Source organism: Benincasa hispida, chromosome 4 (assembly GCF_027475165.1).
Source record: "Benincasa hispida cultivar pf3 chromosome 4, pf3_genome.v1.1, whole genome shotgun sequence".
Taxonomy (NCBI): domain Eukaryota; kingdom Viridiplantae; phylum Streptophyta; class Magnoliopsida; order Cucurbitales; family Cucurbitaceae; genus Benincasa; species Benincasa hispida.
Genome location: NC_143481.1, coordinates 33,126,412 through 33,270,159, shown reverse-complemented (window position 1 = coordinate 33,270,159; position 143,748 = coordinate 33,126,412). Strand labels below are relative to the sequence as shown.

Here is a 143,748-nt window from a genome sequence, read left to right as displayed (position 1 = left end):
GTCAATGAGCAGAACACTAAGCATGAGCATCTATTATCATAATATTCATGATACATATATATCTTTAGTTTTTCAATAACTTTAGTCGCGTTTTCAACTAATATAAAAGAGTGAATATTTTATTAGGACCTTTTTAACTATAAAAAATATTTACACTTTATAGCAAAATGTTCCAAAAGTACAAAATACTTTTAAAACTTTTTACTATAAAATATAAATATTTTTGGGATTTTTCTATTTATAAGAATTTTCTATTTTTTTTAATTTTTACTTTTTAAATAAAAAACAAAACAGTGAATAGTTTTCCAATTTAATGCGATGACAGTTGAAATAATATTGATAATAATATTTAATTAAAAATGATTTTTTAATCATTATCCGACCTTAGCTCAGTTGGTAGAGCGGAGGACTGTAGTAGGATGCTGTAATCCTTAGGTCGCTGGTTCGAATCCGGCAGGTCGGATGTTTCATTTTAGAATCAAAATTTGTTACTTTATTTTCGTTATGATTTTTTCAACTACAAACTACAAATCATCACACGGCACGTTGAAAGTGGCCATTTCGGTCCCCCTCCCCCTTTACGTTTATTCATGATAAAAAAAACGATTAATTCAAACAGTTTAGATTGATTTATCAATTTATTTGGGTTGAGTTCAAATAAATAAAAATTTTATGGGTTTGATTAGTTCATAGATTTACCTAATATGATTCGAATAACTCGAATTTATTATTAATTTTAATATATATATATATATATATATTACTTATAACACAATTATTTATACATATATTAATTTTAATAATTTTTTTAATAATTTATTCTTCAACAACTCTTAAAGGTAGTTTCTTTGTACTTTAAAAATAAAATTTACACTATATAGATTAAAGTTGAGTAGTTAATCTCAATTCAATATATGAAAATAATTAAATTAGATTTTTACATATTTGTGTTTTGCTTCTTTTTATAACAAAATTGTAAATAAATGATCCGATTAACCCGAATCAACCCAACCAAAATATTTCATGGTTGGGTTGGGTTGAGTTTATTTTTTAATAAGAGATATTTGGGTTAAAAAAAATTTACAACCCGAACAATTAGGTTGGATCTAAAAAGTGTTTCAACCCAACCCAACTCAACTCAACTCAACTCAACTCAACTCAACCCAACCGATGAAAACCCTAGTTTCTAATCTTATATATTTTGTTCCACAAATTTTGAGCCTAATTCCTATTTAAGTCATGAACTTAAAAATGTTACATTTTTTAAAATATTACATCAACTATCAAAATAAGCATTGATCAAAATTAAAGGTAAAAATACAATAAAATGAAATTTATGAACCGATTCAAAACTAAATTCAATATTCAAAAGTAAAATTGTAACATTTTGAAATCTAAAAAACCGAAGGGAAGTTAAACTAAACAATTCAGAGTAAAAGTGTTATATTTTGAGCACGAGACTAGATAAGAATTAGACTCATAACTTATAGACCATTTTTTAAAAGTTTAATAGTGATTATACGAATCTTTTTTATTTTGGTGGATGAGTGTATTTTCCAATTTAACTATGCCTATGTTAACATTAAATATATACATGTATCTTATTTAGAGTTTAAACTATATATAAGGGCATGATACTTTAAAATAATTGTCCCAGTTAGCGTAGATCACCTGACATGTAATATGTGTTAGCAACCAAAATGTTATTGGTTTAAATCCTCTCACATCTATTATACTAAAAAAATATTAATTTCAAACTTACAATGATGATGTTAAGGGCACCACTTTCTTAATTTCAATGACTAAAAAACATCAATTCCAATTTCCCATTACTTATTAACTTATCATTATACGAGCCCACGACTAAAATGTAAGACTAAATAATTCAACTCATTACCACAAATATCCTTATTATATTCAGGGTATCTCATAACAAAGCTTGGAAAAATATTATTTAAAAGTGAGGGGAGCTCAAATTTAGGGAGAGCTTAAGTTGAAACTGAAGAGTAAATCATACATGAGTCAGTGATGTGTCAAAAGCTTACTCTCTTCCTAAAAGCACAATCATACATATGAGACTACGAGTTACTAGCCGTCCTTAATTATTTAAGCGGCGTTTGAGACAAGGAGTTGATTATTATAGTCCTATGTTATTATAATTGGATTATAATAGTTTGTATTTGTGGTATAGATTATTTTAATTTGGATTATAATAGTATGTGTTTGAGGTGTAAACTACTTTAATTTAAGAAGAAAATGGTAAATAGTGTTGCAAAGAATAAAAAACGATGAATGTAAAATAGTAAAAACTATAGTAAATAGTAAATACTGTAGCAAATTGGAGAATACATGACAATATTCAAACACATCCTTGGTATCTTAGGAAGGAGGAATAACCTTTTCAATTTTATCTTATTTTTATTATTTTCATTCATTTTTTTTAACTATTAGTTCTTTTGGGAGCTTTTTTAGGCTAAAATGAACAGAATTTTTTAAGTATGAGGATGATAAAGATATTTTTACATATAGTTTATTTTTTTTAAAAAAAAAATATATTTTTTAGGAAGGTTGCATGTCAATAAAGAGTTCCAAGCAATTGGCTAACAAAGCAAATGAAAGATTTTTCAAAGAGTTCCAAGGATTTGGGTAAAAGAAGCCAATTCTATTCAATTCAACCTTCTTCTTCTTCTTTATTTTGTCCAAAATAAAAATAAAAATAAAAATGTGTGGTCTGTTTTAAGTCGCTACATCCCCGAAGGCTTCAACGGTCAAGAGCAGCTCGCTGTTCGCTCTGGTGGCTCCCACTTTCCCTCCAAAATCTCCATCCCGAAAAGGAGATACTCCGAATCTTCTTCTTCTTCTTCTTCTTCTTCTTCTTCATCATCATCATCTTTCTTGTTCTACTCATTCTCAATCTCTTCCCCATATCTGGGTTTTTCTTCATTTAACAAATTCGAAACAGAAATTGGGTTCACAGAAGTCAAGGACTGAGCGAGGATGAGAGCTTTGAATTCGCATTTTTTGCTGATTGATCTCCACAGTTCGTGGCATTCGGCGAATCAAATCCCTATTTCGACTCTTGCATATTTGCAAAACTCTCATTCCGTTTCGAAATTCTCCTCGTCGTTTCGTCGAACACGTCGTGTGCGTAAGGGGGTTGTTTCGTCTGAATCTTCAGCTCCGTCGTTTCGTTCCCCTGAAATTCGTAGGCCGTCGTCTGATCGGTTGTTTTCAGGGAATGGGTTGTTGACGAATTTGTCGAATTCGAATTCCAACTTGGATTCAGACTCTGCTTCGACTTCGTCGCAGTCGGAGGCTACTGCGGAGTTGGAGATGTTTATTGAACTTTTGCCTTCGAGGATGAGGAAGGAGCTGAGCTCGCACACTGAATTTCGGGAATTGATTGAGGTAGTCTTGGATTTGGGAAGGAACCCAATTGCTAGGTTTCCATCGGGGGATTGGGCCATTTCGGAAGAGCCTGTGAAGCATGAAGATCTAAGCCACGCGATATCTAAGGTGATGATTTGAGTATTTTTTTTATCCTCCAAAATATATATGATTCACTCTTAATCGGATTATAATTAATGTTTATTTTCTGAATTATTGTGCATAAAGTTGGAAATAGTGGATGAACTAGACGTAATTTTCATACGGAAATGCTATGTAAGAATTAAGATTCAGCTCCCCTGTCAGATGTAATTTACGATACACATTTAGCAGCGTCAAACTCGTCCCTTTTGTGATTGGCTCTGCTGAAATTTATTGAAACATGGCACAAAGTTGTCTTGTAAAATAACGAGGCTCAAATGAAAACCATATAGTTAAAAAATATATCAAAAGTTGTTGAATTAGGCCATCTAAAGGTTGAAGATTAATTAAATTTTTGGGAACTTGGTCTGTTATTTAGGTTGGAGACTTCTCAGATGACAACCGATCTGGCATGGACAGATCTTTGCATCGGATAAGTGCAATTCGGAACCGTAAAATGCAAATTATTGGTCTTACTTGTCGGGTGGGACGTTCTGTCTCTGGAAGTGCTGAGATCATTCGTGATTTAGTTGAGGGTGGAGGTTCCATCTTGGTCATTGGACCGCCAGGAGTTGGGAAAACCACATTAATCAGGTATGTAGATTTACTAAGAACAACTAGAAAACTCAAATCTCTTATTATTCTTCCCTTTTTCTTGAGTCTTGATTGGCAGAACGTTGTACTAAAAAGTGTAAGAAAACCAGTGGAGGCAACGTTTATAACAAGTCTTTGGATCAATGCATCTCAAAATACCACACCATAAGAATGAGGATATTGTTTTTCAACTTCTAACTCCAAGTATAGGCCATAAAGAATGAGCTAAACTGAACTTTCTTTGTAGTCTTACATTGTTTAAGTTATGGCCTACCCTCCCTTTACTTACCACATGGAATCATGGGATAAAATCTCTCTCTTGTATTCTTCGTCTTATGCAGAGAAATTGCTCGGATGTTGGCAGATGACCACAAGAAACGTGTTGTTATTGTGGATACTTCCAATGAAATTGGAGGTGATGGAGATGTTCCCCATGCAGGAATAGGCAGTGCAAGGAGGATGCAAGTCCCTAATGTTAACATGCAGCACACAGTGAGAGCACAAGACACAATTATGGTTTTGACCATTACTTCATTTGATAGTCCCACGTCAAGGTTCGAGTTGCTTTCTGTGTAGGTTATGATTGAAGCAGTGGAGAACCACATGCCTGAAACCATAATCATTGATGAAATTGGAACAGAACTTGAAGCACTAGCTGCCAGCACCATTGCTCAAAGAGGAGTTCAGCTCGTAGGGACAGCTCACGGGATCACCATTGACAACATCATAAAAAATCCATCATTGCAAATCCTTGTTGGTGGCATTGAGGTGTGAAAAAAATCCTTTGATTTCTCTCAGCCTGCATCTAATGTATATGCACGTGCCTTTAACTAGAGTATATGAGCAATTGTTAGTCAAGTGTTAAATGAAGATGTGCTCCGTAGCCATCATTTCTGTCACATCATCGTGGAGGAAAAAAGTTTTGTGAACTGCTAGCTGTCTTACTAATCCTGTTTTCTATAACGGAAGTATATTGATGAAAGTTGCTATTGTTTTTGTTTTTCTTTTCATTTTCTTGGACATAGAGTGTGACCCTTGGTGACGAGGAAGCAAGGAAAAGAAAAGTGCAGAAGACAATTCTAGAGAGAAAAGGACCTTCTACTTTTACTTGTGCAGTTGAGATGATATCCAAAACTGAATGTCGTGTTCATCACAGATTGGATACAACAGTTGATGCAATATTAGCAGGTACTTTCTCCAACTAATTTGAAATTGTTACACTGTACTCCTTCAAATATATTTGTACAATTGATCACCTACCGTTTGTCTTCTCATTGGTGTAGGAAAAACTCCTCTTTTTGAAGTACGTCATGTAGATACTTATGCCAACCATTCTATGGGGCCATCTCCAAATCATGTAAAGAGTTTTGGTCTTCACGAAAGATTACCTTCAAAAGATGGTAACATTATTGCTGATAGTGACTCTAACTTGGAAGTACGTCATATGGAAACTTATGCTAACCATTCCATGGAGCCATCTCGAAAACACGAAACGAGTCTTCAAGGAAGAGTAAATTTAAAAGATCATAACATCATTGCTGATCATGATTCTGACATAGAAGACGTTGGTCACTTTTCTCATCAGTCTAAGAGTAGACCTGTGAGCAAGAAGAGCTCACCTGTGCGAGTCTATACTTATAAGGTAAATCCGATGTTTGAATATAAATTATGATTAATAACTTAAACGTTTGTTCTGTATGGTTTGGTGTTGGGGGCGGTTGCATTTGGGATGGGATGGAATAATGTGGTAATACTTAAGCTTACAATGATGTACTTTTTGATTACTATATTTCACAATAAAAATGTGCTGATGCCCTTGATTTGGCACTTTCAGATTCTTGAATCTGATCTACTTCAAGTGGCACAAGTATTGGGGCTTGAGAATGAAATAGACGTAACTGATGACATTGAATCTGCTGATGCAATATTAGCAACCAGTAATGAAATGAAGCAAAACCCATGGGTCCGAAGTGTAGCAAAATTTCACCATTTGCCTGTATTTGTAATCAAGGTATGCTTTACTTCTATAACTTTAGAACTCAAGGACACAGATATACAACCTATAGAACGGATCTGTTCAAGTAAGGTCGTTACTCTTTTCTTCTATAACTAAAAAATGAGCACATTCTTTCTTTAGATATTTACAATTCTATCATTACACAGTCAAACACTATGGCTCAAATGGTCAAGGCAATCCGAATGATTATAAAGATAGACTCCAGCTCTACAACAAAGAAACCACGAAAAACCCCTGACATTGTAATAGAAGATGATGCACCAAAAAGAAAGCCATCCCTAGAAGAGATAGATGCATTGGAGGTAATTTCCTTTGCACGTTGATGTTTTTGTTTGTGCGTACGGGTGTGTTGTTTTGCATTTGCCAAGCCCAATATTACCCATTATTTATGCAAGTAAAATTTGAATTTTAATCATATGTCACTGATTCTGATGGTCAAAATCATTAGCCCATTGTTGCAATTAGCATTACTTGTTAACAAGAGGTTTTGTTTTTCCCAATCTGAATTATAAATTCGCAACAAATGCTTTTTTTGGACGTTTATAACATGAAGTCCTTTAAGTAATTTTCTGATTTCATATGACAAAATTTCATACCAATTGATATCACGTCCAGAAAATTAGCACAAATTTTAAATAATATTTTTATTTATGTGCTGAAACTTCTATTCATTTAGTACAAGTCGTGCCTTTTTCCCTCTTGCTTTATGTGATCATAAGTTAGAACTAGATTCATAGTTAATGGCACTCTATTCCAGTTTCAACTGCAATTCTGTTGTCTTCCGCAAGCATCATACCTTACTCTGCTATTTCTGTCTAAAATTGTACTCCTGTTCAGAGAATTTGAATTTACGTTATCTATTCATCTAGTTCAGTAAAATGTACTAGCATGTTTAGGAGTGATTCTGAAACGATTAAAAGCTGAAAATCATTTTCATCATTTTCAAAATCATGTTTTTAATAATTAAAAACCAATTCTGATGATATGAAAATTGTATTTGTACACTTAATTGGTGTGATTCTTTTGAGATCTATTATTGTTCCATATACACTATGAAGGACATGGTCATAATCTTCTCCTGTTCCGAAATCTGACAGGAAGTTAGACTCGCCATTGAATACATTGTCATTCCTGGTGGAGAGCCAGTCGAACTTCTGCCTCGACGTTCCGAAATAGTCGCCCGACAACTTGAACTTGTGGAAAGTTATCAGTTAGCAGCTGAATACTCCAGTTCTGATCCAAACCCCAGGTTGCAAATTCTTCCATTAAGGTTGAAGAACAAGAATCTTAAAGAACCAAAATCAAGTTCAAAACCACTAACTGGGGAAGGAACTGGTATCTCTAGGCTCCCCTTGCTACCTGAATGAAATTTAACCAGAACCTTAAACATGGTACAGTTTATTCTATTGTTTCTGGTTATACAATTGTCAATTTATTATGTACATGCATGTAAATAATACATATATATCTATATCTGATTAACATAATTATTTATATCTTATGCCATCCTGGTTATACAACATTGTAAAGATTCCTTCAATCAAACAGTGAAATGACTGTTGTAATGAATATGTACTCCAATATTCAACCAACTCTTACTCCCCTGTAGCTAGCGATCATCTTTTATTAGTTTAGATGGAAAATTGGGAAAAGGAAAACAAACGAATGATGTGTTTTGGTTTGTTTTGGTTTAACTTTAAAAATAAATCATTTTGAAAAAAATTGAAATGTTTGGTAACTACTCAAAATAGCTTGTAAAAAACTTTCAAAATGTATTTTAAATAATTTATCAAAAGAGTTTAAACAAAAATGATTTTTTTGGAAAATATTTGTTTTCCCTAGTCAATCCAAACCGGTCCAAAATGCAATTAGGTTTTGCATTTTGATCAATTAGCCATATCGATATTAGATGGTTATTCCAGGTTTAATATGTCGATGTTGACGGAAATGTTGAGTTTTTAATTTTATGGAAATGTTGAATGAAGATATCAATAAAAATGTTGATGCTGATGGATATTTATGAAAACATTCAAGAAAATATATATTAAATTAATAAATACATATTTCGTACTTTATTAATGGGTTATAATGTTTATGATTTGTAATTTGATACTGTATTTACATTAGTGAAATTTTGTTGTTTTTTCTTATGTTTCTTAAATTTTTTTATGATATAATGAAAATGTCTTCACCCATTATGTTGACATCAAACTCATTGACATGTGGACATGTCGATGAAAATGAAAACATGTTAATAGAAATATAATACCATGGTTATCCCTTCAAATTACATGTGCTTCGGTTGATGTATGATATTAAAATATATTCTATACTTTGTAGTTCATGGTGCATGCTGTACATATAGCCAAATTATTTCATATACTCTAAATTTGTCAAGTTGTATCAAGTTTCATTCTAAGGCCCCGATTCGTATCCATTTGGTTTTTTTGTTTTTTGTTTTTTAAAATTAAATCTATAGACACTACTTCCATTTTTAAATTTCTTTCTTCGTTATCTACTTTTCACCAGTAGTTTAAAAGACCAAGCTATATTTTGAAAACTAAAAAAGTAGGTCCCAAAAAAAAAAAAAAAAAAAACTTATGGACACTATTTTCACATCCAAATTTCTTGCTTTTCAACAATTGTTTAAAAAATCCAGCCAATTTTTTAGGACTAAAAAAAGTAGGCCCACTTGGTAACTATTTGGTTTTTTATTTTTGTTTTTGAAAATTAAGCATATTTTCATTCACATTTTTTATTAATGATTTGCATAATTCTTAGGTACAATGGTTGAATTTTTAGCCAAATTCCAAAAACAAAAAACAACTTTTTTAAAGTTACTTTTTTTTAGTTCTCAAAATATGACTTGGTTTTTTTAAAACCATTGATGAAAAGTAGATAACAAAGGAAAAAAATGGATGTGGAAGTGTGTCCATGGGCTTAATTTTAAAAAACAAAATGGTTACTAAACAGGGTCAAAGAAATTTGGAGCTGGGAGTAATGCCTATAGACTTTATTTTCGAAAATAAAAACTCAAAAAACCAAATCATTACCAAAAGAGGCCTTAAATTTAACATTTTCAAATGACCAAATCATTACCAAAAGAGGCCTTAATTTTTAACATTTTTAAATGTATAAGAGATCTATTAGATGCATAATTGATATTTTAGGGGTCTATTAAACACAATAATAGAGAATTCATAAACCTATTAAACATTTTTTAAAGTTTAGGAACTATATATTGTTGATCTCAAATTTTGACCAAGCGAGCGTACCTGATCTCCACGGGGTAACAACGGTAAATTTATTATTTTAGGGGAAGAGAGCTCGCCTGCAAGCAAAGAGAAACCTAGACACCGGTGTAGTGTAAGCCACAACCACGTCGATGCTTAAATTAGAAGGTTGGAAGGAAAATAGAGAATTTGATATTGGTTTTAGAACTTGTCATTTACGTTCTTTTCTGTCTTATTCGTACGAGGTCGATCATGTAGCTTGTTGACTTTGACGGGCCCTTTTTATCTTTCTTTTCTCATGCCTTTTATCGCATTGCAACATCAACGATGAGCATGGTTAATCGTATCAATTACTTAATGGAATCTCTAGTTCAACGGGAGGAATTGACCCAAACCCAATCTAATATTTCTCGCCTCAATCGTTTCCTTTTTTACACTCAATCGGAGCTTCAGTCTTCCAAGGCTAACATCATGGTCCTCCAAACCAAACTTGAGAAAACCAAATCTCTACTTTCTGACACTGCCTTCCTTGAGCAGAAATTCATTTAGACTGAGGCCTATACCAAAATGCAAAACTCTTGTATGGAAGATGGTGTGCAGTTTAGCAAAGAGAAAAGCTTGTTCTATCACCCTGATATGAGCTTTGACTATCTGACCCAAGATTTCGAGACTCTACGAAATAACCCTTATGCTTTCCATTCTCCAAATGATGATGTCAGCGATGATGTTTGACGATGCACGTTTGTCCTCTTGGATGACTGTTTCTTTTTCTTTTTTTCTTTTTTGGATTCTTGTTATGTTACTTTCTCCTCTATTTTTGATTACTCCTCTCATTTGTTTGGGCTTCCTCGTGTATGCTTTCCTTGCTATCTAATGAATTGCCTTTTCGCCTCGTGCTTTCTCTATCTTGCCATGGCCGACCTTGGCCTTATATACATTACAATTGTTTTTTTAATCATATTCCCTCTTACTTATAGGGTCGGCCTTGGTCTTTCTTATAGGAGGGTCAACCTTGGCCTCCCTGAAAGGATTGACGAGTTTGTCTATTTTGATAAATCAAATTTTGACAAAGATTGAACAAAGGAATTTTGGAAGTTTTTATTTAATTAAAAATAACATTTGATTGAGATAACAAAGTAAAAGAAGAAAATGTGCTACCCTATCTAAATTCATAAGAATTCAAAAGACAAATTTAGTTTAATGACATAAAACTTTTTGAAATTCCATAGTACTAGAGGCTGATTTCGTCTTCTTTAAAGTTGTGAAGTAGAATTCTCTCGCAACCTTCTTGTTGGGGTTGATGTCCTAAATCTCATAGGATCCTATAGTTTGTAATTGTATTGTACAAACATTTTATTTATATAATGAAATATATGATGTTTTATTTCAAAATTAGTTGCATTAATCACAAATCAATAAATTAACATACAAAGTTATTTTGTAACTTAAACATGTGTGTAGAGACATACGAGTGGATCATGTTTAAGTGATAACCTAAATGGTCTATAGTAAATGGATAAGATTGGATACCTTATCTTGGTGACATTACGAGTATGACCCGCTTTGTAGGTATTACAATTGTTGTAAAGTACTACAGATGATATGATTTTGATAATTCATGTGGAGACATGTGAGCGGGGATATTCTATACAAAGGAGTTTGTATAAGACCGGACCACAAAATGTTTAGTTTCATTATATAACACCATTCATAATAGAGACTTACATTTCACTAGGATGACCATAGGTAACATGACCTGAATCCTAAGTGACTTGTGAACTCTGCCTATGAAGGCGATAATTTGATTTGTATGGGTGAGAGTGACCAGATCGCCGACTCAACAAGCTTACCATTTTGGGTATTCGTCTGATTGAGGAGCTAGGAACACAGCTACACAAGAAGGAATTCACTCCTTCCCCAATATCGGAGCAAGTAGATAAATTGCTCCCTTAAGGGCTGATTCTGAGGCTTGAACAATATGGCATCACACCTTCTCCTGGCCTGAGAGGGGTTTGGTCATAGTTAGACTATGATTTATTGTTCATTAGACGAATCAGTGGTACTTAAGAAGTTAGATGTAATTACATGGGCAAAACGGTATTTTTGGTCCAACTGTACTTACGAACAATTTGTGAAGGGTTGTTGTACTATTGATTGGTTATATTCAATGGACACAGAAATATATTTGTAGTTCCTAGAGTGCAGCTGTCGGTCTTTAGTAGAGTGTCCAACAGTTAACGGATGGTGAATAATTTAATTAATTATTCATGTATGGTTGGGACTTCAAGCTACAGGTCCATGAGGTCTCCTACGTAGCTCGACGGGATTTAATGAGAATCAGTTTTTGGATTAATTTGAATTGTTCAAATTAATTAAGAGAATTAATTATATATGATATAATTACTATAATGTATTTGATACATTATAATATTAAGTATTAATTTGAGAGAAATTAAATATTTGAATATGATCCAAATATTAATTATGTGAATTGGATTCATATAATTAAATTTAATATAAATGGAATTTATATTAAATATCATGTTGAGAGAATTAAACTATAAGTTATATTGTATAGGATACGTTGACACATATCCCTCTCCCACTTATTATAAATACTCTCTCAATTCACTTTGATATTGACCCATACAAACATCATTCGAAGGGAGACGCTCCAAGGGTGCCGCAAGGCCAAACATGAGTCTCATGGTATGAACTTTAAGGAAGAACGTGAGTGAAAAAGTTGACGTAACATATACATCTTTTTTCTCTCACTTAGTATTTTAAAACCTAGGGTTTATTACTTAGGTAAATTCGGCTAATTAATTTATCTAAGTAATTGTTAACTTTGCCCAACTAACTATTACATTGAATAGTTTAACAATGATTATTGTTTATTAAACACTTTAATAAATATTAATCATGCATTGCATGCTTATAATATACTTATCTAATTCACCTTTCAAGTCGATTCCTAGGTAGGGTGTTCCACTTCCATCAGCTTAAATATTCCAACCTAGGCAAAACCTTCCTTACACAAAGGTCTCTTGTGGATAAATATATTATAATTTTATGTTTTATTGAAATCCAATTTAATCCTATTAAACAAAAATAAAAGATTTAAACCTATTTCCAATAATATTAGAAACAATATTAACATGGGTCTAACAGTGAAATCAATTCTAGACCATTTTTAAATTAATTTAACCTATGTTTGTATGCAGCTCTTTATTATAGATTTTAATTCTAATTTCTTCTAACTTATAACTCTTATAAGGTTTAATGAAACAATTAAAACCTATAGCATCTGATGACAAACTTTAAAAATTATAAGAATTATACTTTTACTAAAGTGGTGTTACATCATGCATTCCATTTTCATTACAACATACATAACAATTATATAGGACAGTAATGAAAATAAAATAACATACATCCATACATACATTCTATATAATATAACATTTGTAATATAAAATGATGCATGAAAATGTTATTTATGTATGCATTCATATAATATAACTATTATACAATATGATGCATGAGCATGCTCAATAAAATCATGCAACTTTATAATATAACATTTATATTGAAATGATGCATGAAATAATGTTTATCTTATGGTGGGATTTTTATACTATATGGCATACAATATGCTATATAATTATAAAACATACATCGCATGTATAATTAAAATTAAATGCAACATTGGACCAAAATTGGCATCCTAAACATTAAATTCATATAACATTTATATTAATTTAATTATGAAAAAAACAATAAACTAAATAACTATTACAAATAATAATTAAATAAAAGGTAATACTGCTCCAATTATCGCGGAAAGGATTGAACTCACGATCTGGAACACCTACTGCTCACGCGCTTCACGTCAGAAGCGTCGCAATGCTCTTCGCTAGTGTTGTGACGTTGGTGGTCGATTCTCTATAGCATAGCACTACGTTGTTTGTAGCGTCGCAACGCTCTGCACAGTATTGCAATGTTGCGGCTGGAGCATTGCGATGCTGAAATTTCTGTCTTATAGCGTAGGGCGAGCCTTTTGATGCTCCTGTTGGCTTTTTGGCCCTTGATCTCAAATTAGTTAATTTTAATTAACTAATTAATCAATGTTTTGATGATAACAAACTCAATTTTTAATTACTAAAAAACTTAGTGTTTTAATATGTCCATAGCGTAGAGTTCGGAACAACGATTCCAACACCTTTTGAATCACTCAAATTGGAGCTAAAACGAAGACGATATGACTAAAACAAGTCTATAGAGAAAATACCGTGGATGACGTGACATAACCAAACCATTTGCATGTAGACATGTGGCAGCATATTGGTTGAATGTTGAATGATGGATCATTAAGAGATTAACATATGATGGACTTTTGATTTTTGGATTGATTTAAAATAAAAAAATTGAAATTTAAAAGAAATTTAAAAGGAAAATAAATTTAATATTATTTTATGTTTGTGTCTAACGGCTAGTTTTTTTTACACATTGTATGTTTTTTTATTTTTTGATTGACTTTAAAAAGAATGAATTTAAAAAGAAAATAAATTAAAAAGAAAATAAATTTAATATTATTTTATGTTTGTGTCTAACGGTTAGTTTTTGACACATGGTATGTTTTTTTTTATTTTTTGGATTAATTTTAAAAAGAAAAGGAATTTAATATTATATTTTGTTTGTATCTAATAACTAGTTTAGTTTAAAATCTCCACCATTGATTTTTTTTTTCCAAAATCCAATGGTCCAAATTAATTGTGGTTTCTAAAAATTTTTCCATCTCTATATAAACCATCTTCCTCTCCAAATTTTAAACCAACAAATTTTACATTTCATAATCCTCCAAAACTCAAAAGTTCCATTGTTGTTCTCTCTAAGTTTCCAATTCTTTTTTCATCTTATTCTTGAGAGAGTGTTACTGTATTGTGAGGATAAACTTGTTGAGTGCTTAAACTAGTAAATCCACTCTAGTAAAAGTTGTATTATGTTCTTCAAAAATTCCAACATTTGTAACGGTTTGATCCTAAATCGTGGAAAGGATGGGGTTTGCTCTTGAACCCGTAATAGGAGCGGTGGTGTAACGGTTGGGCTCTAATCCGTGGAAAGAGTCGAAAATATTTTATTCAAATTCCCAAGGGGCGCTTAGGGAGTGGAGTAGGTCGAGTTTGACCGAACCACTATAAAAATTACGGTGTCTTCTTCTCTAATTCTTTTCTTTTTATTTTTGCAATTAATTTAAGCAATTTATTGTATGTTTTAGTTTGTTCTTATTTATTTGCTAAATTTTGATATAATTAAATTATCACATTTTTTGTCATCTTATTTGTTGCATAATTTGAATTTTTCTTATTATTTATAAAAAAATGTATTAATTAGTTTAATTGGGTTAATTTAGAAAAAAAAAATTAATTAAACCCTATTCACCTCTAGGGTTGCCATATCGATCCAACAGCTCCAACCATACGTTGTAAGGCAGAAACACTCCTCTACTTCATCTGTTCATCTGAATTGCTCTGTTCTTGCTCTGAATTTTTCGAAATTAAAGCCAGATCAACATCACAAATGATACAGACTCAAATACAGACTCCATTGCAAAAAGATAATGCACAAAAATATAATGGACCCTTACATACCGACAAATTGAAAGCAGTAAAAACTAATGCCAATCTTGAAAATATCCAATGTGCAAAAACCCATAACATACATCATAATGTAGATCTAAGCACCCACCATAAACTCTGATTTAATGTTCGAAAATGAAAATTAGAGACTTGGGATGTCTCTAATACCAATTGAAGGGTTTTAAATACCCATAGCGGAAGCATGCGAATGCAATTGAGTCCTAATTTACACTTTACAGAACCAAATAAAGCATAGGACGAAAAACGATAAACAAAATTCATCAAGCATGCTTTTACAATTGTGATTTACATAGAGAAAAAAAGAATTGAGAACTCACCCTTGAAGATATATGTTTTCTTGATTTCCTCTCCCAAATCACAGCACTGTTATGAACAGACACATTTTCGGTCTCACAATCACAGTACCACGAATAGAGAATTCATAGCAACAAGGAGATACCAGCACGAGGGCTTCCTCATTATTCTCTAGGATGAGAATTATAGCGGAGTTGTGGGCTCGCTCTTAATTAATTTAGGGAAAGGAGAAGGTTTTTCATTTTTTTAGAGAGAATTCTTCACAAACCGAGAAGAGAGCAGAGATGATCAAGAGGATGAAGATGAACAAAATTGTTCATTCCTTCAATTTCTCCGTGCTTCACGTTATGGAGAGATTAAAGGGAGGGTGGTTATAAAAATAACTCCCTCTCCATTATTTAAAATTTAAAACAAAATCATATTTCATAATTTTGAATTTTGAATATATATAATGACCACCTTATTATATATTAATAAAATTATATGTTATATCACATAAACAATATACATATGGTCTATATTACATCACATATAATATAACTTATAGTTTATTAACCTCTCATATAACCTATGGTATTAATATGAATCATATTCATATTAATTTTATCCTATAGTTTTTATATGAATCATATTCATATAATTAATATTTAAATCATATTCAAAATATTTATTTCTCCTATTAAAACTTTATATTATAATGTCTAATATAATTAATTCCCTTTAATGAATTTGAATAATTCAAATTAATCCAAAACTAATTTGATTCATAATAATCCTAATTGAGCTAATGAGGGAATCTTATGGACCTATAGATTGAAGCTCCAATGATACTTGATTAATTAATTAAACTCTTTAATTAAATTTGTCAACTTCCATTAACTGTCGGTCACTCTCCTAAAGCTTTTCGCACTATAGATATTTTTTTCGTGTCCATTGAATATTACCAATCAACAATGGGTTGACCCTTCACAAATTGTTCATAAGTACAACTAGGCCAAAATTTTCGTTTTGTTCTTATAATTACATCTAACTCCTTAAGTACCACTGATCTTTTTAATGAACAATTAGTCATAGTCCCACTACAACTAGACCCCTATTTGGTCAGTAAGAGGGTGAAGGCCCTCATTGTTCAAGACTCGGAATCAGCTTTGAAGGGAGTAATTCATCTACTTGCCCTAACAAATAGAATGAGTGAATTCCATCTTGTGTAGTTAAGTTTTCAACTTCCCACTTAGACGAATCCCCAAAATGGTAGGCTTATTGAGTCGGCGAATCTAGTCACTCTTGTCCATACAAATCAAAAGACCGCCTTCATAGGTCAGAGTCCGCAACTCACTCAGGATTAAGGTCAAGTCACCAATGGTCATTCTAGTGAAATGTAAGTCTTTTCTAGCAACGGTGTTATAAAGAGAGACTAATACTTTAGTGGTTCAGTTTTATACAAGCTCTTTGTATAGGATACCCCGCTCACATGTCTTCACATGAATAATCAGAATCAAATCATTTATAACACTTTACAACAATTATAACAATTACAAAATGGGTTGTATCCATAGTGTCATCAGGATAAGGTACCCAGTTTTATCCATCTACTACAGACCGTTCAGATTATTACTTAAACATAATCCACTCATATATCTCCACATACATGTTTAAGTTACATAAAATAACCTAGGATCTTAGTTTATTGGATTGAGTTAGTGCACATAAAATAATAATCATTTTATCAATAACAATTTGTTTATACAAATTTACAAACTATGAGAATATAAGAGATTTAGAATACCAATCCCAACACTCACTTCATCAAGCTCTTGTCAAGCTGCCATGGCCTAAGAACATGTTTCAGCAAAGAACGGGTTTATACAATTCCAATATTTTATTATCCTTCTCTTGTTTGTGAATTTTACATTAATAGATATTAATAACAATCATAATTGTTGTTAACTTTGTGATAGAATGTGGAAGTTCTTCGACTAGAAGGTGCACTTGTGTAAATAGTGTGTTATCATGATACGTATTGCTTCCGAATTTAGGGAGTTGAATGCATTGTTCTTTATGAGAAAACTAGTATAAGTATATGTATATGTATATGTACATGTACATGTATATCTCCTTCTAAACGTTGGTAAAATTTATGCATAAGTTCTTCGCGTGCATGTGTATATATATATAATAATTTCTCCGTTCACTAGTGCAAGCATCAGTGAACCGCTTATTTTGTGTATTTTGGTTTAAATCTTATTTTAGTCCCTCATTTTAATCTTGTTCTATTTTGACCTCTAAACTTTTAAAAACATGCATTGTAGTCCTAAACTTTTAAAAAATGTTTATTTTACTCTCAACTATTAAAATTATATTAACTTTTCAACATAAATGCAATGGAGCTTGTATTTTTGGAATATTCGGCTCTAAATATATTGAGAAATATGAAAGTGAAGTAAAATGTCAACAACCGACATGTCAAGATACTAAACGACCAAAATTTTGAACTAAAAATGTCTTTTACATTCTCTTACTTTGCCCAAATTGAGGCTCTAGATTTTTTAGTATAGCTTAGTTATCCAAAAATACAAGTCGTCTCGCCATTTTAAAAAAAAAATTAACAAAAATCTTTATATATCATGGATCAAATAAAAACTTTTTAAAAGTTCAGGGACTAAAACAAATATTTGAAAAGTTCAGAAGACTAGAATAAAACAATATTCAAAATTTAAGGACTAAAACAAACATTTTTAAAAGTATAGAAACCAAAATAGAAGATAACTCAAAGTTGAGGGACGAAAATAAGATTTAAACCTTGTATTTTCTAGAAATAAATTATGGTATATTTCTTAACTGCATGAACATTATAGTCTTTACAATACACCATATTATATCTCAAGTAATAGATGAGAAGTATATTTTCATTTTTCATGATATCTTTCTATAAATAAAACTATTGAATCTGAAATACTAATAATAAAAGAAAATACAGTAAGAATTGAGATAAATAACTGAATCACTAACACAAAAAAAATTATTGTAAAACAACAGACAACAACCAAGAAATACCTACAAATATCCTGAAACGAGGAAACGTGGATGAATCATAAAATCAAGAGTGAGAGATTAAAATAAATTAGGGTTGGCAACGGGGCGGGGGGGCGTCCCCCGTCCCCAGCCCCGTGGGGGAAATTGTCCCCTATTCCCGCCATTTGAAGGCGAGGACGGGGGCGGGGATTCCCCATCGGGGAAACGGGGTCTCCGCGGGGCCCCATTCCCTGTTTCTCCGCGAGGATTCTTCGTGGCAGACTTCAACAAAGGGGAGAAATAAACGAAAGCGATAAAGGAGGGATGTTTGGTTGCAAATTGCAGAGAGCGAGAGGGGACTGGGGAGGGGATAAAAATATATATATAAATTCAGGGTCGGGGACGGGGTCGGGGTCGGGACAAGGCCACGAATAAATTCCCCAATTTGACCCCATCCCCGGTCAAACTGGGGAATCCCCCCCCCCCCCCCCCCATCAAATTTTTTTGCCATCCCTAAAATAAATGGCAATTGAAATTTTTAGGTGAAGGATTTTTCGTGAAATCTCATTGAAAAAATAAGCCAAATCTCCTACGGTTAACGAAAAATAAATGTAATTGTCAATAACACACCCAAAGTCAGATTTAGAATTATCTTAATAAGGAAATAACTAAAAACTTCAAAAATAATCACGACAAGGTTAAATTGGTCCAAAATAAATCATTCAAAATTTTATTACATTTATGAAATGTATAACCTAAAAAGGATTCCAACAGATTTAGGAAATTAGCCTATGCATACATAATATTTCATAAATGTCCTAAAATTTATTAATATTCTATAACTAGCAACATTTTTAACATTTCAATCGATTCTCTCTCATATTTCAATTTCGTACTATTTTAAAATAAATAATATATCATTTCTGGATATACTACTAATTATAAGAATTTTATTTTTTGAAATATCATTTTCGAATTTTGACTTTGTTTTTGTTTTTTTTTTTATTATTAACTTTGGTTTATATTCATTTAATTTGTGATATTTCAAATTAATGTTTCCTTTATTTTAGGATATTTCTTTTGTTTCCGTCCATATTCCTAGCTAAAAACCAATCACCTATCCGTTGAAATCATCTCAAGTATATATCAAATATATTATAAAATGTAAATTTACATTGCATATATCATGGTTTATTTTTTGTTGTGTTTACAAAGATATTGAAAAATGCAAATCTATATGTTGAAATTGTGGTTTAACTCTAAGGCCGTTTTGGTCTTTTTATGTGGTGTCTATAGTCTAGGGTTTCTTACTGTTTGGTTATTTATACCTATCCCTATAGTGTGTACTACGTATCAGAAATTATTAAAAAAAAACTCTTATCATGGTTTTTTCTCCTTGGTTTAGGGTTTTCCACGTAACTCTGGTGTGTTTTCTCTTCTACCCTTATTTTTCAATATGGTATCAGAGCATGGTGATGAGACTGTAGCTGGAATAGAAGATTCAGTCGTCGACCTTAGCAGGGGATGGAACTCCGGTGTAAAATTTCCAAAGTACTGAAATTAGGGTTGTCGTCGATCAGTATTTACGCTTGTTACTTGGACCATTACCGATCCAGTCGTTCGTAAAGCAGACAACCGCCAAACCAACAGATCTGATCGACCATGCCTCTTCTGGTATCGGCAGAATTATGGAGGAACTTCGGCGATACAGTGGAACTTTGGAACCCAATCCTAGACAACCATTCGTAAGGGATGGAACTTCGGCGACCGTACAATGGAGCGCCAAGCGAATCCTCCAGTTTTCGATCGCTACAAGGGTTGTCAGAGGGCCTCCATCACAACCGTCGACTTTGACCAATCACAACCAGGTCACCGGTCGTAGCCCAGATGTCGTCGATCTCCCTTCGTATTCATCGCAGACGTGGTTTCCAGGTCAGTCATTCCCTTTGTCTTCGTCTTCATCACAGATCTCTTCCCCGTTCTTTTCTTCGAACTATCAAACGTAGCCAAACCCGGTCCCCAGTCCAGCAAGTCTATTTTTCCCACGTTCTTTCCTCTGGTCAGCCAGCCCATCAACCCTCTCTTCCCACGCTAGAAGAAACCAATTTTTCAGGAGTTTATGGGCATAAACAACCTACAACAGGTTTTAATTAGACTATTGGGTTTCAACAACAACTGGCCAATTTATAGCAGTAGATTTTCGTGCTTAGGGCAGCTGTTAGATCCACGGCTAATCCATCGACTGACTTTCATTCAGATACATATCTGGGATTTTCGTTATGTTCAAAAACTATGGTAATTGCTTACCTTACTTTACCTTTTGCAAACATTATGTCTAGTTCCGTGGGTAATTCTACAGGAATATCTATCGATGAAAAACTCATGGCCATAACTATTTTTCTTGGTCACAATCTATGAGAATGGTCCTCGAAGGACGACACAAGTTTGTATATCTAACCGGGGAGATACCCAAACCGAACCCTAAGGATCCTCAGGAACATATATGAAAGGGGGAGGATTCTCTCCTCCGCTCGATCTTAATAAACAGTATGGAACCCCAGATTGGGAAGCCACTCCTTTACTCACCATTACCTCGGGATATCTAGGAAGTAGTCTAGAAACTATATTCGAAGAGGTATAATGCTTCACAGCTTTATACATTGAGGAAACAGGTGCATGAGTGTAAGTAGGGGACTCTTGATGTAACATCTTATTTCAATAGATTATCACTATTATGGCAAGAAATGGATATGTGTCGAGAAATAGTTTGGAATTGCCTGGTCGACAGGGTTCAATATTCAAAGATCGAGGAGGCTGACCACATATATGAATTTTTGGTTGGCTTAAACTCGAAATTTGATGGTGTTCGAAGCCGAATTTTGGGACAGAGACCAATGTCGTCCTTGATGGAAGTTTGCTCAGAAGTCAGATTGGAAGGATCAAACCAACATTATGAATGGTACAGCAATCACCACCTTAGACTCTGTTGCATTTGGAGTCAAGTCATCTGAATCAGAGAATGACAAACAGAATGGAAAGTCTCCACCGATTTGCGAACACTATAAGAAACCATGGCACATAAAAGATCAATGCTGGAAATTACACGATCATCCACCAAATAGAAAGTGGCACCCTTTGAATGATAAGTCTAATTCCGGTCAAGCCTTTGTGGGTGAAACAGTCGATGATGCCTCCCCAGTGACTAGCCATGTGGATTTAGGTACAGTTAGGACCAGCAATGTTGCACAATCAGGTACTCCTCGATCCTTTAGTTTCCTTGTTGAGGGGGATGAGTCCTGGATTCTTGACTCGTGAGCAATGGACCACCTAACTGGATCACCTGATCAATTCCTCTCCTATTATCCAAGTGTTGGAAATGAGAGAATAAGAATTATAGATGGGTCATTTTCCCCCGTTGCTGGAAAATGTCACTTATCTCCAATTCAATGACTGGTTTTACAAAATGTCTTACATGTGCCAAAGATATCTTATAATTTGCTATCAATCAGTAAATTAACCAGAGATTTAAACTGCAAAGTCATTTTCTCACCAGATAATATTTTGTTTCAGGATCTAAGCTTGGGGAAGATGATTGGCACTGCCCGACACAATATGGGGCTCTATTTCCTCTCCGAGGATGCTTCTTCTAGGAATTTATCTAGCACTTGTTTACTGTCTTCTCTTACTATTTCTGAAACTGATTTCTTATTATGGCATTTTCGTCTTGGACATCCAAACTTTCATTATATGAAATATCTATTTCCCCATTTATTTCGAAATGTGAATGTGTCATCTTTGTCTTGTGATGTTTGTATTCATGCAAAACAGCCTAGGGCGTCTTTTACCTCACAAACTTACAAACCTTCTCGGCCCTTCCACCTGATACATAGTGACGTTTGGGGTCCGTCGAATATCACACCGGTGTCAGGTAAACGATGGTTTGTCACCTTCATAGATGATCACACCCGTCTTACATGGGTGTTTCTTCTTACAGATAAGTCTGAAGTGATGACGGTCTTTCAACAGTTTTACACCATCGTTGAAACCCAGTTCAATACCAAAATCATCATTCTTCGAAGTGACAATGGACGTGAATTTGTTAATCAGTCCCTTCGTGATCTTTTAGACTCTAAAGGTATCGTCCACCAGAATTCATGTGCCTATACTCCTCAATAGAATGGGGTGGCCGAAGGAAAAATCGCCACCTCATTAAAGTAGCCTGATCCCTCATGATATATGCATCCTTACCCTTGTATCTATGGGGAGATGTTGTAGTTATTGCAGCTCATCTCATCAATCGGATGCCCTTCCGTGTGCTAAAATTCCAAACCCCCTTAAAGCATTTTAAAGAGTCTGTCTCATCCACTCGCTTTTTCCCAGATGTTCCTCTTCGGGTGTTTGGGTGCACCATTTTCATTCATAATCACAATCCTTACCAAAGTAAATTTGCTCCTAAGGCCCAAAAATGTATCTTTGTTGGGTATCCACTCCATTAATGGGGCTACAAGTGTTTTCAGCCTTCTTCTCGAAAATATTTTGTCACCATGGATGCCACCTTTCTAGAGGATAAACCCTTCTTTCCCGTTAGGGACACCACGAGTGAAGAAGCTCACACTTTCACTCACTCTGTTCTTTTAGACTTGTTTCCTGAACCTATTCCTGAAACAAATGAGTATATCCTCCCTACAAAAAAAGTGCCTTGGATAACCTACTATAGAAAGCATCTCCGAAAGGAAATAGTTCCCAAAACTGTTCCCCATGTTGTTCCGCCGGAAGGTGTTCAAGAGTCAGAACCAGAATCTGCTCAGGCTCAAGGTACCCCTAGTCTTAATGATAATGAGTATGTTAAAAATGATGTAGTGAACTCTGGCGAATTCAGAGATGATGGTAGTAATGAAGTGCCAAGTGATGCTCAGAGGACTTAAAATGAACAACAGATGGGTACAAATGAACACGCAGACAAGATTAGTGAGATTGATGCTACCTTGGATTTGCCAATTACTCTGCGGAAAGGTACGGGGTTATGCACCAAACACTCTATGAAAAGCTTTTTGTCTTACAGTAACCTGTCTATAAGATTTAGAGATTTCACTGCCATCCTGGATACTGTGATGATTCCAAGCAATGTGCACAAGGCTTTGAAAATTCCTATGGCGAGCTGCAATTATGGAAAAAATGCGGGCTTTTGATCCTAACAAAACGTAGAATATGGTTAGTCTTCCAGGAGGTCACAAAACAGTAGGGTGTAAGTGGGATTTTACTATCAAATACAAGTCAGATGGAACTCTCGACAGATATAAGGCCAGATTAGTTGCAAAAGGATTCACTCATACGTATGGAGTGGATTACTCAGAAACTTTCTCACTTGTGGCAAAACTTAACACTTGTTCTTCTCTCCGTTATCATTAATCAAGACTGGCCCCTACATCAATTGGATGTGAAAAATGCGTTTCTGAATGGTGAGCTGGAAGAAGAGGTATATATGAACCCAGCATCAGGTTCTGAAGCACAATTTGGCAATCAGGTTTGCAAATTAAAAAGTCCTTGTATGGCCTGAAGCAGTCCCCTAGAGCTTGGTTTGATCGGTTCACCACCTTTGTTAAATCTCAGGGGTTCGTTCAAGGGCATTCAGATCATACCTTATGAAGAAAATCAGACATGAGGATTTCTATGAGCAGAAGAAGGATCATTCCAAATTTCAATCGCATATGACCATACACAATTACGGTCACAAACGAAAACAACAGGCTATGTGCAAAACAGAAATTACAGCATACTTTTCTACTGATCAAGGGAAAGAATTAACAAACCTTTAAAGACTCATCGTCAAGATCCCTCAATCATGAACACTCGTTTACAGCAAGACAACAACCACAAATGCTCGAACACTTTGACTGCTACATTGCACAATCACAGTGAACTCGAACAAAGCGATCACCAAGGTTACGAGCACCACGAATGGCCTCCACAAAACCTCGACTGTGTCAAGTTGAGTATGACATCACCAAAAAGGTTACCTCGGTATTCTCGGTATGAGAATCCAGAGTGTGGGCTCTGTGTAGACTTGGTTAGAGGATGAGACCGGAGGAGAACAATCGTGTAAATTATTGAGCAAGTGGGAGATGATAAAGGCTATCGTATAGGTCGATGTTCAATCATTTATAAAAAGTTATGCGATCGTTTAGCTAATCGTCCAGCTGAGTGTCTATCGTGTAGGAACACTCCACGATCGTCTAGTCTCTCCAAGCTGTCGTTTAGTAAATCTAATTTACTTGACAACCTTTCATGAGAACCTTCCGAGATTGGAAATCTCAAATCAACAACTACTAAATTTAGGAAAATATTTTTTCTTTTATCTCATGGTTACCATGAAACGACCAATAACCTCCCACTCAATTGGTTATTAGCGAAAAAGAGATAATTATCCAATAATTAATATTATTATAATATAAATGATAACTAACTTACCATAATATATTTATAATCTATAGTTTTAATATTTCAACTCATGAAACATACAAACCATAGCTCTTTTTCTATTTCATGGTTCTTAATGTAAATCTCAGTTACATTAATCCTCCACTAGATGTGTCTCATACACCATACCGATCATATTATATACAATCGAATTACCTATTGTCAATTTGAACATTTCAAATCAACACCAAGAACTGATCCTCAACTTGAATCCATTGAGCTACCAAGGGGGACCTTATGGAATTGTAGTTCGAAACTCCAACGGTGAGTGAATAACTGACTAAACTCTTTAGTCACGGGATCCACCATCCGTTAACTGTTAGGCACTACTAAAGACCGACAGCTGAACTCTTCTTACTATAGATATATTATATGTCCATCTTAACCAATCAACAGTGCGACAACTCTTCACAAATCGCTCGTAAGTATAGCTCGGCCAATAACCGTTATGCCCCTGTAGTTACATCTAACTCCTTAAGTACCACTGATTCCTCTAATGAACATAAGTCATGGTCCTACTATGACTGAGTCTTCTTTTCTAAAGAGAAGTTGTGGCCACTATGTTCAAGCCCCGGAATCAGCCCTTAAGGGAGCAATCTATCTACTTACCCCTGCTTCGGGGAAGGAGTGAATTCCATCTTGTGTAATTGAGTTCCCAGCTCCCAAATCAGACAAGTTCCCAAAAAGGTAGGCATGTTGAGTTGGCAACCTGGCCACTCTCACCCATACTAATCAAATAATCGCCTTCAAAGGCAGGAGATCCCAAAACATTCAGAATTGAGGTCATGTCACCTATGGTCGTTTAGGTGAGATGTAAGTATCCAATATCAACGACATTATATACAGAGACTAGTAATCTCGTGGTTCGGTCTTATACAAGTCTTTGTATAGGATACCCCCGCTCGCATGTCTCCACATGAATGGTCAAAATCTACCATCTATAGTGGTTTACAACACTTACAACCCTCTACAAAGCGAGTCGTATCTGTAGTGTCACAAGGATCAGGTATCTCACCTTAATCCTTATACTACAGACCTATTTAGGTTATCACTTAATGCATGATCCACTTGTATATCTCATATACATGCTCATGTTTATATAAGATGACCATAGAACTTTGTTTATTGGATATGAGTAAATGCCAAAATGAAATAACACTTATTTTATTCATAAACAATGTGTATAATTATGAACAATGAGACTCTGGGAGAATTAGGACACCAATCCCAACACCTTGTTCACTAAGAAGTCAGCACCAGGGAAAATAGTTGTTTTGATTGTCTATGTTGACGATATTATACTATCAGGGGATGATTCAACAGAGATTGATAGGTTGAAACGACGAACAACAAATGAGTTTGAGATCAAAGATCTCGGTGACTTGAGATATTTCCTAGGAATGGAGGTAGCAAGATCGAATGAAGTGATCTCAATATCTCAGAGGAAATACACTCTAGATTTGTTGAGAGAGACTAGAATGACAAGGTGTAAACTTGCAGATACACCAATAAAAGTCAACTGCAATCTGATAGAATCAGTAGATGATGTTCCTATGAATAAGGAGAGATATCAACGACTTGTAGGGAAACTGAAATATCTTTCGCATACCATACCTGATATATCATATGTAGTTAGCTTGGTCAGTAAGTTTATGTAGGCTCCGTATGGAAGACACATGGAGGCGGTTACACGAGGTATCTGAAGTCTTCACCTGGAAATGGCTTGCTTTTCAGAAAGCATGATAAAAGGTGCATTGAGGCCTACACAAACTTGACTGGGCTAGTTCTGTTACATATAGGAAATCCACCTCAAGATATTGTACCTTTGTGTGGGAAAATTTAGTTACCTGGAGAAGTAAGAAGTAAGATGTCGTGGCTAGAAGCAGTGCTGAATTCGAATATAGGGCTATGAGCTTGGGTATTTGTGAAGAGATTTCGTTGAAAAAGGTTCTGGTAGATTTAAATCAGGAAAGTCATGACCCGATGAGACTTTACTGTGACAACAAGGCTGCCATTAATATTGCAAACAACCTGGTTCAACATGACAGAACCAAACACGTTGAGATCAACCGACACTTCATCAAAGAAAAACTGGATAACGGTAGCATCTGCATCCCTTATGTTCCATCCAGTCAACAAGTTGCGAATGTTCTCACCAAAGGGTTACCTAGACAGACTTTTGACACATGTATTAGCAAGTTGGGTCTCATTGACATCTACGTTCCAACTTGAGGGGGACAGTTGAAATTGTGGTTTAGCTCTAAGCACGTTTTGGTCTTTTTATGTGGCGTCTACAATCTAGGTTTTCTTAATGTTTGGTTATTTATACTTGTCCTTATAGTGTGTATTGCGTATCAGAAATTAATAAAAAAAACTCTTATCGTGGTTTTTTCTCCCTAGTCTAGGGTTTTTCACGTAACTCTGGTGTTTTTTCTCTTCTACCTTTATTTTTAATACTATATCACATATATTGTTCGTTATATAAGACGATATATTGTAGAAATTGTCTTGTTTATGCACTATTCAAATATATCCTAGCTTGTTTCTAGAAAATTCAAATATATAATGTTGTATAAATCAAATATACCTAGTTTTCCCCTTGAAGCTCCTTATCAATTCTTGTTTAGTTTCTTTAATTTATGATTGTAACAAATTTCGATTTTTTGAAGAAACTTTCCTTACTTGGGTAGTTTTTGAAAATAAAACCATTTTGGGAAGTTCATAACTACAATAATTTTTTCTTACACACTTCTTTTGGTACTAAAATTATTATATATATTTAAAAAGCCTGAATGGTAAAGAGGGCTGAAAAGGTAAGAATGGACTTTTGTGTAAAAAATAACCTATTAGGCTACTCGTGCAAAAAATAGGAAATTTTAAACAATTATATAATTATATCTATTTATTTAGGGTATATGGGTGGAAAGCCGAAGGGTCTCAGAACACTACAAAACCGTGTGTAAGAAATGACCCCTTTGAACAACTCAGTTTAAGGCCCAAAAAAGCCCATGTCCACCACCAGAAAAGAGTTAAGCCCAAGCCCAAGCCCAAGCCCAAAAACTTTGAATTTAGTACGGACGGCAGAAGAACTCGACCACGGACCTTAAACGCTAGGGTTTAAACTTTGGAGCCTAAAAACCCTGCACTCTTCGGAGCTCACTGGTTCACTGCAGGTCACAAAGGCGAGTGTTAGTTCTTCTCTATTTGCAGCTCTTAATTTTGATTTGAAATTGCCCATGTCGAATCCGACGAACAGCCTCGGTTTCGAGCTTATATTTATTCAGTTTCCGATTCTGTTTGCAGTTTTTTGCAGGAATTGTATCTGATTGATAGCCGAAGTGGTAATGGCTGCCAAGGACGAGTATCGAATATTTGTTGGAGGACTCTCATGGAACATCTCGGAGCGTCAGCTCGAAAATGCTTTCAATCGGTTCGGCAAAATTCTTGAAACTCAGGTCAACTTTCGTCAATTTTTGTCTTTCTCCATTATATTACGCCTCGTCTTTGTTTATGAGTTAAGATGATAATGGAGAGAAGGAAATCTGGGGAGTATCCTGAAAACGTTTCGACATGCATGCGGTAGAAAATATGACGTTAGATGAAATATTAGGATGTATTGATTTATTTAAGATATATGAATCAAAATTCTTCTGATCAGTTTTACTTACTAGATTATACAAATAGTTTGTTTCGGGCTTTCTCTTTCTTACCATCCTTTGATCTTTTGTTATGTAGAATATGGTTCAGGGAGTCAGCTTAAAGCTGAATACATGGATCTGTTCGTACATTTTCTGCTGAATTCTTTCATAAAATAGAAGAAATGGTGTTAGTAGACAAGAAATCTTATCCATCAGTATACATACATTGGAAGAAATTGGTTGGAAACTGATAGTACTCTGTTTGAAAAGCGTTTTCATAATAATGTTTCAGAAATTATACTCGGTGCCTTCTCTTAGGATATCTGGTGCAATGTTTCTTCTGGGGATGAGAAACCATCCTTGGCACAAATTTCAAAAAATGACCAAGATTCTTCACTCTCTAAACTTAAATTTTAGTGTTCACAAAACAGTTTGTTGATGTAGTTTCCTACTCATCAGAGTATAGGAGTAGGCAGTACTTGTATTTCATGGAGATGCATCTGAGTGGTATTTTCCTGGACATGTTGCTGCATTTTTCGTTAGCACACCTCAATTCCCTGACAATCCAGAGATTAAAATGGGTATAAGTTGTATTGAGCAGATGCTTCTTCTAGAACTCTAAGTTTCAGAACTTTTTTTAATTTACACCAGGCCTTCTTCTCAAGACATTTTGCAAAGTTGTCCATACCTGATGTCTGCTCCCTTCAGATTGAAGAGCATTCAAGACATATTTAACCTCACTTTTGTTGCCTAATGCATCTACAGAGTTTGGTTATTTTCTTGCTCTGTCATTGTAAATAGTGAGTAAATGCATTCAAGCAGGAATACATTATCACCTGCCTTGCTGTTGGCATACTGTCTAAGGCTTCTGTTTGGCATTTGTCCGTAGATTTGGAACTTATTGTAACCAAATTAGGATTTACGGTTCTAGACTTCTAGTGCTCCCGTATGCTCAAGATTTCTTTTGGGTGCTTGGCCGTGGAAGGCAAGCTATTGCTGAAACATTAGAATTAGTTCACACGAGAAAATTTGAGACACTGTACTGAACTTAGTTTTAGTTGTCAGCACCAGCTTGTTCTGTTTTAGATGACAAGACTTTGCTGTAAATTGAATTAAACTGTTGAGACGTGACACCAGAATGCAGAAGAATCTGAATTAGGACTTTGCTATCCTGGTTGCTCAGTGGCTTCAACATCGATTTGGGTGGTAGCGTAGTGCCGAGAAACATTATGGCAAGAAATTATATCGCCCCAAGATTTTTTCTTCTCAATTTTCTCATGTACTGAGTCCTGGACTCTAGAGTGATTGATTTATCTGACTGGGTTATGAATAATGGAATATAGTCTGAATGCTGCAATGAATTAAGGCTGTGCGATGGTGGTGGAGTAATTTCAGTTATCAGTAAAAGTGTTGCCTTGGATGATCTTCTCAGTGGGAGACATTCTTTTTAGCTTTAAGAGCTTAAGATCCTGACTTTTTGATGGGACATTTCCTAGTTTGCACCCAAAGAGGTTGTGGATCTCGAGGTCAAAGTTGTTCTTTAAATGGTAGATTTTGAAGTGTTGAAGGTAACTTGTGTAACAAGGTTCAAGTTGTTGGACACGTTGCAGGACTTTGAAGGGAAATTGAAATCCTTTCAAGTATATCATTTAACTTCTCCTTAATGATTTGCTTGGAAGGGAAAGTAAGCCGTCAGAAATTTTAATTGTTTTCAATAAACTATATTCCTTGCATTAATTATAAAAGCATTTTCAGTCTGTTGGACTTGTACTATGAACTAATTTAATACTGATTCATCTGTAATAATGGAAATTCGTTGGATGAGCTTCTCTTGTAATGTTTATGTAGATCATGTTAGAACGAGATACAGGTCGTCCTCGTGGGTTTGGTTTTATTACCTTTGCAGACCGTCGAGGGATGGATGATGCAATCAGAGAGATGCATGGGCAGGAGTTTGGTGAGCGGATTATCTCAGTAAATAAGGCTGAACCTAAGATGGAGGGAGATGATGCCGAGCCAGGCTTCAGGGGAGGAGGCTATTCATCTGGTGGTAGGGCTAGTTTCGGGAGAGGAGATAGATCTGTGGGGCAAGATGAATGCTTCAAGTGTGGACGCCCAGGGCATTGGGCAAGGGACTGTCCTTCAGTCAGTGGTGGACGTGGTAGAGGTAGAAGTTCATTTTCATCACGTTCTCGATTTGATAGTGATGGTCGTGGGGATCGTTTTGGAGGAGATCGTGACCGATATGTGGACGACCGTTATAATGGAGGGCGATATGGTGATAGAGATCGTTTTGATCGTAGAGATGACAAGTATGGAAGTCGAGACCGCTATTTTGACGACAGGTAGTTTTACATCTTTTATTTGTTCTAAGAACAATACTGATGTGATAATGGAAGGGTTGCAGCATCTTTCTACATGTCTTAACACCCATTCACACTTGTCGTATTCCTAGATGTCTTTCAAAGTATGATTAGATTCACTGTTTATTGAAGTAAATTTCTTTCGAAGTATGATTAGATTCACTGTTTATTGAAGTAAATTTTGGCAATTCTTACGTTTGAGATTTTGCATGCAAACTCTGCAGGTACCCATCTGCTGGAGATCGCTTTGCAGGTGGTGATAGGTATGATGTTAGTGATCGTTATCCTCAAAATGGCTATGTCAAAGACCGCGGCTACGATAGGGATATTGGTCCTAGGAGTGGCAGTGATAGATATGGTAGCGGAGGTCCTGGCCGTCATGAGGGAAGAAGTTATAGAGATAGGACAGGCCCTTATGACCGCCCGAGCAGGGGAGGACGGCCATCTTCCTATGACCGCTATTAAAATTCAAATGTACGTATATCGGTAGCTGTTTGTCTACAATTGCAAATCATTCTAGCTAGGATGTGCACTTGCAATGAACTGGCAGTCTTTATGCAACCCCACCCCCCCCCCCCGCGCGGTTTTGGTGCTCTCCAAATCCCCAATGCTTTTGGAAATATTTAGAAAATTTGGATGATACAAGTATCTAATGTTTGTAGGGAGGTTCTACCCTACTTCCAGCCTCAGATATTTTGATGATGAATTATTTGTTTGCATATGAGCATTAGTCTTTTTTTTTTCATTTCATTAATTAAAAGTTTTTTTTAATATAAATTTTTTTAAAAATATATATATATATTGCTGCCCTTATGTTGACTTTAATTTGTTCTTTTCTTAGGGACAACAGACAATTGACCCAACTTTCATTGTCTTGGATCTCTGAATTCATTATTTCAAGATCATTATCTTGTATGAAAAAGAAATTGCTGAATGTTATTTATAAGACCAGAGTGATGCCTGATTCTTTGATGCCATTTGGTCAAATGTGTTGGATTGGCAAATGAGAAAACCATAGTTGCATTGTGATAAACATTGACTCTTATCTTGACTCACATGCCTCCATAAGGGAACCACTTGCAATGCATAATTAATGTTGATAACGATTTCGTTTTTCGTTTTTTATTTTTGAAATTTGTATTTATTTCTTTACAAATTTTCTATTATAATATTTATCCTTTTTAAAGAAATATTCGAATTTTTAGTCGAGTTGTACAAACAAAAGAAACTCTCTTTTGAAAAACTATTCTTTTTGAGAAATGCGTTTGGCATTAAATTATGGTTGCCTGGTTTGAGTGTACCTACTTAAAATATAATAAATACGAATTGTTTGTTGACAAACTTGAATTTTTTAGTGGATAAAACTAAAGTTGTCATCGCTCATAATTTAAAACAAAAACAAAAAAAGAATTATATAATCATAATTAAAATTAGAATCTTTGAATTTGAAAACGCCAATGACGCAAGAGTAGATTAACTTGTAGAAATAAAATAAGTTTTGCCCCATTAGATGTTAAACGTCCTAATCCATAAAGAAGCATGCATTAGATGTTTAGATGTTTATTTAAGAATCTGTGTGGAATATAATTTCGAGTGTTTATTTTTAAAAATGTCATTTAATAAAATATTGGAGTATTTGGTAACCATTGAAAATAGTTTTTGAGTTATACTTTGAACTGTTTTAATCAAAAGTATTTAAATAACAATGAATTTAGAAAAAACGTATTTTAAGTCAATTCAAATGGACTCTTTAGTTTATTACTTTTTATAGTGTTGTAGAACAAGAAGCATTTTTTGTGCACTTTTAAGAATATATAATCCCAACATTAAAGTACTTTGCCATAAAGAGATTTTTACTAAAGTGGTACTTTTGTAAAGAGCTCTTTCAAACATGTATTTTGATAATGTTTGGAAGTAATTTTGAATTGTTAAAATCACTTTGTCGTGTTTATATATTGATCTGAAACATATCGTTAATCATTAAAAGTAAATTTAATATTTGATTTTACACATTTTAAGCTATAAAACAAATTGATCATCACTTATTAAAAGCATATTTCAGACTGAATTTGAATATGACAAAAATAATTTTAACTACTTCAAAATCACTCCTAAATATATTTTAGTTTATGAAATTTTGAAGTATCAAATTATTGATATTTGGTGATTATTATCTTTATCCACACACAGAATTTTTATTTTTGTTTATAAAGTAATAAACGTATATCATGAACAATCGTCAATTTTATATAAATGCGAAAGGGATGAGAATGCATGCACTTTTTGTACGATAATGAAATTATGGCATGAAGAAATGGAGGGCTAGGATTTATTGTCTTTTAAAATACTTTTGAAGGTGTGGTGTCCATTTATAAAAACCAAAATCATAATACGCTTTCCTTTCATAATTATTTGTGTTTTTATTTTTTTTTTTAATAAAAATCATACATCTTCTCAATTTCTGGATATAATTTACATATTACTCAAGCGCAAAAATTGAATTCTTAGCCCATTTTCAAATTCTAAAAACTATGTATAGAGTTTTAAAATATTGGTATGGTTTTTGAAACACCAGTAAAAAAAGTAGATGACAAACAAAAAAAAAATAGTAGTTGAAGGAGTGTTTTTACAATGATTTAAAAATATGTTTGTCTTTTTAAATTTTGCTAAAAATTCAACTCTATTATTCAAGAAATATGAAAACTATTGTAAGAAACTAATAGCAAAAAGATTTGGTTTTCAGAAATTGAAAAATCGAAAACTAAGTCCATTTTGATAGCCATTTAGTTTTTTTTTTTTTTTTTAAGTTCAGTCTATTTTCTCTCGACTTCGTACCATGTTTTTCATCTTTTTTTAAGTAAAAAAAATTGAATTATATTTCAAATCTTAAAAACAAAACAAGTTTTTAAAAACTATTATTTTAGTTTTCAAATTTTGATTTAGTTTTTGAAACCATCGATAGAAAAAATAGATAATAAAATAAGAAATTTAAAAATAGAAAAGATGTTTATAGAGCTCATTTCTAAAAATTAAATGGTTATTAATGAGGCATAACTAATTTAAACCTATAATAACTTATACTAATAGAAATGGAGGGGGGGAAATCCAGTCCAGTTTCCAATTAGTATGCAAGTAAAATAAAATAATAAATAAATATAAATTTGTAAACATTCTGTAATTATATAGTTCTCTCTTCTAGTATTGAAATTTCATAGGGTTTAATTAATTCGATAACAAAGATCAAAATAATAATAAATAAATAAATAAATAAAACTTTGCTTTAGTTTTGATTCCAGAACTTTGAATAATATCCTATTTTGGTTATTAAACTTTAAATATTGTTTTATTTAATTCCTAATTTTTTAAAAAAGTTTCGTGTTAATCTTTAAACTTTTAAAAATTGTTTATTTTGGTTCATGATATATTGAGATTCTATTAATTCATTAACAAAATGGCTAGGTGACTTATATTTTTACATGACTAGGTTACCAAATAAGTTAATTATGCTAAAAAAAATCTAAAGTTTCGATTTTGAATAAGATGGAAAAGTGGGAAAATTTAAAATATATTTTTAGTTCAAATTTTTTGTTGTCCAGTATTTTGGTATGTTGGTTGTTGGTATTGTACTTCGCCTTCATCTTGTTCAATACATCTTGAGTTTAGTTATCAAAAAAATATATGCTCCCTCATATTTCTGTTGACGAGTTAACATAATTTTAATAATAGGGACCAACATATTTTTTTTAGAGTTGAGGGACTAAAACACATGTTTTCTAAAATTTAGGATCAAAATAGAAAAATATTCAAAACTTGAGAACTGAATAGATTTAAACCTTTAATTTTTTGTATGTTGTTGTTTTATTTTTATTTTTTTATTACAACAACGGTGGAATGAAGAATCGAACCTCCAACCTCAAATCACAAAGTCATGTCAATTATCGCACTTTGGCCTTTAATTTTTTCTTTTTTAAAGTCAATTTAATGGTCAACTTATGTCACCTTATTAGCTGTTCTTTTCTACTAAAACCCAACTATTGAAAAATATGTAATGGTTCATTTGTCCACATAAGCATCTTCTCTAGTTTATTGATTATCAAATCAAATCAAATAAGACTATGTTTATTGATTCACTAATCAAATGATAAATAAATAAGGTCCCATTTGGTAACATGGTTTTTTAATTTTTTTTGTTTGAAAATGAAGTTTATTTCTTATAATGATTTGCACCTTTCTTAAGTACAATAGTTGAATTCTTAGCCAAATTTTAAAACAAAAATAACTTTTTGAAAGATTTTTTTTTTAGTTCTCGAAATTCGGTTTGGTTTTTTAAACTATCGATGAAAAGTAGATAATAAATGAATAAATTTGGAGGTGAATATAGTGTCAATAGGCTTAATATCAAGAAACATAAACAAAAAAAAAAAAAAAAAGTTACCAAACGGGATCTAAGTAAATAAATTTATAATTGTTTTAACAAATAAAAATTTTCACATATAGAGAAAATATCAAACTATTTATAGAAATAGCAAAAAAAAAAAAGTTGAACTGATTGGCTTCTATTAATGTCTATCTATCAATTTCTATCACAGATAGAATTCTATCGACTTATATAAATCTCTATTAAAGAATATTAAAATTTTGTTATTTTGTGTAAATAATTTTTCTCTTTTTTCTATTTTTTAAAATCTCATTTTAGCAAATTGCCACGACCACACCCTCCAATTAAAATTTGTTTTATTTTATTTATCCTTTCATTTCCAAGAAAGCAAAGTGGCAAGAAACAGCGAGAAATTCTATGTGAATAGCTTTCTAGAAAAATATTAAATTAGAGGAAGGTGGTTGTTATTATTATTATTATGTGGAGATGAGAGAATGCCCGTTTGGATCAATGATAGGGATATTAAATTTTTGGAATTTAAATATATTGAAAAATAAATTTTTGTATTTAGATGAACAAAATAATTAACGTTCGAGTTAAATGTCTTTGTTTGAATATATGCATATATATATATATATATATATATAATTAAGATTTAAATACTACTTTGATTTCGATACTTTCAATGTTAGTTCATTTTGGTCTTTATATTTTTATAGTGTTTGTTTTTATTTCTATACTTCTAGTTTTGGTTCATTTTGATTCCCGTACCTTCAAAATATTCATTTGGGTTCCTATACTTCCGATTTGATTCATTTTGGTTTTTGTACTTTTAAAATATGATAAATTTGGTCCCTTCATTTTCACTTTTATTACATTTTTAAGGGATCAAAATGATCACTTTTTTAAAGTTAAAATACTAAAATAAACTAAAGTAGAAAGTACAGTGACCAAAATAGTATCTAACCCTATAAGTAATACATAGGAATCAAATGAGAAATTTTATATTTGAAAAATGTCAAACTATTTATAGAAATAGAAAACAAAACACAAATAGATAATGGTAGACTTTTATCAGTGATACAATTGTATCAGTTTTTATCACTGATAGTATAAATGATGGACTTGTATCAGTTTCTATCACTGATAAACACTAATAAACTTCTATCAGACTCTATCAATAATATACTTCTATCAGCTTTTTATCACCGATAGACACTAATAAACTTCCATCAACGTTTATCAATGATAGATTTCTATCAACGTCTATCTGTGATAGACATTTATAATTACAATTAAATTTTGCTATTTTCTTAAAAATATTTTCCCTCATTTTTCTATTTTTGAAAGTCTGTAGAGTAAATTTTCATGGTTATCAATAATTTTTTACATAAAGGTTAAAATTAAAGGGTTAAATATAAAAAACTATAATAATATTATCAAGTTTTTAAAATTTTAGTTGATTCTAAATTACGTATTATACCCATTAGTATGTCTGGAATTAATATTAAAATGTAATGCAGTAATTAAAACTAAGAAAAAAATTGGAAAAAAAAAAATAATGGCTAATACTTAAATATTATTAGCTTATTGAGGTAATAATAGAATATTAATTAATCAAAATATTAAATAATAATGTTTTTGCTCGAGTTGAGGATGCAATCGTTTTTCTTTCATGCACCATGGCCAAAGAATAAAACTCGTATTTTCAAAGAATAATAAAACCCCGCCTTCAGCATATTTTTTATGACACATATAATTAATATTTAGGATTTGGAAAATTAATATCTTTCATGTATAATAATCTTTTATTATACCTAAATAATTAATACTTATAATTTAGAGGTTCGATTCTCATCCTACATATTGTTAAAAAAATAAAATAAAAATAAAAAATAAAATCTAAAATATTTTGTGAAATATACAGAGCAAAAGATTTTAATGTTGAGGTTAATAGTAAGTTTTACTGAGTCATACACATTTTGACAGTTTATTATTATTTTTTTTAAATACAATAGAACTTGCAAATGAAGATGAATTTTAATTTGATGCCACTTTTATAACTACTATATTTTTTATTTTATATTTTTTAATGGGGCATGTATCAATTTCTACCTCTAACATCGAGGGTTGTATCGATTCAAGCCCTAAAATAATAATTGTATCAATTTAAACGATGAACTTTGGCGATTGTACGGATAATTTAAACTTCAGACTAATAATTGAATCAATTTAAACCAAGAACTTTCATAAGTGTATCAAACCCTAAATTTTTTTAATTGTATCAATTTAAACAATTCACTTTGTTTTATTTGGATACACTTATAAAAGTTCAAGGTTTATATATATATATATATATAAGTTTAAGGATTAAAATAATATACCATTATTAGTTTGAGATTTAAATTAATACAACCTCCAAAGTTTCAAGTAAATTGATACAATTATTAGTTTAAGATTTAAATTGATGCAGCTCCCAAAATTTAAATGTATAATTTGATATTTGTCATTTTTAATATTAAGCTTATAAATTATACTTTTATCCACACTTTTTTTTTTTTTTTTTTTTTGTCTTTTACAATTTTTCTATCAATGTTTTAAAAATCATGTCAAGTTTTCAAAAAATACCTTATTTGGACAACCATTCTTTTTTTATTTTGAGAAATTCTTATCGATAGAAAAATCCCAAAAAATATTTACACTTTATAGCAAAAGTTCTAAAAGTGCTTTGTATTTTTTGAACTTAAACACTTTTAGAATTTTTGTTATAAAATATAAATATTTTTAAAAAGACCCCAAATAAAAAATGGTTACAAAATGTAATTTAAAAAAAAAAAAAAAAAAATTGACTTTTGGAGTTCTCTAAGTTTACATACTTATCTGTTCCTACTTTATGCCCGTTGAAAAGTGATCGTCTTTCGATGAAATTTTATTTGAGTTTTTTAAATAGTGAAATAATTCCATAATGGACTAAATTTAATTTGAATTTTAGAACCCAAAATTCTAAACGTAATTGATTTTAGTCTTCGTGCTTTTATAAAATTTGAAAAGTATGATAATAATACATAAATAAATAAATAAATAAATACCATCACTAGTTTAACTAATTGCTTTTTATACCTGCTTTTAGAAAACTATGCTAAATTTAAAAATTTTGTTTTCTCCCCTTAAATTTTGCTGTTTATAAGAAAAGTAGAAACCTTATCAAAACACTGTAATCACAAGCATATTTAAAAAAATAAAAAATAAAAAATAAAAAATAAAAAACATAAAACCAAAACCAAAATAGTTACGAAAGATGATAACTTACTAGTTTGTTACTTTTTTTTAGAAGTACATACTTATACGACACTATCAAAATCTTTTTACCCCGTTCAACTAACGTTGCTAACCAATCGAAATTTTTTTATTCCCATCAATGTGATTTAAAACCATCGAAAGATTTGGATTTTCACTATAGAAGCTAAACTAAAGCTCCTTTGTTATTTGGAAAATTATTTTAAATAAAAAAAAACTATTGAAAATATGTTTAAATATAGCAAAATGTCACAATCTATCGGTGTCTACCAATGATAGATGATACTAGTCTATTAGTGTTTATCATAGACGGAGACATTTTTGTTATATTTATGAATATTTTTGTCAAATATAAAAACCATCCTTATTATTGTGTTTGATTAATTCTCATTTTCTTGATTAGAGTGAAATCAACAAGAAAAAGTAGAATAAAACGTTATTGAAACCCTTCACTTTAATTTTAGAATATTTGAAAATTCAAAGGTAAAAAAATCAAATAAACTATATTACTAAACACTTTTTTTTCTAACTTATCTAACTATTTAAGATGGTAAGTTCGAATCCAACTTCTTGCTATTGTTGCAATATTGTAGATTAACAATGATCCAAATTCCAAGAAAACAATCCATTATTAATGAAGTGGCCCCTTGAATATTAGGATCAAACTTTCTCTAGTTCCTCTTTGTATCATTATCCACAATATGTCCCCCAAAAAAAATATCCAAGTTTCATATTTAAGGTCTAAAATTTCAATGATGTCAATATCACGACGACTTCAAAAAAATATCTCATAATTTGATGTAATGAATTTTTAATTCATAATATATAATATAATGTTATATATATAAAATAAGGAGTTTCAAATAAATAGATAAATAAATAAACTATTTACTCATAATAATAAAATTCTAATTTTCTTTTATAAAGGCTAATAGAAGACTATCGTGAATAAATATTAATACAAATCTATAAATGTCTATCATTTTTTTCTTTTTTTACTATTTTTTAAATAGTTTGACATTTTTTTATCCGTAAACATTTTTCATTAAAAAAATCAACATTTATTATGGTTGTGTAGTATTCATATGGTGCTCAAGTAGGTAACTTAAAATTACTCCAAAATATTATTAAAATGATTTTAAAATAATAATAATAAAATAAAAAGGCCACATTAAAATAGTTTCTAAGTCAGACTTGCATGGGAACACATCTGGTCGATCTTTTTTTTTTATTTTTCCTTATCTTCTTTTGTACAGTAATATGGCCGAATATAACGGACAATTAATCGACATTGCTATAATTATATAATAATAAAATAAATAGATAAGGACAAGGAAACTATATTTTATTTCATTTCATTCTTTTTACTTCGGGGGTTCAAATCACATCGTTTTAGTAACTATATTTTAATTTTATTAACATATATTTATTTTTATCGATAGAAATTGTGTCATATTTATTGAACTAAAAAATAAAAATAAAAGTAACAAGTGAGAAATTTTACCATTGTTATATAAATAACATTTAGGTGCACAATAGGAGCATCTTTTTGCAATATATATAAACTCCAGTATATCAATTAAATAAATTGTCAAGTGCCGAATTATAATTAGACGTTTGGGTAAGTTCAAAAAAGATGGGTGCATCCAAAATTTTTAATTTTCAAAATTGGTTTAAAAAATAAGAAATATTTCATACTAATTAGAATCTACTTTATTATAATTATTTTTTATACAAGCTTAATAATATGTAGATGTGAGAGATTTGAACTTTTAATGTTTTTTTTTATTAAGTGCATAACTACATTTGAGATTAATTTGAAGAGAAATGGAGTAGAAGTGATTGTAAAAGAATATTAACCTTTTTTGTGTTTGGTAAAAAGTATTATGATTAAATCTACTAAAATCATATCTAAGTCACACATTCATTTTATTCACTTTTTAAATAATTTATTTACTAGTTTTTAGATTCTCTTAAAAGCATGTGCATTTTTTAATAATAAAAAAAAATTATTTTTCACTTAAAATTAAAATTTATTTTATATGTCTATTTATTTACCAAACACTTGTAACCAACTTGTTCGATTCACGTTACAATTACTTTTACAAATATATATGTGTATAATGTATGTATATATATATTAGCACTAATTATTTTAAACCTACAACAATCTCAAACAAAACACGTTACACTAAGTCGAGTTAACGAGATACTTTCCTAACTAGTCAATTTTATTTTGAAGTTGTTGCAAACTTTTGCTAGGTTTTATCTTTTTCCAAATTAAAATTGTCAAATGAAGTGGTTTTTATTTTATTTTTTAAAATAATACGTGGGATGAAAAAAATTAAACTTACAACCTTAAAGTCAGAGAAAAAGTGCTCATTAAGTTATACAGGTCATTAAAGAGTGTTTGTAATGACCATTACTTTTATTTATTTTTTCATTTTAAAATTATGTTTGTTTTTCAATTGTTAATAAATTCGTATATATACATTTTACCATAAATATGTCTAATATTGTTCTAAAAATCACAATTTACATTTGCAGAAAAAAAAAATCATAATCATAATTTAGGATAACTAGCAAATTCATGACAACTAAAATTATATACATTTTTCCAGGAAAATTATCAGCTACGATAAATTCTAAAAAGAAAGAAGTTAATTTTGCAAATCTATTCAGCAAAAATTAAACGTCCTATTGCCAGAACATAAATGAATATCAAAATTTACACTTACCCAATAACCAACAGCTTTTAAAGTATGTTTATATAAATAACTTTAAATTACAATCTTAGTCCTTTAAATTAATTAGATGTCTTTAAAAAATTGTATAGACTCACTTCGTGTATTAGACTACAATTATAATAGTTTGTTTTTTCAATTATTGTAACATATAATTAACTGTGATATTACTATTTCAAATACATCTTCATTACAATGTTTGATTATTTGCTATAGTATATATATATTTTTTATCCTCATTCGTTTGTTATCGTATTTACTATTTGTAACTATTATAACTCGTAATAAAATAATATGCACCCTAAACACATACTATTATATCCTACAAACTATTAAATTTCACTGACTATAATGATCAACTCAACGTTCCAAATGTTTCAAACTTTTTAATAATTATATTTCAACAAACCTCCAATCGAGATTAACTAAAATTTGATTTTTGAACTTTCTAAGGTCGTTTGATTCACTGAGTGGAGTTAATAAATCAAGAATTAATATATTAGAGTTAGCAAGTTTGTATTTGGAATGTAGAATTGTAATAGATATTTATTGATAAATGTAAAATATATATATATATATATATATATATATACAAAAATAAGAGAAATGAAAGTTATTCTCTATATATAAACCGTGTTTACTATTGGATTTGAGGTAAATCACCCCTTACTTTTGTATCTCACCAGCTCAACATCAAAACAATGGATAAAAAATACCAAATTGGGTAAAAACGAAGTCAACTTCCAATCTCTATATAACCCCAATAATAGCAATTATAATCAAAATCTCCACTCAAGGAAAATAAATAAATAATAAAATTAAAATGGAGGTCACCGGCGGCGGCGGAGGAAGTTCATCAAGCGAGAAACGGCGTCGTTCGCTCAGAGCAATTACAACCTCCTTCTTCATCGAAGTTCTAACCGGACCTTGGTTCATGGTGTTCGCTTCATTCCTAGTCATGTCCACCGCCGGAACGCCGTACATGTTCGGCCTTTACTCCGGCGCCATAAAATCCGTCCTCGGCTACGATCAGAGCACTCTGAATCTAATCAGCTTTTTCAAAGACCTAGGCACAAACGTCGGCGTTATTTCCGGCCTAATCGCCGAAATCACGCCGCCGTGGGTGGTTCTAGCAATCGGCGCAGCGATGAACTTCGTCGGATACTTCATGATTTGGCTATCAGTGACGGAAAAAGTGGCGGCGCCGTCGGTTTGGCTGATGTGTCTTTACATTTGCTTAGGAGCGAATTCGACGGCGTTTGCTAACACCGGCGCTTTAGTGACTTGTGTGAAGAATTATCCAGCGAGAAGAGGAGCGGTTTTAGGGATTTTGAAAGGATATGTTGGATTAAGCGGTGCAATTTTGACGCAATTTTATCATGCGATTTATGGCGATGATTCTAAATCGTTGATTCTTCTAATTGCATGGCTACCGGCGGTTATTTCTGTGGTGTTCTTGAGGACGATTCGGATTATGAAGGTTCAACATCAGCCGAATGAACTGAGAGTTTTTTACAGGTCAAAATGATTTCATTCTTCAATTTAGTTTATTGTTTTTTCCCCCTTTTTTAGGGAAATATCGGATAACAAAAATATTTCTCGTAAAAAAAAAAAAAGACTTTGGGTCTTTCTTTCTTTCTGGATTATGAAATGTTACATTGATTTATATTTGGTTGGTAGGTTTTTAAAAACTATCCCAAGTGGTTTGGTAATTATTTTATATATTTTTTTTTTCTATTTATTAGAAATCTATGTTGTTTTCAATCCAATTCTTAATATATATTTTCATGTTTTTCTAAGTAAGAGAGTGAAATTTCTAGTCAAGTTTTTAAAAATCAAGGTATGTAATTATTTAGTTTTTTATTTTTATTTTTAGAATTAAATCTATTTTATCTACCTTTTTTTTTTATCATAAATTGCATATTTTTTAAATACAATGGTTGAATTTTACCTTTTAAAAACTACTTTTTTAGTTTCTTAAAAACTGAGTTGGTTTTTAGACCATTGATGAAAAGTACATAACAATTGAAAAAAATTTGAAGGCAGAAGTAGTATCATGTGTTTAATTTTTAAAAATAAAAGCCATGAACAAAATGGTTACCAAAACGAGACCTAATTTTTTTAATTTTCAGTTGTTGATATTTGAAGACAATGGGATAAAATATATAACAAAGCAAAGAAATCTAGATTATCAAAAAGGGTGGTTATATTCTGAGTTTGAAGTTTTATTTCAATTTGGTCTTTTGAGGCCATAAGATTTACACTTAAACCTTATTTTTCACTAAATATTTACTTTTAGAATATGGTTTTATTGTTTATTAACTAATTTGAAAAAGCTAAATTAATTATGCTTAAATTGGTTTTCTAGGAATTCTCATCACTTTTGAAATTAATCAAAACTTTACCTTCGTACTTATTTTAAATTTTAAATTTATTAACTGAAAGTCAATGGTAAAATTTATAAAAGTATTAAAAATCGAAATTTAAGAACAAAATGAAAATAAAACTCGCCACTAAAATCTATGGGCAAAGAGTGTTTTTCGTTAAAAAAAAAAAAAAAAAAAAAAAAAAAAAAAACATATGTGTTTTACCTAGTTATTCAAGCATAAATTTACCTGCTCTATTTTAAAATATTCTTTTTTTAGTCCTATAATTAGGATAAAGTATAAACAAATATTAATACACCTCTAAATTAGATAAATTTTTAAAAGAAAAAATGTCAAATTATTTATAAAAATAGTAAAAAAATAAGGATAGATACTAATAGATTTCTATCCACATCTATAAAAAGATTACAAATTTTATTATTATGCGGAAATAGTTTTTCTTATTTTTTTTTATTTTTAAAAACCTCCTCCAAAATATTCTCCTTTTTAACTTTTAAATTGTGCTAATGATAGCACGAGCCAGGAAAAAAAAAAAAAAAAAGAGGACAAAATTTTACTTTTTTTTTCCTTCCCCAAATTGGACCTTTCTCTCTTTTTATATATACAAAAATCTCTCTCTCTCTCTCTTAATAGTACAAATTAGAGGGGAAAACTTTAAGCATTGTTATGTAATTTTTTAAAAAAAAAAAAAAAAATCAAAACCACATATATAATAACAATATTCATTGGTTTTACCTAAATTCTCAGACTCCGAGACTTTGCTGATTCTTTTGGTCAAAGAAAAAAAAATTAGATATTTAAAAGTATCAAAATGAAAATGAATGTATTGTAAAAATAAAATAAAGAAGGAAATCCATTAAAAAAAAGTACCGAACCAAATTATTATGATAATTTAAATTACAAAACATGGATATTCGAATATCATTTAAGTTGAGTGAAGTAGATTTAATTTAAAAAATAAACCATTCGGAAAAAATTGAAATGCTTGACCACCATCCAACAAATAGTTTTTCAACTTTATTTTAAACAATTTTTATTAAATAAAAAAATAATTTATTGAAAAATATATTTCTTTCTCACGTCAATCCAAATGGGTTCGAAATATATGTCTTAATCTCCTAAGCTATCTCAAGTCACAACAAGATTTGTTTAGATTTTTTTAAAACTAATATTCTAGTCCTTTTGACTTTTGTTCATTTTCATCCTTATATTTTTAAAATTTTCATTTTGATCATTCTATTTTTAACTTTAGTTCATTTTGGCCACTGAACTTTAAAAAGTGACAATTCTAACCTCGTAAAAATGAAAATTGTTGGATCAAAATTATCACTTTTGAAAGTACAAGGAACAAATACCAAAATAAATCAAAATTGAAATTATAGTGACTAAAATATTATTTAAAATAATATAAAGTTGAAAGTAAATGAGTTGATAAAATATAAAATTGATATTTTTTTAATGGTAAAACTCACCTACTCCTTAGATCAAAGGAGTAAACTCCACTTCCCAATCTCTAACTTCTCAACTCCATGGCCAAATCACACTCTTAGAAATATACTAATTTAGATAAAACCCATGTACCTTTCAAAATTTAGTTACATCTAATATTACCAAGAAACAAACTTCAATTTATTATTATTATTATTATTATTATTTTACTGAAAAAATTAAACTTGATTATTGACAGGTTCTTGTACGTTTCTCTTGGGCTAGCCGGATTTCTCATGGTGATGATCGTTCTTCAACAGAAATTCAAATTCTCCCACATCGAGTACAGTTCCAGCGCCGCCGTCGTCGTCTTTCTCCTCTCCTTTCCGATTTTCATCGTCATCGCCGAAGACTACAAATTCTGGCGCATAAAGCTATCTCAACTTCAAAATCCTTCTCCACTCACCATCATCACCCAAAAACCATCGCCGTCGCCATCGCCGCCGCAGCAGTTCCCAATAAACCTAGAAACCTCGGTCAAATCTCCCGCCGGAAAACTAAAGCCACAAACGCCATCCTGCTGGAGAACCGCCCTGAATCCGCCGCCAAGAGGCGAAGATTACACGATTCTACAAACACTCTTCAGCGCCGACATGCTCCTCCTATTCCTCTCCACCGCGTGCGGCGTCGGCGGTACTCTTACCGCCATCGACAACCTCGGCCAAATCGGCGCCTCTCTCCGGTACCCTAAACAGAGCATCAGCACATTTGTATCGCTAGTAAGCATTTGGAATTACCTAGGGCGCGTAGTTTCGGGTTTCACTTCCGAAATTTTCCTCACCAAATACAAATTCCCTCGAACCCTAATTCTTACCCTAATTCTCCTCTTTTCCTGCGTCGGCCACCTCCTAATCGCCTTCAATCCCCCCGGCGGCCTCTACATCGCTTCAATCGTCATCGGATTCTGCTACGGCGCTCAATGGCCGATTCTCTTCGCCATAATTTCAGAGATCTTCGGACTCAAATACTACTCGACGCTGTACAATTTCGGATCCGTTGCGAGTCCGATCGGGTTGTATTTCGTCAATGTTCGAGTCACCGGACATTTGTACGACGAGGAGGCCAACCGGCAGCTGGCGGCGGCCGGGAGGTTAAGGATAGCCGGAGAAGAGTTGAACTGCGTTGGTGTCAATTGCTTTAAAATGTCGTTCATTATAATCACCGGAGTTACGTTGCTTGGAGCTCTGTTTTCATTCATTTTGGTTCTTAGAACCAGAGAGTTTTATAAGACAGATATATATAGGAGGTTTAGGGATGAAGTTGAAGAAGAAGAAGCAGCTACTGGAAACGGCGTCGTTTCGAATGATGAAAGAAATGCGGAAGGCAACAAGTAAAGGTGCCTGATTAATTTTGTGCCGTTGACTCTAAACGTTCAACAAAAAAATCGAAAGTACATTTAAAAAAATTATCACGTATTTTTTAGAAAAAAAATTGACACGTGATAAATTATGGTTGGACAATTGAGTAAACTGCACGATCGTGATGGTTGCATTGAAGTAGCATCCTAATTTTCTTAATTTTCTTTTTTTTTGGTATTTAGTTGTAATTGTTGTTGTTTGTTATTTAGTCATTTCATCTTGTGTAATAAAAACTTTTTTTTACACAGTGAAAAGTAACGTAGAAAGATACGTTTTAATTGAAATTGAAATGTACTTAGGTGTTCAAATATGAAATTTTATTTTGATTTTGGTTTATGGACATTAAAGAAAACAATATTTGTTCGAGCATATGTAGTTTGAATGTGTTTATGTGAGAATTTGAACATACATCAACTTATTAAAGGTTAGAGGTTTAAACTCTTACATCACATGTTGAAATGATTTTGATGTTTGATTGTATCAACTTTATCGACGACAAAAGTCACCACAACAAGCAAAACAACCATTTAATTTCTTATATAATTAAAATGAAGGAGTTATAACAACCTCGTTTCAATAGTCACTACTATAATTTTGATCATTAATGATGCATGAATGGTTTGTTTAGTTGATGCTTGTGATTAAAAATTAAAAAAAAAAAAAAAAAAAAAAAAAAAAAAAAAAAAAAAAAAAAAACTCAGTAAAACTTTGATTTAGAGCTTAAAATTAATTACTAATTTAAAAAATATATATCGATAGTTACAAAACATCAATTTTTATACTTTTATTGATTCATGTGGCCGTAGATTTTCGTGTTTTTTTTTCCTTTTAAATCAAATTGTGATTCTTCATAAATCATCAACTAACACCATCTTTGGTAACAAGCACCGACAGTCGTCATAGATATCGATATTGATGGCAAAAAAGATGAGAGGAAGTCCACTCATGAAAAGTAATTAATAACATTAGATTATTAAAATTTGTCGAATGAAGAACTCACATTCATCAATCTATATGACATGTCATTTTACCGCATCTAGTAGTTAAATTAGCTAAATTACAAATTAAAATCAAACTTTAAACGTTACAAATCACGAGTGTTCTCTTGAAACCTAATAACTAAAGAAATACTAAGACTTAACTAAAAGTGTGTATTTTACCCTTAAAAAATAACATTACTATTTCATACATATAGAACGCAAAATTATATTTTATATTTGATCTTTACAGCATGTGTCATTTTGATTTTCAAATTTTTAAAGGTAGCCAATAAAATATTAAACTTCCGATCTTTTTATCTAATAAATTTAGTGATATGAGAAATTTGTATCTAACATATGAACCTGTCTAGTCTCAACGTTAACAGATAAATAAATAAATAAAATTTATCGATATCAAACTAGTTAATTTAAAAGTTTCTAAGTATTTGTCATTACTAAATTGAAAATTATGACCAATTTGTATTTTGCATAAAAAAAAACATGTTATGAACTTTCAAAAGTGTAAATAATGCTTATAACTTTCGGAAAAAATAAAGAAAAAAATACCATTTATTTTAGTTTTGGATGAATCTAGTCGATGCTTTGTTTCAAAAATATCACTATTGTTAGTATATGGACGAAAGCCATTAATAATTTATTTTAAAAGTATCATTAAATCTTTCAAAACTTACATTAATACTCTTAAACTTTAAAAAAAAAAATGTTAAAAAAATGCCTATACTAGTATTCTAGTTAATTTACTTGAAGTTGTCTTGAGTTGGAAAAAAACACCAATTTTTTTATATAAAATTTTTAACAGCCGACTATAAACCAAAACTTCGAGAAAAATCATAAACCCTGCAAAATCTTAAGAAACTTCCAAATCAAATTCTCCTTTAAAACTCAACAAAAGATAAATAGTCAAATGCAAAAAGAATCGATAAAAAAATATAATCTTCAATCACGATGAATCTTCTTCGTTAATCATAATAAATAGAGTAGTTTCAATTTAAAAATTATCAACAAAGTCTTCATCACTGCAAATTTAGTACTAGACACGTTTCTTATTTTCTACCCTATTAGTTATCCTCGTTGTGATTTAAATCCCAACATGTCTCTCTTTTTGTATATCAAACTCAAACGATGTATTAACAAATACCAAACTACTAATGTACAACCATGTTAAAACACTTAAGTCCCAAGATCCATCGGTGGTTTCATTATACCATATTTCTCATGCCTGAATCGAGGGATGGAGGAAATGAAGAAGGGGAGTAAGATATTAAAGACAATATGAGAGAGAAAGGATGGGGAAATAGAGAATTGTTATGTCATTGACTGAATTAGAGGTTCGTTAAAAAAAAAAACGATTAAGGGTGTTCAAAAAAATCAATCAACCCAACACACATATTTTAGGTTAGGTTGAGTTCAAATAAATGAAAAATTTATGGGTTGAATTGGTTCATGGATTTACCTAAAATAACCAAGACTAACCCAGGAACTAATGGTTTTATGATATTTTCGAAACAAAATACTCGTGATTTTTATCTAAGACTAGCCACAATAATATTTATATTTTTGAGAATTTAAGTGGGAATTTTTAAAACTAACAAAGGTCGATTTCATTTATAATTTGCCTTAAATATTTAATGCGAGATCAATATTTGGGTATACCTTGAGTTTCACTAGGGTATTCATGAGTTGGATTAGATCAAGTTGAAACACTCTTTAAACCCAGTCCAATTGTTCGGGTTGTAAAGTTACTCAACCAAAATAATCCTTATTAAACTATGAACTCAACCCAGACCAACCATGAAACTTTTAGGTTGAGTTGGTTTAGGTTAGTCGAATCATTTATTTAAATATTTGTTCTAAAAACAAATAATATGTTAATATGTAAAATTTGTATTTAATTATTTTATATATTGTTTGTTATTCCAAATTGCTCATAATTTATTTTTACGAGTTAATGGAGAACAAATTAATCAAAACAATTGTTAAATAAAATAAAACAAAAACAAATATATGTAAAAATAATCGTATCATAGATAAAAACAACATACTTTTTAAAATTAATAACAAGTTTGAACTGATTCAGGTTGATTTAAATTATTTTAGATAAATCCATGAACCAACCCAACTTATAAAATTTCCACTTATTTGAACCCAACTCGAATGAATCGATGACCCAATAGAGTTGGGTTGTGTTAACCGGATAAATCAAACTTTTTGAAAAACCTTAAAGAGTATTTGGCTCACCAACATGAGTTGAGTTGAATTGGTATAACATACCAACTCATTGTTTGACCCATCAACTTTAAATGTTGGTGGAGTTGAGTTGGTATATATTACTATTCTCATGTTTTCAATGGCTCCATACATCAACCACTGTCACACTCCGAGAACTAACTCCAGGCTCCAATAACCACATCTGATAACAACTCCGCGCGACCAACTCCGGGCTCCAACAACCAACTCTGATGATAGTTTCGATGACCAATTCTAACAACCAATTATGGCCTCCGACAACCACCTTCGCGCTACCAACTTCGACGACCAATTGACTTTGACAACAAACTCCGGTGACCAACTCCAATAATCACCTTCATAAGCAACAATGGGGGAGATTTAATTAGAAAAATTAACGACATAGTAAAAATATAGGGCAACAATAGAAAAAATAAGAAAAATAAGAAAATACGAAATTTATGAAGAAAAATTAGTTAGAATCAAAAGTTTTGATTTTTTCTCATTTTATTTAACCATATTTATACAAAAAGTATAATGAGTTAATTGTCCTAAAAAAAAAAGGAAAAAAAGTATTATCATTATTTTTTAAATGCTATTAATTTGTTATTCAAACAAAGAGGATAGAATTACCTAATAAAAAAATTTAAAAACAAAATAGTAATCATAAAAGTATATTATTTAGAGTTTAAAAAACTGGATTGAATACGCAGACATACGAACTCAACTCTGTACTTCAAACACGAATATATAAATTCATACTAAATAATTATACATCACAAACACGGATATATGAAGTTGACAATATAAACTTCAAATATGTTATCTGAATCCAGTTCCCAAGCAACGTATAAGTTTTACCTATGTTTTCTACGGACAACAAATATATATATAAGAAAAATCAGCTCATGACAAGCATGATTAGACTTCGATTTGACAATTGAGTAGACAGCTTGATATTTTTGAAAAGTGAAAATTCAAACTCTCCGGACCCCACACGACGTTATATAAATATTTAAAATATATTTAAACAAAAGTTCGAACCTTCCAACTATCGCTCAGAACCCGAGTTTCTGCATGTGTTCTTCACCGTGTTAATACCCTGAACAAAGGCCAGCTTTCCAATCCATTTCCATGGCTTTTTTGCCATTACTTTTTGTTATCCTCACCTAGCAAATGCTTGCAATTGATCAAATGATGGTTTACTTCAATTCCATGGCTATTTCCCCTCTAGTCTCATCGAGTTACTTGTGTTTTGCAGGACCAGTCCCGTCTTGCGAAGAACATGAAATATTCGTCGGAGGCTTATCGTGGAGCACCAATGATCGACGAGTCAAAGACGCCTTCAGGCGTTTTGGAAAAATTCTCGATGCTCGAGCAACATCCGTTTCCCCCCCTCATTTTTTCGTGCATTTTATGGATGTGCTGGCTTGTCCATGTCCTCTACTGTTCTTGATTTTTTGCCTCTGTGTTTATCATGAACGCGATTAATTTTTAGGTCTTCGTATTTCTGATATAGTGCTTGCAATTTAGTGCAACGACATTCGTTCTGGAATTGCTTGTATTTTACGGGAGATCTAGAAGAGTTGAGATATTGTAATTTTAGTTTTTCGCATTCTCAATGTAGTGCAACGACATTCATTTACTTCGGTTTATGCTGGAAAAGCCTAGAGGAATGTGTTTTCCCCCTTTTGATTTCTCTATTTTATATCAGTTCATATTTTAGTACTGTGAGTTTCTTTACTCCCTTTTGATTGATTAGTCATGATTATGTATTGAGGAAGTCTCACTTAGCTATCTCTGTACAAGCTTTTTGTTAGTCTCGAGGATTATATGAAAAATGCTTCTTATTCTGTTTGAGCTTCTGTCCTTATAAAAGTTGGTTTGTTTTCGTGAGAGTGTAACTTGTCGTGTTTCTGCAGGTCATTGTAGATCGGTTTTCCGGTCGCTCGTGTGGATTTGGATTTCTTACCTTTGCAAATCGTCGTGCAATGTATAATGCAATTGGGAAATGAGTGGCTAGGAACTTGACCAGCGTACTATCTCAGTGGGAAAGGCTAATTTTAGTATGAAGGCAGAATACGAAGAACCAAGCTAATTTATCTAGTGGTCGGGTTAGCTTTAAGAGAGAATCTAGATACATAGTTGATGATGAATGCTTTAAGTGTGGACGCTTGGGGCATTGGGCACGTGATTGTCCTTTAGTTGGAAGGCATAGACCCTCAGTTTCGTCTCATTTTCGGTGTGAAAGCGATGACAGCGAGGGTTCTTTTGAGGAAGACCGTGATCAATACATGGATGAACAATATGACGGAGGACAACAAGTTAAGGATCATTTTGATAATAGACAAGACAAGGATGGATGCGATGACTACGATCATAACGACAGGTATACTAACCTGTATTATTTATCTCCTAAATCAATGATGGTTTGATTGTGGCTAATAAATTAAGTACGTTCTTATATGCTTTAAAGTTGCATTCTTATATGCTTTAATAACTTTATTTTGTATCATTTGATTACTTATATTGCACCGGTTCAGTTGATATCTCCCTCCTTGAGTTTCATTCACAAATATGGAAAAAAATGGTATATGAGGGGAAATCTGAGTTTTAGTTGTGAAGGAATGACAACTTGCATCTTTTGTAGATGAACTGTTTGTAGTTATTTGACAGGAATGGTGTCATTTCGCTTTGATATGGCGTCTTATTATTTTTATCATATATGACTCATGATATTGGGAATTTTAGAAAGCAATGAGAGTTGTATCAAAGTCGTCAGCTGATCTTGTTGATTGGGAAGAATTATCTCATTGACTAATTTTGAATTTTTTTAAATCTATAGGGTGACTTCTACAAAAAGGAGCTTCCAATGAAAATAGTTCTTGCTCTCACTTAGTTGACAGCTGTATGGTTGGAAATGTGACTGTGAGTTTGTCGAGTAATATGCTTAAAGAATGTGAGAAGTTCAAACACTACTCATGTTCCCTTGAGAATCACAAACACAAAACTTCTTCATTCCAGAACGAAGAGGAAAAGAAGGGGGACCGTGAAGCTTGGTTAACAGCTACAAACTTCTCTCAGGAGGATTCTAGGACCATGCTTGCGACTATGGTTTTATTTGATGAGTTGTCGTTTAAGAAAGTGGAGAGTGAAAATTTCCAGAAATTTTGTCAATCATTACAGCCTAAGTTTGTCATTCCATCACAAGTTACGATAATACAAGATTGGTTTCAAATATACTTGAGCAAGAGAAAGCGTCTGAAAAATGTCCTCACGCAGAATTGTCAAAGAATATGTTTGACTATTCATACGTGGACCTCTTTCATGAAGAAAATTATATGGTTTTAACTGCACATTTTGTTGACAAAGGCTGGGATTTGCATGAAAGGATTTTGAACTTTTGTCAAATATCTGATTGTGAAGTAGAAACAATTGGTAAAACAACAGAGAAGTGTTTCCTTGAATGGGGTATCAATGGAGTGCTCACTGTAACTGTTGGAAGAGAGAGTTCCAACGATGCTGTAATTAGTTATTTGAGAGATAAGTTCATAGCACAGGATTCTTTGGTGTTAAATGGGGAGTTCTTATACGTAAGGTCAAGTTTCCGTGTATTCAGGATGTTAATCAATGACGCTTGGAAACACTTATACAAGTCTATACTCCTAATTCGATATTTTGTGAAGAATATTACATCTTCTCCCGCAAGGTTACAGACTTTTAGAAACTTTGCCTTTGATAAAGGAAACATTCTCCCAACAGATGAGCTTTTCAATCTGGATGTACCAGCAACATGGTTTCACACATGTGATGCATGCAGTTGCGAATTTCCAATTTGTATTTGAGAGGATAAAAGATCAAGATCCGAAGTTTTTTTCGGAGGCCATACATTCACTGGAGGATTGGGTAAATATTTGTGCATTTGTCAAATTATTGGTGGTTCTTAATGACATTGCTTTAAATATTTCTGCACCTTCATACATAAGCCCGAAGAAATATTTTCATAAGCTTTGCTCGATACAAGTTTTGATTCAAGAATATTCTCAATATCAAAATGATAACCCGTATTTGCATTGGATGATAGAAAGCTTACAAGTTAGGTTTAAAAAATACTGGGGCAACTCTAATAAAACAAACTTCCTGCTATATGTAGCTGTGGTTCTTGGTCCAAGGTATAAGTTAAAGTTTTTGAAGGATCGGTTTCGGGAATTTTGGGGGGATGTTGTTGCTGATAAGATGACTGCAAAGGTGAAAGGAACTTTACAAAAAATGTGTGATGAATACTTCTTCAATATGACAAGAGATGAACTGAATACTGTCATTAGTTCACCTGTTGGATCTGTTCGTGCATCAATGGTTGAGAAATTTAAGAAATTTCTTGACAAAGAAGCATCAAATGATAGTAAGATGGCGGTAGATAATTATTTGGACGAATGCTGCCATCGAAGAGATGGCAAGGATCTGGATGTTTTCAAGTGGTGGCAGTTGAACTCTTCTCGATTCTTAATCCTCAGTGAAATAGCCAAGGACATCTTTGCCATTCCTCTCACCACATCTGCATTTCAGTCTACTTTTAATGCTGAAGCTCGTGTACTGGATCGTTTTCGGTCCTTGTTTCCTCTTAAGATATTAGAAGCCCTCATTTGTGTTCAAAGTTGGCTACAACCTAAACCTCTCGTGGCTGATGTAGGTGATGTAATAGAAGATATTGATAAATTAGATCAAGGTAACATATTGATATCTTTTTTCTATTACATTACTAAATATATTTAAAGTAATTATTTCTTTTTTTTTTTTTATCTCCTTTTCAGAATTTTCTAAAATTGGAGGTGAACTTGGACTCCATTGCGGATCAAACTTTTCAAGGTAAATGTTTAAAATTCATTAAATTATGCTGTTAATTTTATTCTGATGAACTTATTTTATCTTTTTATGTTATTCATAGACCATTGATTTGGATTTTATAGTTTTATTTGACATTGACATGACACAATGTATCATATTTGATATATTTTCGTTTTGGATTAGTTTTTCTTAATCTTAAATTTTGTTGAGCCTAAACATTAACTAGGCTTCAAATTATTTAGAAATAGAAAGGATTTTGGTTGGGTTAAAAGGTTGCGGATAGAGTTTACCATAGCCTCTTAATTTAAGCTTGTTAAACTAGTGGTAATTTAACATGATTTTGGAGCCAGAGATCCTAATCTAGTGTTAATTTAACATGGCTATTGTTGAAAGTAGAGTCTAAACCCTAGGGGCATTTGTCTTCTTACTGAATTCTAGGGTTTCCTACTTTTCTATTTATACGTATAGCCTCTGTGTATCCTATCAATTCTAATAAGAAAACTTTATATCGTGGTTTTTTTTCTCCTTGTACTAGGGTTTTCCACGTAACTTTGTGTGCCCTCTTTCTCTCTTTACTCCTTATTTTTCATCAGTTATTAAATAGAGAATTTTGTGGGCATAGAGAATGAAATGCGGAGCGGGGATGGGGAAGCCATTTCTGGCCTTTCCCCTCGACATCAGTAATATTTCTTAAGCTCAACAATAATTGACATGTACTTCTTCCCTTAAAGTGGGTGCAACCTTCTTATACGTTTGTTGAACTCAACATACTATCTAAACTAAATTAAAATTGTTGAAAAATACAATCTGTCATTTCGTATTCAATAACCGTGCAACAACAAAATTTATTTTGGTCACTGTCCATAGCCCTATCCTCTCATATTTTCAGCTGCAGGCTGTGCAGGTGGTTTTTATGTCTAATGGAATAGGGTAATGATAAAGATTTTGGTCCTCAATGTGTGAGGGTATGAAAATGGAGGAAGAAGTTTCAGTTTCAGAGAAGGGTAACTAGCTCATCTTCCTTTGAACACTACTACTAATGTGTATGTATTTTGTTGAAGTTGTAGAAATTTCCAAAAAGTTTCTTTTTGTAATGAATTGGTTGGACCTTTAACTAAGTTCATTTATTTTTTATTTTTTATCTGGATGATTTCGAGTTTATATTTGACATAATTGATTGTCAATGGGAGATGTGGAACCTTTTCAATCCGTATGTTGTGTGCCTTGTACCGTTCTAATTGAGTAATACTTTGATGCATCCCAAGCATCATCCATCTTTGTACATCCATTTTCACCACTCACATCTAAAAAGTATTAAAATATTTCAAAAAAGGAAAAAACAAAATTTGCAACATAGCAAATTATGATTGGACAATTTGATGAGAGGTACAAAGATAGATGATGTCTGAGATGCACAAAGATAGGTGATGTCTCTAGCAAGTTTTTTTTTTAGTTCAATAATGGTATGATGGTCGTAGATTTGAATCATCGACGTATAGTCAAAAATATGTTTTAACTAGTTTAGTTATACTCATGCTTGAAAAGTTAGACTCTTTTTTGGCTATATTATTATATTTATGTTATTTGCCATTATTTATAATCACACCAACCATTTGTTGACACAAAAGACATTCATTTATTAGTTCCATAATTTCAATGACTTTTTGATAACATTTAATTAGGGTGTAAAATCATTTTTTAAAACTTTTTTGTTGTATAATTAAAATATCAAACTGATTATTGTATTAATTTAAACTCTAAAATTTTAGAAGTGTATCAATTTATACTTGGAGTCTATGTCTAATAAGTTTATGACATATTCAAACTTTATTCAAAATTAGCAAATCCATTAACCTTACAATTGAACATTTATTCTAATAGGACATTAAATTTTCAATTTTATATTGTATTAGTTTATGATTTAAAAAAAAATATGAACAAATCAACTGCATGTCAAATATAAAAATTCAAAACTCACGTTCGTATTGGAAACAAATTGAGACATTCAAGGTCTTATGCCAATGTTTATGTCAATGATAACTAGCATGAATTCATTCTCTCTAATTTAGAGGTTTTTGATTTTCCATTCCATGATATTCCATGATTGTTGTGCTTGAAAAAAGTTTATAGACTTGCTAGACATTTTATTGTAGTTGAGGAACAAAATTAGACTTAAATTTTAAAAATTATGGAACTATTACATTTTAAAATTTTTTTAATAATCTATTTGATATAAACCTAAAGTTTTGAGTTATACATGGAAAAAATTATCAAAAGTTACTGAAATTTTGGTATACATGGACAAAAACAGCGGGAATAAATCTATTTATACTATATTAAAAGGTCAATGAGGGGAGAATTTTTATATTTCATATTTGTCCTTATATCTTTAAATAATGACTATTTTATCCTCATATCCTTTCATGATAGTTTTGCTGGTTCACAATGGTGATTGTACATGAAACTCCATATCCTTCACGGTGATGTTTGTATTTTTTTTTTTTTTTTTTTTTGTCATCTTTATTTAATGAAATTTCCAACCAACATAATTAAAAAAATGCATGTTTGACTATTAAGATACATCTATTCACACAATAACTACAATTGATAAAGAAAAACATGTCATTTCACATAATAATTGTAATTCTTTGAGGAGTAAATACAAATATTTCTATTTTGCTTTGACTCGACCTCTATTTTCGTAGTGTAAGATGATGAAAAGGGTTTCACTTTTTATTATAAATATCAAAGCTTCGGATAGAATGAAAAGTAAAAGTTTTTGTTTTATACAAGACAATGGTGCATGAAACTTATATTTGTCAATTGAAGAGGTAACATTGAATCATCATGAGATCTTGAAAATTTTGATCATTTGTATTGATAGTAGACAAATGTTTTTCTTTTTTTTTTTTTACTTTATATTTACTTTGTTGTTGATTGGTATATTTATTTTCAAGCATGCAAAATATTCATGCCATCTTAAAATTTTAAATGTAATTCCTTGTCGTGGATCAATAAATTTATTTTCAACAAAAAAAAAATCTATATATTTATGTTATCTTCAAATTTAGTTGAATTTTGATCCTTTGTTATTGACCAATAAATTTCCTTTCAAGCCTAAGAAATATTCATGGTAATATATTATTATTGGTTTTTTTAATCTATTTTTGTTGATTAATAGTTTTTTCCTTTTTGTTTTGAATGAGAAAATTTTGACCAACCATAAGTTGTCACATCATTTACTAAATTAATGACGAAATTCTAAATCATTAAATTTGGGTCCAATTAGAAGTTGACATGTGTCCTGAATTGAATTGAAAACAAATTTCGATGACGCCACGCGGTTGAATCAGATGAGATTTTTTGCCCAATTTCATATTATTATTTGGGTTTAAAGTCCAACTAAAAAAAAGTTGAATTGGACCCAAATTTCAAATCAGACCCAAAACCAACTAATTGGACCCAAGGGCCAGACCCATGGACCAACCAAGCCCAAGCCCACGAAGTCCATTTGAGAACTCTATAAATAGATAAGTTCTCTTCATTTGTGGGGGTCATCATTTTCTACATTCAGAAAGCCTAGAGAGAATTCATCAACAGCCAGAAGACTCCCAAGACTCTTGAAGTTGGACTCCTAGAAGACAAAAAACCCTTGAAGACACAAAGACCCTTCCAAGCCTTCTATTTCGAGAACGTCCGGTGCTTTTCTTTTTCAAGTCAAGTACATTCACCCAACTGAGAGAGAATCAGATGATCAAATATTAGAGATCAAACCACATCGCATCAAATCAACTTCAACATTAACACCAACTCATGTTCAAATCCACGAAACACGTTTCTCCGGAAACCTCGTGTGAATAAATTGGCATGCCTGGTGAGACATCTTTATCTCTCATCTCTCTCTCAGCATCTGAAAAAAGGCAAATGGCACCTAAGAATATGGTATCCAAGGCTTCCTCCAAAAACGGCTCGTACATGGGACTTATCACCTGCAGTCGCTCAAGAGTAGTCACGTAGGAGCAAGAGTAGAGCTCCCTCATCGCCCACGACATCTTGAGGCAAATGATGGAATCCCCACAAAGCGAGATGGTTATCAAGGAAAATCCCTTGTTTGACAACTCCACTTCCGCCTCCAACAAGCCGAAAAGAGATTCACTGCCATATGTGATTTATGTCATGATGGCAGACGTTACGGCGGAAGCGGCCATGGCAGAGATGGAAAGGAAGATTAACTTTCTGATGAAAGCCGACGAGGAGCGAGACTATGAGATCGCTGCCCTGAGAAAACAAATGCAGTCTCAAGAGGCTGCTGAATCAAGCCAAGCACCCACGGTCAAAGCAACTGATGAGGGGGAAACCGTGTTGTAAGAAAACCAACTGCAACAGTCAGCCTCGATGGCCTCTCTGTCAGTCCAACAACTGCAAGACATGATCATGACCTCCATAAGAACTCAATATGGAGGGTCGGCTCAAACTTCCTTCATGTATTCCAAGCCATACACCCAGAGGATCCACAACTTGAAAATGCCTGTAGGGTATTTACCCCCAAAGTTTCAGCAATTCGATGGAAAGGGCAACACATCGCCCACTTCGTAGAAACATGCGAGAATGCAGGAACAAGGGGAGATCTACTAGTCAAGTAGTTCATCATAACCCCCAAAGGAAACGTTTTTTTACTGGTACACAGACTTAGAGCCTGAGGTGATTGACAGCTGGGAGCAACTTGAAAGAGAATTCTTGAATCGCTTCTATAGCACTAGACACACCGTCAGCATGATGGAGCTGAAAAATGCAAAACAACAGAAATAGGAGCCGGGCATCGACTATATCAATCGATGGAGAGCTATGAGTTTGGACTGCAAAGATCGACTCACCGAATTATCGCTATAGAAATGTGCATGCAGGGTATGCACTAGGAACTCATTTATATCCTACAGGGAATAAAACCCCGTAACTTTGAAGAATTGGCGACTCGCGCCCACGATATGGAGCTAAATATCGCCAACAGGGGAACAAAGGACTTCTTGAGCCACGAACCGAAGAAAGACAAAAAGGTGGTAAAGGGCACCGAGAAAATTTTGAAAGGTGCTACAAACGAATCAATGGTCGTCAACACGGCCCCATTGAAGTTCTCCTCGAAAGGGAAAGAGAAGAAGATAGGGGAAAAAAAAGACGAAGGAGGCGAAAGACGTCGCCTAACCCTGAAGGAGCGATAGGAAAAATTCTAGTCGTTCCCCGACTCTGACGTTGCAGATATGCTCGAGCAACTACTAGAGAACCACCTTATCCAGCTACTAGAATGTAAACGACCGGAACAGGCCGATAAAGTGGGTGATCCCAACTATTGCAAGTATCACAGGGTCGTTAGCCACCCAGTCGAAAAATGTTTTGTACTGAAGGAATTGATCCTCAATGCCCTTGAGAGGAAAATAGAGTTGGATCTAGATGAGGTGGTTCAAACGAATCATGTTGCGGTAACGGTAACTCCAAGCGTGGTGGCACCAATCATATATTATGAAGAGAGGGAGAGCTCGGTCCAGTTTGGGACCTTCGAACCTATGGTAGTGCGGTTTCAGCAGAAGGTCCAAGCTACAGATCCTCAAAATGGAGGAGAGCCTCCTGACGATGATGATAACGAAGGCTGGATCCTTGTGGCGCGTCGTAAGAAGGAAAGACTGAACTCTACCCAAAAAGAGTTACGCTCTCATAGAAGCTACAAGAGAGGGAACAAGACACAAAAAATGAAGGGTAGAAAGAAGGCTTGAAGGCCCAAGGCTGCTGACGAGAGAGACGATGATGTTCCTCGTCCCAAACGACAGATGACGTTAGCAAATTTCCTCCCAAAGAACTTCTGCAATTGGGGTTCAGAGGAGATGCTAGAGGCTGCTGCATGTCATGTTGTCAATACATGGAAGAAGAAGATACCATTCCATGCCTATTAAAGTCGATAGAAGAACCAAAGCATTCGTCACCATTCAACATAGACGACCTGCTCTCACTCCCGCGAGAAGCTAAGACGACCCTCATTGAGGCACTGTTAGAATCCAATGCATCTGATGCATCGACCTCTGCAGCACGTGCTTATGCCTCGTGTTGCACATCCAAAGGCTTCTCAGACGAAGATTTGCTACTGGGATCCAAATTACATAATAAGGCCTTTGTACGTCTCTGGATACATTCGAGAATAGAGAGTGGGTCGAATCCTTATCAACAACGGACCCGCCATCAATATAATTCTAAGAAGACTATGAAACAGTTGGGCATACTCATGAAAGAGTTGTCAAATAGCAAATTAGTAATTCAGGGTTTCAATCAAGGCAGCCAAAGGGCGATAGACATGATACGCTTGGAGCTCCTCATTGGCAATCTGAAGGCTGACACGTTGTTTCATGTGATAGACTCAAAGACCACCTACAAGCTGCTATTGAAACGCCCTTGGATTCATAGGAATGGTGTGATTACATCGACACTACGTCAGTGTTTCAAGTTTTACCAATATATGATTAAAAAGGTTAAAGCAGATTCTAATCCATTTTTCGAGGCCGAGTCTCACTTCGCAGATGCAAAGTTTTACCTAAAAAGCGAGAATTCCAGTGAGACTATGCTGGCGGAGAATTTGCTGGCAAAGAAAGTAGGTGGATCCCAGTCGAGGTTGCCAATAGACACAGAGAAAGGGGCGGGTAGCAAGGTACAAGCCTCCAACCCAAAAGAGAGTAGAGCATCCCTCGACGTTGGAAAAACACTCATGGTGGGGGGTGAAAAAGCCTCAAAACCTCCAATACTACGCTATGTTTCTTTGTCAAGACGAAAAAAGGGTGAGTCACCTTTTACAGAATGCTCAAAAGGTTTGCAGGTTGACGACATAGAAATTCTAAAGGAGAGTTTCGTCACACCCCTCACGCCGATAACGAAGCAGGAAGTCCACAGGTCGGAGGCGGAAGTGACGGGGTTAAAGCTGCCTAAGAGGCAAACTGAAGATGGATTCGATCCCAAGGCTTACAAGTTGTTGGCGAAGGCGGGTTATGACTTCACAACTCACACCAAGTTTAAGAGTTTGAAGATTTATGAGCAACCCCAACTCTCGCTGACCTAAAAGAAGCTTTTGCAAAAAGGACACACTATACCCACATCAAGGGCAAGGCTCGGATATGAGCCATCAGAGCCAGACTGCATAATCAGAAAGGCGAAGGGGAAAGTGGCCAACAACAATCATATCACTGCAGAAGAAGTCGATGATATAGGAGAAAAGGGAAATTCGTAAACCGTCTGCTGCACGCGTCTTGGTCTTCGAGAGGTTAAGCATGACAAAAGCATAAAGGGGAAGCCCACATACTATTCCCAGAGCTACTCGACACTCAATCTTTCGAAGGTTGACTCTACCGAATGAAGGAAATGAGGAAATCATCTGTCAATCGCCCGGTGGTGGTGCGACCGTCAGCCTTCGAGAGACTAGGCGCAGTTTTAAAGGAGAGCGAAGGAAAACCCCACGCTCCGATTTTTTATCGCTTGAAGCACGAAAGGTTGAAGATCTCCTCGACCAATATGTCTCTAGTAAAACAAGGGGGAAGGGAAACGTCTGCGGTAACCCCCCGAAATGACTATAAGAAAAAGGGGGGCCGATACCCCGAGTGTCCATCTGGCGACGAATCGACCTTAAAAATGCTGAAGGATCATCAGACGAAAAGCCATCAGAAGAAGCAAGAAGTGATGGAGAAATCCATAGTACCTTCCCTTCACGCATGAAGAGAAAGACCTTCGTTACTTTAAACACATGTGAGGACTCGCTTAAAGTAAATAGGCGCGACGTCATTTTCACTAATCCTCAGAATGGAAATTTAGAGCAGGAGGAAGGTGAAACTCCGTCCCACCACATCACCATCACTGAAGAATCCGAAGAAGGTATGATCAAAGAGGAAGTATTGGACGCTCCGTAAGGTCTAAAGGACGGTGGTCAATCCATGGTGGACGAGCTAAAAAAGGTCAATCTAGGCACAGTAGAAGAACCGCGTCTGACTTTCATCAGTGCGTCCCTTTCGGAAGGGAAGAGGACAAATACATGAGTTTGTTCACCGAATACAGGGATGTTTTCGTCTAGTCATACGAAGAGATGTCGGGACTAGATCCAAAAGCAGCAATCTACCATCTCGCGATCAAACAGGGGTGTCGACCCATTAAGCAGGCTTAATGACGCTTTCGGCTAGAATTTATCCCCCAGATTGAGGTTGAGGTCAATAAGCTGATTGAGGTCGGGTTTATTTGCAAATTTAAATATCCAACATGGCTAGCCAACATTGTATTGATTAGAAAAAAGAATGAACAACTTCGTGTCTGCGTAGACTTTCGCAACCTAAACAATGCATGCCCGAAAGACGATTTTCCATTGCCCATCACAGAGATCATAGTGAATGCGACAACGAGACATGAGGCCTTATCCTTCATGATGGATCTTCCGGGTATAACCAGATATGGATGGCCCTCATAGATGAGGAAATGACGGCATTTTGAACCCCAAAAGGGATATATTGCTACAAGGTAATGCCCTTCGGGTTGAAGAACGTTGACGCTACTTATCAACGTGCCATGCAGAAGGTGTTTGACGATATGTTGCACAAACACATGGAGTGCTATGTGGATGACCTTGTGGTCAAGATCAAATGACGATAGGACCATTTGAAAGATCTAAGAACCGTGTTCGATCGTCTACGAAAGTACCAGTTAAAGATGAACCCCCTCAAATGCGCGTTCGGTGTAACTTCAAGAAAATTTTTAGGCTTCATTGTGAGACATCGAGGGATAGAGATAGACTGATCCAGGATCAATACTAAGACACAAATCTACATGAGTTGAGAAGTTTGCAAGGACGTATGGCTTACATCCGGAGATTTATTTCTAACCTGGCAGGGCGGTGTCAACCCTTTCAAAGATCGATGAGAAAGGGAGAGAAATTCGAATGGGTTGAGGCCTGCCAGAATGCTTTCGATAGCATAAAGAGGTACTTGATCAACCCTCCTGTCTTAGGAGCCTCAGTAGCGGGCAAGTCGTTGATACTGTACATTGCAGCGCAAGAGAGATCACTAGGGGCACTATTGGAACGAGAAAGAGAAAAAGGAAAAGAACGCGCTCTCTATTACTTGAGTGGGACCCTGAATGGAACCGAGATCAATTATTCCCCTATAAAGAAGACGTGCCTTGTGCTTTTATTTGCCATAGATAAGTTGAGGCACTACATGCAGGCCTTCACAGTCCAATTAATTGTGAAAGCCAATCCCATCAAGTACGTCTTGTCCAGGTCGATCATCTCGGGACGTTTAGCCAAGTGGGCAATCATGCTTCAACAGTACGATACTGTTTATATACCGCAAAGGGTAGTTATTGGCCGACTTCCTGACAAATCACCCAGTACCATCGGATTGGGAGTTAAATTAAGACTTGCCCGATGACGAAGTTCTCTTCACACAAACCTTGGGGTTGTGGGTCATGTTCTTTGACGGTGCGACACGGAAAAATGGTGCGGGGCAGGTATCGTCCTCATTTCGCCAGAAAAGCACATGCTGACTTATAGCTTCGCACTTGCCGAGTTATGCTCAAACAACGTCGTTGAATACCGAGCCTTAATAATTGGTCTCCAAATGGCCTTAGAGATTGGAGTAGCTTATATAGAGATCTTCGGTGACTCAAAGTTGATAATCAATCAACTCTTATGCCAGTATGAGGTGAAGCATGATGACTTGAAACCCTATTTCACTTACGCTCGCCAGTTGATGAAAAAGTTCGAAAGCGTGACGTTGGAACATGTCCCGAGGAAGGAGAACAAAAAAATGGATGCCTTGGAAAACCTAGCCACTGCCTTAACGGTCTTGGATAACGTGCCTCTTAATATATCGCTTTGGCGGAGATGGGTTGTACCTCCGGTCGAGACTGCATATGGGGAAACAAATGTGATATTAGTCTACCTAACCGACCAGGAAGACTGGCGACAGCCCATCATAAATTACCTTGAGCATGGAAGGCTCTCCGATGACCCCCGCCATAAAACTAAGGTTCGAAGGAGGGCCGCGCATTTCATTTACTACAAAGGGGTCCTATACCGTCGATCCCTTGAAGGACTTTTCCTTCGATGCCTCATTAAAGAAGAGTCAGCGAAGGCTTTGGAGGAAGCATAGGCGTATACGGCGCGCATCAAGCTGGACCAAAGCTACAATTCCAGTTGAAAATAATGGGTTACTATTGGCCGGGAATGATCCAGGACTCGATGGATTATGCAAAGAAGTGTGAAACCTGTCAATATCATACGAATTTCATTCATCAACCGTCCGAGCCTCTACATCCGACCATAGCCTCATGGCCTTTCGAAGCATGAGGACTTGATCTGGTCGGCCTTATAACACCTAAGTCATCAACAGGGCACTCCTACATCCTCGCAACCACTGACTACTTTTCAAGATGGGCTGAGGTTGTCTCTCTAAGGGAAGCTAAGAAAGAAAACGTGGTGGATTTTATTCGCACTCATATCATTTATCGGTACGGTATTCCCCATCGGATCGTGACAGATAACGGGAGACAATTCTCCAACAGTTTGATGGACAGGTTGTGTGAAAAATTCAAATTCAAGCAGTACAAGTCATCCATGTATAATGTCACCACAGACGGGTTGGCAGAGGCATTTAACAAGACATCGTGCAACCTGCTGAAGAAAATTATTTCCTAGTCGAAGAGAAATTGGTAGGATAAGATCAGTGAAGCCTTGTGGGCTTATCGCACCACTCATTGTACCCCTATAGAAGTCACCTCGTACTCTCTCGTTTATGGGGTAGAAACTGTTCTTCCTTTGGAAAGAGAAATTCCATCACTAAGAATGGTGGTGCAAGAAAGGTTGACTACATAGGACAATGCCAAACTGCGGCTCCAAAAGTTGGAAGCACTGAACGAAAAACGATTAGAAGCTCAACAAGCATTGGAATGTTACCAAGCAAGAATGTCTAAAGCCTTCGATAAGCATGTAAAGCCTCGGTCCTTTCAAGTCAGTGATCTAGTGCTCGCCGTAAGGAGACCAATTATCACGACAAAAACATATGGGGAATAAGTTTACACCTAAATGGGATGGGTCCTACATCATCAAAGAAGTCTACACAAACAGAGCGTACGAGATAGTTGATCAAGATGGGCTAAGAATATGCCTAATCAACGACAAGTTTCTAAAAAAGTTTTACACTTAACAAATGTTAAAAAAAAAAAAAAAAAATCTTTTTACGAACTATATTACGACTTTATCCCCGTCATTATAAAGGGCACGTAGGCAACTTAAAGAAATTTAAGTTCAGTCGTGCATAAAAAAAAAACAAACAAATAAATAAATACTTGAACTATGTCATGATTTGATCCCTTCCTTTAAAGGTACGAAGGAAACTTAAAGAAATTTAAGTTTAGTCCATCATAAAAGGGTACCACAGCCGCTTCAGTATGATACTAAAGATTGATATTGATCATCCCCGTTAAAGAATGATACTCCAAATTGAAGATGTTCATCCCTATTGAGGGCAACACAATGGATTGAAGATATTCATCCCTCGTAAGGAGCCAACACAATAAATAAAAGGCACACACTTGGAATGCGTTTCACTTCCTCTTTAAAATCAAACTTAGATGCTCCTCCATCTTCAAGTTTAGAGGCTTCATCAATGCTTCATCTTCATGCTCAAGTCTAGAGGCTTTGCAATGCTATATTCACGCTCAAAGTCACGAAGTCGAGCTAAATGTGAAGATTCATCGATGCTTCATCAAACTCGAGTGCGGAGGATTCACCGATACTTCAAGCTCAAATGCGGAGGATTCACCGATTCTTCAAGCTCAAGTGTAGATGATTCGTCAATGCTTTGTCAAACTCAAATGCGGAGGATTTGTCGATGCTTTATCAAATTCAAACGCGAATGTCTCGTCGATGCCTCTCTATCTTCAAGTTCAGAAGCTCCATTGATGCTATTCCATATTCAAGTTCAAGATTGGCGTGCATGACCCCACTTCCATCTTCAAGTTCAAGGTCAGTGTGCATGGCTCCGCTTGATCTTCAAGTTCATGGTTGGTATGCATGGCTCAACTCCATCTTCAATGACTCGGTCTACAAAATCATGACGCAGCTTTGCTTCATCTCCAAAGTTGTGGCGTGGCTTTCCTTCATCTCCAAACTAATGGCAGGACTTCGCTACATCTCTAAAGTCGTGGTGCGGTTTTGTTTCCTCTCCAAAATGTTAGCGCGACTTTGCTTCATCTCCAAAGTCGTGGCGTGGCTTCGTTTCATCTCCAAACTGATGGCGCGGTTTCACTTCATCTCCAAACTAATGACGCGGCTTCACTCCATCTCCAAAGTCGTGGTGCGGTTTTGTTTCCTCTTTAAAATGTTGGTACAACTTCGCCCCTTCTCCAAAATGTTGGTGTAACTTTGCTTCCTATCCAAAAATGTGGGTGTAGTTCCACCTCATATGCGAGATAAAGTTTGGTTTGCCTAGCTTTACCTTATATGCGAGGACAACTTTGGTCTGTCCGACTCTGCCTTATATGCGAGATCGACTCTAGCCAACCTGACTCCGTTCAAAATCTTGATGGCATATTCTTCTCATCTTCAAAGTTTGATGGCATATTCGCCTCATCTTCGATACTCGATGGCATATTTCCCTTATCTTCAAATTTTGATCAAGGAGTAACATAATAAGGTAGATCTTTCTGAAATCCTCCCTAGGGTGATCGAATGGGAGAATTATAAGCCTTTGCGGAGCCCTTCCACGACGATCAGGATATGCGAACGGTGCTACAAGGTAGACCTTTTCGGGATCCTCCCTAGAGTGATAGTATGAGAGAGCTGTAAGCCTTGGCGGGGATCCTCCCATGACGATCAGGATGCACGAACAGTGCCACAAGACAGATCTTATCGGGATCCTCCCTAGGGTGATCGAATGGGAAAGTTGTAAGCCTTAGCGGGGCCCATCCCACGACGATCAGGATATGCGAACGGTGCTATAAGGTAGACCTTTTCGGAATCCTCCCTAGGGTGATAGCATGGGAGAGCTGTAAGCCTTGGCGGGGCCCCTCACATGATGATCAGAATGCATGAACGGCGCCACGAGACAGACCTTATCGAGATCCTCTATAGGGTGATCAAATAGGAGAGTTGTAAGCCTTGGTGGGGCCCCTCCCACGGCGATCAGGATATGTGAGCGATGCTACGAGGTAAACCTTTTTGGGATCCTCCCTAGGGTGATAGCATGGGAGAGCTGTAAGTCTTGGTGGGCCCCTCCAATGACGATCAGGATGCACGAACGACGCTGCAAGGTAGTCGGTGATCGAATGAGGGGGTCATAAGCCTTTGCGGGTCCCCTATGACGATCAGGAAGCACGAGTAGATAGATCATACCAAGGTCGTTCTTATGTGCACCAAAGACGGGTTTGTGAGATTAAAAAAAAAATTGTTGTGCTCTTTTGGTTGTGTTGTAACTCCTACAAAAAAAAATAAAAAAAATAAGGGGGCGAGTTAGTAATTAAAAAAAACATGTGAAAAAAAGTGTTAAAAAATAAGAAGAAAAAAAACATGTGAAACAAAAAAGTGTTGAAAAAAAAGAAAAAAAGGAAGAAAAAAAATGAAAGAAGAAGAGGAAAAAGAGAGAAATGAAAGATTAGAAGAAAATAAGTGGATGGGGATAATGGAGGGGTTCCATTTACAGAGGTTCCTAGGTTCCATAATAAATTATGAAATCAAAATCAAATAAAGATTTGATTCAAACTATTAGATTTCCTAATTTAATTCTATCATAATTTCAAATTAAATTAAACAAATTCCCTATCTAATTTAATTTTATTATATTTTGTCTTTAAATTTACTTTTAACTAGGATTTGGACATATTCCAAATTTGATTTAAAATCAAATTTAAATTGTGATAAAATGTCAAGCAAAAATCCAAATCATCATACTTTTATCCTCAAGCCAAATTATTAAGGATTAAATCTCAAATTAAAATTTGGGCATATTTCAAATTTTATGTCAAATTATTAAGGATACAATCTCAAATTAAAATTTGAGCATATTCCAAATTTTATCCCAAATTCAAGTTAAACTTATGTACTAAATTAATAGTTTGACTGACACAATCAATTGAGGTCAAATTCAAGAACAAATGTATTTGGATTTTGATTCCAACTTTATATTTTTTGAGATTCATCCACCCATGTATGTGCGTAAATCTGGGTATTTGTTGAATGATAAATTTTAGACCAATCACAAGTTGTCACGTCGTTTACTAGATTAATGACAAAATTCTAAATTATTAAATTTGGGTCCAAATAGAAGTTGACATAGGTCCTTGAAGACAAATTTCGATGACGTCAGTTGAATCATATGAGATTAATTTAGCCCAACTTGATATTATTATTTGGGTTTAAAGTCCAACTAAAAAAACTGAATTGGACTCAAATTTCAAATAAGGCCCAAAACGAACTAATTGGGCCCAAAGGTCATGCCCATGGACTAACCAAGCTCAAGCCACGAGCCCACCTGAGAACTCTATAGAGAAGTTCATTCAGAGAATTCATCAACAAGCACTCCTAAAAGACATGAGACCTTTGAAGACACAAATACTCTTTTAAGACTTCTACTTTCGGTGCGAGAGAATCAGAGGATCAAGTATTAGAGATTGAATCATATCGCATCAAATCAACTTCAACATCAACATCAACTCAAATTCAACTCTATGAAACACGTTTCTCTGAAAACCTCACGTGAACAATGGCTACTTTTACCGTTCAACTTAAATTCTATGCTATTATTATTGTTATGTTTTTGTACACAATCGAATAATTATGTATTTTTTTTTATTATTTCATCATCATTATTTTTTTACATATTTGATTTGATTTTCATGGTTAGTGGATTTTTCCCCTTAATTGATAGTTAAACAAACATCTCTCTTTTTTTCTACTTTATATGGCATGTTTTTCCTTTATTTCAATAATATTTATGTCTTTTAATTGAGAAATTGTCCGAAAAATTTCACTTATCAAAACTAACGTCATTTTTTAAAACTTAGTGAGAATAGTTTTGTCCAATCCATCTTGTCTAAGACCGGCCATCGAAATTTGGTTAAAAAAAATAAATAAAATAAACTTTTTCTAACTTATCGATCGATCATACATCTGGCCAGATTGTACACGGTGATTTGCTAATTTTTCCAACGGTTATGTAATCTTTCCAATTTCCTAAAGTTAAAAAATTACACTATCGAATATTACACAATTTGGAGAATTTTGAAAAGATAATTTGTAAATTATTTAGATAACCGTTAAATCAATTTAGAAATTCGTGTAAATATAATTTCAAGGTAAGGTTTGCAAGATTTTATATAAGATTTGGAAATGATTACATGAATAAATTCGAAGATCTAGGAGAGATTGTATATAATTTAAAAAAAAATATGTGGATCTCAACGTTAATCCATGCAAAATAACACCAAGATTATGTGTAGTTTGATTTTTTTCGATGAAATTTCATACATAATTAACCTCGAAATTCAAGCTCGTTGGAATATTTGGCATGATTAACACCCATAATCTATATATATGCCAAACTTTATCCATTTTTTCGTAAAATTTGATATTTTATAAAATTTTAAAATGACATTGCAATCATCTTAAATCAATTTGAAAAATCAATTTTGATAATGGAAAAATCCATATAAAATTTTGGAAATTCATATAATTGTGAAAATATAAATACATGCTAAATATCTGAAAAATTATGTAATAATTTGATATAATATGTAGCAAAGATAACGAATTGGTATTAGATTTGGGAAAAATACATAGAAAATTAATAAATATCGGTATTAAGATGTAACGAGAAGGACTCAAAACAACATGTCGATCTCATTCGAGATGAATAAAAAAAAACTATTTAAACAAATTTTAAAAAACAGTGTTAGTTGGAATAATTTAAAAGAATATATTTCTGACAATTTCTCTCTTTGCTTCTTCCCCTTCTTGCAATAGTAGTTTTTGAAAAACAATTCTCATGAAATACATTTCTTTCTCTTTCTAGAATTCACTCTCTTCCAATAACCACCCATTGATGACATATGAAATCTTAATTATTATTGTTATTTATTCACTGCTTTAAAATGTTTTTAAAAAATAAAAACAAAAAACAAAAAAAGTTGAACAAATGTTTTTCTATTCGTTGCTTTGTAGAATTATTATTGAATGTATTTAATGACCCTTTATGTTATTCCCCTCATTGGTAGTACTTTTTTTTTTTTTTTTTTGTTAAATTATAAAAAAAGTCTATGAATTTTACACTTTGTATAAAAAACGTCTCTAAAGGTTCAAAAGTTCAAAAATATCCTTAAATTTTCAAAAATAGTTCAAAAAATATTATTGTAAAAAATATCTTTGAATTTTCAAAACATTTAGAAAATACTATTAACTTAATAAAAATTAAAAATACCTCCGCCATTAATATTTGAATAAAACCGTTAATACCTCGTGATAAAATGACTCTAATGATAAAAAGAATAATAATAAATGTTTGATCGATCTGTTTGAAGTTTTTTTAAGTTCGAAAAGAACCAATTTTAAAATAAATTATATAGATATTCTTATTTATTTTCATATAGATATTATCGTATTTCTCTTAATTTTCAATTCACAGTTTATACAATTTTTCTCAACAACCAAAACTCTAAGTTAAAACATAAAATGCCACAAAATTTCAAAATCAAAATCTCCTCCTGAAACATATCAACATGACAAATGGTCAAATAAACAAAAAAAAAAAATGTATTTGACTATCAACACACACTCAACTACTAACGTACAATTCTCAAAACATTTAAGTCTTAAAATCATTTGGTGCTTTATTTATTATCTTTATTCTTATTATAGTTCATATATCTCAATTAAAGTGTGGATTTTTATCTATCTATTTATTTTAGATAAACAAGTGTCGAATAGTTAACATAAATGAAGAAGTGTTGAATAGTTAACATAAATGAAGTAAGAGGGTATTAAATAAGAGAGGGGATAAAAATATCGAAAATAGAGAGGTGAGACGATATTAACGGTTTATGTTCATATAACAATATGAGTTTTTTTTTTTTAAGTTTAAGGATGTTTTTAAAACTCATGGAAGTTCATAAGTATTTTTGACATAAAACACCAATGGTTTCCATCCAAAGCTAAAGACAATATATTTTTTTAACTCATTTTAGAAATTTAAGGGTATTTGAAACTTTTGAAACTTTATGGGCATTTTTTTATATAAAGTGTAAAGTTAATGACATTTTTTATAATTTAGCATATTTTTTAAAAATATATATTCTCTGTCTTTTTTTTTTTAAAAAAAACATAATTCACTCTCTTCCGATAACCACCCAATAACGGGGTAATCAACAATCTTATTGTGTCACTCCTATACAAACTTCACATTAAATATTTACCATTGATATTCAGTGACTAGTATATTTGTTCATAATTTATTAGGTGCAACTAAATATTTGTGTTCGAAAGATTCTTAACCACGTGCAACTTATTTCTTATCTATTATGAAATATCTTAAAACATTACATATAAAGTTTTAGGTACTGTATTTTTTTTAAAAAAAATATAATAATGTCAACACGTCACTACACATGGTGTTCGGGTTACGATGGACATGACTATTCATAACACGATATATTATAAAACACAGTAACGCTTTATGACGCAAGCATAGATTTCATACACAGGTGGGTCAATAATTAGTAGGGATGTTCAAATAGACCGACAACCTGAATAACTCAGGCTACCCAACCTAAAATGTAAAGGTTGAGTTGAGTTAATTTTGTTATTGGATTGGGTTTGGTTAAACTTTTTATGTTTTTGTTATGTTGGGTTGGGTCGTGAGTAGACTAAAAAAGATTGGTTGATCCAACCCAACCTGAATTCTATATACACTAATAAAATATATAAATATATTTCTTATTTATTTAAAGTTTGATTACTTTGTATGGATTAATATATGAGTTTTCAATATATATATATATATATATATATATTTAAATTGTTGTAATATTCGTCTTTGTTTAAAGTTTATAATGAATATTATAGATATTTGGTATTTAACATTTGAATTTTATGAGATTTTGTATATAAATTTGCATGTATTTAATTAAAAAGAAAAAACAAGTTATAACCCCACAACCCAACCCAATCTAAAAACAAGTTATAACCCCACAACCCAACCCAATCTAAAAACAAGTTATAACCCCACAACCCAACCCAATCTAACCCAAAAAATTTAAGAATTGGGTTGAGTTAAAGACGATCATTTGAGTTGTCAATCCAATCAATTTTAAATTTTAAATTGGTCCAAAAAAACAATCCCAATCCAACCTAACCCATGTACATCTCTAATAATAATAAAGACACTTGTGAATGGGTTATCGGTAAAAAAAAATTTTTTTTTTTAAAAAAAAACTTTATTTTTAACGCCTTGAGGAAATTTTCACAAAATGACCCAAAACCCAAAAACTTTTTTACCAATGGCCTATTCTTAAAAACTTTTATACACTGACATTTTGCCCATGCGAAATTCCAAAATTACCTTAGTTTTTAAAAACCCTTCAGACCGTTTAGTGAACGTCATCTCTATGAATACCTTATAACGATAGGGTCTCCCACAATTTCGTTCATTTCCTAATCGTTGAGAGAATACTAACCGATTGGATAGAGAATACCAAGCGGGCGTTTAGATATTATTAAGTGATCAGATAGAGATTACCAATCGTTTAACTAACTGTTACACGATCATTTAGACATCTGTTATGCGATCGTTTAGTTTTTTATTACGCAATTGTTTAGATATCTGTTATGCAATTGTTTAGTTTTTGTTATGCGACCGCTTAGTTTTTATTATACGATCGTTTAAGTTTTGTTATGCGATTGTTTAGATTTTGTTATGCGGTCGTTTAGATATATGTTTATGCAATTGTTTAGTTTTTATTATGCAATCGTTTAGATATCTGTTATGCGATCGTTTAGTTTTTGTTATGTGATCGTTGAGATAAATTTGTGCTAAATTTGTATAATATAATTGGTGTTGTACAATTAACTAAGCAAATAAATAACTAAGCGATCGTTTAGATAAATTTGTGCTAAAATTGTATAGTATAATTGGTGTTGTACATTTAACTAAGCAAATAAATAACTAAGCGATCGTACAGAAAAGACGAAGCAATCGCCCGAGAAGATTACATATTGTTTAGTCTAGATGAGCCAGTATCAGGTATTATCAATGTCTGTCTGCACGTTTTCTTGCCATGTCCTCTCTGACCACATCGTGTACACCTATGTATTTGTCGTGGCTCCTCTCCAATTGAAGGTATCATGACGATTTGACGTCGACCTACATTTGCTACCTTTTGCGGTGGTAGAATTGATTCAAAATCTCCAACATGTGGTCTTCGAACCCATTCTTACCTGTGTGCGACTGGGAAGATTGGTTCAGCATAAGCAGTAAGCACACACTCAACTGTAAACCATTTTGCACATAATGTTTGAACGTTAACGTTTCTCGGGGTCACTGCAGATATTGCATGCGAGCACGGGATCTCGAGGCAATTAAACTCCATACACGTATATGTCTGTGAACGAAGATCAACCAACCCCCAAAATATCCATCGCCACATTAATTATATGCATATCCACCAGGGAAACACAATGTGTTCTAAACATCAATTCCGATTCCTTAAGAATACTCGTTGCGTAATTAGTTACAATGTCTGTGCATGCCATTGCATGTGTACGTTGGATATAGAACCAACCTTGTAGTCACTCGCGGATATACTCTAATAACTTTGTGATTGGTAGTTCTCGTGCATTTTTCAACACTCCATTGAGTCGTTCTACTATATTTGTCGTCATCTTGTCATACCTACAATGGACTCGATAAACCTTTGCCCACTGTTGTAATCCAACATCCTTAAGATAGGCCGTCACACCCGGATATCGATGAAGCTTAGCCCAATACATTTGAAAGTCAGACAATTTATAAGCTTTCACCACTAGGTATAAGTGTGGGACTATGTCCTTATTCTTGAATTTGTCAACCAAATTGTTCCGAATATGGTATATACATGGGACATGAAATGCAACAGGGAATATACTTACAAAAACCTTTGCAATTGAGATGTGCCGATATGATATAATCACTAAATTGGGAACGTCTCATTATTGAAGCCTTCAAATCAATCATGAACCAAGTTCATGATGCATCGTTCTTACCATCTACAAAACTAAAGGCGATAGGATATATGTTGTTATTGTCATCGATACACGTTGCTATTAACAACATACCTTTGTATTTCTCATGCAAATGGGTCCCATCAACAACGATTACTGGGTGGATGCAATTTATAAAACCCTTGATACATGGACCAAGTGCCATGAAGACGTACTTAAAGTATTGTCCATCCTCTACTTCAACCTCAAATATTGTATCTGGATTTGCAAGCTTAAGTGCCTCACCATATGTCTTAACAATAGCATATGATCCTTCTAGCGACCCTCGTGCATACACTAATCCATACTCTCTAATGCGATAAGCCCGCTCGTAACTTATGGTCACTCCATAATCTCGTCGGACGTCCTCAATTATATCCCTTGTGCAGTAGGTTCGACCAACTTGTTTGTATTTAGACTTGATTAAGTGTCCAATAACCCAATTTTTTGCTTGTCAATGATCACTAGTTTTCATTTCAAGAGAACATCTATGTTCCTGAGATATTTCGTCACTTTGAAAGAATCACTTTCTTTCATTTTTTTGCACGGACCCTCCACTTACATTCCTCCACCGAACACCGGGTAATTAGCAAGCTCTTTATTGACTTTTTTACATGGTAGTAAAAGTTATTTCTTATTGCAAGCATCAATAATTTAACTGACAAATCATATTTCGAAAAGAAAATTTGACCTTCCTTTATATCCTTGTCATTTAAACAGTCATGAGGTATTGTGATGAGGTCGTCATACGATGGGCCCTCTGATGGTTTGGTTATATCAACAAATGGTTCGATTGGAATGATGGAATGCATCAAAACCGAAGACATCACGACTAGTGAACAGGAGTAGGTGGGGTTGAAATATGGATGTTAGGTGTTGGAGAAGTTTGTAGTCCTGGAGATTGCCCATATCCATGTTCAGTATCGAATTGTGAAGAACATTTGGGTTCACTGTTCTAACCAAACAAAGCTTCACTTTCGTCACCCCCAAGTTACATGGCTCAATATGATAATCAAGTGAAGACATGGTATGAATATTGCGTGTTGGAATGGTTGCAAACCCACAATTTTGACTGGTCGAAATTGGTTGATCGATTTGATTGCGATGATGGTACATATTGACTGCGTATACTCCATGACTTTTGCAAGGTGTAACTGATACAAATAACAACATCCATGATGCATCATTGCCTTTTAAAAATAAGCTAAGATCTTCATCGTCGACTACGTCAATTGGGGGATCCGGGACCAATAGATTGTAGCAACATTTGATGTGTATATCATACATATCCGGATCGATATTCAATCGTTGGTGCATCATACTCACTAATTCACTAACTGTTATATCATTTTTTATTTTCAGACCTTTCATATGACCACCAATATGATTTCCTCCAGACTCATCCCAATCCCCAAAAATCGTACAAAGATGCGAAATAACGTCATTGATCTACGATGGGATAAACAAATCATTGATAAGCGAACGATCATTTATACATTACTATGCGATCGTTTATAAATGTTTACACATTACTATTCAATTGTGTATAAATTACTATGCGATCGGTTATACATTACTATGTGATCGTTTATAGATTACTATGCGATCATGTATAAATTATTACACGATCACTTATAGTTTACTATACGAACGTGTAGTAAACGATTGCATAGTCATGTATAAATGATCGTTTATATTGTAATGAACGATTGTGTATATATTACTATACGATCGTCTATAATTTACTAAACGACCATGTATATAATTTACTATACGATTGTATTGTAATTTACGAACGATTGTGTAATAATTTATACATAATCGCATAGTAAATGATTACATAGTAATGTATAAACGATCGCATAGTAAACGGTTACATAGTAATGTATAAATGATAGTATTGTAATTTAATGTTAAACGACACTTATTATGAAAGCAATATGAGACAATAAATCGTACCTTGAATGAAGGGCTAAAGAAATTGTTGAAGGAATAAGAAACGTGGACTGAATCCAACGATGAAAGCGATCAATGAAGATGTTGGGCTGAAACTCTGAGAGAAAGCTACGATAGAACAATGAGAGAATTTTGTGGGGAGTTCGATGATAGAAAGTGAATACTGAGAGTGACGTTTCGTTCTCTTTAATGCTATTAGAAGAATATTAGTTGGGAACAAATGTTTTTGTGGAATGTTGGTATTGTATTGAATGCACATTGAATGAAATCGTTGTTGAATGAAGGAAAGATGTGGTGCGGTCTAAAGGCTTTTTAAAAATTGAGAATAATTTTGAAATTTTACATAGACAAAAGGTCCGTGATAGAAAAGTTTTTATGAATAAATTATTGGTAGAAAAATTTTTCGTGTTTGAGTTATTTTGTGAAATTTTCCAAACAGTAGAAAATATAATTAAGAGAAAATAAAAGAGAGAGCAAAATGTTTTGGAAAAGGGAAAAAGGAAAAAGGAAAAAAGGCATCGTAGCATAGAAAAGAGAGGGAATTCGCTTCGAGAGAAGAGTTGATAGTGGAAGACGATTGATTGATTCACTCCAACGCTTGAACACCGCACTCCATTTCTCTCTCAATCTGCATGTTCTTTCTCCTTCTCCACATTTCTTTCCTCCAGTTTCAAACCTTACCTTCTCCGCCCTAGCCATGGCGTCCAAGGGCAAAGGGATTGCCAAAGATTCCTCTTCCGGTAAACGCAAGCTTCGCGATGACAACAATTCCTCCGCTGCTCGCAAGAGGCGTGACCGGAGCGTCCTTCAGTTATTCGAGGATGTCGCTCCCGAAGTCGGTGGCGATACCGACGACAGTGATTTCTTTGATGGTAGATTCTCTCCCTTCAACCCATCTCAGTTGTTTTCGTCGCGTTTAGGGGTTCGCTGTACTGTTTGGAGCTTGTTTCTGTGTATTTTTGTTCTACATTGTGTTAGGTTTTTATATTTTGGGGTTGTTTTTACTGAATATTGTTAGTTGGAAGTAATTTGTGAAAATGGTTGCTCTCTAGGCTTGTTTGTTTATCCTAGATGATCCGCTGCTTAAGACCCTTTTGCTGCTTTGAGAAAGCTTGTTGAACTAAAGATTTTACTCATACGCTTTGGTTCGAGAGACGTTTGTCTCGTTCTATAGGTTGATGACGACTTTGACTCGTTTGCTCAAACATGTGGAGAGACTCGCGGCGGATAGTATCCGCTGCTGCTTCTAGGGGGACTGATTGAAGTCGCTGGATCGTATCCGCTGCGGCTCTCTCGTTTTCGGCTTATTAGATGCTCTGAATTTGTTTATCCATAAATGAACTGATTTTGGAACTCAAAGTCGGCGGAGGTCGCAATGTCGTGGGTCATTTTTTTCTTTCAAACTTCTCTCGTATCACTGTCTGGTGTCTTTTTACTACAAGGTTTTGGTTTGGTCCTTGATATTTGTCTTCATTTGGTTTAATATGCAATTTTTATGCTAAACTATTAACTTTCCCCCCTCTATTTTTAGACAAGATATTTGGAAAGGAACAAACTAGAAACTAATGGAGAAGCATGTCACGCAAACTTTTTAAGCCAGAACTAAGCAAGCTGTAAACTAAAAAGTAGCAGCAAAAAAAATTATCTCAGAAAATGGTTAACTGTGAAAGGTGTGGGAGCATACTCCTAGAGACCGTATGAACTTTAACCATCAATTCAATTTTATAATTAGTGATCAATTGCACACCACAATCATTTCATCTCTATTTTTTAGTTCCATGTTAACCATGAGTTGGGTGCATCTTCTCTAATTTTATTAAAACCATGGTTTTGGTGTACATAGGGGAAACTTACTTTTAAGGAGATTAACTAGCAGACCAGGATAGGCAACTAAAGAAAGAGTGAACAGAAATAAATTCTAGACTTTGAAACTTTAATTTGACAATAACAATTATGGATAGGGAGCGTCCATTTTTGGCTTCTTTGTGCTCAATCAGTCCTTTTATATGTGCAGGTCCTTCATTTTAAGAAAAATGTTTTAATTTTTAAAAATATTTGGTGTACTTGTTTGAAGTTGCATAGGATCATACTCGAAGTTGATGCTTTGGCATTGAAACTTGAAGGCTAAATTCTAAGAATGGGATTATACGACATTATACTCTCTCCCTCTCTCTCTTGGCTAAAAAGTGCATTTTACTCTAATAACTTTTAGTTTTGGTGCAATGTTCTGCAAGACAAATTCTGTTATTCTCTTTTTCTTATTGGTATTACTGCTGTGGAATTTCAAAGAAATGAATGATGTTTATAACAAATCGGTGCAAATAAGCTTCAAAAATAGAATTGTAAGCCTATAAGAGTAAACCCACTGAAAATTATTTGTACAATCTGGATTAAATATTTTTGGTTCGTTCGGTGAAGTATAGTTTTGTTTGGTGTTCCCCCCTCCCTCCTTCCTTATTCCTTAAATGATGGGTTGGTTTGGCCCCATTTTTGGCACTAAAAAAAATCAAGCTGAACTGAGTCCCAACCTTCTTACCTTCTATCATGGGGAATTGAGCTTTCTTGATCTGTTGGCTGGATTCCCATAGTGTCCATTAACAAGTTCATAATATAAGAATTTTGTGAGAAAAAGTCTTATTTTCTCTTTTTTCTTGTGGTTAACTAAAAACATTCAATGTTTTTCCATCTAAGTTGGGGTGCATGTATTACCTCGTTATGAAAGAAGCCTCAAGACAGCCTATTCTTTTCTTTTTACTCAACCCTCTTATTTGACAAAAATAGATCTCATGGACATGGAGGAAGATTTGGAGACATTACCAACATTTAAGGATGATGATGCAAAAGCTCAAGACATTCCATTCTTCCCAAAAGAAGAGGAAATGAACGAAGAAGAATTTGATAGAATGATGGAGGAAGTCTACAATCGAGCACCTGGATTAGGTGCATTTGCAGACGAAAATTATGAGAACAAAAATTCCACCGGAAGAAACCCTCCCCCGCAATCTGCCAGGGATACCATCTCTTTGTGGAAGGTTAAATGCATGGTATGGTGCTTAATCAATGGAAACAAATGCTTCAGCCAAGAATTAAGTATCCAATTTTCATTTCCATTTTTTCTAACTCCATATATTAATTCTTATGGTCTGGAAATTTTATTTGTAGGTTGGCCGTGAGCGGCAATCAGTTTTTTGTCTTATGCAGAAATTTGTTGATTTGCACTCATTTGGTACCAAGCTACAGATAAAATCTGCGTTTTGTGTGGAGCATGCAAAGGGTTTTATTTACATTGAAGCTCCAAGGCAGTATGATTTAATTGAGGTAACCTGAGATTTTCTGGTAATGTTAGCATAATATTAGTGGTCAGTGATAAGTATAACATTTGATGGGTAACTCTGGATCCAGGCATGTAAAGGCATAAGTGGAATATACTCAACCCGTGTAACTTCTGTTCCTGAAAATGACATCTCTCAGTTGCTTACTGTTCGAAGTAGAGTCAGTGAAGTCACCGTGGGTACGATGGCCCGTGTTAAAAATGGAAAATACAAGGGAGACCTTGCTCAGGTAGAGTGTACTAATTTGGGGAAAGATTGGGTTTAAGCATTTTTAATCACTAATTCCCCTTTGTTTTCAAAAAATAATATTTAGTGATTTCTTTAGATTGTTGCTGTCAACAATGCACGTAAAAGAGCGACAGTGAAGCTGGTTCCAAGGATTGATCTCCAAGCTATGGCCGAAAAATTTGTATGAAGTTTTGCATACCTTTTTAACTCTTATATATCTTGAATGTGTATGGTGTAATATTATTCTGCTTGTTGCAACTTGCAACAACTTTATGACACTACATTACCGGCAACTAATATATTTTTCCCGGGTTTATCTGGCCTATTTCATTTCGATATTTCAATAATTCCTTGTTTAAAGGATAAATGCAGTTGAGAGAATAAAAATGAAGAAATAAATCATTTTAGGATAGGGAAGGTGATGCTCTAAAGATTTGGTAGTGCGTGAACATAATTATATTTATGGTCACATGGTTTTTTTTTTTTTTATAAAATCGAATTGATGTCTTATGTAGACCACTCATTTTTTTTTTCGGGGGAGGGGGAGTCAATTGTCTCCTTGTGGTGATAATCTTCAGGCCTTTTCAGTTTCTTAAGCTTTTACTTTCAGTCTGAATCTGGTAAAGTGATACAACCTTGCTGAGAAGAAAAAGTGTCGACTGCCAAACAACTTAATTGATCTTCTATCAGTGTAGCCTTATGGATACTAAATGTAATATCAAACATGATGACTGTACTTTTCAAGTGTGCTGAATGTTGGTTCCTGCTTTGTGCTCTTGGCATTGAAATGGAGAAGTTTCACTTGTTAAGCATCAGTAATTTGTGAATTAGATATATGAGCAAAGACGGTTTTGAATTTGTTGAAGGAAATGTCTGTATTTATGATGTAAACAATGAGAACCAAAAAGGGTGTGGGTGTTGGGGGGTGGGGGAAGTAGTCCTTGGTCAACTCCAAGCATATTACTATTAGATTGGAATGAAAAATTGTATCTTCTTTGAAAGGAATACATTGTAGTTTAACGAGTTTACGAAGTTGATTGAAAACCTTCTCTCATTTCACATGTTTTTCTGCATGAAAGAATTTGGCTGTAGGTTTTTCTGATACAATGTTCAATCGTAAAATTTGTTGCTGCAGTTTCTGATGTAAAAATCTCACCCTCTGCCTCTCTGGTTTCTTCTATATATACCTGATGCCTTTATGTTTAAAGAGAAATGTTATGAGTACATATTCTACTTGAGATAATCTCTCTTCTCATTATAGGGTGGAGGAGCTGCTGCTAAGAAAACTGCCAATCCTGCACCACGATTGATAAACTCTAGCGAACTCGAGTAATAAGAAATAGTTTGTTGTTTTTATCATATTTTTTCCCCTTTATGGGTACATTGACATTAAGATTTTTTTTCCTTGCTTCTTACAGTGAATTTCGACCACTTATGCAATTTAGACGTGATCGTGAAACTGGAAAGCTGTTTGAGTTTCTTGATGGGATGATGCTCAAGGATGGATATCTATACAAAAAAATATCTTTAGATTCGTTAAGCTGGGGAGTGATACCTTCTGAAGATGAGCTCTTAAAGTTCAAGCCTCCGGAGAGCAACGAATCTAATGATGTGGAGTGGCTTTCTCAACTTTATGGTGAAAAGAAGAAAAAGAAGGATATTAGGACCGAAAAGGGGGGTGGAAAAGGTGAGGGCTCATCAGGGTCTAGTTCCACGAGCAGCTTTGGAGATCACGATCTTGTTTGTTTTGGGTGAGTCCTTAATTATATGTTCTCAATAATTGTACTATCAGACTTCTGTTGACTCATAACTCAGCTACTTTGCAATGGTATTGGTGGTCTTGCTGTCCCTTGCAGGCGGAAAGATTTCGGGTTGATATTAGGAATGGAAAAAGATGATAGTTACAAGGTACATATGTCACTTAAATTTGATTTATTATTATTCTTCTTTTTTATCATGGCTATAGTAGCTTATTTCTATTCCTTGTGATTGATCTATACTCTATTTCCTCCTACCTTCATTTCTATTATCTAGATTTTGAAGGACAGCCCTGATGGATCTGTTGTGGTGAATGTGCAACGGAAGGAGTTGAAAAGTGGGCCTTTAGATGCTAAATTTACTGCTGCCGATCACAATGGAAAGATCATATCCGTTTCCGACAATGTCAAGGTTTTGGAGGGATCATTGAAGGTTCGTTCTTTTTTTTCTTTTTTTTTTCCCCTCTTAAGACCATTTACCTGTTGATGTACTGCATATAAAGTAGGCTATCTTATGCAACTGATTTGAACTTACAGGATAAGCAAGGGATTGTTAAGCATGTATACAGAAACACGGTGTTTGTATATGACGAGAATGAGGTGGATAATGATGGTTATTTCTGCTGCAAATCTAACATGTGCGAGAAAATCAAGATTTCTTATGATGCACCTGGTGGAAAGGTCTTGTGAACTCTCTTGATTTTGTTTATCAGTTGTTTAGCTTGTGCCCAATCCAACATTTTTTCTTCTCCATTTAGGAGGATGACAAGGGTTTTGCTGGTTTTGAGGATTTCTCCGCTTCTCCCAAGTCACCTCTATCACCTAAAAAGCCATGGGCAGAGAAGGAGAGTGGTCGTGAGTGTATGTATTATTATTACTGATGCATAGGGGATTTTGGCTGTATATATTTCTTTGAGGACCTTCTTTGGATGCAGACAACCGTGATGACAGAGCAGATGGAATGTTCTCCATTGGTCAAACCTTGAGAATACGTGTTGGTCCTTTAAAGGGGTACCTGTGTCGTGTTATAGCCGTACGTAAAAGAGATGTTACAGTGAAGCTCGATTCTCAACAGAAGGTTCTTACAGGTCTGTTGGTTGTGATAGTATCTTGGCCCTGTTTAATATTCTGAGTGCTGTTTAGAATCTGTAGGCAAATTTCCCTCTGTTATTTATTTTCTTAAATTGAATTTCCACAGTCAGATCTGATTTTCTTTCGGAGGTACAGAGAAAGAGCTCAGCAGCGTCGCTTAGGTACTTTAACTACAAGTGTCATTGTTCTCTCGAGCAGTTTGCTATAGATTGTACCCCCTCTGTTTCTCTCCCTCTCTCTCACGCAATACAAATATCATTTTACAGTGAGGATCCCCTAAAACCATTTGATATTCTGGGAAATGAAGGCAGCTCCCAAGGTTTGAGTTCGTGTTTGATATGTTATATTAATCTCCTTTTAATAAAGTTTTTTTATTTTGCTATCTTTTTCTCTGAAAGTTCTCTCTCGGAAATGATTACAAGTTTGTCACACTTGTTCTTTTTAAGATTGGATTGGCGGTACGGGGTCATCTGCAGGTGGTGATGGCTGGAATTCTGCTGGGCCTTCTTCAGAAAGGTATGTTTTTGGATACCAATATACATGTTCAATCTTTTTTTTAATCCTTGATTTAAATCTAGAAGAAACCGAAAATGGAAAAGGCAGTTATGGATAAGCTAACCTTGTTATTATACACGATCAAGTTTAAACTTTGTAGAACATGATTAACCTGGTTTTCAATCTACCACATAAAAGCCCAACTCACAACCCTTTTTATTTAAAAGTCCTCTTTTAAGTTTGGCAGTCCAAAATAAAAGAAATAAAAAAAAAAGAAGATAAAAGTAAAAGAAAAAGACCCTAAAGGCAATCAAATCTTCATTCTCTCTCACTATCTGAGTCACGATTCACAGCCCCCTCCTCCCTTCATCTTCAACTTCATTTTTCAATTTTCATTTTCTACTTCACTGCCGTCTGCCCTACACCAGTTGCCCAACCACCTCTCATCCTTGTCGGTTCCAGTTATGCCGTGCTGCCTTTCTTTTTTCCTTCAACTTTACTCTATTTTTAATCTACTTTAATTTAACTTAAAATTAGTATTATAACAATTAATTGGGCATTATCATAATATATATGTGTGTGTGTGTAAAATAACAATTCCTCCACGTATCCATACTTTAGTTTTTTAGAAACTGGTGCATTGCTTATCTTGTCATATTTATATCCATGTCTGTGCTTCTTAGATCTAGATAAATCAGCTGAAAGTTTCTAGTGCAATGGTATGTGTTGTATGATTTTTTTAGGTAAGGGGCGAGATAGTGAAATTAGTTGGAGATATGACCATGAGAAATTTGTAATGCTATGGTATGAAAAATTGACATGGATGTATTCTGACTATGCATGCATCAAGATATGTTATGATCAGTCAATTCAAATGTTGAAATTGTCGTTTGTTTATGTCTGAATAAATTTCTTTTATTTGTTTTATCTAATTTAGAAACTGTTCGACTGTTTGCATGCCTTAAATATAATACTTTTAGATTTATCTTATCTGGGATCCAACACTGCTTATTAAGACCTTTGTTATTATGGATTTCACTACTTTGTCTCTATATACCCTTACGATGATGGTATTTATGAGAATGTACTTTCCCTGCAGAAGTCCTTGGCCCAGTTTCCCTGAGTCCAGTACCTGGGTTAGTTTTTCTCTTCCCTCTCCCTTTGTTTTTCTTTGTGCTGTTAAATGTTAATGTTCCAAAAAAAAATTCCATGCATATTCTTTCTTCCCTTTCTGGCTGCAGAATGGTCCAGGGTCCAGTTCCACAAATCCTTTTGGTTCTGAAAGCCTCGATGCTAAAAATGGTGCGATTAATAGAGTGCTTTGCTTTCGTAAATGATGCTTTATTATGCATGAATATCAATTTTTAAGAAGCTGATTGTTGCTTTATTACAGATGAAGATTCTCCTTGGGTTAGCAAGTCCACTCCGGATGCAAGCACTTCCTGGGGCGCTGCAAAATCAAGTGTGGATACTGCGAACACTGGTCAAGCCTCTGGATGGGGAAAGAGTGATTCTAAAACTTGTTCAGACGGCAATGGCTCTAGTGCCTGGGGCAAACCAGTCGTACCTAGTGGAGATTCTGCAGGCTTTACGAATTCAGAATCTGGAGGTTGGAAAAATCATCAAAGTGCTAATTTTGGTGATGATAATACTCCAGCAGGAACCTCAGCTGATGGGTGGGGCAGCAAAAGTAAATCAAGTGGAAACTGGGGCGATCAAAATGCTTCAACCACTGTCTCTGAGATTCGGCCAGCTGGCAAAGGAAATGCAGGTGGCTGGACCAAACCAGAAGCAGAAAATAAGGTCAATTCAAGTGGCTGGAATGAAGGTACTTCAATGAAGGGAAGTCAAACATCAAATTGGGGTGCCCAGGATGAGACTGGTGGCTGGGGTAAACCAAAGAACGTGGGTGATGGTGGCAATTCTGCTTGGAATAAATCTACTGCTGGTGATGGAGCTGGAGGAAACGACAGTTGGAATAAACCAAAACCTTCTAGTCAAAATGGAAGTACTGAGAAAAAAGAATGGGGACAGGGTAATGAAGTCAGTGATAATGGTAACAAATGGCAGAGTTCAAGTTCTGATGGTGAAAAAAAATGGGGCACTAATGAATCAGAACGCGAGGGTGGAAGCAGTTGGAATACATCCAAATCATCTGATGTTGGTTCTGCTATTTGGAATGATAAACCTGATTCCTCAAGTTTGACAGCTTCCAAAGGAGATCAATGGGCGGGAGGTTGGGATAAGCAGCACAGTTCAAATGATACAAAAGCCTCCGAGGACAATTCTCCTTGGAATAAAAAATCTGTTGAAAGTGGGAAAGATGGTGAGCTTAAGAATCAAGGCAGTGGTTGGAATGTTGGAAAGACTTCCGGTGGAGATTCTGCATCCGGATGGGGTCAGACCAGCAAGGAAGCTGGTTCGAATGACCAAGTGGGTGGCTGGGGTTCTAATTGGAAAAAGAATTCTGATACCGGGAATGAGGATTCTAGTTCGGCCAAGAAAGGCAACTGGAGTTCTGGAAGTGGCAATTCTAATTGGGGAGAGAGAAGCAACTGGAACTCAGGAAATGACTTTAATGCTAATCATTCCACCGGTGGTGCTGAAGCTCAAACTGACGTTTCTAATGATACCTCAGGTTATGGGAGCTGGAGGCCAGAAAGTAGTGATAGAGGAGGATATCGAGGTAGAGGTGGTTTTAGAGGAAGGGGTGAAAGGGGTCGGTTTGGTGGTAGAGGCAGATCTGATAGAGGTGGTTTTGGCAGAGGTGGATCAGACAGAGGAGGATTTGGAGGCAGAGGCCGTGGAAGGTGGAACAGTGAAGGTGGTTCAAATGATGGCGACAATAAAGGCTGGAGTAGTGGTGGTGGCGGCAGCGAAAATAAAGGATGGAGCAGTGATAGTGGTGGCGGCGATAAAGGGTGGAGTAGTGGTGGCGACAATAAGGGATGGAGTGGTGGTGGCGGCGGCAGTGGAGACGGTAAGGGATGGAGTGGTGGTGGCGGCGGCGGTGGAGACGGTAAGGGATGGAGTGGTGGTGGCGGCGGCGGTGGAGACAGTAAGGGATGGAGTGGTGGTGGCGGCGGCAGCGGTGGAGACAGTAAGGGATGGAGTACTGGTGGTGGCAGTAGCGGAGACAATAAGGGATGGAGTACTGGTGGGGGTGGGGGTAGCAGCGACAATAAAGGATGGAGTGGTGGCGGCGGCGGTGGTGGAGACAGTAAGGGATGGAGTACTGGTGGTGGTGGGGGTAGTAGCGACAATAAAGGATGGAATAGTGGTGGTGGCGGCGGCAGCGACGGAGACAATAAGGGATGGAGTACTGGTGGTGGTGGGGGTAGCAACGATAATAAAGGATGGAATAGTGGTGGCAGCGGCAGCGATGGAGACAATAAGGGATGGAGTACTGGTGGTGGTGGTGGTGGTAACAACGACAATAAAGGATGGAATAGTGGTGGTGGTGGTGGTGACAACAAGGGGTGGAATAGTGGTGGTGGTGACAACAAAGGGTGGAGCAGTGGAGGTGCTGGTGACAACAAAGGGTGGAATAGTGGTGGTGGTGACAACAAAGGGTGGAGCAGTGGTGGTGGTGGGGAGTCTGGTGACAACAATAAAGGGTGGAGTAGTGGTGGTAGTCGTGACGGGGAGAAATCTGGATCAGATCGAGGTGGATTTGGTGGCAGAGGTCGTGGAAGATGGAGCAGTGGAAGTGGTTCAAATGATGGTGACAGTGGGAGTGGAGGGTGGAGTAGTGGTGGTGGTGACAGAGAGAAATTTGGATCAGACCGAGGTGGATTTAGAGGCAGAGGCCGTGGAAGATGGAACCAAGAAGGTGGTTCTTATGATGGCGACAATGGAGGGCGTAGAGGTGGATATGGAGGCCGAGGCCGTGGCAGATGGAATCAAGAAGGTGGTGACGGTGGTGGTAGAGGTGGATTTGGAGGCCGAGGCCGGGGAAGATGGAATCAAGAAGGTGATTCAAATGGTGGTGACAATGGAGGAGGTTGGAGTAGCAGTGGTGGTAGAGGTGGTTTTGGCGGCCGAGGCCGTGGAAGGAGGAATCAAGATGGTTCAAACGACGGTAACTATGAGGATAAACCTGCAAGCTGGAGCACAGGTTCAGGTAATAATGGAGGTTGGGGCAGTGGTGGTGGTGCAGGATCTTGGAACCGAGGAGGTGATGAAAAGAACCAGCAGCAGCAGAGTTGGAAGTTGAGCAATGATGGTGGCCAGGGAGCAGGTTCAGGTTGGAAAGAACCAAGTGGGAATGAGCACAATAATTGGAAATCATCTGGTTCTTCTGGTGCAGACAATAATTCTGGCTGGAGCAAATCAACTGCAGGCAAGGAGATTGAAGATGGTGGTCAGAAGAACAGCTGGAGCCAAGCGACAAAGACGGATTCTCAAGGCGGTGGCTGGCAGAAGTCAACATCTGATTGGAATGCTGGAACTGAGAATCAAACAGTAAAGAAAGATGTGAATTCCGGTTGGGGGAAGCCTGCTGAGACTTCTAGTGAGGGTCAAAGTTCCACTTGGAAGCCATCAACGATGGACAAAGAAAAGGGCAACTGGAACAAAGAAGCCAATGTAGGTGCCCAAGGAGGAGGAGGTGGTTGGGAGAAGCCTACATCCAGTTGGAATACTGAGCAGTCTCCGGGTGATGGCAACAGTGGAGGAGCTTGGGGTAAATCCAGTTCTGCCGACAATGGGAAGTCGTCATCTGGTTGGGGTCGCTGATTGAATGGTAGTATCTCAAATTACATTTCGTAGACAAACTTAAGGGAGATCGCTTGTTAAAGAAGACTTTCTTTTAGAGACTTCCATGAATTATGGTGTACTTGTTAATATCTTTATTACATTACATTTTGAATATTTGAATGTTGTAGATGATGCATGCTCGCTCTGGAAGTTTTAATCACAAACTATTATTGTGTGTAGTAAAACATATCTTTGAGCATGCTTGATTAACTAAGGAAGTTGTTAGGGGATCCAAATATCTCTCTCACAATGTCTTTCCTCTTCACATTTTGCTTTTCTTTTTCTTCTTTTCAATGATAACGATTTCCTTTTCCCTTTTTTCTTCTAGTTTTCTGCTAAATGAGAATTTGGCCCATTTGTCTTGTGAATTCTCAATCTTGGAAAGGCTCACTTTTGACTTTCAAGGCCGAGAGAGAATGTTTTAACGACTAATCTTGATAGATGCTCGACAATGGTGCAGTACAATGCAGCGGATCTTTCACACATTTTGGAGGAGACGACAATCATCCTCATTTCCACATGCTGTGTTTCAGAACAGTCATGCTATTGTTTTAAGAGATTCCATTTTGTCAAAGTTTCCACCGACTTTAAGACATGCCATGTTTTTACGGTATGTTTGAAATTTACCTTCTCTTTTTGTCTTTTTTTTTTTTAGTTTGCTTTATCCTATTATCTGCAATGTTGCAAAAGGGAAAAGATCGATCTTTCTTTTTCTTTTTTGTTTAATATATCTTCTTTTTCCTGAAAATTTTCAATTACTACAATGACAATGTTGTTAATGATAATAAAACATCGTAGTTCGAGTTTGTGTACAGAACTAAAACGGTAAACAGAGTTAGAATGACAACGTTAACAACTGAAAGAGATGGTGGTGGTGCACTGTTCATCCCGCCTCCGCCAAATATCATCCCAAAATAGTCACCACCACCATCGCTGCCACTGGATCCCGAGCTGGTGGTGCTTTCGTCTCCGGGATATGAGTTGCTCTGTCTACTCTCCCTACACGATTCAAAATGGAACAAAGTTTTAGGTGACTCAGTCTGATTTTACTAGACATCGTTAGGACACATCATATCAACTGGTCAACTCTTAAGAACAAATGGCAAAACAAATAAATATGACATACATGATTATGGTTTAATAGATCGATTTGAGTAATATGACTCAAGTTATTTATGAAGAAACACAACATAATATTGTCTTAATTTCATATCTTACCGCTACTTGAGATCAAAGCAAGAGTATCATAAAATAAATTGAGCTATAAACCATCCAGTTTAATGGTTTTCGGCTGATCATTTTTGCAATGATTTAACGAAAAAGTTCAATCTATCGGACTTATCATTTTATAAATAGTATGACATATTTTATCCGAAAATGCTAAAAAGAAAAAAGAATCAAATCAATCAAAATCATTTAAAACAATGATGGAAAAAAATTAATAATATCTAACTACTATGGTTTTTTTTTAATAATAATAGTAACCATTTTTATAGGGTACTATTTCTTTAAATTTTTTTGATATACTTCAAAATATTTTAGAACTAGCCTTGAGAAATTAAATTTGAAAAACAGAGAAAAAACTCATACATACATATAAAGAAAATTGTAGGAAACAAAAATATCTTATAGAAACAAAATGTTTGAAAACTAAAACTCTATTTGGTAACCATCTTATTTTTTATTTTTGAAAAATTTAAGTTTATAGACATTACTTGTTTAAAAAACAGGTCAAATTTTGAGAACTAAAAAAACTAGCTTTCAAAAAGTTGTTTTTGTTTAAAATTTGACTAAGAATTCAATTATTGTATAGAAAGATACACATCATTATTAAAAAATATGGATAAAATAAGCTAAATTTTCAAAAACAAAAATACAAAACTAAGGTACCGTTTGATAACAAATTTGTTTTTAAAAATTAAGCCTATGGATACTACCTCACCTCCAAATTTCTTTTTTTCTTATCTACTTTTCATCATCGGTTTAGAAAATCAAACCAATTTTTTAAAACTAAAAAAATAGCTTTCAAAGGGTTGTTCTTGTTTTTTAAATTTGACTAAGAATTCAATCATGATAATCAAGAAAGATGTAAAAATCATTGTAACAAATATGAATGAAATATATTTAATTTTAAAAAATAAAAAATAAAAAAATCAGTAAATAGAGCTTAAATGATTATCAAACGAATCTAAGTTAGTTATCAAATGGATTCAAGTCTTCTCCTTTGATCCACTTGGGAAAAATTGGAGTCCTTGAGAGAGAGAGGTCATAAGTTTCATTGTAAATTGAAACTGAAAGTAGGGTCCACCATTTAGAAATAATATAGAGAAAGAAAGTGGGTCCCAAAAGACATGGCTGGAAAGCAAAAACTTTTCTTTTCCCTTTGCTTTTAGAAAAATATATATAATATATAATATATATATATATATATATATATGAAAAGAAAACAGAAAGGAACAGAACTATTACTACTACTACTACTACCAAGAGAAGAACTTTTCAATACTGGCATTCATCCCTTAATTAATTGAAAGAACCCCACTTGCTCCAACTGCTTGTTTTCTCTCATCCACTTACCTTCCTCTTTTTACCCTTTTTTTATGCTTACAACTTAAAAGGACACTTTACCTTTAATCCACATGACAACTCTACCCTTCTAATTCAGCTAATATTACCCAACATTCAAGAAAAACAGAAATTAACCACCCCATATGATACAAAATTCTCATTATTAATTTATTTCATACAACCTACATTATTCTTAAATGAGCCTAGTTTTTCTTTTTTCAGTCTATTTTGTATTGTTAGATGCAAAGAAAGAATTGTAAAAGAATTTTGAATTTACTTTTAAGTCACATACTTCTAAATCTATATCTAAGAGTCTGTTCGGATTGACTAGTATTTTAAAAAAAGTTATTTTTAAATAAACTGTTTTGATAAAAATGATTTCTAATACACTTTAAAATTATTTCAAAAACTATTTTGAGTAGTTGCAAAATTAAATACTTAAAAAGTCCATCTAAAATTACATTATAGGTGAGTCATCAAATACATTTTTTTTTTCTTTAAAAGAGTAGAGCATTGTGTTATGAATTATGATTGGTGATTGAGGCTTAAATCCTATTTTAGTTTTTGAACTTTGAATCTTGTTCTACTTTAGTCCTTGGAATTCTAGATTTTTTGACGTTATTAACTTATTCGTCAGTCTAGTCATCCAAAAATACAAATCACCTCAGCATTTTGTTAAAGAATTAATAAAATCTTAATATATCAGAGATCAAAATCAGTATCTTTTAAAAGTTTAGAGACTAAAACAAATATTTTTAAGTGTTAAGATCAAAATAAAATAATATTCAAAGGTAAAAGATTAATATAGATATCTTAAAAAAATTTAAAGATGAAAATAGAATAGCATTCAAAGTTGAGAAAGGAAAATAAGATTTAAACAAGATTTGGATGGACTTTGAAGCCTAATGGAATTTGACAATAATGGGAAAGCAATGGATCTTATTTTTCCAATGAAGAAGTGGACAGGACAGGCAAAAGACAAAAAGAAACAAAAAAAATTAAAAAAACAAATGTGAGCTGTTTTTTTTAAGGCTGTTGTGTCAGGTCTAGATTCTCTCACTATATCACATTTACTTACCCATTCAACTCTTCCACAAAATTACCAAACCTCTGCATTTAATCTATTCACTGCAGTTATAATATTTTTTATATACTTCCAAATTTGATCATTTGTTCATTTTTATTTTTCAAAACTCCAATTTATATATTATATATACTCTCCATAAACTTTAAATTTAGTCCATATTCTCAGTTTATTTTGATTTCTTAATTTCTTTTTTATTATCTATGAGTCTTTCTATTGTAAATTGTGAAAAGCTATTCCAAGTGTATTTTTTCAAATCATATTAGGTTGAATATATGTCAAAATATATGAACTAAAACCATATTTTAATCATATTATTATTAATTAATCAATTTTGACAAAAATTAATTTTAAATGACTAAATTTTAGATTTATCGAAAAAATACCTTTTTTATCCCTAAGTTTTGGGATTAATTTCTATTTGATCCTCAAATTTTAAAATGTTATATATTTTGTCCTTAAATTTTAAGTTTTATTTCAATTTAGTCCATAAGTTTCATAATGTTATAATTTTACTCTTGATATTTGAATTTTGAGTTTTGTTTCAATGTAGTCCCTAAGCCTCAAGATTTTGTATTTTTAACCTCAATTTTTCATTAAATACTCACTTCCAAACATCGAAGTCAATTTCTATTAATTAATTAAAAGTAATTATGAATTGAATTTTTAAATCTAATTTTAAAGGTGATAGAAAGTAGTAAAACTTAATTAATTATAACTCTTTTAATGATTTTAAATTTAGTCAAAAGACTAAAAGGGTAAATCTTGAAACATAGAGACTAGATTGAAGCAAAACTCAAACGTTCAAGGTAAAATTGTTACATTTTGAAACTTAAAAACTAAATTGAAACGAAACTAAAAGAACTTAAGGATTAAATGTATAACATTTTAAAATTTAGGGACTAAATAGAAATTATACCCACAACTTAAAAACCAAAAAGTTATTTTTCCCTTTATAAAAAATAGAGATTCTAAAATTGAACCAATTCTAGAGTAACAAGTTTACTTTGAAAAAAAAAAAAATCATATTTTAACCTATATTTTTCTATTCTTTAGTTTAGAGCAAATTTCCAGGCTAACTCAGTATCAAAAGAAGGGTACTTTGGCCATTTCACTTTAAAACTCTCGACTCCATTATAATGAAACTATTAGAGATTAAATTTAAAATCAGCTCAATTGAAATTTAACCCTCAGGAAAAAAAAGAAAATAGCAGAGGAAGGGCATTTTGGTAACTTGAGAATGAAAAAGGTACCTGGAGCCGCCGAAGACACCGGCGTTGAGAGTGAGCTGGTCGACAAGAGCGGCGGATTTGGGCGGCAAACTGGAAGCTTTAACGTACATATTGCTCAGTCCTTCGCCGGAGGGCACAAAAAATGCTCCATTTACCATTATGTCCCCTTCCGTCCTCCAGTTCCACTCCGACCAATCCCCCGCGTTTGTGTCCACGCGCTTCGTTACCTGTGCCCCCAAAACGACACCGTTTCACCACGCTTTCACTGACCAATAATTATTCAATAATTTTATCTCACGGACTCTCCCCACACGTGTGACGTTCTTCATATTTTTAACTTAAAATTTTGTCCAAGACGTCAGTATTAATGGTGCGAACTGTCTGTCCCGTCACCGCCTGAATTTTATTATTTGCCCTTGTATTTCTTAAATTTTCACTCTACCCCTTGGTTTGTAAGAAATTGCCTTCTCAATAGGATTTTTTGTTTTTTAAAATTATTAATTCCAATGTTTAAACAACCCAAGTTTTAAAAATAAATATTAAAAAAAAATTATTTTATTCTTAGAATTTGATTAAGAATTCAAACATTTTTTTAAAAAACTATAATCAGGAAGAAATAAGTGGAAATTTTAATTTTCATACAATAATTTAATTTCTCAACTTTAATGGTTAATAATTTAATTTCCATTATTTGAAATATGTAACAACTTAGTCTAAAAATATTAATATGCTTTATAAAATTTATCACACGTGTAGATTGATAAACGGACCAAAAATTAAATTTATATATATACTATGAAGACAAAATCCTTACATAATAAAAATTGACACTTAATTTTAATAAAGATTTTTGAGATAGAAACTAAATCTTTACAAATTGTAAAATATAAAGAATAAATTGTTACTTATTTGTTCAATTATTAGATTATTACAAATTTGAAAGTAAAAACTAAATTGTTACTTACATAAAAGTTTAAAGTCTAAGTATTTTTATAAAATTGGTAGAAATATTCGTATTACATTTTACTATATTTATAAACAATTTTACTCATCAAACTTGAAAATGGCCTAAAATCAATTTAATAGAAAAATGTTAAAAACTTAAAATTGAAAATCATTTACATTTGGAAACCATCTGAGTATATTTACCAAAAATTCATCTACCTCTCTTAGAAAAAATGTCCCACAGCGGCGCGTCCGGCAAACGCGCCGGCGAACTAAATTACAGTGTGGATGAAGTGAGAGAGTAAGGTTAACGTACCTCCTTCGCATTGGGATTTCCCGGAGCAATATACCGATTCCCTTGGCTGTTGATCGTCGGATTACCGCTGCCGCCAATGGCGTACATCTCCCAAGATCGGAAGTCGTTGTTAACAACGTGAATGTATCCCCGTCGGCACCGCGGCATCCTCTGAACCAGCTTCTCGCCGAACAAATTAAACGCAATCGTCACCTGCATCGCCGAGTCCGGCGTAAAGCCGTCGTCATGCCCTAGCAACATCACCTCGTCGTGGTGCGAGAAGTAGTTGTTCGAGATCGTGATTCCGGTCGATCCCATAATGGCGTCGATTAAGCCATCGGTACAGTATGAGAGCGAGCAATGATCGATCCAGATGTTGCGCGAGCTAAAGATCGAGATTCCGTCGCCGTCGGACTTTCCTCTGTATCCGATATGCGTTGGAGACGATCGGATGTTGGTGTGGCCGGTAGGAACACAGTGATGGATGTTGATATTGTGGATGATTATATTCGAGATGTATTGGAGTGTGATGCAACCGCCGCCGGTAATGTGGACATTGGCGCCGCGGCCATCTAGGGTTTTGTAACTGTTCATCATAAGTTCGTATTTAAGTTTGATTGTCATATCTGCAGCAAAGACAATCCAGAGAGGTTCATCTTGAACCACGGCGTAGCGGAGAGTTCCAGGGCGAGGGTTTACAGGGTCAGAATCGGAGGAATCTGTAACTATGTAGATCTGACCTCCTTTCCCTCCCATGGCAGCTCGGCCGAATCCAATGCCGCAATCAGCTAGTCGTTGGCGATTGGCTTGCCAGTTGGAGTCGCAGCGCCAACAATCGTCGATAGGGTTTCCGGTTTGACAGGAATTGGATTGTCCTTTTGAATGAATGGACAGCATTTGTCTTCTGGAAAAGGAATCATTCACACTCCTGCAAGAAAGAAAGATAGGATTAATGTGGGAAGCCATGGAAACAGGGGGGGCGCTGCAGCTTGAGCAATACGGTAATGGCACACCAAGCGTTTGATAAAATGCCAGAAAGAGCTCAAGTGCAGAACCCCATTTGGGGTATGTTCTTATTGCAGCCAAGAACAATGGAAAATGGTGGATACCCAAAATACCAAGTAGAAAAACCAACAGACTTTGAGTTAAATGTGAAAATGGGTGAAGAAGCTTGCTACCTCTGAACTTGATAAGCAACAGTCTCAGGATCTGGAAGAAGATGTGGGACAGTAAGATTGAAGTTCAAATTTGCAATGGTAAGAGGAGGCAGAGATGAGCTCAAAAACCAGATGAAGAACAGAATGCCAGTAGTAGCGAACATGTCTGCTTATAGGCTTCGTTTGGAGCTGCTTAAGAAGAAGAAGAAGAAGGAGAAGGAGAAGAAGAAGAAGAAGAAGAAGAAGACTCTTTTTCAGGTACCTTTCTCTCAAATGAACAAGAACATCTCAGCTTAACTATAAATGAATCTGCAAAACAACTTAGGAAAATGAGTAAACTAAATCAAAAAACGAGAGAACATGGGGAATGGCAAAATGGGTAAAGGGGAAAGGGCATTCTTTACTTTGGTGTTAGGGTTTTGAGCATCAAGAAGAGATGGAGAGCAAGACAACTGTGTCTGAAGAAGGAATGGAAGAGGAGAAAGAGAAATGGTTTCTCTCTCCCTTCTTCTCTTTATTCCCTTTCCTTCTTCTCTTTAGTAGTGTGTCCTTATGCAGCCTGTTGCTTTTACATTTTTCTACCTGGTTTTTTGGGTTAGCTAAATTTATTATAGGGATTATGAAAAGATGATATATTATTCTAAAAGGGTATAATCCAGACAGACAATGAGGGAAGGGGAAGGTGGGCTTTCCTTCTCCAAATTGTTGAACCCATTCTTTTCTCTTCCTTCCCCTTTCTTTCTTCTGGTTTTTCTCTGTCTCTGTATTAAAAATTCCTCTGCTGAGATGAGACAGTCTGTTTAATGTTCCTCTGCATTCAAAACTGTCCTTTATTTTTATTCTTCATAATATATGATATTCTTCTTCATCTTGCTTTTTTTCTTTTTTCTTAAACATTGTGTCTTGTGGATCATGATTGATTAGTTTCTTAAAATATTGGTTTAGTAGTAGTTTTAATTTTTAATCCTCAATCTAAGGATTTTTAAACTAAATTAAATGACTTGTATGGAACAAGTGGTTGGAACTTCAAATCTCCAATTTGAAATGTTGGGTTGATTTTTTTTAATATGGAGTTTGAACCTCTTATCTTACCAAAAATAATATATATTAATTACTGCTAATCTATACAGATAGGGAAACCATTGTATTTTTATAAGGAGATATGAAAATGATTAATTTGAAAACTATTCGAGGGTTTTTTTCCCTTTTAATATTCAAACTTTTCACGTGGTTGAATTTTAAAATGAAAAATGAAAACTTTACTCAAACCTAAAAGGTAAATTTGGAGGTTTAATGGTTTTTTACCTTTTCTTTTCCTACTTACTATTTTGCCTTTTCAAACTTGTGAAGAGAACAGAATATTCATTAATCATATTTAAAATTACAAAATATACAGCAAAAACCAGCCATGAATAAATAAATAAATACAGATTATCTCAAATGACATTGGTTAAGGTTAACCAAATTTGAAATAATAATTTATAAAAGAACCGAACTAATAATAATAACAATAAAAGAATATGCTAAAAATAATTGATTTAGAAAAAGAATATAAGGACCCACCTCACAACCTCCCACATGCTATTCTATATGTCTATTTTCTTTAATGAAGCCAATTTCAACTTAAATCAGCTTATAATAAATGGTTGGAGGTTGGATGGATTGGATAGAGATACCTCCCTGCTTAAACACACACACACACACACACATATATATATATATATATATTTGATATCTAATTCTCAAATATTTCACCATCTAATTAATTCCGTCAACTTGCATCAAATTAAAATGAAAATTTGTTTTTTAATCAACAATATTTCATGTTAGTAATGATTTGGAACAGTTAGGTATGCAAAAGTCTAAGAACATTTTTGTTTTTTTTTTCTAACTTCATAAGTTTGTTTAAGGATGGATGATAATTTGAATATTTTAACTTCTAATTAAAAAGAAAAATACATTTTTTGACCAATTGAACTACATTCAAGTTCATACCTTGTTTGACAATAATTGTAGAAGCGACGTAAAAATATATAACAATCTACATTCTTAAAGAAATAATCTACCAATGTCATAATAGAGCCTTTTTTCCAATCACTATCTTTACATAATTTTTATTTCTCTTTGGTTAAAAAGAATGAAAATTTAATTTATCCTTAGACTTCTTTTTTAGGGGCTCTATATTTGAAAATGTGGTGGACAACTGATACATAACAAATAATAAAAAGATGCGATAAGAAAGTATAGAAAACAATATTTCCATTTGATATGAGACGAGGTTTAAAAGTTTGAAGAATATAAAGCTTGCAACAAAAGTCGATGAGATAGTAATATAGAATTACTTACCAAAGCCAAAAGGTTAAAAGGCAAATTTTACAATTTCTCAAGTTAATAACTCCTCTTCGATGAATGGAAATAAATTTACAAATCCTTTTTAAATGTATTTAACACTTGAGCAAATTAAAATGTTTTTCTTAAATTTCCTTGGAAATCTTTCAACACATAAGTTTTAAACAAACAATATATATATTTTTTTAGTACAAACAAACAATATAATTGAAACTTTATTTTATGTTAAGGAAATTGTGAGAAATACCTACAAATTGTGACATTTCTATTAGTTTTGTCACAAGAAATCTAACAATTAGCTACTTTTAATTCACTCTTTATGTAAAATTGTTCTCTTGGTAATTTTATTTTGCCAAAAAATTGCTTTTCATATTGGCTTATGAAGCCCATTACGGCCCATTAGATATGTCGGGTTCGGGTACACGTAGGGAGATTTGAATTAGGTTCGGAACTTGCTTCGGACAGCCGTTGCGCTCCTTGGATCTCATTTTACAACTTTACCCTCAAACTTCTATCAATTTCGCGCTCAATGCCCAATCCTCAGAATTCATTTCCTCTCTTCTGTCTCATCTCAGCAGAAGAAACTTTGTCCTTCTTTCCAAGATCTCTTGTTTAATCAGAAAGATTTTAGGGTTCCACCGTAAATTCTCCAGTATGGAGAGTATCATTTCGCTCGATTCGGAGAACTACGGTGTTGGAGGTACATTTTGTTTTTGAATTTTTTTCATTCAGTACAAATTTCTTGATCTTTTCACTCTTTACGAATTTTTCAGATTCCTTTTTGTTTTCGCTTGATGGGTTTTGGTCCAGTTGGGTTTCTGGAAAATCATTCTGTTTCTAGGAATTGGGGTTGCTTAATTGGAACCCTAATTGCATCTGGGGTTTATATGATTTACGAAGGATTCTAGGTTTCGCTTAATTGAATCCCTAAACTCCTGTTGTTTCTACCGTCTAGGGTTTTTGTAGATTTTGGCAGAATTATTGAATTTAGGTGAACTACCTCGTGCTTGTTCTTAGTAAATCGAAGCAAGCCATTCACTAGTTTTGATAGCCTAGAAAGTGGTTGTTGATATTTAGCAAGCGATTTTCAAGTTTGTCTTAGTGACTGAGAAAGTTGGTTTTAGGTCAAAACATGAAAATAGCTGGAGAGAAAACGATGAAGAGCTCCAAAGTAGGAGGTGGCCAGAGGAAAAGGCTTTCCGATATAAGCAACTTGAAGGAGCAACCTACACTCCAGAAGCGAGATACGATGCCACAGCCGAGTTTGCTTATGACCCATGAATATGTTGATAAGTTACAGAAGGTAATTCTGATGTGTTCTATAAGCTGCCCTGTTTGACTTGCTAATCTTATTAATGATGTTTTGATTTTTCTTTTCCAGGAAAATATGACACTCATGAAAGTTATCGCAGAAAGAAAGTATCCTTTGTGACGGTTATATTGATCCATAACCAGCAAGAGCAATTATTTTTCTGTTCGAGCTTTCTTTTTCTTTTAAATTGATGAAGTTTTCCCTTGATGAGTATTTTAAAATAGTCGCATAATTGAGATAAGTGGAAATGAGTTGGAGAAATTGAGAACTAATTTTCAGAAATTGCAGCAGCAGAATCTGCAACTTGCCCAAGCAAACAGTCAAATGTTAGCGGTAATCTTGCATCTGCTTCTTTGTGTCTTAAGTTTCCATTTCATCACTTGTTCATGGCAAACTAGTAACCTAAAAAATAAACTTTACACTTCGTGATGTGGTTTTTTCTATTTTCAGGAACTTAATTCGGGTAAAGAACGGGTGAGGCAAATTTCTGTCTTCTGAAATTTGATTTAGTTTGCACATTAAACCCTTTAAGTTGCTGCAACTGAAACTAATTTTATCTTATGCAGCTAAAAGCACTTCAGCATGAGCTTGGATGTAAAAATGGCATTCTTATGTCAAGAAAGCTGGATTTGGAGGTTACTTTTAATTTTTTTTTGTTAGTCATTTCAAATTTGCAATTAAGTGTTTATTGATTACTGACACTGAAACTTTTCTTCCCAGAGAAAAGGAAAATCAGCAACACTTGAACCTGGAGAGGTACATAAACAATACTATTGTTATTCTTTATTAGTAAATATTTCTTAGGCTACTTACGCATTTCTTTTCTCTACCTCAAGGTAGGGACCACCGAGTGTAGTGAGGCAGAGGAATCTATAAATGCAAATCAGGATAACAGGCCTTGCAAAACTAACAGGCGACGACAATCCAGACGAGAATGTAAGTGACAATGCACTAGTTTACCTTCAGCTTCAGGATATACATATCGTCGTTTTTGATAACCAATTCTCTTTTGAGTGCAGCTTTTGGCACGTCATTTCTTCAGAAAGAGGTTCCAAGGGTTGAAGGCAAAAGGTTTGGTGTGGATATGTAATTGCTTTATTTGGTTTATCTGATTTTAGCATACAAAAGATAAATCAAACATGATCTTGGTTCAATTTCTGACAGGCCTTGTTTGAGAAGGCAGTCTGCAAAATTCAAAACCGAGGAACCGGTGGCTGCCAATGATATTCTGGAGACAGAAAATTCCAATTCTAATGATGCTTCTCAATGTAAAGAGACTTCAGTTCATCAAACAGAGGTTCAAAAGGTTGAAGGCAAGAGGTCAGTTCATGGATATTTAATTGGTTTGTTTAGGTTTATGTTTTCAGGATATGCTCGAAATGATATAGCATAAATACATGTTGAATATTAGCTTCATTGAATTTCCAATAGGCCTTGTTCGAGAAGGCAATCTGCAAGATTCAAAGCTGAGGAACCAGTTGCTGCAAATGACTTATTCCAGATAGAAGATTCCAATTCTACCGATGCTTCTCAATGCAAAGAGATTTCAGTTCTTCAAACGGACGTTCAGAAGGTTGAAGGCAAAAGGTCTGTTCGTCGATATTTAATTGCTTTATTTGGCTTCATTTATGAAACCGTTCCAGATAATATAAGCATGCACAAGACAAATTGAACGTGAGCTTTATCAAATTTTTTATCAGGCCTTGTTTGAGAAGGCAGTCCACAGGATTCAAACTCAAGGAACCAGTGGCCGTCAAAGACTCAGTTGAGATTGAAAATTCCAATTCTACCAGTACATTTCTGTGCAAAGAAGAGGTCATGTGTGAAGTTGGAAAAATTGTTCCAACTTCATCAGTAGAAAAAGAAGTTTATGGCAATTCTACTGATAGATCAGAAGTTCAAGAATGTCGGAGGATATCTGTTGGTAGGCCGTCAAGGCGAGCCGCTGAAAAAGTTATTTCCTATAAGGAAATTCCACTTAACGTCAAGATGCGTAGACAGATATGATCAATCCTAACCCAAATTTCCTCTTCTTGTTGTCGTCGAGGGGAGAGAGTTGTGATAGTAGTAGATATTGAAGACTAGACAGCACCACTAGTTTTGTATCTGTACCATTTGATAGCATTAGATTGTGCACTTACTGTAAAAAACTCTAGTTTGCTTCCTTGTGCCGTTGAGACTAAATGAGCTCATTGCATTCAAACCTTATTCACAACATCTTTCATACTAAAATCCAATTACTTTTAGGACTTACAACCAATCAGCTCACTAGGAAGCTATTTTATCTTTGAAACACTCTTGTTTTGCCTCGGTAAAGTAAACTGATGTATCTAGATGGATGTAGCGCACACTAGTTTATATTTGAAGTCTAGCTCTTGATTTGTTCCACTTGAAAATCTTCCAACCTTAAAGGGTTGTTGAAGATCTCAACTACAGTCTTTATAAGATAGATGTGCTACTTCTTTCATTTCCAATTGAAATCTCATTTGATCTAATATGGTATTAGAGTCCATAAAGTTTAAAAGGGTGTTCAGTCCAAAAAAAAAAAAGAAATTGGGATTCGATCAAGAATAGTAAACCCAAAAGAGATACCATCTTGAAGGAGCATGTCGAGGATCCTAAATTGGAAAAATCAAGAGACCTCACACTCTTTATAAGATAGATGAGCTACTTCTCTCATTGCTAATTGGTTTTGAGATATGAAACCCTCATATTATATTATAGTATCCGTTTCCTTTGCCATTATCTGATGCTTGAATTAGTTAACAGGTTTGTGTTGTCATACTTGTGCTGACTTTTGCACATCTACATTTTCCATTCAGATACCATACATTATCTTCATTCTTTTACTGTCTTTCTCCTGCATGGCCTCAGTTATAATCTGATATGATTGAGTTTCCAGTGGCTCAATCATCCCCAAGCCGCAGTTAGATCTTTTAATCTCTGATATGCATATTCTTTTGGAAAAATGATGGGTCCCACGTCCCAGTTTGTTTTAAAAGCCTTCAACAGGTAAAAGAAAAGGTACCAAGTGAATGTACTGCTAGTGCCAGTGCTACTACATTCATTAGTGTTTTAGTCTGCTTTTAAACAGTTGAGTTATGGAAAAAATACAAGGGGAAGAATATGTGGTGAGGCTGGTGGTGTGTGGACCCCATAAAAATTCACCTGCTCTCACATGCTAAAGAAGATAAGGAGACACTAAGGCAAAAGAAAAGGTGGATTTTATGTTTCATCTTTTCTTCTTTCAAATCTAAACCGCGTTTCATCCTTAAGTGTAAAAGAAAGAAAGAAAATTTCAATAGAAAAGGAATCACAGCCTTCCAAAAGTTCAATCTGTTCTGGCTGCATTAATCATTTGTATGATTTCTGGAAAGTGTTTGGGATTCTCCCAAATTACGATTTTTATACATTATCCGTAGACTATGATAATTTAGTAATTCAATTCAACTTAATTATTCAAATTTCAAAGCTAAACGATTCATTGTATTGTTATGACAAAATGCAACTCGAACATAGTGTAAAATTTCTGGTAAATATCTTTTTTTTTTTGGACTATGCAGAGAGGATTCCAGCACATACTTTCAAAAAGAAAAAAAAAAAAAGAAAAAGAAAAAGAAAAAGAAAAAAGAAATTGTGTTATCCAACATCTTATTGGTAAATTTGAGTTTTCCGTTTTTTTTTTTTTTTTTTTTAATTTTTGGTTATATTTCGTAATGTTGGAACTTTTTACGATTTAGTCCTTATTATAGAAAAAAAATAATTGCAATTTAGTATGTTTGTTCTTCCCTATTGATGGATATTAAAATTGATCGATGATAAACTTACGTTTAGTGTTTTTTTTCCTTCTCTAAAATACCTTCTTTCTTCTTTAAATTTTTGTCAAGTTATTAAATATCATGTCGTGTAAACTTATTACCAACCATACTCAAAAAGGAAAAAAATATTACCAACCAATTAAAACATTTATCCATGGTTTGAGACAACTTAAAAAAACAAAGAAAAAGAAGAGAGCAAATTTCAAGAACTATCTTGAAGTATTATGATAGTTACAATTATATTCTAAAACTTTTAATAGTAAAAATTGGAGCTCTAAATATTTGCCAGTGTTAAAATTGGACCTTCAATATTTATAGAAATTGGACCTATAACTGATAAAAATTGAATTTTCAAACTTATATAAATGTTACAATTTATACAATTACGTAAGTTTGAGAGCTCAATTTTTAAAATTAAAAGTTTAAGGGTATAATTGTAATTGTCATCATACTTTTGGGTGGTTTTTGTAATTTGTCCAAAAAAAATCCAAATTTTATTTTAATATTACATCACACATGTGAAATGAGAATTTGAGGTTATTTATTGTAGAAAAAAGAATTTTTTACCATTAAATTAGGTACAAATGGTGGCTTATTATTGTTGCATTTGAAGTTTTAAGAATATTCTTCTTTAACTGTCCATATTATGAGAATGTCTTGGTATTTTTGTGTTTTTTTCCCCTTTCAAAAGAAACAAAATAATTCCATCATTTTGAATCTGAATCTTGAACCCATTCATGACAGAAAGAGGCATCATTATAATCAACCATTGTCTGAATAGGACAATGTAATAAACAAATAGCAAAAGTGAGAAATAAGAAAACATGATAATTTAACAAATTAATAAATAATTGGTTAAATTATAAAGCAATACCTCTGAATTTTGCTGGTTTTAAAAATATAATCATATTCTTTCCGAATCACAATATTATCTTTAACCTTTCTTAAATATCTCAAAACTATTTTTAAAGTAAAAATCTTTTAGAATGTTGAACAAAAATTGATGTGGGACAACATGGTGATTGCTAGGATATTTTCTTATATTCAGTATAATAGAAAGATACATGCTGACTCTTTGTTCCATATTCTAATGATTTTTTACTCCCATGACAATTTTGAAACGCTTATAAAAAGTTAATGGTGATATTGTAACTTTAGAAAAAAAAATAGTATTATGTAAACAAATGACAAAGTTTTGAGGGAAATTTGTATGGATGACCCAATATTTGAGTTCAAAATGCCAAATGACCTCTTTTCTTTTTAAATAATATCAAATGACCATATGCTGACATCATCACCATACCATATTACTGAATTTCCTTTTCCTTGTCTTCCATATATTTTTATTTAAATTTCTTCAAATGTAATAGCTTTTTCGTGTCGCTCATTCCATCTTCAATGATTCAAACAATCTCGCTACATTTGAAACCCATCAAACATTCCTTGCAAAACCATTCACATGCTGCCGAAAAATCGAATTTCATTGGTAAGTGAATTCAATCTTTGTGTCGGTTTAGGTTTTGGTTTGGAATCGGTCGGTCGTTTTGGGGTTTAGTAATCAGTCGTATCTTTATGTTTCTTGTTTGTTTTTTGGGTTTGGATGTGTTATGTGGCATTGATATCGAAGACGAGTTATATTCAGAGCCAAATAAGGTAAGGGATGTGAGGGACATGCTTCAGTGAAGGTGAGCAAGATAAGTGAAAGCGAAATAAGCTAGAGTGAGAACAACGACAACAAGATAAGCGAGAGGGATATTTGCGAGAGCGAGACTAGTGAGACCAGTGAGAGCATTAATAGCGAGAGTGGGACTAACAACACTTAAACAGAATGTTATGCTTACTTTTTTTTTTTTTTTTTTTGCATAATCTATTAATTGATAGATTGAATGTTTATTTCATGCAGGAGTAATTTAAGATGTCAAAAGGTTTCAAAATAAATGAAGTTGATCGATTTCTCAGGCAAGTAATGAGCTTGGCCCATATTGTGAATGTCAACAAGACTGTGAAGGAAAAGCTTACTCGACGACAGTTAGAGATGTTCAATAGAACATTTTTTGGGTGATTCGTAGACATTGACATTGTATTCAATAGCCTGTTTGTCCACCATATGTTGTTGAGGGGAGTGAATAGCAAGATAGCTACTTGATGATTTCTCTCACTATCAAGCACTAGTCGATTACACTGAGTTTCTCTTTCCAAGCCCCATGGAATAAGACAGTCATTGTCTATTGATAATGTTGATGATAAAGTGTTTGTAGACTATGGAATATCATCCCCTTCTCAACTAAACACATATGATTCCTCGTATTCTCTGTCTGTATTCGTATCATCATAACTCACATTTCCAAATCCCGTATTCAAATTTTCATCATGATTCAATTTTAGTGTTACAAATAGTTGAACTCTACAGAGATCTTCTTAGAAAAGAAGGAAACGAAGATTATCATCATTCCGTGTGTACTGTGGAGGGGCTTCATACTTAAGCTTATATTTAACTCTCATTATAACATAAACTCTAAATAACTGATATTTATAACCCTATAAATGTAAGCTTTTAAGTTCTTCATACTTCAATGTAATAGACACAATGATTCCTGTCAGTTCGCCTCCAACATATAAATCTTGGTTATCATCTCAATCACCTTTGTATTGAATGAGTAGACACTTTTTTGTTATCCTACAAAGTAAGAAAACATTTGTCATTAAGTTGTACAAGCAAGTTAACATTAGTCCAATACACAATTTCAATTTTGCTCTCGCTCTCGCTTTCTCTCACACTTGATGTCATGCTCTTGTTGTCTTGCTCACTCTCAATCTTGCGTTTGAACTCAATCTCGAAGCCTTAAACCCTTGGCAATGATCTCTCGCTCTCACTCTCCCACTCTCTCACTTTGCTCGTGCTTTCACTCTAACTCTCCCAATACACAATTTCCTTTCGTAATGATCTTTTCGTACCTTTACTAAAGATAACACCGCTCCAACAAACATTTAAACAATGAAACCCCATTCCAGAAAAATCTGTTCCATTATGAAAAACTCCGCTTTGGAAAACCTCATTCAATAAAACTCTGTTCCACAAAACACTGTTGAAAAGAACCTCGTTGAAGAAAGTAATCACCGTTGTATGTTTAGAGAATTATTGATTTGATATTTCATATAGATGATTTCGTGAAAATTGTCAAATCATTGAGAACGAGAGTGAGATCAATAACGTAAGGACACTTCTCTTAATATGATGATGATATCAACGGATGGTCATTTGACATTATTTTTAAAAAAGGTTATTTGATAATTTGGGCTCAAATATTGGTTATCGGTAAAAAAAAATTTGAGTTGTAATTTTGATTAATTTAAGCCAAAAAGAAAAAAAGTGAAATGTGGTACATAGTTATTGCACCAAACAAAGTGACTCAAGAATCAAGATCGGCCATCGAGGCATCATGCATCAGCTTTGACTGCCACCGTTTTTCTTTTTTCTTTTTGTTTTCTTGTTTGTTTAAACTTATTTCAAATATTTGTTGTGCAATTTTTGGTCCACTTATTAGAAAAAAAACTTAAAAATTACAACGAAGTGTTTCTACACTATTTGAATCATAGAAAGTATTTAATATGTTTATGAACATTCAATTTTGCGTGAAATAGATCTAAAACCTTGAAAACGAAAATTCTCATTTTTTCAATCGAACATTTGACTTCTAGATTGATGATAGAAACACTATGCCAATTATATCAATTAAGCTATGTTCTTGTTGACAAAATTGGATTCATCATTTAATAAGTGTTATTTGGATCAAATAAACTTACAACCTAATTACCCAAACAATTTGGTTGAGTTTAACAAGTGCTTCTGTCTAATACAATGCAACCTACTAAGTATCTAAAAGGTGTCTAAACTTCAAGAAATTATTTAATATATAGGTCATTGAACTTTCAATTTTATCTAATAAATCACTCAACATAAAAAATTACCAAGTTATTGGGCTTTCAATTATGGATCATAAACCTATGTTACACTCAACATTTTTTAAACTAATGAATTCATTAGACATCAAATTAAATTTTGTATAGAGAAATGGTCAGAAATATCACGTTTAGGTTATCACCATACAAAACTAGCACGCTTTTTGAAAACTCGTAAAAATAATTTTTCTCGATCAATCTCAAGCGAGATTGACCCTCGAGAATTAGTTAAAAAATCAATTTTTTTAACTTATGGATTGTTTTGGCCCTTTTCGCTATATCTTGCCTGATTACGCACTAACATTTGCTAATTTTTGTATGTAATCTTCCCAAAATCTTATATTATTTTTAAATTTTTTCCAAATTCATTTACGTTTACTAAACATTATATCAAATCTTTCGCATCATTTATGTTTTCACAGTTATATGAATTCCTAAAATTCCAAATGGGTTCTTCTAATTATCAAAATAGATTTCTCAAATTGATTCAACTTTTTTAAATTTTGGAAAAGATCAAATTTTGCAAAAAATGGGATAAGATATGAGATATATAGAATCTTGGTGTTAATCCTGTCCGAGATTCTATCGAGAAAGCTCAAATATATGAATTTCGATGTTAATTATATCTCAAATTTTACCGAGAAAACTCAAACATATAGAATCTTGGTGTTATTTTGCCCAGGATTAACATCAAGACACACATAGTATATAATCTAGCGAGATATACCGAGAAAGCCCCAAACAACTGATAAGTTGTAAAAAGTTGATTTTTTAATTAAAATCTCGCGGTCGATCTCGTCTGAAATGGACTGAGAAAAATTATTTTTATGGGTTTTAAGAAAAGATACTAGTTTTGTAAAGTAAAAACTTAAACGTGCTATTTCTGACAATTTTTCAAGACATTTTTCACATAGATACATTAGATTTAAAAACTTTGAATATACAAAGGATCTATTAAATACATAATTATAGGTTTAGGGATCCATTCGACATTTTTTAAAATAAGACACAACTGATAATCTAAGACTAATTAAATACTTATGGTAAACCCATGGGTACCTCTTGTTTGCAAAGGAATTTGGGATTTGGCTGTTTTATTTTATTTTATTTTTTTGCAACTTTTATGAGCCACAAAGTATCTTAAAAGGCCCTACCATTATCTGAAAGGCTCCATTTTTTGAGTGGGAAAGAAAATAAAAAATTTGGTCTCCCTCCCATCTCTGACTAATATTCAAAGACTCAACTATATATATATATATATATATTTATGCTTTATTTTTCGGTGCTTTTAGACTATAATTTTGGGGTTTTCTTGCTTTTGTTATTGGTCAAAAAGAAGTTGGATTTGGACTAAAATTTAAGAGTCATTTTGGTAAGAATGATCCATTTGGGTTCTTCAAAGAATATTTTTATTCTTACAAACTTCAGTGTTTTGAATGAGAATCTTGAATTTCTATAAAGTATGTTCATTTTTTTTAGGGAATGTCTCATAAATAGTTTTAAATCGTTTGATTTGCATGAAAATGTAGTTGAAATTTTGGAAAAGTATTCTTAAATGCTTTTCATTTATTCTTGTACTATGCATTTTATTTAAAAGTTATGATAAAAAAAGGATATTTAGGTAAAAGAGAAAGTTAGGTTATGAGCCAAACCATGTTTATAACAAATATATATATAAAGTCAAAATTAAGCTAAAAATTTTCACTTTTTTTTAAGGCTCTTATCTTATCACTAGACTCTTTCATTATTGACTAGTTTTATTTTTAAAAAAATAAATCCAAAATCTAAGAAGAGTAATTTTCACTTGTTAATTGACAAATGAAACATTCTAACCAATTTGTGATGACTTTTCAATGTTTAAAACTATTTTTTAAGTACTTGAGAAGTCATTTTGGGCTAAAGCAAACATAACTTAATTGACATTCGAGTATACTCGTAACCATGAGGTTTGTAGTTCAAATTCTCCTATCCTCAATTGTTGTACTTAAAAAAACGTTGTTTTAGAATTGGTCAGATGATTTAAATGTAAAAATTTAAAAAAAAAGAGGTTAATTTCTTCCCACGTGCATACAACACGTGCCAACTTTAGCTAAAAAAAGTAACTAGTTTATTTGAAAAAAGAATCCAATATCTTAAAAAAAAAAAAAAGAAGTTAATTTTTGCTTGAAACTTTCGAGTTTGTTCGGAATGACTTTTCAATGCCTAAAACTATATTTTAAGTATTTGAAAAGGATATTCGAGTGTACTAGTAACCATAAGGTTTGTGGTTCAAATCTTCCTATCCCATATGTTATACTAAAAAGAAGAAAAAAAAAAAGTCAATTTGAAACTAGTTCGATGATTGAACGTAAAAATTAAAAAAAAAAAGGGGGGGTTAATTCTTTCCCACGTGCATACAACACGTGCCATCTTTAGCAATACAATGTTGGCTTTACATGTTGCTTTCACCACATATTTCACATTCCTTCTCCCTTTCTTGTAGCCTATAAACCAAACATTCAAATCTAGTCCCACTCCATAATCATAAAAGTATTTTTAGCATTTTCCCCTTTTCTATATTTCTTTCTACAAAATTAACCTCATGTGAATTTGTTTTTTCTTTCTTTCTAAATTTATTAAAAAAAAGGGGTAGAAAAAGAATAATAATTTTCATGAATATAGACAAACATATTCCAACAAACCCTTTTTTTTTTTTCCATTTGACGTGTCAAGTTATAATTGGACCAAATGTATATATAAATCTTAATTTATTTGCCTGTATATATGCTAATGTATTTTTTGTGGGTCCTTGCTTAAACGAAAGTCAAATAATATTTCTTAGCATGCTTGAGAGTTGAGAGGGACTTTCAAGAACCAACTTTATGATTTTTGTGTTCATAATTATTTTTAAGCATCCTATTATTATTATTTTCTTTTTGTTGATGAAATTGTAAGCATCCTAATTGATTGTGACTTATAAAAGTTTATAATATCATACATTCCATATAGCTATTCACAAATTAGAAGATCAATATTTCAGAAAGTTTTTGTAAAAAAAAGGTAAATGTCATATACATTGCTATACTTTGGGATTGATTTAAAATAGTTCGTTCAATTAGTAATTAATCGTTAATTTTCTAAAAATAATACAAAAATTAGTTTCTAGTAGTCTTCTTATGTATATTTGAGAAACACATCCACATTGCGTCTATTTTTGCACGAAAATCATTTTCGTTATTTAACCAAATTCGATAAAAGATAATTCTAAATAACTAATTTTAAAATTTATTTTATACAAAACTAATTTTAGATATTTGAAAGTATTGAAACTAAAATGGAATTAAGTCTAAATTATATAAACCAATATGATATTTTTAAATTAAAAAATAAAATACAAATTTAGTCCTTAAATTTTCTAATTACTACTAACAAGTTTACGATTACATTGGACATCAAAACCAATTAACTTCTAATAATTCCATTAATTTTTAAAAATTTTAAAAATTTAATAACTTCTTGAATACACAATTAAAAGTTCAAAAACCTATTAAATACTTGATTTAAATACTAGTTTAGGATTTTTTTAAATAAATAATGACAAAAATAGGGTTGGAGAGAAACATTTTCTAAGAATAGGTGTTTTGGAAAACTATTGACAAAATTGGGGTAGTGAAATCGTGTACCGGGTACACGATTTTCATGTGGCAAACTCGTGTACGGGTGCACGAGTATCGTTTAATCCAGTCATCACCACGTCGGCTGACTGGTTGACCGGTCAGACGCAAACTCGTGGACCCGGTCCACGATTTGTTTATCTTTTTTTTTAAAAGTTTGTTGACTATTTTTTTTTAACTGTAGATATACAACAATATTAAAACTTTAGGAATTGATCAACAAATTCCTTCATTATTAAACTTAATTATATATTTAATCTACATTGAAAAAATCTTGTACTCATATTAAAAAAAAATACCATGATATTAAAGAATATTTGCAATTAGTTCTTTAATTTACAATTTGAAATGATACAATGTGAGATTTAAAGACGACCCCCTGGCCCTTACCCTCATGAGGTTGTCTTCATGTCCCTCTAAATTAGGTTCACCATATTGTCGCTGTCGTCTACGACGAATACGTATTCGATGTCAGCAACATTGAGTTGTCTTGTTTGTTGAATAATACCTTCTACGTTGACCAATGTTTGCTGACACATTGAACCTAATTCTAGTAAGTTGTTCTGCACTGAATATTGTTGAACATCATCGATAAAATTATTTTGTACAATAAAAAAAAATATTAAACAATATTCATATCATATATATGGAAAATGTCTGATTTTAAATCTCTTATCATGCAGTAATAGTAAGTGCCGTCAGGTGTGATAAATCGCCTCGTGATCGAATTGTACCAGGGAAAGTAGTCGTCTGATACAGCTAGCCCATTTGTTAATTCTCTCTGTGCACAACGATCATGTCGTCCATGCTAGTAGGATAAATATTTCGCATGGATTCGACGACAGTCTTGGTCGTGCTTACCTCTCAAATCGATCTGGTGTAGTGCTGGGAGTGTATAGGACAACGGAGGTATCGTTTGTTGCAGACCGAATTGTCTCAACATACGATCTGGATGATGCCACTCTACTATATGGAAGCATATAAGAGGGCTAACGGTCAACCAGATGTCTTCACCATCACAACAATAATCAGGTAAGGATGACATAGATTTGTATGACATCTAAATAATCTGGAAAAAAAAAATAAGTATACATATAAAATGTTTTAAATATTCATTTATATACAAATTTACTACCTGATTGTGCATCAGTATGTCGGATATTTTTCTGTACACGAGCAACATATTTGCTGACTGTTCAGAGGCAACTAATACACCATTCCATCTAAAATTATAAAAAATACAATTAATTTATATTCTTACATAAAATGGTAACGAAATAAATATATAAATGAAACAATACATGGCACTAAGTGGACGATAATCTGGGGCCTGTAATTGGTAACATTCTAGCACATTTGAAAACACTGTTCATGCATTCAGCTGCATTGCTTGTCATCCACCCATAGCGGTACCTATCATCGTGTGATTGTGTCCATTTTTCTAAGTCAATATTTGAAAAAAATTCAAGACATTCAGGATGCAATGGTTTCAATTTTTTCATGCACCGAATGAACGCCTTTGGTGTTGATTTCCGACTTTAAACACCAAATTTTTTAGTTGCTTTGATTTGTATTTTGTTTTGTAATTACTGGCAACATAGCGAAGATAGTACGATGGTTCACTCCAACCAATTACTTCATTTAATTGCAGCAAAAATTCCCTTATGTCTATCAGAAATCAAGCAAATACCCTCTCTTTGGGTAACATATTCACGCAATGCCCACAAAAACCATGACCAACTAGACGAATTCTCACCTTCAACGATAGCAAAAGAAAGGGGAAATATATGTCCGTTTATATCAATAGATAAGGGTGTCAATAATTTTCCCTTATACTTTCCGTAGAGATGAGTTCCATCAATATGGATTAATGGCCTACAATGGTTGAACCCTTCTTTTGCAGGACCAAAAGACCAAAAACTCGTCCAAAAATAGTCGTACTTGGTACAAACCAATCTGTTCGTGTTCCTGGATTGTAATGAACAAGAGCACTCAACCAATACGGAACCTCCGAATATGATTTCTCCAATCGTCAAACACAACAATCAACACTTTTCTTTTGGCTTGCCACACCTGTTTATAATTGACATTATAGCCATGTTGTTTTTTAATGGCTTCTTGGAGTAGGGCCACAGTTACTCCAGGATCAACTCTAACCAAATTTTGAATTTCAATACTCATGAAATTTGAATCAAGTTGTGAATGATCCTGTGTCAATTCTGAAAACAAACATGAGTGTTCTCCTTGAAGTTTGGTGATTTTGAACATTCCATGAGTTTTACGCCGACATGCCCGTAACCTCCAAGCATAACCTCACTCCATGATTTACATTTAACATACCAAAGATCCTGATTTGATTTCACTATGACAAATTCGTAGTGTTCTATCACACAATATTTTTTTACAGCAAGCAGTAAATCTTCTTTGGTATTAAACAACATTCATTTTTGTATTAAACTATAGTTATCTACACCTATATTCATTTCCTCTAAAGTAGACCCTAGTTCACACGTTGAATTTGTCATTTCCAATCTATTTGGGTGAACATTTCCGACGGTACCAACTCAAGATCATGTTCACCACTATCGTTTCCAAATAATTCATCAACTTCAACGTCAATGTCACTATCTCCATCATTTACAGGTTCAAGAATAACTAAATCTTCAGGATGCATCAACATATTTATTATGATTTTTTATAGTTGACAAAAAAAATGTTAATATGTCAACCCAACAAAATCCAATTTCTAAGTTTAAATATAATATTTATAAACTATATATTTAAATCAGCCCAAACAAATAAAAAAAATATAAGATCTAATATTTAAGATTTATAAACATATACTTAGCTCAACAAATATATATATTTCTAAGTTTAACATACATATATTTCTAAGTTTAAATCGGCCCAAACAAATAAAAAAAATATAAGATCTATGATTTAAGATTTATAAACATATACATATAAGATCAATCTAACAAATACATATAAGATCAGCCCAACAAATTCATATATTTCTAAGTTTAACATACATATATTTTCTAAATCAGCCCAAACAAATAAAAAAAAAATATAAGATCTAAGATTTAAGATTTATAAACATATTCAGCCCAACAAATACATATAAGATCAACCCAACAAATTCATGTATTTCTAAGTTTAACATACATATATTTCTAAGTTTAAATCAGCCCAAACAAATAAAAAAAATATAAGATCTATGATTTAAGATTTATAAACATATACATATAAGATCAATCTAACAAATACATATAAGATCAGCCCAACAAATTCATATATTTCTAAGTTTAACATACATATATTTTCTAAATCAGCCCAAACAAATAAAAAAAAAAATATAAGATCTAAGATTTAAGATTTATAAACATATTCAGCCCAACAAATACATATAAGATCAACCCAACAAATTCATGTATTTCTAAGTTTAACATACATATATTTCTAAGTTTAAATCAGCCCAAACAAATAAAAAAAATATAAGATCTAAGATTTAAGATTTATAAACATATTCAGTCCAACAAATACATATAAGATCAACCCAACAAATTCATATATTTCTAAGTTTAACATACATGTATTTCTAAATTTAAATCAGCCCAAACAAATAAAAAAAATATAAGATCTAAGATTTAAGATTTACAAACATATACATATAAGATCAACCCAACAAATATATATAAGATCAGCCCAACAAATTCATATATTTCTAAGTTTAAATCAGCCCAAACAAATAAAAAAAATATAAGATCTAAGTTCAGACGATTATATATTGAAAAACAACTAGAGAAAGAATTTTACCACATAAGCGTTCAGATGATTTTGGACGGACGAACAAATGGAGGACTTAGTGAGGAAAATCGAGCAAAATCGGAATTTTGGAAGATTTCGGTGAGGAAAATCGAGCAAAAGAAGCAAGATTTCGGAATTTTCGAAAGGTAGAAAGAAAAATGGAGCAAGGTTGGTTCGAAGGTTTCGGTGAGGAAGAAGAAAGACAGAAGGTCTCGGTGAGGAAGAAGAAGGGGCGGGCGGCGATTTAACGGAGAGGAAGTCGTGTACCGGGTACACAACTTAAGGTAATCGTGTACCAGATACACGATTTCCTCAGTCAACTCTGCATGACTGCCATGGCAGACTGCGCGTGCCTAACTGCCATGGCTGCGCGTGCCAGATAGACAGGGACTCGTGTACCCATTACATGATTTAAAAACCTATTTTTGGGAATACTTTCCCTCCAACCCTATTTTTGTCATTATATATTAAAAAACATTAATTAAAAAAAAACTAGTTTAGTCTCTAAACTTTTGGTTTTTGTTCATTTTGGTCTCTATACTTTCAAAAGGTTTATTTTGGCTCCATACTTTCAATTTTGATTCATTTTGATCCTAGTACTTTCAAAATGTTCATTTTGGTCATTGTACTCTAAAAAAATGATCATTTTGACCTATTCATTTTCATTCTTAAATGATCAAAATGAACCAAAATTGAAAGTAGTAGGACCAAAATGAACATCTTGAAAGTATAGAGACAAAAATGAACCAAAGTTGAAAGTACAAGGATTAAATTGAATATTTTAAAAATACAAATACCAAAATGAACAAAAACCAAAATTACAGAACCAAAATAGTATTTAAACCTAAATACTTTTAAAAGATTGAAGAACTAAACAAACACAAACTTCAAAGTTAATATACCATTTTATTTCAATCACACAATAGAAAACTATAGGTTAAAATACTATTTTTGTCTCTATACTTTAAAATTTGTTCGATTTTGGTTTTTATCATTCAAATTGTTCAATTTCAATTCTATGCTTTCAACTAATTTTAAATTTTAAAAAGTAAAAGTAAAATTAAAATTATCAGGTAACAAATTGTAATTAAATAAGGGACGAATTAAAAAAATAATTACAAATGGACCATGTTTTTGTCAACTAAAAATGGATAGAAAATAAAGCTTAAGAGTACAATTATATCCCAACATGTATTCACGAGTTGAACTTATTTTTCCAAAAAAAGTCTAAATGTTTTTTCTTTTCTTTTCTTTTTAATTAGATAATAATTAAATCTCTTCCTTTTTTTTTTCCTCTTTTTTTTCTCTTTATTATAATGAATATAATTGTTCTATAAATAGCCTAATTAGTGAGACTGAAAGACCCATCACACAAAAAGTGAAAAAGGAGGAAAAAAAAATGACAGAGGAATGCTAACAATTCTCCTCTATCAATAGCAACAAAAATCCACAGAAACTTTTCTCTATCTCCTTCATCCTCAAATTCTTCTAAATTTCTCACTTCAATTCAATTAATGGAGGCTGAATGCACATCTCTTAGTTGGGAATTCTGCACTCATCAAGAAGATGTGGGTATCTAATTCACAAACCCTGTTTCCATTTTGGCATGATTCTGTTTCTGGGTTTTGTTCTAAATTAGTAATCTGATTCAAATTTTGCAGGGAATGGAAGAGCTGAAGCATGCTCTTTTGTACACAACTTTGGAGCTTGAAACAACAATCATGTCAGCAAAGGAGGAGATTTTGAGGAGAGAATGTGAAATTATGAACTTGAGAGATCTTCTCAACAGAGCAATTAAAGAGAAAGATGAAGTTGAAGCAAAATGTGGGAAGTTAATGTATGAAAACTTGTTTCTGCTTGATCAACACAAAATTCAAGAACACGAAGTCACTCCACAAAGTGATAGTGATTCTAGTAAGATCTTTGCTTGTTCTGATTCTGATGATAATGCAATTCAATCTTCTCAAACTGACCCAATTGTGGGAGAGACGTTGTTATCAAAACAACACCTACCAACTGTTTGGGAAAATGCCTGTGAGAATGAAAAGCCATTGTTATCCCAAGAACTCCCCTCCACTGTTTGGAAAAATGCCTGTGAGAATGAAAAGCCATTATTATCTCAAGAACTCCCACCAACTGTTTGGAAAAATGCCTGTGAGAAGCCATTGCCACAAAAAGGCAAGCTTCTGCAGGCAGTGATTGAAGCTGGCCCTCTTCTTCAGAACCTCCTCCTTGCCGGGCCGCTGCCTCACTGGCAGCACCCGCCACCACTCGTCGACTCGGGTGACATCCCGCCAGTGATCATCTCAGCTCGCCCTTCACAGCCCCCAGCTCAAAGCTCACCCATTGACATTAGAAAAAGAAGCCATTCATTTCTGTCTGATTTCTCTCAACATTCTCACAAGCATCAAAAAGTGATTTAGTAATAGTCTCAATGACTTTGATTCCTCATTCTCTCTAGTTCTTTTCAATGCCCATCTACTTAATTTATTGTCATCTTTTTTTTCTTTTTGCTGTGATTGTGAGATTTGTAATTTGGAGTTTGTTTGTTTCATTCTCTTTCAAATCACAATTACACCAAAAAAAAAAAAAAAACGTGGGTTGAAAAGAAGAAAAAGGGGGAAATTCTCATTCACTTTGTTCCAAGTACAAAGTACTTGGAACAAATTTTTTGTGATGCTGCAAATGCCATAAATTCAAAGAAAAACCATGGCTTTGTTTATGGATCATTTTTCAGTTCTGTACCATATAACTTTTATTACTAATGAAAATCCAAACTTTGTTGCTGAATGTTGAGATTTAGAGTTCATTTTTGTGTACTTTTTAGCCATTATATTGGGCCCTTTTGCTGCTTTTGCTCTGTTTTAAGAGATGAATTATGATTATTACATGCAAAGGGATAGATCTTCACAAAGATTCTGCCTTTGTCTCTCAAGTATTTGGAGATCCCCACCATTCATAGTGGGTATGTTGTGGCTTTAATTAGTGCAACAATCTTTCTAGATTCCCCTTCATTATTAAAGCATTCAAAATTTGGCCTTTGTGCAAAAGGGGACAGAATTAACCCAACATTTAGTTGGTTAAACATACTAAAAGTTAATTCCATGCATGTTAGGTTTCTGTTCAAAGTCTAGTTAGAGATTGAAAACTCAATGAGATTTTTATTCTTGTTATCATTGCGATTTTTCGTGAAGTTTTTCGTTTATTGATGCTAGTTAAGATAGAGTTATTGATTGCGTTTGCGTTATGTCAATTTTTCATTATGGTCTACATGATATGAAAAAGGAGATGAAATGAGTAGAAATGTAGAAGTGTGTAGTTATAAAGTATACTTTTACTCAACATGTTAGGCGAGGATGAATCTCTGTTGGTTTTGTAAATACTATCTTAGACATTACAAAATGATAGAAAGAATTTATGTTCTTTGATTCTTCAAAGATGTATTCTATATTATGTAACATCTGAATGATTTGAAGCTTTTCTATTTCTTTTTTGAAGCTATACTTGGAGATGAATTTAAGTTGTTGAGCAAGTATGAATGTATTGATTCGGTAGGTCTCAACTTATGAAATCAGAATAGGAGTTTTTAATGAGATTTTAAAACTGTGAGTTTCTTTTCGAGAAAATAAGAGTCTCAACACATTTTCTAAAATGGAAGAGTAAAAAAAAACCAAGGGAATTTGAAAAATTGGCGGCATAACGGGTTACACAGCAAGTGATTTGATTCTGAGCACGAGGACATAATCAATAAATAGGAGTTTTTTTTTTCTTTTTCAAGAGAGCGAAGTATGGTTTGTGTTCATATCATCGATTGACTAATATACCCACAAGTGATAAATATGTTTGATGACAACTAAGGTCGATTAGATTGAATTTGACTATTTTTTTAAAAAAAAAAACTTGTTAATGGTTTGATTTTACAATTTCATAGTGTCCTTTTTAGGATCATTAAAAGAAAAAAAATGAAAAATGAAAAAAGAAAAAAGAAAAAAAGAAAATCCCATTGGAGCCAAAGTATTTATTTATTTTGGTTAATTTTCTAGTTAGAAATGATATAGTAGCAAAGGAAAGCCAAAAAAAAAAAAGAAAAAAAAGAAAAAATAAAGCATTGAAAGTATGCAAAAATAGGACTCAACTTTCTTGAAAGCGCGTTTGGCTTTACCATCCAACCCCACATGCTCATCATGATGCCCTATTTCCAAATTATGACCTCACTTCACACAACTTGAAAATGACAACATATTTGTCTCACATATAAAATATGTATTTAGGCTATGATAATAATAATAATAATAATAATAAAAAAAAAAAAAAAAAAATGAGCTTCCTTCTATGATTAGGTAAAAAAAAGCTTCTCACTATATTATATAGTGAATAAAAATGAAATATAGAGTTAGTTGGATTGTACATTTTCTTTAGCCCGGGGTTCTTCCTTCTAATAGGATTGGCGGAATCGGAAACATCCCACGAAGAAAAAGAGAGACCTTTTGTGCTATCTGAACATGGTTGTAGCTGGTTAAAAGTAATCATTTTAATCTTTTAATTTTATTTTATGATTTAGTCTTTGTACATTTTTTTTTTTTTTTTTTTTAATAATTTAGTCCTTCAGTCTCTGATTTTTGTAAATAAACTTTATTATGTAATCATTTAGTTTCTGTATTTTAAAATTTGTAACAGTTTAGTATATGAAAATTACTATTTGGATCTAATGAGATTTCCTACTTATGTACATAGATTAATTAAATGTAAAATATATATATAAAGATGGTTAAAATCATTTCTGACATTTACAAAATGTTTTGAAACATAGTTTTAATCATTCAAAACTAATTTTGATGATACGAAAATTGCATTTAAAAGTGTAAAATTAGATATGAGTGATTAAAGCATTTTTTATAGCGATTTGTACATGAGAACAATGATTTTAATAATTTTAAAATCACTTCTAAACATGTACTTTATACGAAGTCATGACATGATAAAATTTGATAAATTTTTTTTTTCATGATGTGGGTTTTGTTTTTCTTTTTTTGAAAAATTAAGTTGTTATAAATTTTAAAATATATGGACTAATTTTTTTTTTTATTCGAAAAATCAAGGATCAAATTATTACTTCCATAAATGTTTAGAACAAAAAGTGTTTTTTAATCCATTAGGTTTTGTTTCAAAATGATGTTAAAACATTTTTTAGTTGAGAAATTGTAAAGTTGGAACATTTTAGAGACCAAAAAATCCACATAAAAGAGAGAATATATATGAAAGTTATTTATTTCATACATTGTAATAGTATTTTACAATTATTTACTAAACATTTCTCACAAATTAATCATATCAAGAAAGAAAGTTTTACATCATCACAAGAGATCACTTGTTGAAAAACTTGTGTAAAATGAGGCAAGTGAAGTGGGCAACTTTAGGCCCATTGCCAACCCATCAAATGCTAACCAATGGGCTTCTTTGAGAAAAACACTCATATGGGTGATGCAATCTCCATCCCTATTCCATATTTTTATTTATTTTATTTATCTTTTTGTAAAAAAAAAATTAATTCGTTCTATTTAAAAGTCAAATCTATTTTAATTGATATAACTCGCTGTCATATTATACAAGTGATAAAATAAAAGTCGATTCTTTTAATAAAATAGTAAATGACTTATTTTGACACTTAAATTTTGTACCTCGTGCCTTATTGGTTGATCTCAACTTAGCACTATATAGTATAATGTCTTGTGGTCCTTATTTGAACGATTAAGAAATAAGTCAACCAACTAACTTGCTACAAGTTCATTCTCATGATATTATAAATTTTTGGAAGCTAATTTGGTGCAAAACGTCTATAGACAGTACCATACCTATTTTCATAATCTTTTTTTCTTTATGGTTCTTAACTTCTTAGACTTTGTAATGATTGAATATGACAATAAATTTCTACCGTCTTAACATAGTAATTTTAATTAACTATAGATGTCTCCACATTTTTTTATTTTTTATTTTTTGTTAAAAGAATTGTTGCCTTGTAAAATTGGTTATTGATTCTTAATTATTTGACATCATACAACCAAACTTTATAAAATGATTTACAACACTCTTATTCACATTTCATACTCTTTATCATTCTATCAAGTATATCAACTCACTTTAATGAATATTTTAAACAAACAAATGTTCTATCAAAATTTACTATATTTCATTTGCAAACATAGAAGATTGCAAGAGGGGTTGCAACCAAAAAAAAAAAAAAAAAAAAACTACTTCGATAACTTTTTGATTCATGAGTTACTTTTATTGATCATCAATCTATTGAAAAAGTCATTATTTTAGAATCGAATTTTGATCTCGTAACTTTATAGATAATCTCTTCCACGTTAATTTTGACCAAAAATTAAGTTGAATCTACTTGTTTATGCCCTTAATTAGAATTTAAGATTTGCTAAATAAAAACAAATGTATGAAAGTCCATACTATTTTCAATTAATACAAAGCCAAATTAGGTAGTTCCAACTCAACTTATCTTTACTCATTAATCCTTAATTCTGAAACATACTAAAATCCTAATAACATTTTCATACACTCGCATGATTATTACTCTATCAAATAGTTGACTAATTCATATAAAATAAATGGAGATATCATAGAATTGAAGAATTAAATGTTGAGGTGTATGAATGAGAAAATGATGGTTTTTTTATTTTTTTATTTTATTTTTTTAAACAAAAAGAGTTGGAAAAACTTCATTGTCCTTCCTCTCTAATTTCCAAATCATTCACCAAATTTTTCTTTCTAAATTTGCAATTTTTTCTGTTATAACTCTCTCTTTCTCTCTAAACTTGAACTTCCCATCAACAAAGATAGGCAGTCTAACTCAGATTCACTGTTCTTTTTGTTAGCCTTTTGACTTGAAATATATATATATATATATATAAGTGGGTCAAGAAGATCAGATTTTGATAGCAAAAGAAAAGAGAACTAAGACTCAAAAATTGCAGATGAGTCCTAATTATTTTAGTGAATTACCAAATTGTGAGCTTCTTGGTCAATGCCACAGCTTCATAAATTTCTCTTCTTCCTCTTCTTCCAATGGTCGAGACGGTGGTCGTAGCAATGACGACAACGACGATGACGACGAAGATGTGGCGAATTGCCTCATCCTTCTTGCTCAAGGCTTACCAGCTAATTCTCAACCCTCTTCTTCCTTGGGAAAATTCTTCAGAGACCCAGAAGGGCAAAATGGTAATTATGCGTCTCTCCATTTTTAGCTTCCTAGAAAATCAAATATGGGGGGTTTTTTTAATAAGGAAAGTAAATAAGATCATACTTGAATATGAAATTTGAAATAAACGGATTTTGGTTTTGTGTTTATGAAAGTATATAAGGTCATAATTTTATTGGTTTTTTTACTTAGAAAATTCTTTATATTTGTTAGAGAGATTTTCAAAAATAGAAAAATAAAGAACATTATTTATATAAAATAATATTTTAATATTCTTTGATAGATGCTGATAGAGGTTGATAGAAGTTTACGATGTTTATCAGTGTTCTTTTTTACCATTTCTGTAAACAGTTTGACATTTTTTTACTTGTAAAAATTTCACTAAATGTTAAAATATTAACAATTTTTTTGATGAAAAAGTTTCCACTTTTTAAAGTTAAATTATAAGTTTGGGTTTCATGACTTGGTATTTGTCTAATATAAAATAAATGGATAAGTTTTTATTTAACTGAAATTGTAACGAGTAAAAAAATAAATACCAAATATATTTTCTCAAATAAAGAAATAGCATATATATATATATATATATATATATATATATATATATTTAACAAAAATGTCCAATTTGATTTTTTAACAAATTCTAATTTTGTGATTGATATGTTCCTAAAAATTTAGTGGCCTAGCAAGTTAAAAGCATATACTTTTGAGATTTAAATCTTCTCATTCCACATTTTGTTGAACTAAGAAAGATGTATGTTCAGTGTCATTTAATTTTTTATTTTTAGATTTTCAAAATTAAGTCTACTTTCTCTTAATGTTTTAATTTGTATATTTCTTAAATAAATGATTTAAAATCTTAGTCAAATTTTAAAAACAAAAATAAACAAAAACATTGATAAAAGGTAGGCAATAAAACAAGACATTTAGAGGTGAAAGTGATGTTTATAAGCTTAATTTTCAAAACCTACAAATAAGAATCAAAATAATTACTAAATGAGATTTACTATTTCTTAAATTTAAAAAGTATGTGATAAGTCTTACCATTTTCAATTTTGCACATACTAAATTATTCTACATTTCCATATATTCACAAACATAAACTTTTTTTTAGGTATAGTGGGGAGTTTGAATTTCAAATTTTTTGGTTGTTAACACATCGCATGTCAATAGAGCTATGTTCGTCTTGACTTCACAGATTTAAAGTTAAAATTGAAAAAAATTATTATCAAACACGTAATTGGATTATCTAATCGATCTATTAAATTTTTTAAAAATATTTAATATGTTGACAATCTATTAACAAATTAGAAAATTATTTTAAATAAAAAATTATTTAAAATATTTTTAAATACAGCAAAATGTCACATTCTATCCACAACTATCAATGTCTATTAGCAATAGATGATACTAGTTTATCAATGACAATGACATTTAGCTATATTTGTAAATATTTTGATTTATTTTTCTATATTTAAAAATAGCCCTGAAAAATTTGTAAATTTAAGAACAAATATCACATTAAATTTTAGGGGGAAATACCTTTTTAGTCCCTAAATTTTTTGGAATTGGTGCTTTTGGTTCCTCAAGTTTCATATTAACCATTTTTAGTCCTTAAGTTTTCAATAATAAATTTAAAAGACCATCTTCATTAACTGTTTCAATTAACAGATATGTCCAAGTAGATTATTTAAACATTGATGTGGGTTGCTCGAGACAAATTTAAATCCAAATCATAATTTAGTTAGAAGCCACATCAATATTTAAATAATTTATTTGGACAGACATGTCAATTTTGTTAATGAAGAAGACTTTTTAAAACTATTATTAAAAATTTATAGACTAAAAATGACTAATTTAAAATTCTAATAGTCAAACACATTTATCTAGAAAACTCAAGACTAAAAATGTATTTTTAAAATTTTATTAGAAACATTCTAAAATTTAAACATTACTGTAATTTGTCCTTAATTTAAATCATAGGTGCCAGCAAGGCAGCGGATTGTTGTGCATACGAGTGCAAAACCTGCCACCGAACATTCCCATCATTTCAAGCCTTAGGTGGCCATCGGTCCAGCCACAAGAACGCCGCCATGGCCGCCGCCGACAACCATAAACCGATCTCCGGCACAGCGTCGACCTATAAACAGCAGCAACAACGATTGAACAACAACGATTCGAACCGATTCGATCAGCTTCGTATGAGCCGAAGCGATTATTACAACAAGCTCAAATTGGTGAATCATAGAATCAAGGTCCACGAGTGCTCCGTTTGTGGGGCGGAGTTCATTTCCGGCCAAGCCCTCGGCGGCCACATGAGACGCCACCGCCGTGGCTGCGGCGGAGCTTCGAGAGATTCCAGTGAAATTGAGCGTCGTTGTCCTAAAAAGCAGAGAAGTAATTTGTTGCGTTTGGATTTGGATCTCAACTTTCCGGCACCTGAAGATGATAAAAGAGATAAATCGGGTGTTGTTGCAATGGCTGCCACCAATTTGGTGGACTGCCATTACTGAGAACTTTGAGCTTTTTGGAGAAAAATTTGGGTTCTCCATTCTATCAATCCAAATATAGTTCAATAAAATATTGTCATGTGATATTTTTATTTATTTAAAATAATATTATTTTTTTGAAAAATATATGTATTTTTTTAATTTCTTGTTTGTAGGATAGAGATATGGAGATTGTATCTAATCATTCTACTGGTGATTAGTTGTCTTACCAAGAATTATTTTTTCAAAAAAAAGAAAAATAAATATATATTTTTTAATTTTATTTTTCAAGAGTAATACTCAGATATAGCTTCAAGTATATTCATTTTTATACCTTCTCTTTAATAAAAAAAATTATAATATAACAAATTATGATTGGATAATTGAATGAACTACACAAAGATGGATGCAATGTAAAATGCATTCAAATATTCTTTTTAGAAGATACTTGGAGAGATGACTGGAGGTTGCACTCATGTATTACTTTTTCAAAATTTAGGTTAAGATATGACCTTCGTCTTTTCTTATTCGCGGGTAAATGTGTGATCTAACCGATTTTTTAATTTTAAAAATTGGGCATATCAAATTGATTTTTTTTTTTCATTAAGTTTGAATTGCCATTAGAATTTTAAAAGTTTCATTTTTACACCTAAAATTTGAATTTTGTTTCAAAAATATCATTTGATGACTTGTAAATGTAATATATCATACCAATTGAATTATGCTCATGTTGGCACCAATAATAATATAGTGAATCTCTATTTATTTTATTAAAAAAATAACCCTAAACATCTCATACAATACATATTAAGATTTAGTTAAAATAGTGACAAATTTGGAAAACGAAAATGAAATTAACACAATTATTAAAGTACACAGATAAACACATTGTTAATAAGGCCATATTTAATGAATAAGATATTGAGTAATTATTTTAAATGATAAAACTGCTAAATTTTTTTACTAAGTATAGCAAAATGTCACTTTCTATCCATGATAAGACTGCAATAAACTTCTAGCTTGAGCGATAGAAGTCTATTGCAGTTTATCACTAAAAGAAAGTAATATTTTATTATATTTGTAAATAAATTGACTTATTTACCTTTTATTTGAAACTATGAAATATTTACTACTTTTCTTGAAGTTAAAATTTTGAACCCATTGTCGAACTACAAAGGGAGTAATAATTTATCCTATTATTTTAAATTAAATCGAAGTATAATTAATTTTATACCATTTTTTTCATTTACAAATTTTATACCATTTACCATTGAATCAAAATTTAGTACCATTTATTTCTTATCCATGTATGCCATTACTTTTATTGGACATGAGTTCATATAGCTCTGTCAAGAAATAAAAGATCACATACCAAAAAAGACGAAAACAAAAGAGCAAAAATTTGAACACTAACTCATATGTATGAATTTATTAAATCGAACTTAAATGTATAACTATTGAAACGTATGGATCAAATTGAAGCAAAACTCAAATCTCAAGATAACATTTTAGAACTTAAGGACTAAATTCGAAAATCAAGCTCAAAATTCAAGGACTAAAAGTGGAATATTTTGAAACCTAAGAACCAAATAAAAACTTAACCCAAAACCTAGGTACCAAAAGTATTTTTCCGAAAAAATCTACATCACTTTCATTAAAAAAAGGTCCGTGTAAGTAACCACGAGGTCTATAGTTCTAATTCCCTTCCCTTAATTGTACTTAAAATAAAATATTGAAACAAGAAATTAAAAAGGATAATGAGCTATTTAATAAATTATAGAATTTAACAACATAATGAACTTCTTGATATATTTTACAAATATATCAATAAACAACCACCAAACTTCTCCATTTCATCACTTTAGGATGCATTATTTAAACCATTCTATAATTTAAGACCAAAGTAAAAGAAAGCTTCAAGATCATAATAGCCCTTATCAATCAAAACCATCATAGAACCAAAAGTTTTGTTATTTGCTAGTTTTACTTGATGGGTTAGTTTAAAGACTAGAGCAAAGTTGGAAAAAAAAACTGTATTCATATGATCTACAGAGATTTTAGTAATTTTTTTCACTCAAAATCATTGTCTCGACAAAATTCAACCATATACAATGATCTCAAAGATACTATTGAAATGCATTTTTATTCCTTTTTCTAAGATAGGAAAAAAAAAAAAAAAGGATGGAAACAGTGACAGCCAAATGGAATAGCAAAAGATCATGTAATCACCTTGGATAGCCCATTTGTATCTTTTCTGGGTTCTGTTCTGATCAAGAACTTCCATCAGCAGTATCTTTAGATCTTCTAAATCTGTTTCTATAAGTTTGTTTTGTGCCATAGGATGCATTACACGGTCGTGTTAGTGGCAACAACCCCTGTCGTTTGCTTCTTTGCGTGCTCGTGTGTTGTCCAAAATTTTCTGTTTCACAACAACAGATCCATTTTCCAGTAGACTTGGAACTTCCAGGATCTGGATTATAATAAACCAATTAGACCATGCCTAAAAGCCATGAAATAGAATATATTCGACATTGAAGATCTTTACAGCCAACCCAACATGGAAAATAAATGAAAGTTTTCTGCCACCACCAGAACCACTTTTGATTCTATGTTAAGAGAAAATGCCCCAACAAGCTATCATACTTTCGAAGTATAAAACCGTTGCATAGACAAGTTTTTTTGGCTTTCTTTGAGTTCAAGTGAAATTAAGATTATGTGCTTTTGTTCAGAAAGACTATGACTAATCCTGTTTATAGCTCCTAACTAATACTTGAGTACAAAGGTGTACTGTGTGTAGTGCCCATTCTTAGGAGTCACTATGCCCACTATAACACAATGAAGTTTGGAGATGATTCAAGTAAAACGTGAGCTTCTTAGTGTCAAGAGTGCTACCTTTGAAGAGAGTTCTCTAAAGCACCTGTCGACATTTTCTCGAGTTCTAGCACTGCACTCAAGAAACAAACTTTTATGCTCCTTGGCAACTTCCATACCTTCTTCTGTTGTTACCGCTCTTTCACTACCCTGTCAACAATAAGATTTCGAAACACAACACCACAATTAAGAACATGGTTTAAAAATTTTCTCCTAATGTGATATAAATTGGAATGAAGGGTTAAAGTTTTGAAGATTATCAATGTTGCCCAATGTAAGCTAATTAAGACAGCATGGCAACAGAATGTTGACAAAGGATGAACGTGGAATAGTAGTACAAACTTACCCGATCGACTTTATTTCCAACTAGAATCTTTATGCACTCACGATTTGTTAAATACATCTCCACTTCCTTTGCCCATACATCCATCAAGTTTGTAAACGTCTCCCGTCGGGTAACATCATACACTGTTGGCAAAACATAGATCAGTGTCAGGCCTCATGAAGTTCAAACTAAATTTGATGCATTCAATTGTGAAAAAACATGCCATGAGAGCTAGTTTCCAAAATAAAAAGGTATCGGATGTACTTATAAAACGTAAGAAAGAAAATACGGAGCACGAACACAATATAAATGAGGTGAAAAAAGCTGCCAGATGTTGACATGACAGAAGAAAACAGCTAAACGTATTGAATGGAGCTTTTGTTTTCAATACAGCTTGAATTGGACATTTAGACGAACATATGAGAGAAAATAAAAGATGAAGGTGAAGTGAACACTGATTAATTACTTCCTTGCTCACGAGTCTCGTCTCTTTAGCTCTGTTTCTAATATCTCAATTCGCAATTCTCGTTATCTCAGTTACCAAACAAAAAGTCTCCATATGCTCTCAATTGCTGAATATTTTTCATTTGATATCATTTAACAGTCTTGACTAAAATTACAAATCCATCAAGAAAATTAAAATGAAATCAGCAACATGTGAAAGGTAAGCTTATCAATGTTTTCAGGAGATAAAAGAACTTCAAAGATTGTTTTTCAGGACAATTGTGGAAAGAGAATTTTATCTCCTTTCTATCATACCTAGAATGATTCCATGTGCACCTCTGTAGTAAGAGCTTGTCAATGTTCCAAATCTCTCTTGTCCAGCTGCATACAAGAACATAGAATAAATACCCTCAACAAAGAGAATTGAATCCACAATAGTTACATTCTTTTTATAACACCCGGACAAATGTTATTTTCTCATATTGGATGGAAAAAAGAACATAAAATATCCTGTATAGACAAGCTGGAACAAGGTAAAATAGTAAAAATGTGACCAGAGGGAACTAGTCAATCATCCAGTTACCTGTGTCCCAAATTGTCAGCTTCAATCTTTTTCCACCAACTGTTACCATCTTGATCTTGAAATCCACACCTGGAGCAATGCACAAACGGAGATCAATCGAGAGAAACGAGAAGTTAATGGAGGCTTCTCCCAGCACACTTAAACAGGGGAAGGGAGGAATTATAAGGTTAAAATAACAACAATATCCAATCTATCTTACGTAATATCCTTGCTCTTTGTTGCAACAATATTTTAATTTTAAATAGGATATGGAATATCGTGCAATAGTGATTAAAATGGGAAGTGATGAGCCGCATTACAAACATATATGAAACCCAATTTACTTCCAATCCGTATACAATGAAAATTACAAGTTTCTCTCTCAGTAATTAATTGTTTGAGAAAGCAAAAAAAAAAAAAAAAAAAAACTAAGCTCTCACCAAATTTTGTGTCGCTAAGTGATTAGAAACTAACATCAAGTTAGGTTATAGGTTACAGGTTTGAATTTCCTCCGAGTTATATGTAACATTTTCAAAAGAAAGAAAACAAAAGAAAACAAGTACTCTCACTAGGGGACCTTTTAATTGTCTCTACAAACTCCTCAACAATGAGAATTTTAAAGGCACCTGCATCAAGTATAATTGATTTTTTCCAAGGACATAATGGCTCTCCTAAGTCCTAAATGGTTAAATCACCCATGAACCCAGAAGCTTCTGTTGATAGGTTATGGTAAAGTTAATGATATCAATATTAAATTTTGTAGAATGGCCAACAAGTGAGAATCTATTAATTGGGGTGGAAACTACACTGCAGATTCCAATTTGATACCATGTTAAATTATCAATGAACATGGTAAATTTAATATCAATGCTTGTTAAATTAATCATGCATATGGGAACAAATTTACTAAACCAAAAAGTTGGTTCAAAGCCACTAGCTCAAACTACAACAACACTTTAACCCATGAAGTTCCATAAACCATTCTAGCATATAACTCCCAATTCAACAAGCACTTGAAATACCATAAATCAATCAGGAAATTATATGATCAGCAAACTAACAACAAAGGAGAAGAAAAATATGGGGAAAAACAAGAGTATCTGATCAACATATGTTCAACCAACCAACAGAACTATCAAGACTTCTTTGAGGACTAAAATAAGAACAAAACTCAGAATGGAGCATCTGGGTTTTCAAGAAAAAACGATTTTATGAGAATTAACCATCAAAACATGCATAGATAGAGAGAAAGAGAGAACCTATGGTGGGAGAAAGATCATGAACAAAATTGGAGATGTAGCTAAGGAGAATACTGCTTTTTCCAACACCAGAATCCCCAATCAACAAAATCTTGAAAGAGTAATCGTAACTACTGCATCTTCCTTTTGAAGAAGAACCCATCATTTATCTTCTTTTCTTCTTCTACTTCACAACTCACGAGCAATCAAAACAAACAGCCTTTTCTCTTCCACCCCTTTTCAAATTTCTCTGAGAACGACCCTTTTCAGATTGAAGAAGAAGAAATCAAAATCACTGGGAAAAGAAAGAATTCGTTTGTGAGGTATGAGAAAATGAAAATGCAACAGTGAAGGAGCTGGCGATAGCCGGTAGTGTACGTGTGTACAATTTTAAGCATTTGGACAAACTTGCCCCTTTTTACTTTTCATGGGCTCTCCGCTTTTTGTATGCTTCTTCTATGGCCTGCAACCATTATTTGTCTCTTTTTCCATATGAAAGAAGTCTTCCATTTTGTCTCACAAATTTTGAAGTTTTTTCACTTCACTTAAGTGAAGCTTTTGGTTGAATTACTTGGAATTTGGGTAATCTCTCTATATTTTTTTTTTTATTAGATGAAATGGGGTTTAAATACCCACAGGAATATAGTTATATGTGGAGAGTGGTACACCACAAAATAAACTCCTTCTCTACGCACTACAAAATTAACTATAATTGTCCACTACTTACGATTACACAAATCAGTTTCTTTAACGGCATAATGTTGAAACAATAATTGAAGTAAGTTACCACATTTTTCAGGTACACATGGTAACATTTGAAGATGACATTTAGAGAGCTTGATGATTGCTACATATTCAATCAAGTAGCTGAAGAAGGGAGAGTACACATGGCAGAATTTGAAGATGACATTTGGAGAGCTTGATGAGTACCACATATTCAATCAAGTAGTTGAAGAAGAGAGTTGAGCAGGAGATGAAGGTCAGTGAGCTGTTTTAACTTTCTCCCTCAAAATCAACTGTGTCAAGAGAATGTTGAGTTTCACCCTCAATTCTTGAAACTTCACCTTTGTTAATGGTTTTGTTAAACCATCTGCAATCTGTTTCTCAGAAGGGACAAAACGAATATCTACCTTTTTCTCAAGAACCTTATCACGAACAAAGTGAACGTCCAATTCCACATGCTTACTTCGTGAGTGAAAAACAAGATTTGCAGCTAAGGACATAGCGCTGATGTTGTTGCATCAAACCATTAGTATGCATGTATCTTTACTTTAAATTTCTTGAAGTGGTTCTTGTATCCAACTGATTTTAGTTACTATTTGTGCAAGAGAACGGTACTCGGATTCAGTACTTGAGTGTGCAATCACGTGCTATTTTTTTGAGCTCCAAGAGATCAACGCATCACCCAGGTACACACAATAAGCTGAAATTGATCTTCTATTATCTAGGTCACAAGCCCAATCTGTATTTGTATATACGGTCATCTGTAAAGAATTTGATTTAGGAATATAAAGTCCATGATGTATTGTGCCTTTTTAAATATCTAAGAACATGTTTTACAACTTTCCAGTGTATCATTGTTGGTGATTGGAGAAATTGACTTAGCTTGTTGATGATATATGAAATTTCTGGTCTTGTATGTGTGCAATATTGTAACGCTTCTATTGCACTTCGATAGAGAGTTGGATTATTCATTGTTTCTCCCTCATTCTTTAGAAAATGCCGTCCTATTATTGCTGGTGTGTTGCATGGCTTCAAATGGTTTAACTCTAGTCTGTCTAGTAGATCATTGACATATTTTGTCTGATTAAAAAAAAAACTTGTTTCATCTAGATGAACTTGAATACCTAGGAAATAAGATAGATCTCCCAGGTCTTTGAGGGCAAACTCCTTATCCAAATCTGCAACTATTTGTTAACTAAAACATTGTTGTTTCCTGTAATCAAAATATCATCGACATATACAAGTATATATACTTTAGTTTGATTGTAATAAGATAGAATAATGAGTTGTCTATCCTAGAATTCTTGAAGCCCCAACTTAGAATAACACTTTTAAAATTTTCAAACCAAGCCCTTGGTACCTGCTTCAAACCATATAAGGATTTGTTCAGCTTGTAAACGTAGTGTGGTTTCTATTTATCAACAAAACCTTATGGCTGCTTCATATAGACATCTTCATCCAAAGTTTCATTAAGGAAAGCATTGTTGATATGTGTCTGATGTTCCAATCATGTGAAGCTACAAGTGTCAATACAATTCGAACTGTAGATACTTTAACTACTAGACTAAAAGTTTCTTTGAAATCAATTCCAAAATTTTGGGAAAATCCTTTAGCTACTAATTTTGCTTTAAGCTCTTGAATACTACCATGTAAGTTTCTTTTAGTCTTAAACACCCATTTGCATCCAACTATATTATAATTAGGTCGAATGAGGCACAAGTTTCCATGTATCATTCTTTCTCAAGGCTTCTACTTCTTCTTTCATAGTTGTTGTCCATCCAATAGATTTCAATGCTTCTTGGACTGATTTGGGTTCCTCAACATCAATCTGAGTCTTAGATGCTAGATAATTGAATTGTTTAGGTTTATAGAAACCTCTTTTTTATCTGGTTTGCATAGGATGGGAAGGTAAAATAACTTCAACAATTTGAGTAGGTGAATTTGATTCTTTAGAATTTGGTAAGTTTTGATTGGAAACAGACTGTTCATTAACGGGAGTAATAAGATTTGTTTCTCCTTAAAAAACAGAGCACTCATTAGTCTCAAAATTTATAGAAGCATTATTAGAAATAGACAAATTGGTTTTTTTTAAAAAAAGAAATGATATTTGGAGTACTTTTAGTAGTGACATTAGGAAACGAAAGCCAAGATACCATAGTGTTGAGGGATTGTTGTTTTTCGATTGAGGTAGTTAGAAAACTAGTCTTAAAAGGAAAATCATGATCATTAAAGATGACATGTCTAGATATGTACAATCTTCCACTAGAACTCAAGCATTTATATCCTTTGTGTGACTCATAATACCCCAAAAATACACATTTAATACTATGATATTGGAATTTATGAGATTGATAAGGTCAAAGATAGGGATAACAAGCACTTCCAAAGATTTTAAGAAAGTTATAATCTGGTTTGATCTTAAAGGCTTTTTCCCAAGGTGAAATATTGTTTAGCGTAGAAAGCCTATTAATCAAATAAACTGTTGATGTGAAAGCATCCACCAATATCTAAGAGGCATCGAGGCTTGAGCTAACAAAGTGAGTCCCATTTCAACAATGTATCTATGTTTTCTTTCAACAATTCCATTTTGTTCACTAGTATGTGGACAAAGATGTCTAACTCTCCACCCCAATCACTTTGGAATATTTTAATCTTTGCATCAAACTTGTTTTTCATTAGACTCTTATATTGTATAAACATATTGAGAGCTTCTCCTTTTGTTTTCAAAGACAATATATGAGTCAATCTGGAAAAATCATCTACAAAGCTTATGTATAAACGAAAACCAGCAATAGAGTTCATAAGTGCAGGACCCTATAAGTCACAATGTATTAATTATAAAGGATGATTTGTAGTAGAGGTTGAGAGTTTAAAAGGTAAGGCATGAGATTTTCCATACTGAAAAAATTCACAAAAGCTTTGTTTATTAATAACATAAGGAACTTTACACTGCTATTTTTAAAAACAGAAGACAACACCCTTTCAGATGGATGATCTAGTCTACAATGCCATTATATTTTCTTAGAGGCTTTACAATGTGTACATGAGTAGTTGCAACAAAAGATTGACCAACCTCTCTTTTGGAATTGAACATACTTGTCCTAGTCTAAAATTGAAAGCAACTTCATGACTTCCTAACATGGAGAAGGAATTACTTTTGTGATGACTCTTAGATCTAGATAGAGGCAGGTTCATTTGATATAGTCCATCCTTAAGGATCCCTTGCATTAGGATTTTCCTCGTGGCTTTGTCCTTCACAAAACAATAATTAGGGTCAAACTTCACAATACACTTATTTTCAGATGTAAGTTTGGCAATACTAAGGAGATTTCTTGTGATATGAGGCACATGAATAATATCTTTAAGAAGAATAGATGAATTTCTCAAAGAATTGTTAACAAGACTCGATCCAACATGATAAACTTTGAGTTTTTGGCAATTACCAAAGGTCAAAGAATTCTTACCATGATACTCAGGTTTGGTGTTAAGGTTCCCAAGATTTGCAGTAATATGACTAGTTGTTCCACTATCTGCAAGCCACGTTGGATCTGTTACTACTTCAGGAGTAACAATATAGGCTGAATTTCGACTTGTACTTCCCTGATTTCCTGCATTTGACAACATTCCAGAATATTCTTTATTATAGCGATGATAAAAAATATCATCACTATGCCCATACTTGTTGCAAAGTTGACAGGTCGGTTTGGATTATTGCTACTATAAGGTGAAAAACAACCTCATCCTCTATTATTTCCTCTCTGATTATGATTCTTACCATAGTTTCGATTAGACTGTTGGCTGTTTTGACCTCCTTTTTTATTACTTGGCTTATTAAACACCAAGTTAGCATTGGCTTCAACAACATTACTGTTAGGACTAACAACATTCAGGCGTTCAAGGTTCTTTTTATAAATAAGGAGTGCTGAATACATATCATACCAACTTGAATTTTCTTTTCCTTCAATAATACATACTATAGGCAGATATTCCACTTCTAGTCCATACATTACACATGAATTAAATAGCTTAAAGTTACTAGTTCACCTGCCATTTTTAAGTCTTCAAAAGTTTGTTTCATAAAGCCGAAGTAGTCAGCCATTCTCATGCTTCCTTTCTTCGTGTTTTGCAAGGCATTTCTCAGTTGATTGACTTGTGCTCTGCTAGAGGTACCATATAAATTCTATAAGGAAATCTTGAAATCAATGATATCATAAGTAATGGATGGTGTCATTGATCCCAATAACCACCCTAGAAGAGCTTGATTGACTGTATTCCACTATTTAAATTCAAGATTGATAATTAGTTTGGATGAAGTTGCTTTTGTTCCATCTTTTTTTGTTGTTTCTTCAAAGAGAGAGATGAACTCAGTAGGTTTTGGTTTTGTTCCAAGAACAAAACGGTCACTTTTTGATACTCAACCATACTACGCCATAAGGAATAATTTTTGTCATCCAATTTGATTGTTAGAACAGTCCCTAGAGGATGTCCAAAGGATGAATTTGAGGTTAGTGAGACATGGGAGGCATTTGTGTTGGCTAAGTTAAGAGTAATAACTTGTGGCTGTGAGGTGTTGTCTTCTACAATTTCTATCACCGTAGGAAAGAGCTCTCATACCAACTTAGAATTTAGTTTTTTTTTTTTTTTTATTAGATGAAATGGGGTTTAAATACCCACAGAAATACAGTTATATGTGGAGAATGATTACAACCCAAAATAAATCCTCCCTTCCCCACTCTACAAAATTAACTATAATTGTCCACTACTTACAGTTACACAAATAAGTTTCTTTAACTGCATAATGTTAAAACAATAACTGAACTAAGTTATTCCATTTTTGAGGTACACATGGTAGAATTTGAAGGTGATATTTGGAGAGCTTGATGAGGGTTACATATTCAATCAAGTAGTTGAAGAAGAGAGCTGAGTAGAAGATGAAGGTCAGTGAGTTGTTTTAACTTCATTGAAACTAGCAATAGCTTTCCTTCCTAATTACTATTATAAGTTGGTTTCGAATCCATCTAAGTGTTGATACTCTAAATCATAAATGTATATTTTTAGATCTATCGGTTCTTTAATGCTTTATCTCAACCAGAGATCTTCTTATCTTTGTAAGTTATTTCTTCTCACTTCATACTTATTGAATCTTTTACAAATTTTCAAAATTTACCACAACTTATTGGAAATCTTTTCTCAAAATGAACTTAGCTCAACTATCTTTGTCATGACATTCCTCTCTAAAAGTATCTTTCATCCCATAGTTGTTTTGCTAAAAAAAGAAGTTCTCGAGTTAATTAATGATTTAACAAAATCGTATTGAATTCAATGTTGTAAGTAAAATCAGTAATTACTAGAGTGTGCTAAATGGTCTGATAAAGAAGATTTTTTTTTCCCTTTTGCAATAATAGGTTTAGATATCATTTTTGTCTCTATACTTTAAAGTTTTTTTCCCCTCTTTTTGTATATGAAAATGATGTTATTTTTAGTTTTTAACTTTCAACTTGCTCATAGTAACGATGAATTTTCAAAATTTCTATTTTATCTTCTAAACTTTTAAACAAAATTAATTATTTTGGTCCTTTCATTTTTTCCTAACAAACTGATAACATTGTATTTAAACATGTTAATTTAAGATGCAAACCACAAAATTGAAAGCCAAATATTTGGTAAGTATTTTTTCGAAAAATTATTTCAAACAACAAACTGCTAAAAATTTACAAAATTTTAGAATCTATTAATGATAGATATTGATAAAATATAGCAAAATTTATAAAAGTATCTATCAATGTCACTAATAGAAGTCTATCAATGTCTATAAGTGATAAATTCTAAAATTTTACTATATTTTATAAATATTTTGATATTTTTTATATGGAAGAGATTAAGAAAATGAGTATATTTATAATAAAAAAAATAAAAATATTTGATGTTGATTTTATTATTATTATTATTATTCATGTTTGACTTAATGGCTTTTGCTTGAAATTAATTTAAGAAAAAAAAAAGAAAAAGATTGCAAAAAACAAAAGAATGATGTCAAAGAAAATACATTGCAATTGCCACAGCTGAACAAGTACTATCCATGCCGTTGCCACTCAACAACTTCTTACCTGCCCACCTCATCATCTCTCTCTCTCTCTCTTCTCTTACAAACTTATAATGTTCTATAAATTATCATAATTTATCTTCAATTATTTTGTCATTAATTATTTTTTACTTTTTTTCAAAATTCTATTTAAACATTTTACCATAAAAATGTAATTTTGTAGTTTTCTTTTTGATAAATTATCCAATGAGACTGTCAAAATATAAATATAATTCATTATAATAATGATTAGATGAAGATTAAAAAATTTACATGTCCTCTCATAATTACTAGATAAAAATTTGAGATACTTTTTGATGGTCAGTCACATTGTGACGGCTCATTCAATAATTTTTAGTTTAATTATATATTAAATTGAATTTAATATATTTAAATTAATAAAATTCAGAATAACTTCTATTATGTGTGTTAGTGAAGGAGTTATTCAACATAACTTCCATCTCTCTCGTTTAACACAAAAAAGAAGAGTTCTGCAAGAGACATAGAGACTTCTCCATTCAAAAGGATCCTATCTCTTTGCAAAAATTTTTCAAGCAAAAATTTTCCTTCTCTCACAAGATCTCTTTTCCATCCAAAAGGATTCTAAAATCTTGTATTCTTGTCCTGAGAATAGCGAGAAAACCAAGTGATGGTATCCTTGCTCGTGGCTATTCCAGTTTGTGAGAGGCAATTTTGATGTACGAGGAATTCGTTGTTGTTCGTGTGTTTGCAGAGAAGATTTGTTGTAGATAGTCTTCAAGGATAAGTTTTTCTAGACCTTATAACTAAAAATATGTTGTAAATTTAATATGTTTATTATGTATATATTTTTGTATTTTTCTTTATTTTTTAAGTTTTCAAAATGAATAACACTAGCATGTACATTCACACGCTTCCACTAAGGAATACAATTCTTTCCCTCATAATAAAAACCAGGAAGCTTTTCATAGGTTATTAATCCATTGACCCTAGCTTAATCAAAATACCCCTCTTTAGAGGTTTATTAGTGTCAATAGAAATTCGCAATCTAAGAGAGCTTCCCCAAATCCTTCCTTGTTTATTAGTTTCAACCCTATCGAATTTTCCAACAAGATTCCCCAACCCCATCATATACTTCCTGAGAAACAAACTCATCGGTACATTATGCAAATGAATCCAGAAAGAGACACACCTGAAATTAAGTTCTACAAAACTGCAGTTGCTCTTCGGTTCCTCAAATAACATAATCAAAATCTATACTTACATATACATATTTTCTTCGACCCAATCAATTCGAAAAAGGTAAGTTCCTCCAAATTCTGGACATCTTATTTTTGAAAATTTCTATGTGTATTGTCTTGTTTGTCAAAATTTTGCACCACAGAATTGGGTGAACCGATATTCAACTCTACACACTCTTCATCATCTAAAGCAAACACATTTGATCCTTCTTATTCTTGTTGGGTTGTATGTCCTAAAACTCGTAGTTTGTAAACAGTAAACATATATGAAGTTTATTCAGACAAATGTTGTTGAATGAAAATATTTGATAACTCTAAATCCAATAAACTACGAATTTTTGGTTGTTGTAATGAATACTTGGACTTTATGTGGAGACATAAACTGGATTAAGTTCGAGTAAAATAGCCTAAATAGTCTATAGTACTTAGATTAGGTTAGGTACCTATTTCTGGAGATACTATTGAATACGACTCGCTTTAGGATTGTTTACAAATGTTGTAAAGTGTCATAAACGATGTGATCAGTTTGTTCATGTAGAGGCATGTGAGCGGGGGTGTTCTACACGATGAGATTATGTAAGACTGGCCACGAAATAATCAATGTTAAGTATTAACACTGTTTACTATTAACACTAATTAATTTTACTTCTTGATGACCTAGATAACTTGATTTGAATCCTGAGTTGTCTATGAACTCCTGTTTATTCGGGATTGTCCCTTGATCTCCACAGGTAAGGGTAAGCTCAACAACGCTGCTTAATATGCCTCCCATTTCAGGGATAAGACCTAGTAGATAGTTGGGGACATAGAATTTGCAAAATGAAATTCACTTCTACCCATTTTAGAGATAGTAGAAAGGTTCACTTGAGGATTGATCCTGGGTTTTGAATAAGGGGCCCATCCTTTCATTGGCCTGAGATGGAATAGATTTAGTGATTAAGATCCTAAATAAATTATTCATTAGAGGGACAATGGTACTTAAGGAGAAAAGATGTAACCCAGAGGTAAAACGAAAATTTACCTAGCTGAGGTTACGAACAACATGTGAAGGGTCAATTTCGATGACGGTTATATCAAATGGACACATAATATATCTACAATGAGTGGAGTGCAATTTATCGATGACGGTTATATCAAATGGACATATAATATAACTACAGGCTATAATGAACAGTCTTGTTAGTTAACGAATGTTGATTAACTAGGTTAAAGAGTTGGACCAGTTAGTCTCGGATCGTTGGAGCCTATGATCTGTAAGTCCATTGGGTCTCCTTACTAGCTCACTACGAACAAAATTAAAAAACTACGTGAAGTGAGAATTTGAAATGTTCAAATTTGGTCTTTAGAAAAAAATTGTATTTTATATAAGATATAATTTACAATTGATTAATTATTTTTGGAGAGTATGTTTTAAATAAAATATTAGTATGAAAGTGTTTTAAAAATTAATGTGATTAATCAAAGCTAGGTGTCAAAGACAATTTAATATGTGATATTAAATTTGTTTATTTATTTAATTAAAATTATTTTAATTAAATAATTTCTAAAATATGAAAATAGTATTTCATATTTTTTGTCAAAAATTTCTTTTATTATAAAATTTCTTTTATTAAAAAATTAGTTAGTGGAAAAATCCAATTGTTGGATTTTTCCACTAACTAAGTGGTTTTTGAAGTGGCTCTTCCAAAGTTTGACACCTAGAAATTTCATGCTAGTGGAGGTGGAAGACATGCAAGATGAGATTTTGCATGTATTTTGTCTCTAAATAGGTTTTGATTTTTAAAAATTAAAACTTAATGTTTCCTTAAATATTGAAATTACCTCTTCCACAAAATCTCCTTTATTCTCCTTTTTACTAGAGTGATATTCCTTAGCTTTCACCAACAAAACGGTCCTACAGTCGTATTCTTCAACCGGAGAATAGCAAGGAATTTCTGTTGGTGGTGTTGTTTGAACACGGAGAGGAAAATTACGGTGGATTCTACAAAGGTTGTATTTTCTAACCCTTTTTGCATGCTTATTCTTAGTTTTAATGTAATTAGAACATTATCAGTCTTTGTTTCCGCTGTGCTTATTGTCTTTATATTCCAACAACTTCGAAAGGTTCAAATTTTCTAGTTGCGTAGATAGACCTTCTGTAAAGCTCGAACTCTAATTATTTTAAATAAGAGAAAGCAATGAGAAGTCTCTTAATGAGTTGAATGAAGCCATGACTTAGGAAGGATAGAGGGTGGAAGCATGAAGAAATAAGCTCGTGTAAGCTAAATGTAAACCCCGAAATCTAAGTTCCTAAACAAGTATGTTTCACCAAAGGAATGATATATTAAATATTATATAAGTGAAAATTCATGCAAATTATAGAGGTTGAGGAGAAGGGAAAAGAAAAACGTATTAAATAAAGAAACTCACTTATTGGCTTGGGCTGAGTCATTAGATATGAGTTGACGTGGCGAATTATCCTTGAATTTGGGAGGCGGTAGGAAGATTAAAAGGGAAAAGAAATTTCGAAAGTTTGGTTTTGGCAATCTACATGAACAAAATTAGTGAAATCGGTGCTATTTAAAACCTGAGAGAATCTAATTTTCAAAGTTGACTTGCCAGAGAAAGATGGCAGGAGAAGAAGAATGGAAAGTGATGAAATTACAGGAGGGATAGAATCTTGGGTTAATCAGGGCTCGAGATGAAGATTGAGAGCTCTAGGACAAACTATAAGGAATTTGTGGCTAAAATTTTAAGATAAGAAAGTTAACTAAACTCTAAATATGTTTGTAGAAGGAAGTTTCTTCAAAAGAGGTCTGGATTTTGAGTTATGAATTTTTAAAGTTGTAATAGAGGATCTGGGCATAAGCAGACAGCTGCTTGGGAAGATTAAGCAGACAACTCAAGAGTGAGAGGGAGCGAGAGTGAGCGAGAGCAAGAGAGAGCAAGAGGAAGCGAGAGGGAGAGCGAACGAGAATAAGAGGTCGATCTCGCTAGGGACGAAAATCTCGCTGGTTTTCACTGAATCTCGCTGATTTTGCACTAAATCTCGCTGGGAATGGTAAATCTCATTCATAAGGGTGGTCTCACTCATGTGGGTGATCACGCTCATGATGATTTTCTCGCTAGAAATACTGTTTTTGTTGATAAAAGTTCCATTAGTAAATGAATTATACTAGGAATTCTCAGTGGTTTAACCGGGAAATATGTCCTTTCAGGCCAAGAAGAGCTAGGAGAAGCATATAACCCGTTAAGGGGCCAACAAGCTGTGAGTGACTATGTGATGAATTAATGTTTTTAATGATTTAGAAATTATGATTTCTTTAAATTTATTCTCATGCTAAGTGTATAGATGAAGTGTCAAGCAACGTAACTGTGGAACTGTTTCTCATGCTATGTAAAACATGTTTTCCATGGAATTGATATGATTTAAATATGTTATCTTTTCCAAATGCTTTCAGCATATTTAAGTAACTTTATTTTTATGATAAACTAGTATGATGGATGAATTAGTATGATGATTTGAGCACTAATCTTTAGTGTTCAACTGAATGTTGTAACTAGTTACGTGACAGATACTGAAGGATAATGAGAAGGTATCCTTTCAATTAAATGTTTATGACTAGTTTTACTTAAAACGAGGTACCGAAGGACACTTGAGAGGGTATCTGGCCAATTTGATACCGAATGAATTTTGAGAAGGTATCCGACCAAGTTGATATCGAAGGACATATGAGAAGGTATCTAACCAATTTGGTACCGAAGGACACTTGAGAAGGTACCTGGCCAATTTGATACCGAAGGACTTTTGAGAAGGTATCCGGCCAAATTGATACCGAAGGACATGTGAGTAGGTATCTTAGCAGCTCGATACTGAAGGACGTTTGAAAAGGTATCTGAGCAGAAGTACCTGAGGATACTGAAGGACAATGAGAAGATATCCCAGTCAGGTACATAAGGTACAACGGTACTCAGTTATAACCACGTGCAAGTAGGTAATACGACGTCAGGGATTGAGCAAAAGAGTTCTCCTCAACTAAGGTTGACGTTGAGAGTTAGAACTATTAGTTCACTCTCAACTAAGGACAAAGCCAGTCATATATTCTTCTAGGCTAGAAGGATAGTTTGAAATTTCTAATGCTTGTGAATGTTTATCAACGCTTGATATTTACTAATGTATGAGTTTTCCAAGTATGTTTTTCATGTCTAACGCATGCTAGTGGTTTTACAAGCTAGTTTAATATGTTTTAATCCAACTTATTTCATAAAAATATGAAGCATGCGTTAGGGTTAAAACTAAGGTTGAATGAAGTTTGACGTACTATATTTTAAATACCTAAAGTTGTCAAAGTACATGCGTTGGTATTTCTAAACATAATGAGTAGGAATATTGGTAGGGAAGGTATCTGAATAAATGTACCTAAGATGTTGACGGTACATAACAAACTCCGTGTGTATGTAGGCAGGTTTGAATGAGAGGTCGAGGTATAGGTCTTTTGGCCGGTAATAGACGATGAGAGCTAGAGCGATGTATGCTCGTTTTCAACCAGGATGTAATGATGATTATTGATGTATAAAAGTTGTTATCAACGTTTATGTCTTAGGGATGTTGCTTGAGATGCCATCGGTATACTTAAAGAGATCGACGTAGGGATCTGTTCTAGACATAGTTTAATGTGAACAGGTTGAAGTAGAGGTCTCATCTGGCCATGGCTTGACGTTGGGAATTAGAGCAGTGAATGTTCATTCTCAACTAAGATTCAGGTTTCAGATACATTGGTTTAAAAGGTTTTAAGTACACGTTTGCTTAGTGTATTTTAAGTTCCAATATTATGTTTTCAAGCTTTCAGTTTAAGCATGAGTTTTACGTTTTATTAAGTCACTCATTGGGCTTCTAGCTCACGCTTTCGAATGTTTTCCTTTCCAGGTAGCGGTCAGCTCCCAGAAGACTTTTCTGCTGCTGCTCTACCACTCAAAGAAACAGGTTGAGGGAGGCATAATTGAAGACCTGTATTAGCTAGTACACATGTGTCTGTCTAGTGACTAGTATTCTTGATAGGGCTCACTAGGTGGTAATATCCATGTATAATCAATGTTGTGGAACCCTGTAGTGTAAATGTATTAAGTTATGAGTTAATATGTATGTATTTAGGGTTTGAGTATTAATTAACAAGTAAAGTAGGTAGTAAGTGCCAGCAAAAGGGTTGATAACTGCTGCAGTCACTATTCCGTCCAGGTTAAGAAGGTAATCTAGTGTGGGGTGTGACACCTTCATCTGCCATTCCTAAGAGCATAATAAGTGCCCTCCCAAAGAGATAAAAAAAAACCCCTATCGACAAAGATCCCCCGCCACGTTCTTACTCTACTGTAATCTCAGACAGAAAAGAGAGCCCTTGATTGAATAATAAATTTGATTTTGGTTTTAATTTACTCCCTAGGTTTCAAAATGTTACAAGTTTACCCTCCGAGTTCTTTTTCAATTTGAGTCTAGCAAAATTATAAAAGGAAAAATATTTTTTTGGTCCTCATATTTTGTGTATAGTTTCCTTTTAAGTTTCAATTTGGTTCCTGGGCGGGTTGAATACTTTGGATGGGCTTGTTAAGAGGATGACTAAGTTAATGGGTCCTTTTTTTATGTATTATTTTTCAAAAGACGAGAAAGGCTTAGATCACCTTCTTTGAGGTTGTCAGTTTGCGAGGGTCGTGTAGATTTGTTTCTTGAAGCAGCTTGAGGTTCAGGTTGCTGACTAGAGGAATATTCATAGGGGATTAGGAAGTTCCTCCTTCATTCACCTTTCAGAGAGAAATGTCTTTTTTTTTTTTTTTTTTTTTGTTGTTTTGGGGGTTGTGCGATTTATTGTAATTTAGAGGGAGAGGAACAATAGAGTGTTCAAAGGTTTGGATAGGGACCTGAGTGAGGTTTGGTCCCTGATGAGCTTTCATGTCTTATCGATTTTTTTTTTTTTAG

At 33.2% G+C, this 143,748-nt stretch overlaps 11 protein-coding genes and 1 non-coding gene across 25 annotated transcripts; 10 read left to right on the top strand and 2 right to left on the bottom strand.

Moving 5' to 3' along the window:
- The first annotated feature begins 378 nt into the window (after positions 1–378).
- On the top strand, positions 379–463 carry TRNAY-GUA (transfer RNA tyrosine (anticodon GUA)). Its single transcript is given in 2 exon segments — positions 379–415; positions 428–463. It is a non-coding gene; the product is annotated as a tRNA-Tyr (tRNA).
- Positions 464–2,610: 2,147 nt separating this feature from the next.
- Positions 2,611–7,731, top strand: SPD1 (P-loop containing nucleoside triphosphate hydrolases superfamily protein). Its single transcript, XM_039029640.2, has 9 exons — positions 2,611–3,516; positions 3,908–4,122; positions 4,464–4,614; positions 4,699–4,890; positions 5,148–5,310; positions 5,406–5,764; positions 5,957–6,133; positions 6,286–6,441; positions 7,237–7,731. The coding sequence occupies exons 1-9, from the start codon at positions 2,998–3,000 to the stop codon at positions 7,504–7,506; spliced, it is 2,202 nt and encodes a 733-aa protein (XP_038885568.1). The 5' UTR covers positions 2,611–2,997; the 3' UTR covers positions 7,507–7,731.
- A 20,150-nt stretch (positions 7,732–27,881) lies between these two features.
- ATRZ-1C (RNA-binding (RRM/RBD/RNP motifs) family protein with retrovirus zinc finger-like domain-containing protein) lies at positions 27,882–31,941 on the top strand. 10 transcript variants are annotated; one of them, XM_090313116.1, is made up of 5 exons: positions 27,882–27,997; positions 28,129–28,270; positions 30,302–30,798; positions 31,041–31,290; positions 31,658–31,941. In XM_090313116.1, exons 2-4 carry the CDS (start codon positions 28,160–28,162, stop codon positions 31,279–31,281), a joined length of 849 nt encoding a protein of 282 aa, XP_090169242.1. In that variant the 5' UTR covers positions 27,882–27,997; positions 28,129–28,159; the 3' UTR covers positions 31,282–31,290; positions 31,658–31,941. The 10 variants fall into 10 exon arrangements, with proteins under 10 accessions (XP_090169242.1, XP_038885254.1, XP_038885253.1 ...); XM_039029325.2 differs by having other exon boundaries at positions 27,890–27,997; positions 28,119–28,270; XM_090313114.1 differs by having other exon boundaries at positions 27,890–27,997; positions 28,119–28,270; positions 31,667–31,849.
- A 9,902-nt stretch (positions 31,942–41,843) lies between these two features.
- Positions 41,844–46,752, top strand: LOC120075083 (protein NUCLEAR FUSION DEFECTIVE 4-like). Its single transcript, XM_039028243.2, has 2 exons — positions 41,844–42,753; positions 45,310–46,752. Exons 1-2 carry the CDS (start codon positions 42,059–42,061, stop codon positions 46,442–46,444), a joined length of 1,830 nt encoding a protein of 609 aa, XP_038884171.1. The 5' UTR covers positions 41,844–42,058; the 3' UTR covers positions 46,445–46,752.
- Positions 46,753–50,666: 3,914 nt separating this feature from the next.
- LOC120076402 (zinc finger BED domain-containing protein RICESLEEPER 2-like) lies at positions 50,667–55,749 on the top strand. Of its 2 annotated transcripts, XM_090312713.1 has the most exons (5): positions 50,667–50,807; positions 50,957–52,084; positions 52,541–54,421; positions 54,507–54,561; positions 55,436–55,749. In XM_090312713.1, exons 3-5 carry the CDS (start codon positions 53,458–53,460, stop codon positions 55,467–55,469), a joined length of 1,053 nt encoding a protein of 350 aa, XP_090168839.1. In that variant the 5' UTR covers positions 50,667–50,807; positions 50,957–52,084; positions 52,541–53,457; the 3' UTR covers positions 55,470–55,749. The 2 variants fall into 2 exon arrangements, with proteins under 2 accessions (XP_090168839.1, XP_090168838.1); XM_090312712.1 differs by lacking the exons at positions 50,667–50,807; positions 50,957–52,084 and having other exon boundaries at positions 53,319–54,421; positions 55,430–55,658.
- Positions 55,750–63,404: 7,655 nt separating this feature from the next.
- LOC150036648 (uncharacterized) lies at positions 63,405–64,703 on the top strand. The gene is made up of 2 exons (XM_090313197.1): positions 63,405–63,939; positions 64,060–64,703. The coding sequence occupies exons 1-2, from the start codon at positions 63,405–63,407 to the stop codon at positions 64,701–64,703; spliced, it is 1,179 nt and encodes a 392-aa protein (XP_090169323.1).
- A 12,564-nt stretch (positions 64,704–77,267) lies between these two features.
- On the top strand, positions 77,268–88,690 carry KTF1 (kow domain-containing transcription factor 1). 2 transcript variants are annotated; one of them, XM_039028370.2, is made up of 18 exons: positions 77,268–77,664; positions 79,574–79,836; positions 79,955–80,110; positions 80,195–80,353; positions 80,450–80,533; positions 81,614–81,681; positions 81,771–82,103; positions 82,209–82,260; positions 82,387–82,542; positions 82,647–82,790; positions 82,868–82,970; positions 83,045–83,197; positions 83,308–83,362; positions 83,468–83,520; positions 83,648–83,717; positions 84,799–84,832; positions 84,938–84,998; positions 85,090–88,690. In XM_039028370.2, exons 1-18 carry the CDS (start codon positions 77,490–77,492, stop codon positions 88,431–88,433), a joined length of 5,463 nt encoding a protein of 1,820 aa, XP_038884298.2. In that variant the 5' UTR covers positions 77,268–77,489; the 3' UTR covers positions 88,434–88,690. The 2 variants fall into 2 exon arrangements, with proteins under 2 accessions (XP_038884298.2, XP_038884297.2); XM_039028369.2 differs by having other exon boundaries at positions 84,796–84,832.
- Positions 88,691–89,158: 468 nt separating this feature from the next.
- On the bottom strand, positions 89,159–96,751 carry LOC120075177 (putative pectate lyase 12). 2 transcript variants are annotated; one of them, XM_039028371.2, is made up of 5 exons: positions 96,140–96,751; positions 95,757–96,044; positions 94,600–95,506; positions 93,360–93,565; positions 89,159–89,453 (listed from the first exon to the last, which is right to left on the bottom strand). In XM_039028371.2, the coding sequence occupies exons 2-5, from the start codon at positions 95,897–95,899 to the stop codon at positions 89,213–89,215; spliced, it is 1,497 nt and encodes a 498-aa protein (XP_038884299.1). In that variant the 5' UTR covers positions 95,900–96,044; positions 96,140–96,751; the 3' UTR covers positions 89,159–89,212. The 2 variants fall into 2 exon arrangements, with proteins under 2 accessions (XP_038884299.1, XP_090168872.1); XM_090312746.1 differs by having other exon boundaries at positions 95,757–96,296.
- A 1,856-nt stretch (positions 96,752–98,607) lies between these two features.
- On the top strand, positions 98,608–101,628 carry LOC120075178 (Shugoshin C terminus). Its single transcript, XM_039028373.2, has 12 exons — positions 98,608–98,784; positions 99,209–99,387; positions 99,466–99,503; positions 99,621–99,729; positions 99,847–99,870; positions 99,963–100,031; positions 100,117–100,152; positions 100,233–100,332; positions 100,416–100,467; positions 100,561–100,716; positions 100,828–100,983; positions 101,097–101,628. The coding sequence occupies exons 1-12, from the start codon at positions 98,739–98,741 to the stop codon at positions 101,401–101,403; spliced, it is 1,272 nt and encodes a 423-aa protein (XP_038884301.1). The 5' UTR covers positions 98,608–98,738; the 3' UTR covers positions 101,404–101,628.
- A 14,346-nt stretch (positions 101,629–115,974) lies between these two features.
- Positions 115,975–117,427, top strand: LOC120075878 (uncharacterized). Of its 2 annotated transcripts, none has more exons than XM_039029610.2 (2): positions 115,975–116,205; positions 116,299–117,427. In XM_039029610.2, the coding sequence occupies exons 1-2, from the start codon at positions 116,152–116,154 to the stop codon at positions 117,058–117,060; spliced, it is 816 nt and encodes a 271-aa protein (XP_038885538.1). In that variant the 5' UTR covers positions 115,975–116,151; the 3' UTR covers positions 117,061–117,427. The 2 variants fall into 2 exon arrangements, with proteins under 2 accessions (XP_038885538.1, XP_038885539.1); XM_039029611.2 differs by having other exon boundaries at positions 115,979–116,209.
- Positions 117,428–121,345: 3,918 nt separating this feature from the next.
- On the top strand, positions 121,346–124,625 carry LOC120076169 (C2H2-type zinc finger family protein). Its single transcript, XM_039029937.2, has 2 exons — positions 121,346–121,867; positions 123,831–124,625. The coding sequence occupies exons 1-2, from the start codon at positions 121,624–121,626 to the stop codon at positions 124,358–124,360; spliced, it is 774 nt and encodes a 257-aa protein (XP_038885865.2). The 5' UTR covers positions 121,346–121,623; the 3' UTR covers positions 124,361–124,625.
- A 1,729-nt stretch (positions 124,626–126,354) lies between these two features.
- LOC120076003 (ras-related protein RABC2a-like) lies at positions 126,355–130,192 on the bottom strand. The gene is made up of 6 exons (XM_039029776.2): positions 129,798–130,192; positions 128,560–128,628; positions 128,292–128,357; positions 127,554–127,675; positions 127,229–127,357; positions 126,355–126,806 (listed from the first exon to the last, which is right to left on the bottom strand). The coding sequence occupies exons 1-6, from the start codon at positions 129,940–129,942 to the stop codon at positions 126,696–126,698; spliced, it is 642 nt and encodes a 213-aa protein (XP_038885704.1). The 5' UTR covers positions 129,943–130,192; the 3' UTR covers positions 126,355–126,695.
- Between the last annotated feature and the right edge of the window lie 13,556 nt (positions 130,193–143,748).

What these genes read in the sequence shown, in the direction of transcription:
- ATRZ-1C (XM_090313116.1), top strand. Translation starts at nt 28,160, where the DNA reads ATGGCTGCCAAGGACGAGTATCGAATATTTGTTGGAGGACTCTCATGG. An exon ending in GCAAAATTCTTGAAACTCAG is followed by an intron (nt 28,271 to 30,301) that starts GTCAACTTTCGT and finishes ATGTTTATGTAG; the next exon opens with ATCATGTTAGAACGAGATAC. An exon ending in GACCGCTATTTTGACGACAG is followed by an intron (nt 30,799 to 31,040) that starts GTAGTTTTACAT and finishes CAAACTCTGCAG; the next exon opens with GTACCCATCTGCTGGAGATC.
- LOC120075178 (XM_039028373.2), top strand. Translation starts at nt 98,739, where the DNA reads ATGGAGAGTATCATTTCGCTCGATTCGGAGAACTACGGTGTTGGAG. An exon ending in ACGACAATCCAGACGAGAAT is followed by an intron (nt 100,333 to 100,415) that starts GTAAGTGACAAT and finishes TTTTGAGTGCAG; the next exon opens with CTTTTGGCACGTCATTTCTT. An exon ending in CAAAAGGTTGAAGGCAAGAG is followed by an intron (nt 100,717 to 100,827) that starts GTCAGTTCATGG and finishes AATTTCCAATAG; the next exon opens with GCCTTGTTCGAGAAGGCAAT.
- LOC120075177 (XM_039028371.2), bottom strand. Translation starts at nt 95,899, where the DNA reads ATGTTCGCTACTACTGGCATTCTGTTCTTCATCTGGTTTTTGAGCTCA. An exon ending in GAAATCCCAATGCGAAGGAG is followed by an intron (nt 93,566 to 94,599) that starts GTACGTTAACCT and finishes TTGGGGGCACAG; the next exon opens with GTAACGAAGCGCGTGGACAC. An exon ending in GGTGTCTTCGGCGGCTCCAG is followed by an intron (nt 89,454 to 93,359) that starts GTACCTTTTTCA and finishes TGAATCGTGTAG; the next exon opens with GGAGAGTAGACAGAGCAACT.
- KTF1 (XM_039028369.2), top strand. Translation starts at nt 77,490, where the DNA reads ATGGCGTCCAAGGGCAAAGGGATTGCCAAAGATTCCTCTTCCGGTAAA. An exon ending in GGCAGTATGATTTAATTGAG is followed by an intron (nt 80,111 to 80,194) that starts GTAACCTGAGAT and finishes CTCTGGATCCAG; the next exon opens with GCATGTAAAGGCATAAGTGG. An exon ending in TCCCTGAGTCCAGTACCTGG is followed by an intron (nt 84,833 to 84,937) that starts GTTAGTTTTTCT and finishes TTCTGGCTGCAG; the next exon opens with AATGGTCCAGGGTCCAGTTC.
- LOC120076402 (XM_090312712.1), top strand. Translation starts at nt 53,458, where the DNA reads ATGAGCTTTTCAATCTGGATGTACCAGCAACATGGTTTCACACATGTG. An exon ending in TATTGATAAATTAGATCAAG is followed by an intron (nt 54,422 to 54,506) that starts GTAACATATTGA and finishes TCTCCTTTTCAG; the next exon opens with AATTTTCTAAAATTGGAGGT. An exon ending in TGCGGATCAAACTTTTCAAG is followed by an intron (nt 54,562 to 55,429) that starts GTAAATGTTTAA and finishes TCATATTTTCAG; the next exon opens with CTGCAGGCTGTGCAGGTGGT.
- LOC120076003 (XM_039029776.2), bottom strand. Translation starts at nt 129,942, where the DNA reads ATGATGGGTTCTTCTTCAAAAGGAAGATGCAGTAGTTACGATTACTCT. An exon ending in TGATCTTTCTCCCACCATAG is followed by an intron (nt 128,629 to 129,797) that starts GTTCTCTCTTTC and finishes GCATTGCTCCAG; the next exon opens with GTGTGGATTTCAAGATCAAG. An exon ending in GCTGACAATTTGGGACACAG is followed by an intron (nt 128,358 to 128,559) that starts GTAACTGGATGA and finishes TCTTGTATGCAG; the next exon opens with CTGGACAAGAGAGATTTGGA.
- LOC150036648 (XM_090313197.1), top strand. Translation starts at nt 63,405, where the DNA reads ATGGCTTACATCCGGAGATTTATTTCTAACCTGGCAGGGCGGTGTCAA. An exon ending in ACTTCCTGACAAATCACCCA is followed by an intron (nt 63,940 to 64,059) that starts GTACCATCGGAT and finishes GGTGCGGGGCAG; the next exon opens with GTATCGTCCTCATTTCGCCA.
- LOC120075083 (XM_039028243.2), top strand. Translation starts at nt 42,059, where the DNA reads ATGGAGGTCACCGGCGGCGGCGGAGGAAGTTCATCAAGCGAGAAACGG. An exon ending in GAACTGAGAGTTTTTTACAG is followed by an intron (nt 42,754 to 45,309) that starts GTCAAAATGATT and finishes GATTATTGACAG; the next exon opens with GTTCTTGTACGTTTCTCTTG.
- LOC120075878 (XM_039029610.2), top strand. Translation starts at nt 116,152, where the DNA reads ATGGAGGCTGAATGCACATCTCTTAGTTGGGAATTCTGCACTCATCAA. An exon ending in TCTGCACTCATCAAGAAGAT is followed by an intron (nt 116,206 to 116,298) that starts GTGGGTATCTAA and finishes CAAATTTTGCAG; the next exon opens with GGAATGGAAGAGCTGAAGCA.
- LOC120076169 (XM_039029937.2), top strand. Translation starts at nt 121,624, where the DNA reads ATGAGTCCTAATTATTTTAGTGAATTACCAAATTGTGAGCTTCTTGGT. An exon ending in AGACCCAGAAGGGCAAAATG is followed by an intron (nt 121,868 to 123,830) that starts GTAATTATGCGT and finishes TTTAAATCATAG; the next exon opens with GTGCCAGCAAGGCAGCGGAT.
- SPD1 (XM_039029640.2), top strand. Translation starts at nt 2,998, where the DNA reads ATGAGAGCTTTGAATTCGCATTTTTTGCTGATTGATCTCCACAGTTCG. An exon ending in TAAGCCACGCGATATCTAAG is followed by an intron (nt 3,517 to 3,907) that starts GTGATGATTTGA and finishes TCTGTTATTTAG; the next exon opens with GTTGGAGACTTCTCAGATGA. An exon ending in AAGAGATAGATGCATTGGAG is followed by an intron (nt 6,442 to 7,236) that starts GTAATTTCCTTT and finishes GAAATCTGACAG; the next exon opens with GAAGTTAGACTCGCCATTGA.